Source organism: Meles meles, chromosome 4, assembly GCF_922984935.1.
Source record: "Meles meles chromosome 4, mMelMel3.1 paternal haplotype, whole genome shotgun sequence".
NCBI classification, from domain to species: domain Eukaryota; kingdom Metazoa; phylum Chordata; class Mammalia; order Carnivora; family Mustelidae; genus Meles; species Meles meles.
This window is the reverse complement of record NC_060069.1, coordinates 121,552,230-121,696,408: the sequence shown is the minus strand read 5'-3', so window position 1 is coordinate 121,696,408 and position 144,179 is coordinate 121,552,230.

The window sequence follows — 144,179 nt, the reverse complement described above, 5'->3', positions numbered from 1 at the left end:
GTATCTTTTTTCTTCCTTTGTAGGGCCCATATAATTAAAAAGGCCAACAGAGTTGTCAGACTAAAATATACCATTATGCTGTCCTTTTAATTGCAGTCATTTCTAACATTACTTTATCATTTTTTAACCTCAAAGTATCTTAACCATTTTTGAGTGGTAATAATTACTCTTTTTTGTACTGCTATATTTAAAATTCAGGAGTGTACTGCTTTGATAGGATCCATGGGATGTTTGTTTCCTTTACCTCAATTCATAAAGAGAGAAAAGGCTGTATTCCTTAGGTATTGAAGTTGTAAGGGAATATCCCTTATCATGTAAGAATTCAGCAATAAGCTGGTCTTATGTCTTAAAATTTATGGCAGAAAAGTCAAATGCAGGTAGAATTATTGCCAGTGTATAGAATGGTGAACACTCTGGCTTGGCAAGAGGAGAGACCGTTTTATTTTTCGTCTGATCCCAGAGACAGACAAACAAACAACTCTCCCTGGTGATTGCAAATCCACTGATCCATGTAGTGGGTAGAGAAACTTCAAAGGGTGCCCCTACCCTGGTCCAAAGAGAGTCACAGAAGTAAAGATACCCCTTGTTTTTTTGAAAGTTTACTTTGTGCAACTTGCTTTTACAAAGACATTAGTACCTGTCTTTGAAAACCAAAGAAATCTGAAGAGGATTTTTGCTTTTATGGGGGAAAAAAAGGTGAAAAGCTAAAGGAGCATTCAGTGTTTGTTTTTCAGTAGCCTTACAGAGGCAGATCGCACCCACACCAGGAAGAGGGGCACCTCCGAGCTCCTTCCCGGAGAACCATACTCAGCATCTCAGCATCAAGCTGCCGTAGCTTTGAATTGTGTCTGTGATTGTTTGTGCTTTGTCTCGACTTACTTTGTACATTTATTAGCAAGATGTGTTCCAAGGTTTTGGAAAACCCCAAGGTTTTGGAAAACTGGGCTCTAGGTCTGGAAATCCTAAAACAATTTTCCATAAATTCCATATAATTTAGCAGTAAGTGTTTCTTTATGCCATTTCAGTTTATAAAGGTTTTCATGGGAAAACTCTGCTTTTGGATAGTGGGGTAAACCTGTAATATATATATTGCAGAAAGTGTCTGAAAACTGGGAAAGAGGGAAAGAATAACATGGCTTCTTCTTGTCGTCCTGCTCTTTATTTCTACCCCCAGCACTTTCCTTGGGCCAATCCTATATGTTGATTTACGTATTAATGTAAAGGGAGGAGGAGTTGAAAAATACTCAGGAAACCTGATCAATGCTGAAAACCAAACTAAATAATTTAGACGCAAGAATCTTCCTTTTTTTCATGAGCAGGCTTTTATTCCTAATGTATTTGGGCAATTTCCTTTACACTCAATTGAAGATACTGGCATATTCTTTAAGTTTGCCAATAAATGAGAATGAATTAGCTTGTATTACATGGATCATGGTCATGAGAGGCTTTGAGATATCCTGACATATTAACATCATGTCAGCTCAACTCATCATACATTGATTTCCAAGTTAAAATAGTTTAAATACATTATTTGTATCATGATGGCTACATATACCTCTTCTGAACATTTTCCTAAAGTGATCAAAATGCTTACTCTACATGTTTTTCCTCATTTTAATCTACAAGCTCAGGAAGAGTAGAATTGTATATTATTACCCTTATTTTTTACCTTTAAAAAAACTAAAATGAAGAGAATTTAAATCACAGTGATTTAGTCACTTACTGATATAATCCATATGGATTTTTTTTCCTTATTCAAAGGGATTTTTAAATAAACTTTATGCATTATTATTTATGACTACTTATTAGTTTTGTATGTATGCATAAGTATATGCATTTCTTGAGTATTGCTCATAATTGCTTATATATGGAATTTCATTCCATTAATAAGAATTCTGAGTGAATAAAGCATGAGTCAGCAATGTAAATGATCTTCAGTCTTATTATTGGCTTAAAGCACAAACCTCTGACTAAAAAAGAAAATATATTTCCCTTAGATACTATAAAATACTGCTGCTCATGAGAGTCTGTCCTTTCACTATGGAGACATTAAGTAACAAACCATTATGAAATAATACTCATTTAAACCTACCACACTGGAAAAATCATATGTTTAAAATAATTTCTTAAGCATTTCTTTTAAAAAGGAGAATGTGAGACAATAAGAATATTCATTTATACATTTTTTAGTAAACACTTGCTGAATAACAATATATGTCAGTCACTAACCTGGAAATTCCACATAAAAAACATTAGATTAATGATGGTTCCTGCCTTTAAAGAGGTGAAAATCTGGTGATAAAATCTGGCAAAACTGCCCCATAAAGACAACAAGAAAATATTGTTTGCACACGCACACACACTCACAGGAGAAAGTGTGATGAAATAAAGAAGTCTACCTAGAGAAGAGCGTGCAGGAGGCAGTTGGGAAGAACTTTATAGAAGAGGATGTACTTTGGCTGAGTTTTGAAAGTTGAAAGCCAGCCACCTGGAAAACATCTAGAAGAAATACAGTTCAGGCCAGAAGAATAAGATGTTGGGGCACGAAAGCAGGAAACGGAAGAAAGTGGTCGAGATGGCTGAAGAACTATGGAGTGGGCAGTATGAATGAGGACATGAGCAGAGGTCTCCGCAGAGGGCATCTTATGGGCAATTTCCTGAAAAGAGATATTGATTATTATACTATAGCTTTACATTTGGGGTAGCTCTTATGCATAAGCCTGGAAAAGTTGTCTACTTTCTAAGATATTGAGTTTATGTAAAAAGGCCTGGTGAGTAATCAGTTCTCAGATCATAGTCTATACCCAAAGAATTTTAATTCATGCATTTAGGACTTAAGAATTTAGACAGTAGGGGCGCCTGGGTGGCTCAGTGGGTTAAAGAATTTAGACAGTAGCTGAGAGATTTCTTCTTCGGTCCAAGACTATCCAGGACCCCTGCATGTGGGGTCTATTCAGAATACCTGCTAAAATAATTCTCTTGGATCTTTGAGATTTTCCTAAATTTAGATGAAATATTCCATGGCAGCTGATGGATTTTGCACAGACCAAATGTCTAAGGCATTACTAAGCATTTCAAGCCTATTCAGAAAGCTGTGTGGTATGTGTGAAGCCTGAATGCAACTGCTGGATGAGGAAGGCACTGTATACTACCCGTGACAGTTAGGGGTTCAAATGAATTCTATTTCATTTTGTGTGATTGTATTTGAGTCATTACTGTGTGTTAATACAGAAAAGGGTTATGTAGAAGACAGTGTGGGAAAAGACATGTGTACTACCCTCAAGGCCCATGACCCCAAGTCAGTTTGGATGGTGGGCTCATACGCTTGACCACCATGGCCAGTAATATTACAGCCAGAAAGTAGTGGAACAAGGGACCTTTTTCACTCTTTCTTTTCTCTCTCATATTTATGAAAATAATAATATTTATGAAGCAAAGTTTTCCCCCAGTTATGGTGAATCAGAGCAATGACAGATGAATATAGTTCCTACCATTAGCTGTATTCTTTTCCAACTGTAAGCCTTCAGACAGTTTTAAAGTTTTCCAGCCACAGCCTGCGGACTTGTAAAAATGAGAAAAAGAAGAGACTTCTGTAAATGACAAAAACAGGCACATCAATTAATCATTGCTATATAATAAACCATCCAACACTTAGTAATTTAAAACAGTAGCCCCTCCCCCTTCTTTTTCTTGGCTTACAGTTCTATGGGTCAGGTGGGTAGTTAGCTGATCTCCACTGGGCACACTTATGCTTCTTCAGGTTAATTTAGGGTAGACTTCCTTGGCCATATGGCATTTGGTATGTTTTTGGCCAAGGTGACAGAAAGGACTGTAAGTCTCTCATCCCCCAACAGGCTACCCTAGTCATAAAGTTTAAAGATGGTGAGGAAAAGCCCAGGTCAGAACAACATTACTTACTTTGCATTCTATTGGTCAAAGCCCCATGGTCAGTTTAGATTTAAAAAATGGTTACTATGAAGTCCCATTGTCAAGGCCCTAGATACAGGAATAATAGAGAATTTGTCCATTTTTTTGCAAGCTACTGCATCAGAAAATAGAGAACATTTTTTTTTTAAGATTTTATTTATTTATTTGGCAGAGAGATTGAGAGGTCACAAGTAGGCAGAGTGGCAGGCAGAGAGATTGGGAGAAGCAGGCTCTCCACTGAGCAGGGAGCCCAACACGGGACTTGATCCCAAGACTCTTGGGATCATGACCTGAGCCGAAGGCAGCCGCCTAACTGACTGAGCCATCCAGACACCCCAAGAACGTTTTTTAAATAGCACTACGGATTTCCATACTTTTCTTTTTTATCATATATGTTTTATGGTATCTGAAATAGCTTGAAGTGTAGGGGCATTGGCTGCCCAAGTGTAGATGAGCTAGGAGCATACCTGAAACACAGTTACAGAGTGACCAAAGTGATCAAGGAAAACCCAAAATACTAATTTCAGAAGACAGTGCATATGATTGGAGAGTTTTCACCAAAATCCAAAAATAATCCTTTGAAACCTAACTATTCCTTAGTCTCCTCTTTGTTCTTCAGACTTTAGATCTTGTATTATAATATCAAACATCCTATGGCTAATCTATAAGTTTATAAAGAAAACTTTCCCTTTCTAATATCCCCACTGAAATTCCGACAATATGGCCAACTACCTTCTTAAGGATTCCTTGCCATATCTTTCCTACATACTTCTGTCCATTTTGACCATCAAGAGACACCATGGTGTGACTCTGAGGGGGTAGCACTAACGTTACCTGTGTCCTCAGGATACTGACTAGAGCCTAAAAATGAGAGCCTGCATTTATCACCAGATTCTTCCTCGCATGGATGAGACTGCACAGGCTGGTAACACTGGGCCTTCTGCTAAGAGTCACTCATTTCAACCCTTCAGTCCTGCCAGTTGGCAGGAAGGCTGTAATGGAACCCTCAGTCTGCAAGAAGTCCTGCTGGTGGCCACAGTTCCCGGGAAGGGAGCGTAGTAAGTCAGGGATGACAGTTCAGAGCATATGCTAGCGTCCGTTGTGTTGGGAATAAGGCAAAGCTCCGCTGCCCTGTGGGTCCTCCTGAGGTGGGAAGAACAAGATTTATTGCAAGCTCCACAGCCTTCAAGACAAGCCAGCGAGCTCCATGTGTTCTCTTCCTGATTGAGAGCCTTGTATATATAACTTGCCCTAAGTAAACTAACTCAGCTGATCCATGTTTACATTGAACCACTGGTGTCCTAAATACAAGCAGGATGGGCGGGGTGGCCAGTCTTGGCACACAGAGCAATGTTTGTGTTTTTCTTTCCTTGGTGCCCCAGATGTCTGCTTTCTTCTCATTGGCATTAGTGTTTGCAGCTGTTCCTGCTTGTCTGGCAGTTAGGACTCCCCCTCCTGTGCCTCTCGGGGATGGCGGTGCTTTATTTCACCTATTCATTCATTCACTCACTAGACAGGACTGGAAATCTACTACACACTGAGATTTTCTTTTAACTTTCAACATATCAATATTTTCTTAATTTTCTATGGCAAATAGACATAAAAACTAAATAAATGTGTTTTTCTCTCAGTTCTCTCACACTTTTCATATAAGACAGCAGAATTCCTTGAAAGAAGTCCTAGATGAGACTGTGTGATGATTCCTAGAACAGCTCGCGGAATGTACTGACCCAGGAACTGTGAACAAAAACGCAGCTTCTGTCCCACGTCCCTCTGACTGTAACCTTCTCTACCCCTGATGAAAACTCAGACAGCTCACATGGCTTTTGTTCCCACTCACTCCTAGATAACACAACATTTTACAATCTCTGTAAGGAAAAAAAAAAGTCTCACGTCAGTATGTAGAAGGTCCATTGAAAAAGTCTGAACTTGGCTTATCACCAAGTCTTCTCCTCTTCCTCTTCCAGATTTGTTCCAGGCTGGAAGCCCAGTGTAGTTGCTCTGCCCTCCACTTGTCCTGGTCAAGATCTTCTCTCACTCACTAGTTGAAGTGAAGGAAGAGACTGATCAGGAATGGACTGATGCCATCACATTGACTGTCCTCTCTGGCTTTGAGAGATGATAAAAGTCAATTCTTGGTCTCTGCGGAGTGTGTCTCTGGACTCTGATTTCCTGAGGACTCCTTCACCTGAGGAATGAACCTCTATCCTGGTGATGGATTGCTGCTGCAACCTCAGCTGCTGGGCATTCCACAGTGATCTTTCCCTTTCTGCTGAGGTTTCCTTGCCCCTTGAGGTGGCACCGTGAGACCGACCCAAAATTCTCATAATCTCAAGTGGGCTCTACTAACTTTTTTTTTTTTTTTTTTTTTTTTCAGAGAGAGAGAGAGAGAGACAATGAAAACGGGGGAGGGGGAAAGGGCAGAAGGAGACAGAGAGAGAATCTCAAGCAGAATCTGTGCTGAGTGCAGAACCCCACACAGGGCTCAATCTCCTGACCCAAAATCAAAAGTCCGAGGCTTAACTGACTAAGCCCACCCAGGAGCCCTGGCTGTTTGGCTTTTCATTGTCCACCCTGGTTCATAAGAAATGGTGGCAAGCTCTATGCACACTCTGGGAGTTCAAGCAATCCCAAGGCGATGCTCTTCTGACTCTACCACCAAAGACAGAGGCACATATCAAGTTGTTCTCTCAAAGACCTCCTCACTAGTCTTGGGCTGAGAAATTAGCAGGTCCTAAAATTTCCTCCAAAGTGAGGGCTCAAAGCAAAACATGAGCTATCTCCAAAGAAATTTTTCCTTACCAAGCTTTTCCTTTTCCTGCCTCTGATATCTTTTTATGTCCTTGTTCTTGCAGAGGGTTGAGAGAGTCCTTTTTTCTGTACCACTTCCTTTAAAAATCAGCATATGGGTACAGAGATGACTGCCCACACTCCCCGCTATCTGACACCTTTCTTTATGGCACCTCAGTTGAAACCTGAGGCAGGCACCGTCCCATACTAACTTCCTATTACACTCACTATATAACTTTGTAACAACAATTTAATTTTTCTGGATCTGTATTTCCTCTTTCATAAAATGAGAGGGTTGAAGCTCAATCTCTAGGGTCCTTTTCAGCTCTCAAACTTGGTGGTTTTGTAGTTAAGTTTCTGTAGACTGTGCTACACAATGGAAAACACATGGAGATAGTTGTCAAGAAATATAATCCCAGCTGTAATCCTATTAACAAGTTGAACAACCTTAAGCATGTCTCTTAATTTTTCTGGGACTCCCTTTTCTAATATGTAAAAGTGGAGTTTAAACTGGATGACATCTAGGTGTCTCTCTCAGAGCTTATTTTAATTATAACTTATTGTTTCTGAAGATTTCCTGAATTACACATTTTAATTTTGCCGCACACACAAAATAAGGTTTTAAATGGGAAAAATATGGCAATTAAGCACAAAACTTATCTGAGAAACCTCCTGGTTAACAAAAGCATAATAAAAAATGCAGGATTTAAGGTCATTATTATTTTAGAAGGCTGCAGGTGCTCTTTGTTTCCTCCCCAGGTATATGAGCAAAAATGTATCATCGAATATCTTCAAACTTCATTAATAATAAGAAAATGAATGTTTACTTAATAGGGTTGATTAGAGGATCATATGACATAAATTTGAAAGTGATTTATAAAGGAAAATATGAAAAAAATGCTGGTTGTTATGTTTAAATACACTCAATAATGTAAAAATAAGATATTTATTTTTCTTTTTGTTCAGAATGGTGATGAGAGACAAACTTAGTGATCATCACCAGCATCTGCAAGCCCATAATATAACCGGAAGCAGGAGAGGTATGAAAACTGTGCATCAGAAGGTGAAGTAAATCCTGGATGTAGTGAAGGATACATTCCAAGAATTTTACGAATCTGCTAATTAGAAATATTTGTCCAGGCTCTTGGTTTTCTCTCAAAACACATTTCAGTCAAGCCACATGTTTCCTGGGAATATCCTCATGTGTATGGTTTGAGAATTTACTAGAACATTCCAGTCATATTTTATCTGTTTCCACGACAGTGGGGAATGCTTGTTCATATCATCGAACCAAGTCTTCACTAAAACAGACATTTCACTCTCTAATATATGTAAAATTCCTGCTATCTAGATGAGAATCTAACCCTTTTAGACTCCTTGATATTTGCTTCACTTTCAACCTCAATGCTAATGCTTGCTTTTTAGGCATAGTATGAGAGGAAAAAAGTTCTCTTTTCTTGCTAGTTTTTCTTTAAGAATCTCTCAAAAGAATTATGGAAGCTTATTTACTACCTAGGTGGGACACTCATTTTTTGACATGTGACTCAAATTCCTGCCTTTGCAAAATGACAAATATCCTCTAATATATCTTAAAATCTTTGAAACCCTGACTGTTGAGTTCTCAAGTGCCAAGGTCTATTATCATACCCAACAGCCTTACCATGAATGCTTTTTTCTATTTATTCAATTCCCTTTTTCCTGATCAATTCAATTTCCCTTTTCCTGATCAGACTATTTCACACTTCTCTCAAAACTCCAGCCACCCTGCTTTCTCCCTTTAGTGATAATCTCACTTTTTAATTAGCTGAGAAAATGGAAATGAATAGACAAGAATTCCTCCATGCTCTCAACACCAATTACTCACCTACCTGGTGACTTTTTTCTTGAAATCGCCCCCTCCTGCCTGCATCATCATCTCCTGTGCTCTATTGGGTCATGCCCAGTAGCAGACAAACAAGCTGAATTAACTCTCATCTGAGCAATCTCTCCTTTGGCCATATACTTCATTTTCCTTTACCACCTCTTTTGTCTGCTCTTCTTTTTTTCTAAACCTGTTGGCTATGTTTAGTATATTTTCTCTTCTCCCACACCCTCTTGAACCCACCCCCAGACAGGCTGAAATCCCTACCGTGCCAACAGTCTGCCTTGGTTAATAATGAGCGCCATATTGCAAGATCAGATAAATGCTTTTTACATCCTCACATTTCTCAGATGATTCATTCTTAGTCAAATAGTATTCTCACTGTTGGTTGTTAAGTTGTTTCTTCAAAATATCATGTCTCTTGGCTTCTGGGAAACCACCCTGTCTGGCTTATTTCCTGGCACATTGACTATTCTTTCTCAGTCTTGTTTGCGGACTCTTTTTCCCCAACCCAAACATCATAGTGGTCAAGAGCTTGGTCTTATGTTCTTTCTCTTCTCCATTTACACATACCTCACCCACTACCTCGATTTTAAATAAAATGCAAATGTAGATGTAAATTCATCTTAGGTCCCTTTCTCTGCACTGAGGTCCAGACTTAAAAATCTAGCTGCTGCTTATGATTATGATTAAAACAAAATAGACACACAAATTTAACACAACAAAACCAAGGTCATTTTTTTTCCAAACCAAAAGCCACTTCTTTCTTGTCTTCCATCTCAGTAAATGGCACCTCTACCTATGCAGTTACTTAGAACAAAATCCAAGGAGTCATCTATGACTCTGCTCTTTCCATCACGTCCCACATCCTGCTCACCAGCAAGTCAAACCGACATCATTTTGAAAATATAATTTGTTCATTTCTCTTCATCTGGACTATGCCACTTTAGTTCAGGCTCCTCCTTCTCTTACTTAGATTTCAGCAATAACCTCCTAACCGATATGCTAGTTTCCACCCTTATCCACATTCAACTCATTTTCCATTTAGCATGTGTCGGATGGCATAACTTTCCTAATAGCTTGACATTGCTTTTAAAATAAAATCTGTGTAAAATAACAAAATCAAACTTTCCCATATGAAAAAAAATGTATTTTTGTTAAAGACCAGAGATTATAAATAAATATACCTGTATGTTTATATGGGCAAGCATACATATACATACACATAGCAAGTGAATGAATAATTGAAATAAGTGATTCAATGAAACAAGTAAAAAAGTAGTTTTTATTTTTTATAGTAAGTTTTACATTTTAATTTAAAGCCAGCTGAGAAGAATGAAAAAATTCTATAAAATGTTAGGATAACATGATATCTCTAAGAGATTATGCACTTAGAACTAATTTCTTCAGATTATATGCCCAGATTCCTAGAAAGGGCCTTTCCTTAACCCACCTACCCCCCACCGGAGGAACTTGGATAGGAAAACATGTATGTATATTAGAAGTAATGATCTGTACTCAATGAATTTTCTTATATCAATAATCAGTCCCTTTTTGCTCTGCCCCAAATCAACACTCTTCATGTCCAACAACAAATGAAAGGGACCCAAGGAGTGATACTTTATATTATAAAGCTTTCAAAGGAAACTAAAATCCTTGTTTACTTACTTATCCCGTGCATGGCCCCTATAAATTGATGTCAAATTTATCAAAGCAATCAAGCTTTCAAGAAATCATAAAGAGTGTGAAAATCATTACTCACAGTCTGCCTTTTTTTTCTTCATAGACGTTTCTTCATTGACAGCTCCTGGTGAGTTTGAGCCCCTTGTAATCTTCCTGAGTGTATAAATAATGTCACATTATTCAGGGTTAGAAAATCCTACTTTCTCAGGCATTTCAATTTGAAAACAAGATAGTGTTCCAGTGTTTGTTTAGTGACCATCAAATGCCCCCAGTGCTGGAAAGTATTTCTGCACTACATCTTGTACTGGGCTTTGGGCCAAAACCCTCCTGCATTAGATGTTACCACTGGCCTCTATAAGGGGGAAATTATTTTACCCTACACTTTAATTAGCAAGGGAATGATCATAAAACTGCTTAATCTTTCCCTCTTATGCTGGATAAAGCAAAAAAAAAAAAAAAAACCCCACCACATCTCTACATGGAAAAAACTCTCCACCTAAAATTTTGCTATTGACTACTGAAGTAATAAGAAAAATTTCCCTCCTGGCGAGGCTTCCCCATCTCAGATTCCTTACCCTCACAGGGAATGGGGCCAACCCACCATGAAGCAAACCCACTCTCACTCTCCTGCTACAACAATTGCTGGTACAGAGCCATGGAGGGAGCACTGTGGGAAAGCAATCAAGACAGCAGAGTGAGTTAATTTTCTGCTGTCAGAATAAAGCTTCATAACTCACAGATGTGAGGAATTGACAAGAAAGCCTACAGTCAAATCAGTTTCTACTCATCCAAGAGTCACCTTATCCCTGGAAATGATAAAAACTTCAAACCCAATCACAATCTGGTTCATTTCCTGTTGCCCAAAGAAATGTCTGTTTGCAACATATTCATTTTAATGGTTTTAACATAAATATTCTCCTCACCATCATAAATTCACCCATTCCAATTCGAAAGATAAACTCTGTAACAATGGTGAAATAATTTGAAAGGATATTTTTATAATGTAGGAGGAACTCTGTGTGCATATGTCGTATGGTCCTATGGGAGTGGTGTGTGTGTGAGTGTGAAAGAGAGAGAGAGAGAGAAAATGAGGTGGGGAGAGGATGGAAGGAAAAAGGAAAAAGACGACAAGTGAAAAGTCCTACAAAACGAAGAGCTCGGTAGGCTAGAAAGATTTCCCAGATTTCCAAGTGAAATCAGACATAGCTAAATTTCAAATGAACAGCTCAGTACGGAACTGTGAGCCCTCTAAGGCTGCTCCATACCATCCTTCTCATACCAGTCTAGTACTCATATAATAGCCAAGGTTTTCAGAATAGATTGGAAACCAACATTGGGCTAAGAAATCCTTTCCCAGGGAGTACATTCGCTGGCTGACATAACCCATTTCCTAGGAAGACCATGCATTTTGGCTTCTTTTACCTGACGACCAGCCAGTGACTATTTTTAGTTTACCATCTCCTCCTTGCAACTGAGAAAAAAGTATTACCAAAATGAACGGCAGAATGGCTACATAATATATGTGGTCCTGAGATGCAATAAAAGTCACGTATTGAAATGCCCACGATTATGACTAGAGTCCAAAAAGTACTGGTGAATATAACTTTCAAAGCAGGAGCCCTACTACTTTAATGACAAATGACAGTATAGACAGCTAATGGTCTGGAAACACTGATTATCACCATTTTATACTTTTTATGGAGCCTAGTAAGTTTCCCATTTGGCGTTAAACGTAAAGAGAATAGATTATAGTTCTTGCTTCTATTTCTGATCAAATAATTATATAGATAGATGTAAATATATTTTAGTGTAGCTTCTTTGTAGCTCAAGTAACTCCATCTGCACGGCGGTTTATAAGCTCCACTTTGTCTAAATTCCTTATTCGGAGATGGTCAAAATAATAAGCAGTGCGCATCTATATTTGATGCTTTCTGGTCTAAAATGCAAATATAATCACTGACAAGATATTTTTACAGAGATACAGAATTGCAAGTACTCAGTGAGCAGGTGGCAAAGCTGGTGGCTGAGCTATCGTGGCTGCTTGCACATATTCCACGAATCTTCCAGATGAACAAAAGCAACCTGGGCCATCCACTGAGATACCCGTTGGGGCCACACTTTGAACTGGCAGGTTTCATATACTACAGGTTTCAGAAGTTGTGAAAAATACCCTGGCAAATATTAGTTTGATAAGTGCAAATCATCCCTTCATTTAGATTGCCTTTCTGTAGAGCATTCAGCTGCAGTATAAGCCCACTCTAAATTTGGATTAATTGTACCCTGCAGAAAAAATATTTTAATAAATTAAGTTTATTTGGGGTTAAGTCTATCCCAGTCCTTCCTTTCAACCAAAATGCACTCACTCCAGACAAATCCTTTAAGGTTAGAGCAGCTTTGGTAAAATACAATCTGGGAAGAAGAAAAGAAAACAAAAAACTTTTTCCCAGAATCATCCTGACATGACATCAGTTTTATAGAAACACAGGCACATTGGTATGTAAGCTCCAGCTTGGCTAAGTGGAGTGAACCCAAAGATGGATGAATCCTGTCCCCAACCACACCTTAAAAGTTGTCACTAAACAAAGAACAGATGTGTTGATTTTAGCTCTATTCAAAACATTTATAAATGCTTTATGAAGTTTTGTTTCAGGATCCTAAAGAAAACAATAGTGTTTTAGTTAAATCCTAGATATTTATATGATTTACTTAGCGTCAACAAGGCCACAGATAAGAAGTACAGATGAATTATAAGAACAGAAATGTGAGTATATGTGAGAATAAATGTAGAAGGAAGTTACAGGTCTTAAAATCAGGTCAATCTTCATGTTTTTCAAGCCATAAAATTTTTCCAGCTACAGGCCTTTCCCGCATCTTTTGCTCACCACTGTTAAAAAGTGTGGGAAAACAGCTGCCTTGTGTGGTTTTAAAGGCAAGAGAATTACTGGTATCTCACAAACTCGGAAGAGACATGTAGTAATGTGTAGACAGGATCTGGGTTGATTAATTCTGTTTGATGGTTTCAGTCTTCTTTAAAAGCAAGCTTGAAAAGAAAATTGAGACCATATAGTATGTTTCATCAGGCTGTTGTATACACATTAACACATCCCACGTACGAAGGATAAGCATTGCATTAAGGAACACAACGTTCACTGCTCCGCATTTAGAAGCAACACAGCCTGTCCCTTCAAGAGACATTCACAGTTACCCAAAACAATGAGACTGTAAAGTAAACCATATTCATGAATGGCCTTACAAATTGTTCTTTCACTTAAATTTTAGAAACAGTGTGATAAAAAAAAAAAAAGTCAACCCTTGAGAGCACTTTAAAAAGAGCACCAAACATCATACCACTATAGATTTCTCAAAATCCACGTATTTGGTAACACCATGGAATGGCATTTATACACATTCAGTTTTTCATCCTGTGTGTCTGTACTCTGAGGGGCAGATGTAGGTGGAGGATGTGGGAAAATACTCTTTTGTTTGTTGCCCTTTTCCCCAGGTTATGAGGCTACAGATTCAATGCAAAGAATCCCACCCTGGTGATTTAATGACAGCGAAGGAATTTTTCAAGGATAATTTTAAGTGTATGTGATTTTTGTATTATGTCCTTACTTTAGAATCTAACTTTCTTATTAGATGTGAGTTTGCTCTATTATTCACTTAAAGTATTCTGATAAAATTCTTGCTGCTTTCATTTACCATCTCAACTGAAAGAAATTATTTTTGACAAATTGCTTAATGTCAAGATTTGGGAAATAACAACTCTTTAAACAAAGTCTTACGTTAAGCCCCTCACATTTTAGGTCGTAACAGAATATTTTAACTATTGTAATGCCTTTGTCAGATTCTTGGACATCAGTGTTCCCTCTGGTTTTCAGGAATCACATCGTATTTTTTTTAAAGGTTACATATATATATATATATATATATATATATATATACACACACATATATATATGTGTGTATACAGAAAGGTAATCATAGCAAAAAATCATATTTTTTTTTTTAAAGACAGAGAAAGCACATGAGCAGGGAGAGAGGCAAAGGGAGAGGAAAAGGGACAAGCAGACTCCCACTGAGCAAGAAGCCTGACATGGGGCTCCATCTCATGATCCTGAGATCACAACCTCATCGGAAACCAAGAGTCGGATCTTTAACTGACTAAGCCACCCAAGTGTCCCATCAGATCACATTTAGGTTCTCCGTTTCAGGACATACAGGGAGCACAGTTTCTCCCCCACTACATAGGACAGGTGAGACGAGAGCAATTCCTCATCATCTTCAGTTCTTCCTCTGCTAAATTCTCTATTTGTCCTCCTGAGGGCCTATTTATTCCTCAGTCAAGGGGATGCTGGTGTGACATTCCATTCCCTTCACTTCCTGATGTCCAACAATCCAAAGCCATGGGAATAGGAATCTTATACAAGGTTCAGGACAAAACAGAATTATGTCACTAGTGAAGGACAGAAACTACCTTGAAATTTAATATTAGGCACCCTTCATTTAAACTCCCAATTACTCTCTCCTCCAAAGAATACTTATCCTTATTGCTTCTACTTGTCTTCTAGAACTTCATCCTCCTTTCCCCTGCTCCCCATCTGCTCCTCCAACTTGAAAATCTGTGATTTCTTATAAAAGACATTTTTGTTGTCTCTGTGTGTATCATTCTTGGCTACCCAGCCATTTTCCAGAACCTAATAAGCCAGGGGAATGAGGGGAGAGAGAACCCACTTACATAATCAAAATAGTCTCTTTCAAGATGATCAGCTAAACAGAGAAGTCTCTCCTAAATAATTCGAATGCTATAGGGGCTACAGAGGAGGCAAACGGGGACACCATGAGTGAGCCACAGGGAACTAGAGCTTCTACACCCCACCCAGAGGAGTCAGTGGACTGGATTATCAGCCCCAGCTACTCTTGCCCTCGGAATTTGAACCCCCTTTGCTAGTGTTTACCGGTTTTCAGGAAAAGGTCAAAATTTCAGATTATTCTGTGAAATTCCCCAGTTCTTAAATATTGGAAACTAATCTTTTAAAATGTTTTAAAACACCGTACAGAGCAAATGTAGTATGTTTACAGTTTCTATCCAGCCTGTGGGATACTGTTTCAGGAGGCAAAGCTGTTTGCTATTACCGTAAACTATGCACACATGTTAGCTGAAACTACCTAATGAACATAGACACTCTCCTTTAATTATCATTTTAATTTCACAGACAGTATAGATAGCTAACAAGTTTCAAGACCTCTCTTATAAATACAAAATTTTACCCTCCTAGTTATACTATTTATAAACCTCTATTTCTCATCTTCTGAAAGGAAGAAGATCAATTTAAGGTAGAATTATGAAAGAGAAGTACATTTTATCTGTTTTCCCCTATATCTGCTATTCTTCTGGTTTCATTTTCATAAATATCTAAGTTAAATAAATCAAGTCTGTGTCCCACATACTAAGGGACATTTCAGAATTCCAAGATTTTTCATGATTCCCCTGGGGAATTACAGTCATTGTCCTCATCACCTCTTACTATGAATTACAACAGTTGATACTGGCTATCCTCTTTTTGGTCACTATGCCCCACAGAAGGCCTTCTCCTTCATTCTCCATGGAAACAATAAGACAAGGCCACTGCATGTATACTTAGGATTAAATGAGAGAGAACTCCATATATTCAAAATAGGAAAGCAATCTAAAAAATGTTGAACATTATTCTCTTTGTGTCATTCTTAGACTCTGGCTTTTATCGTGAGTTGAAAAGAAATTACTTGGGCTTGTTTTGTTTCTCTCTAGTTCACCACTTCTGACATTAGCATTTAAAACATTCATATTTTTTTTCTAGAATATGTTTTATTTTTTATTTTTTTTCCATTTTATTTATTTTTTCAGCGTAACAGTATTCATTCTTTTTGCACAACACCCAGTGCTCCATGCAAAACGTGCCCTCCCCATTACCCACCACCTGTTCCCCCAACCTCCCACCCCTGACCCTTCAAAACCCTCAGGTTGTTTTTCAGAGTCCATAGTCTCTTATGGTTCGCCTCCCCTTCCAAATTTTTTTACATGTGATAATCTTGTCTGTGACAAAACCCGTAGTAAATAGAATCCACAATAATTTAAGGAAGATGTTTTGCCATGAGAAAACTTTAATAATTTTGTTTCACATGGCAAACATAGTTCCCATAAAAACTCACATCAAGACCAAACTAATACAATGTTTTAAATAACTGATTTTGGAGGGGGGGGGTTACAAGTCCAATGAATCAGTCTTTCAAATCTCAGCAATATGTACCTGTAGATTAAGGGAAAATGTTGATGTCATTTTTTATTACTTCTAAATAATTAAATGTTGAGGTATTGTGGTTTTGTGTGAACATAGAAAGTTGTTTCTTTGGATTATTTACAGAATCATGTTGCTGTATTTAGGAATATTTTGTAAACAAGAGAAATGAAAGGTCTCTTGCATAGAAACAGAGATGAGAATGATATAGATACAAATATTACACTATCCCAGTAGATGGATATTAATAAATTTGGTATTGAAAATCACTGTGGCATCTCAAATTCATCTTAGATGTCAACAGATCATGAATACTGCATCACCAATGACTTTCCTGGAATGTTTTCAAGATTGATCATACACATTTTTGTCCTTAGCACATCACAGATGGAAAGATTTTATGAAATGCAATTCCCTTTTCCAGATTTAACAGGCAACTTGTCCTTGGGGTTTCTGAAGCTTCCACATGGAGGAGAGTTACCTTACACCTCAATGCTGTGATGTCTCCAAAAGGGGTTTTGTTTTTGGCTTCTATGGAGGTAAAAGAGGCCTATTTTGAAAAAGGGTACTCAAGAAAAAGAGAAAGAAAAAAATTTTTTCAGCTGCTAAATTCCCAAATACTTCAAAAATCCCCATTAAAACAATGTTTTTCCAAATTGCAGTCCATAAGTATAGGTTTATACAGGATAAGAAATAAATGATCCCAACAATTTACTTTCTTATATACCTCAGAAAGGCAAACCTTTTTTTTCCCCATGTAAAATTTAATCATTTGAAATTGGAATTAAACTCAAAAAACCAGAACTGTACAGTATGATATAAGAAGATAGGGCTGGCCCACCCACCCAAAATATCCTCCCTTTACCTGAATTGTCACTTTCATGAGTGTACTTCCTAAAATTCCATAGTATTTGCATAATGAGCACTTATTTCCCATTGATGAGTCTAATACTTACTGTTCAGGATACATACATATACCAAGTTTGAGACTTACTTAACATTGCTTTCAACATTTATATAGATAAGAATTAGTAGAAAAATAACCAGAATGGTTTAATCAATCAAGAGTATTGCTAAAGTAATACTTTTCAAAATAATTTAGTAGTCTCTTTTAATCAAAGTATCATTATCAGGAAAAATTCTTTTTGTGTACTTTGTTGAGCAGACCATACTGGAAAATTGGATTCAATTTTGAGGAACATGAATATATGTCTTGCAGATTTAATGATCTTAAAAAAATTATGTTCAATTTTATGTTCATCATAAACAAGTTTCTTGCTAAATACATCTTTCTATAAATCTTATCAACCATTGTTTATCATCTATTCTAGACATTTCCAACCTGGAGTTCCCAAAGGTCTAGATATTCTGGAAGGTATTAAGGTCTATCACATGAACTTGCCATTTTTGTAGTTCAAAAATGGCCAAACATCAGCAATTTCATATTGTTCAACCCAGAGTAATAAATGACAGTGGTTAGAAAATTTAACAAAATGAATTGTTATTTTTACTATTTTTGAGTTTTAAAGATTGACACATTATAGACTTACAAAAATTCCAGTTACTTTATGGTTGATCAGAAACTATAAGTGTTAACTATATACACTTTCACTTATTAAAACAAAAATAATCATTTAATAAATAGTTTGAAAATACAAAAACTTTATTTAGCAGCCTTAAAATTTGTCATAACAGTGGTTTAAACAACTCAGATATTCAAAAGTAGAGCTTCATTTTCCTTTTACTAAATCCATCATAATTCTCAAGTGCTCATGTCTTTCAACAGGAGGCAACAATCTAGATAAGAAATATGTCCACTTCCTGTAGGTATAAAAGTCTTTTTATGGACAGCCAGTCAAATCCAGAGTTTTCTCCCTTTCCATTTTCCTTTTCTGGGGAGTAATCTAAGCCTCAGAATCTTACTAGCGTGACTTTGAGGAAGGAGAGTTCACTTTGTAGAGTCTTTTGTAGGGAACAAAAAAAGTTTTCCTCAACCCTCTTAGAGTCCCTGGCTAGGGCTGAAAATTAAACTAAGACAGATTAATTGACTTTGGAAAATGAGATTGACAGGGAAGGGAGCTCCATATTAATGGTTAAATTCTGCTTTCCTTTCTCAAGCTTCTCTAAACCTCTCCCCAGAGCCCAGAAATCATTGTTATCCTTCTTTTAATAAGGAAGTATAACTAAGTATATGTATGATACAAATATTTTTCATTCATTTCTCTTCATTATTTTGTTTATGATATAAATATATGATCTGAGGTTTCCAAATTTTGGGTTTTTTTTTAAGATTTTATTTATTTATTTGAGAGAGAGAGAGAGAGAGCACAAGCAGCCAGAGACACAGAGGGAAATGGAGAAGCTGACACCCTGCTGACCAGGGAGACCAGTGTGGGGCTCAATACCAGGACCTTGAGATCATGACCTGAGCCAAAGGCAGAAGCTTAACAAACTGAGCCACCCAGGCACCTTTCAAATTTTGTTTTCTTAAAAATTAGAAAAGTGGGGGCACCTGGTCGAAGCCTGCTTCCTCCTCTTTCTCTGCCTACTTGTGATCTCTGTCTGTCAAATAAATAAATAAAATATTTTTAAAAAATTAAAAAAGTCAATATGGAAGCTTTTCTCTCTCCAATTTCAGGCTATTTAAATCAAAAAATCATATATAGGACACCCTGGGTGTCTCAGGGTCCTAGGAATAAGCCCACATCGGGCTCCCTGTTGAGAGGAAAGTCTGCTTCTCCCTCTCCCTCTGTCCCTCTGAGGGCTTGTGTGCTCTTCCTCTCTTTCTCAAATACATAAATAAATAAAATCTTTTAAAAAGCCATATAGAATTTGTATAACTGCAGGTTTGAGACAGATACCCTCCTGTCTTGTAGTGAATACCACTAAGTGAATACCAGAATAGTTGTAAGGTAATGTGATTAAAATCAAAATTATCTTCATAATACTCTCATTTATAAGCTTTCTTTCTAATGCTCTTATATAACCCTATGAATTATATGCAGTAGAATTAACATGTTGACTATAACTAAACACTACAATTTATGATTGATATCATGGATGCTGACAACACTATGCATACACAGAATTGCCCCATTTCACACATAAGAAAGCTAAGGTGCCACGATAACTTCAGTGATTATTCAATTTTATCTGACACTAAATGCTAGAGCTAAAATCTAATCTAGAGCTTCTTTGCCTTTCCTATATCACCTTTTTTCATGTAAAACATGAAATATATATATAGTCATTTAAATAACTTAAAATGTTGGGGAAAGAGAAAGTAATACTCTGAAATGATACAACTACAGGTTTCTAAATTTCAAACCATTAGACTAACACAGATATATGTTGAAAAGAAAGATTGAAATCTCCTCTAATAACTTTTTCATCACAGGACACAATTTATGGCTTCTGCCATTTGATAATGAAAGTTAAGTTTTCTTTGCTATTACTGGAATTGAGCACAATAACTCATTTTCCAAAGCCAATTTATATAGAAAACATATTCAATACTGAGATGATTGAGTTCCTGTATTTCTCTTTTGTCGTTTGGCAGCAATTTGTGTGAGACTCAAAAAGATAGAGTGAGAACCGATGGTAGTTATTTCTTCAAGATATGTGGAAAAGACCAATGGTACTGAAAACATGTGTCAGTTAAAATCATTCATTTTAGATTAAACTCATGGTCTGCAGTGACAGAAATCCTAAAGAAGATATCTATCTTTAAGGATTAATAGAGTTTTATCTGAGGATTATTCTTGGTCAAAAAAACATGGCTGTTGTGTTGTTATTTTTTTCTTTAGTAGCTCATTTGACAGGTATTGTAGCCATAGGTGGCAGTAGACATTTGAATCTATTTTTTCTGAGGCATGTGAATGTTGGACTGAGTCTTTGGTAACTTTACAATTTATTTTGAAGGCACAAAGGACTTTGTAATCTCTGTTCTCCAACACTCAAATAAATCTTTCAGTTACCTCTATCATTGAAAATAAAAGTTTTGTGAATGCAATAATTATATGGAGGTTGGCAACTCTATTTGTGAAACTGACAATTTCTAGTTCTGAGCCTTAGTATCTTTTGTAACCTTGCAGTTGAGGTCCTAACATCATTATTTTCTATATATTTCAAACTTTTTAGAGTATTTCTTCAGTAATGGACATTGGGGTGATCTCAACAATCTCTAAACATTCTTCATCATGTAGCAACTGTGAAGGTGGGGGGGGATTGGGTGGGACCTTGAGAGGCCACATCCTTTGGGTTAATGTCACATTCCTTACTACAACATTGTCACTGCAACCCATACAGCAAATGGTCTGGCAATCTAAGACAAATTCAGTTAGTGTGTAACATTTTCTTGGCCACTGAAATTAGTTGAAGATTAATCCAATCATCACTAAAGTTGGTAATAATGAAGAAAACTCTGGAACCAGTTGCCCATCTTCTCCTAATGATGTGATTTGTGAATGTGCCATCAGTCTGAGACCCTGAAAGACACCAATTTGAAGATACAATTAAAACATATATAGGCCAGAGACTTAATCAGATCATATTTAGACATGTTATTTCTGAAATTTTTAAATGATGTAAATAAATCCCTTTATAATTTACATCATTTCAAGATAGATTTTTACATAACAAGTTAAATAGACATAACTATATCTCTCCTTAAATTGTAAGTCTAACAAACATTTCTGTAACTAGAAGTATTGCACCTCATGATTTTTACAGGTAGTTACATTATCTTAAATTATTTGGTGAAAAATTAAAGAGAAAATGTTTTTCTATTAATTTTCTTAAAAGGTTAAAAGTGAAAGGATACTGTATATTGAGTCATATATTTAGCTAATTAGCTTCTTTTGTCCTCTTTCTGTAACCAAAGAATGTTAAAATGAGAATAAGATCACAATAATCATTTAGTTTAACAATATCTCTGAGGCTTGCATTCTATTCCAATTGGTCATTAACCAACTCTTCATCACTTCCAGTGACAGGAAACTCATACCTCCTGAGATTAACAAATTTTATTCAAAATTTGTTAAGGAGTTTCATTTTCACTCATATTAGAATACAGACCAGTAGTTCACTAAAATATAAATTCTAATAGTGTTTATTTTCCTCTCTTTTTAAATAATAATTTGTCACTTCTATATCTTTTCAGGCAAAGCATTCATTGCTAGTTGCCTTTGAAATTCCTACTGTCTTTATTCAAAGATTTCACCTCCAATTTCTTTTTTAATCAATTGGCTTTGGGCTACTATATATTTTTAAATTTAGTCAATTATGACTTTAGAGTTTAGAAAAGGAACTGCGACTCTCATAATGTCTTTTCTAAAATCCTGTTATCCTGTTTAGAGGTCACTAAGCTTTCTGGTAGTGTAGTTAAAAGAGTTCTTCAATTTTGGGAAATTCTTGGTCTTCATAGCTTCAAATATTCTTTCTTCCCCATTCTCCCTCTGCTCTCTTCCTGAGAGTTCATTTGTAAACAAATCTCTTTCATTTTAATCTTTTTTTTTCTTTTTGTTTCATTGTGGATGTATACTATCAACTTCTTTTTAAGTTTTTTTATCCTTTTCTCTGCTGTTCCCATGCTCCTGCTAAGTCTATTTGACAAATTTTTCATTTCCATTTTTTTAAGATTTTATTTATTCATTTGACAGAGAGTATGAGCAGGAGTTGGAGAAAGGGGCAGAGGGAGAAGGAGAAATGGACTCCCCCCATGAGCAGGAAGTCAGATGCAAGGTTTGATCCCAGGACTCTGAGATCAAGACTGGAGCTAGAGCAGATGCTTAACCAACTGAGTCATCCAGGTGACGCCCAGAATTTTTCATTTCTGATGTTGTCTTCATTCCAGTATTTCCATTTTTTCCTGCAGCAGATGCCTCTTCCTCTTGTCATTCTACCAGAGGTAAAAGTAACTGTAGTTTTCTCTTGTTAAGCATACCACATTTTTGGAGTCTAGTTCCTTTTGTGTTTCTTTGAATACTCAGATCTCTGGTGGGTTTATAAAACTAGATTCTGTAAGTTATCTGGATTGTTTTAGTTGTTAGGGTAAATCTTTTGTCCTTTTCTAAATCTAAACTAAAACCAAAAGTGTTATATGGTTTTGTTTAATTTCAAAAATCAAGAATTATCATATCCACTGATATGATTTTATTTTTAATTCAGCCAATAATTATATCACTGGTCTTGCAGATGGAACAGTCTATCAAGAATCTAGAAGTCTGTGCTCTGAAACTTGTATTGTCACTCACTACCTTTGTGGTTTGAGGGAATACATTTAAACTTGGAGTTTCTCCATGTGTAAATATATTAGAGTGGGTTACCACTAGGAAGAGAAGGAAAGTATAGCATTCACAGAAGAAATATTAGAAAAGCACCTGAGTGGCTCAGTTGGTTAAGTGTCTGCCTTTGGTTCAGGTCATGTCCCAAGGTTCTGGGATCAAACCTCACATCTGACTCTCTTGCTTCCCTGGCTTGTGCTTGGTCACACACTCTCTCTCTCTATCAAATAAATAAATAAAATCTTCTAAAATATAAAGAATTAGAGACTTCATGTTTATTTAAAGCTCAATTTCTTTGAAAAAATAGAAAGAAGGAATATGAAAACTATGACATAATTTTAGCAATTCTTATTTCTAGAAATCAATAATACCATTTTAGCATTTGTAATTTTCCACTTTTTTGTAAATTTTTCAAAATTAAAAAATGTAACAGTAATACATCACTCCAACCAGTGTAGCAACAAATGACATAAAGGGGCAAATGTACTGATTACCTATCAGCCAGAATAAGGGGTGTAATAAAGCAAAACTCACAAAAATCATGAAGAAAATATTAATAACCTGTTGTTCCACTTGCTCTCAGGTATTTGACTTGTCTGATACGAAAGTTGGCAGATCCAATCACAAAAGTTCTAGAGAAATAAGAGAAAAAGATTTCTTTTTTTATTTACTAAGGCCTTGTAGAATCCCAAAGATCTCCCTCCAAAAAGACACATAATGTGTATAGGTATACAAACAAGCATAATATCTTATGTTATTTGCCATCCTCCAGAGTACTTATAAGCATTTTTTTTTAAGATGCCACTTGTAAGTTATATTATTTGGTATTTGTCTTTCTCTCTCCGTTTACTTCACTTAGCATAATGTCCTATAGTTTCACCCAATATTGTTGTAACAAATAGCAGGATTTCTCTCTTTCACATAGTGAAATAATGTCCAGTTAGATATATAAACATACCACATATTCATTTTCTGTTCTCTCAATGACAAACATTTAGGTTGTTTCTATATCTTGGCTATTTTAAATAATGCTGTGATAAACACAGAGTTACAGATATCTCTTTAAGACACTGATTTTGTTTCCTTCAGATATATAGAAGGAAGAGGGAATGAAGGATTGTATGGTAGTTCTATTTATATTTTTTCAGGACCCTCCATACTGTTTTTCATGGTGGTTGCACTAACTTACATTTCTTCCAATAGTACATAAGGAGTCCCGGTTCTCCACATCATCACCAACACTTGTTATCTCTTTTCTTTTTGATAATGCCATTCTCACAGGCATCAGGTGATATCTCATTGTGGTTCACAGTAGAATTGTGGTCACTACGATTTGGTGGGGCAAGTACGGATATGCTTTTCAACTGGTGCAGGCCTTCAGTTACAAGATGAGTAAGTTATGGGGATCTATTGTACAGCATGATGACTATAGTTAATAGCATGAATTGTATACTTGAAATTTACTGAAAGAGTAGACCTTAAACATTTTTACCACACACACACAAAGTAGATAACTATGCAAGGTGATGAATGTACTAATTAACCTGGTTGTGGCAATTATGTCACAAAGTATATGCATATCAAATAGTTACCTTGACCAGGTGATGGCATTAAGGAGGGCGTGTGTTGTGAAGAGCACTGGGTGTTATACACAACTAATGAATCATTGAACACTACATCAAAAACTAATGATGTACTATATGTTGACTACTTTAAAAACTATTACATAGTACTGTTTAAGTATATACAAATTTATCTGTCAATTATACCACAAAAAGGAAAACAAAACTGTAAGAAATGTAGAAATCCAGCGAAGATACAGAGTCCAGGAAAATAGCAGACCGAGCTGTGATATTTAGCAATCACACAGAGGCACAGAATAGTAGGACTTGAAAGGATTTAGAGTTCTGGCTCATCACATTCATTTTAAACAAGAAACTAAGATTTAGGAAGCTAACATACACAAGAGGTTACTAAAATTAGAAGCTCTATAAATCTATTTCTTCTGTCTATTAATCTCTACACCATTCCACTGACTTCTAGACAAGTTCCACTAGAAATTTCATGGAGAGCTTTAATATTTCTCTCCCTTCACTCTTGACCTACTTCCAGTCAACAACCATGTTTTTATTAGTTCTTCATTGCAAAACCCATGTTTTCCAATTTCAAGATATATTTATATTATGTAACTGTAAAAAACATGAGAAACTAGAAAAAGTACATAAAACCAACTATGCAAATTATAAAACCAAATTCACCATTTTGTTTTTTTCTGCTATAATAATCATAGGTTATTAAGCAACGTAAAAAATAAAAACTCAACATTACAACATCAATAAATCTGGGTTCATGCCCACTAAGCATTTTAAACATTTCATTTCTGTACTTCAACATAACATTGACTTTTGTCCTTTCTTGTCCCCTTATCACTAGCCCTCCAATGTGTGCACTTTCTATTCCATTTTCATGCTGCTTCCAGACGTATCGAACTAAGACATAGATTAGATGCTACTACTTCAATTTTTAAAGGTATTCAAAGGTATTCACCTTCCAGATAGCTACACACAGACACACACACCCTAAGGTGCTCCAACATGGCATATTAGAGTTTCCATGGGATAAAACTTAGCATCAGTTCTTTTGTTTGATCAGTGATGGAGTAGGGACTTGAAAAGGAAAACAAAACAAAATGAAAAAGTGCTTAGCATAAGACGAGAATTCTGATAGGGGTGTACTTGGACCAGAAAAAGGATATTGTGAGGGGCATTAAGGTCCCAAAAGCAGTGACTAGAATAGAAGGTTAAGCCTAATACTACAGCTTCAGGCTAACATATCAAGGTACACATTCTCCTTAGGTACACGTTCCATGGTGTGTCTAATATCCTCATTCTATTTGTGCTTGAAACACACAGTCATCAGTCATTTTCACTGTTTCAGTAGAATAAAGTATCTTCTTGTTATTTAAGACAATGTCTATTAACCATCTCAAAAGGACATAACACAGCAAGCCCCACCTCACTAGAAATAGCAAATGATCATTGTAACCTACTGAAGTAGGAGAAAGGCTTATATCACATATATTTCAGAGAAAATGAAATTGACATGCCAAATGTTGCCAGAGAAAATATGCTATCCTGATTGACCACTTACCATTCTTTATTAATGTATCCAATTCAGGGAAGGTAGAAGAAGAAATTCACTGAAGCGGAAAAGGACTCCCCCAAAATAAAGAGGTATTTTTATACAATAAGAAGAGAAAAAAAAAAAAGAAAAGAAATAGTTCTGGATACCATATCAACTAATTTAAATGAGAATATGATAAAAGATCTGCATTATCTACAAATTTGCTATCGCAGCCAAATGGCTAATTTTTAAATATGCAGAATTAAGTGTAAACATTGTATGAAGAATAATTATGCAATGATCTGATTCTGCAGCTTCGTGTAAATAATTTTGGTTTTGTACTCTTGTCTATCTTTTATTTTCCTAGTAGCAACTGGTTAAAATTCCCATTTAATAGTTAATGTTGATACTCTCCAAACTATTCCAGGTACCAGGTAACTAACTTCTCTTTACTGAGCAATCTTAAAACATATGTTTGTAGGTTTCCTCCTCCCTTCACCGATGATAGCAATGATAATAACATTTATTGAATACTTACTATGTATTCGGCGCTGTTTAAGTACCATGTGTGGTTTTTCTAACTGAAGTGTAACTAACATAGTGTTATATTAATTTCAAGAGCACAATATAATAATTCTACACATTACTCAGTGTTATTCATGACAAGAGTATTCTTTTTTTTTTTAAGATTTTATTTACTTACTTGGCAGACAGAGATCACAAGTAGGTAGAGAGGCAGGCAGAGAGAGAAGAGGAAGCAGGCTCCCCGCAGAGCAGAGAGCTCCATGTGGGGCTCAATCCCAGGACTCTGGGATCATTGACCTGAACCAAAGGCAGAGGCTTTAACCCACTGAGCCACCTGACAGGCGCCCCTGACAAGTGTATTCTTAATTCCCATTATCTATCTCACCCATCCCCTCTCCTACTTCACCTCTGTCAATCATCAGTGTATTCTCCGTAGTTAAGAGTCTATTTTCAGAGGGGTTCTTTTGTCTTTTTCCCCCTTTGTTTGCTCATTTGTTTTGTTCCTTAAATTCCACGTCTGGGTGAAACATATGGTATTTGTTTTTCTCTGACATTTCACTTAGCATTATATCCTCTAGTTCTATCTGTATTGTTGCAAATAGTGGGTTTTCATTGCTTTTGATGGCTGAATAATATCCCATTGTATATATGTACCACTTCTTTACTCATTCATCTATGAATGAGATAGATGATACTAGCGTCACTTCCATATCTTGACTATTGTAAACAATACTGCAGTAAACAAGGAGCACATTTATCTTTTCAAATTAATGTTTCCATTGGGGGGGTAAATTTCCAGTAGTAGAACTATGTAATCATATGATAATTCTATTTTCAATTTTTTTTTTTTTTGGAACCACTCTACTCTTTTCCACAGTGGTGCACCAATTTGCATTTCCACCAACAATGCAAGGGTATTCCATTTTCTCCACATCCTTGCCAACACTTGATATTTATTTTTTTTCTATTTTATTTTAGCTATTCCAAAAGATATAAGGTGGTAAATCATTGTGATTTTATTTTGCATTTTCCTGATGATTAATTATGTTGAGTGTGTTTTCATTCATCTATTGGCCATTTGTTTGTCTTCTTTGGAAAAATGGCTATTCAGGTCCTCTGCCCATTTTATAATCTAATTATTTGTGGGGTCTGGTGTTGAGTTGTGTAAGTTCTTTTTATATTTTGGATATCAACCCTTTATCAGATAAAACATTTGCAAATATCTTCTCCCATTCAGTAGGTTATCTTTTTGTTTTGATGGTTCCCTTCACTGTGCAAAAGCTTCTTATTTTAGTGAAGTCCCAATAGTTTAATTTTGTATGTTTTAACCATTTAGATCACATATCTTAATGCAAAGGAAAATTTGGCATAAGTTTAGAGTAATTATTTGGTTAATTAGGCATTAAAATGCAAAATTGACTCTCACATCTCAACACCACTTAAACTAACAGATTTTTTTCAGGAGTCCTTTTTTTTTTTTTTTTTTTTTTTAACAAACTCTCATTTGCATGTGCGAAATCTTGCTGTGAGGCTGCATAAGGCAGAATTAAAAATTGATTTAGGGTACATTACATCTCTATCACATAAGAAAGACCTAAATGAGCTCCCCAGGTCTGTCACACCCTTTGGTTATTTAAAGAACAGAACTAAATTTGTGTGTTCATCTGTGATATCTCTTGTCAGATCATCCTACAGTGTTCAAGAATAGGTCATCTGATTATTGTGGCATATGCATGGAGTTTATCCACTTTAAAATGGTGACAAATCAAGTTAGAGTCCTGTAACAGAAAGGCAGAACCTTAATGTATCAATTTAATCTATAAATAATCTATTATTGAAACAAAGTGAAAAGACTTTCATTACATTAACAAGCTATAAATGCAAACCATGCAAATAAATGATGGATCTATTTCATGGTTATGGAAAACATAGACCTTCCTGTCATTATTTTCTATAGTAACTTAATTGAGCAACCAAAGTAATTTACTAATAGCATTGCTTCCATTTGGATAAAGACTATAAGTATTTCTATTCTGAAAGAGCTGGCAATTATATCATTTGAAAAGTAGAAATTTATATTCTAATAAGTATTCATGGAAAATTATTAGTTGAAGCCCTGCAATGAAAAGGCTCTTTACGGAAGCTACTTTTGAATTCACAATATGCTTATCTCTAAAATTTGGAGAGAAATCAATACAAAAACACAATAAGAAAATATGTTGACCATGTTTTCTAAAATAGTAATTCAGAGATTTAAAATAACTATTTTATTTGTGGTTTGTGTTTGTGATTATTCTAAATGAGAAGTCATAAAAGTAAAACATCAACTTAAATTTTGTTTGGAGAAATAGAATTATATTAAATTAAAGCTATATCATATAAACTTATATCTAGGATCTATTAGAGCCTTACTTAGGAGATTTCTGCTTTGGGGCATCTTAGTATAACAGGGACTGGATTCACCAAATGGTGCTAGAACATTTGAATATCCAAATCAAGTAAAGAACCTCAAACCTTACCTTACCACACGCCATAAAAAATTTAACTAGAAATTGATGAATAATAAACTTAAATGAAGACTTAAAACTATAAAATTTCTAAGCGAAAGCAACAAAATTTATATGACCTTGGGTTAGGAAAGATGCATTAAGTAGGACACAAAAAGCAGTACCATAAAACAAAATATTGATAAAATATCCAAAAGTAAAGGTTTTTTTTTCCCCTTTCAAAGATATTGTTAAGAAAAAATGAAAAGACAAGCCACAGCCATATACCAGAAATACAATGACCTCTTACAACAATAAGACAAATTACTCAAATAAGATATGGATAAAATATCTGAATAGAAAATTAACTAAATAAGGATATATAAATAACAAATTAGCTCATGAAAAGATCTTCAATATCATTAGTCAATATGGAAATTCATGATAAAACATCATACTAGGATGTTTAAAAAATTTTTTAAAGATTTATTTATTTACTGTAGAGACAGAGAGAACATGAGGGGGGGGGAAGAGGAGCAAGGCAGAAGGAGAGAATCCTCAGGTAGACTTCCCATCAAGCATGGAGCTCCAGGTGGGGCTCAACATAGGGCTCAGATTCCAGGACCCCGAGACCATGACTTGAGCCAAAAATCAAGAGTCAGACATTTAACCAACTGTACCACCAAGGTGCCCCTAGATGGTTAAAGTTTTTAAAAACTGAAAAGTGCTAGTGAGGATATAGACTAACCGGAACTCATATATTGCTGGAGGAAATTCAAAATGGTATACAACATGAAATGTAGGATGATATTTTCTATTCAAATTAAATCTATGCTCATACAACCCACTGATTCCACTTCTCATCATCACCCTAGAAAATGAGTTTAGGTTTCCAGGAAGACTTGTACACCAATAGTTATAGGACCTTTATTCACATATATAAAACTGGAAACAACTCCTATGTCCATCAGCTGGAGAATGCATAAACTTGGGGGAAAAAAGAAGAAACTAATGATATGCACTAGAACATGGATGGATTTTAAATCATGAAGCTAAATAAAAGGAGCCAGGCACTAAAGATAATCTACACACTCCATGATTCTATTTATTTTATTTTTTTTAATTTATTTGACAGAGAGAAATCACAACTAGGCAGAGAGGCAGGCAGAGAGAGAGAGGAAGAAGCAGGCTCCCCGCGGAGCAGAGAGCCCGATGTGGGGCTTGATCCCAGGACCCTGAGATCATGACCTGAGCCGAAGGCAGAGGCTTTAACCCACTGAGCCACCCAGGCGCCCCTCCATGATTCTATTTAAATGGTATTCTAAAAAAGAAAACTATAGTGACAGAAAGCATAGTAGTTGCCAAAGGCTGGCTAGGAGTGGGAAACAGGGATTCACTGCAAAGGGACACAGGAAGTTTTGGGGGTGATGAAAATGTTCGAATATCATGATGGTGCTGATGGTTCAAACCATGTTAATTTCTCCATTTAACTTAGGGTACGTAGATTGTAACTTACTGTTATGGACAGAATGTATGCATCCCCCTAAAATCCACATGTGGAAGCACTAACCTCCAATGTGATGGTTTAGGAGGTGGGGTCTCAATTAAGTTTAAATGAGGTCATGAGGGTCATGAGGGTGGAGCCCCCATGTTGATATTAGTGCCTCATAAGAACAGAAAGAGACACCAGAACTTGCTCTTTCGCTGTCATGTGAGGATAGACCAAGAAGTTGTCCATCTGCAAGCCAGAACGAAGGTGTTCACCAGGAGCAGAATTGACTAGCACCTTGATATAAGGACCTCTCAGACTCTAGAACTGTAAGACCCCATGTCTATAGTTGAAGCCACCCAATCCATGGTATTTTGTTCTGACAAACTAGAAGACTAAGACACTCACTGAAGCTTATATTAATACACAAATAGTAACACAGTTAAGTATTGACCTAAAATTATTAGAGATGTGGAATAACATATACTTGATGTAAACTTCAAGCCCCTTAAGTCTACTGAAATCTGCCTCTCCTCATGGTGAAGTGGGCCATCAGAGGGAGGGCTACTGAATACGAAGCATAGAACGGTCTACACAGGAAGCTCTGGACCATGAATGTAAGAGGAATGACTTAAAATACGAAGCCCTGGTGCTCGAGTGACCTAGGAAGAGCAGAGCTGGTGAATGTAACGTTTCTATAGGAGATAGCAGCCAAGGCTGAGGCCCGTTTCCCCGTTCGTAGTTCCCTTCATGTCCATCTGCCAAGAAAAACTAAACAGCAGCAGCACCAGCTGTTCTTGTTGCTCCACAGATTGCAAGCCGTGTTTCCCAAATTAACATCTCGCCAACGCATATCCATGGAGTTTATAGAAGTCAGGAACCGAGTCAAGATAGGATCTGGGAAGAGTGAGAAAGTAACAGAGAAGTCTGATCATGGAGCAGAAGGCAAGAAGCTGTCCATCTGAAGGACCAGCAGCACAGTCTGCTGAGAAATTAGTGCCAGGTCAACCTGGGGATGCAGGGAAGGGGGCAGGTGTTTGAGAAGGGAAAGTAGGGCACTAGGACTAAGATGCAGACCTTAGCTTCCCCCATTTCAGAAATGCAAGCAGGAAAATGAAGAGTCAAATAGCAGAGCATTAGTAGTCCTGCCCATATGCCAGGTAATGAACTCAATGTACTGCAAACCCTCAGACAGATGCCCGAGAGTTACGGACAAAATGAATTACGTCAACAGTACGCATTTTCTCAAATATTAAGATGGCAATTCTTTTTGTCTCGCTAAGAAAACACCTTGTGATCATATCATAAAAAGAATCTCATTTATTCGGTTTGCAGAACCATATCCCTGAACACACATTGCTCTGGTTCCTGCAACTGAAATGCTTTCCTATAGCTAGTAGCTGCTCTAATAGGGCCGGCGTATTCCAAAGAAGGGCAAATTTTCTTGGGAAAATGGGGAAAAAAAAGGAAAGCCACTTTTTCCTCTCTTTTTCTTTTTACCTTCCTTTTCCCTTACTTCTTCCTTATTCCTGTAATTTTCATCTCCTCCTCACCAACCATGTTGGGCTTGCATTAGAAACACAGAGCAAGTTGGAATAATGTTCATGCTGTCTTAGATGCTGTCTTAAAATGAGGGGTATGATCTCATTTGAAAAAATATGTCCATTTCAGTATCCTCTAAAGTAATCCATTCTGAACACAAAACATGACGAGATCAAGTGTATATTATTCTATGTCATATCATTTGGTGGGGTGGCAAAGGTGAGGTTTAACCGATTTCACTATTTTAATCTTGAATATAAAAAGTTTTAAACATCTATTGAAGTTCCCATTATTGAAAACTTTAGGGGAAAAAGTTTAGGATTTAATTTATTTCATTTACATCCACTATAAGCAAATCAGAAACATTTATGACTTTATTCTGCCCACTGTGCAAAGGTGAACATTCCATTCGCCTGTGTAAAGAAAAATTACAATAACTTATAGACATGGAAGAATAATCTAAGTGATGACTAAGTGTATTTTAAACAATATACGTATATATTTTCTTCTTTCTCTAAAACATTTTATGCATTTCTTATTTGCAAGATAAACAAATAGAAAGAACTAACTTCAGTTTATAGGAGGCAATAGATACTTCTTCAGTGAACAAATAATATGTGTAATTATCATGTCACTATCCTGCTCTTAGTTTTACTGCTCACAAGTTATTTGGGCTAAGGGGTCACTGTGACCTTTAATTTTCTTATCTGAATTCTGAAAGGACTACAAAAAGAACATACTTGTAGCAATGTCTTAAAAAGTCATTACTTTTCTTTGAAAATAAAAAATAATGAATTTATAAAGACAGTTTCTGTAACTAATGTCTACAAATAAAACTAAGAGATATGTGTAGTGTTGCAGTTCGGATCTACTGTTTCCTATTACCCCAAAAATATTGATTTCATTGGTTTTATGGTATCTTCAGTGTTACAGAGGGTTTTAAAGTGTTTATGTATTCTGCTGTTGGAGCAAATAGTAAATGCCATTTGTAAGTATTCATACCCTAAATAAATTTTGCTTGAAACATGATTATGAGAATCTTTTAAAAATTAACCTTAGGGGCACCTGGGTGGCTCAGCGGGTTAAAGCCTCTGTCTTTGGCTTAGGTCATGATCCCGGGTCCTGGGATGGAGCCCCACATCGGGTTCCCTGCTCGGCGGGGAGCCTGCTTCCTCCTCTTTCTCTCTGCCTGCCTCTCTGCCTACTTGTGATCTCTGTCTGTGAAATAAATAAATAAAATCTTTTATAAAAAAAAATTAACCTTAGGAAAACAAATTTCTATCCTCCCCAAGAGTCTTAATAAAATATAGGTTTCAGGTAGATAGTACTATTGTGGTTAACAGAGTGAAATAGTGCTAAGAGTTTGATCTGTAAGATTGAGGTTATCAGAGTTTATATCCTACTTCACTGCTTTTGAGTGATATAATCCTGATTTCAAAATCTGCTTTGGTTTTCCCCTCAGTAAATGAAGGGAAGCAGAACACTGCTTTTATTGTCTTCTTGCAAATAATAGATGATACATGTAAAAAAACAGTTAAAAGAGTGTACAGCAGAGCAGAAACATGAATAAATGTCAGCTATTTATTTTTGAACAAGTATTTATGGAGTGATGACTGTGCTCTGGACATTGTTGCAGTTGCCCAAGACAGAGTAATGAACACAAAAGATTAGAATAGCTTCCTTCTTGAAGATTACATTCTAATGGGAAGATTGACAATAACCAATATTTAAATATATATTCTGCTGGTGAAAAAGTACTGTATAGGCGAGAGACAAGATATCTCAGCGTGAGGGAAGCAATCGAGACAAGATGGCTAGAGAAGTAGCACTGAAACGGTGGTATAGGTGAAAAAAAAAGGCTTGAAGGAAATGAGAAAGAAAACCAAGAAGTCTTTTCTAGGTGAAACGTTTTCTAGGTGTGCCACAAGTGCAGAGACCCTGTGAGAGAAGTGCATTTGGTCTGTTAAGGAACAAGAAAGAGATCGGTGTGTCTGGAAGGGAATGAGCAAAGTGGTGTGTGATACAAGACGTCAGTCAGGTGAGCTGCAGGTCGGGAACAGTAGGAGGCATAGGAGTAGATCATTTGGGCATTGCAGGGAAGAACCTTCAATAACTGACATTCTGAGTGATGTGGAAAGCTATCGGAGGGTTTTGAGCAGAGGAGTGGCACGATCTAACCTACAGTTGACCAGGATTTCCGTAGCTAATAATAGACAAAAGTGCCCTCCAGTTATCACACCCAAATACACTGTCTACTCCAGTTACAACATTGCTTCTCTTAGTCCTCTTCTAAAACAATCAAGTACAAGTGATAAAGAGATCTATATTCCAGTAACCAGCCACATTTTAGAGGAGAATTCCCCCATCCCGTCACACACGCCCAGTAATTTGGACTCCTTATTTTTATTCGTGCTACATCTCTTTATTCATGCTACACCATCTACTTGGAAGTCCAGTTTATAAAATATTAGATTATGAAAAGCATACAGACTTTGTATTAGTCAAACCTGAGAATGTGAAAGAACTCCAAGTAAATACACTGTTATCCTTATGTGGAACACAAGCAGCTTTGGGGATTTTTTCTTTTATTGGTTACATGCACAGATCAGTGATAACTCAATGTCCCTGTTCCTCCGGGTGATGAGCAATGAATATTCAAAAGAACAAGTTGGGCATCAGTCAGGACGGGATTCCTAATGGCAGTCTACACCACAACAAGTTAGTGCCCCCTCCTGCTTTTCACATGAGCTAATTCTTCAGGGAACCAGAAAAGTCAGTCAGCCAAGGGCTTGTGTTGCTTTCATTATAACCTATGGGGCATTCAAACTTTCCAAGGAGAGATGGTCCCTGGTTTCAGCGTCTACTCTCCTAAGCCAGCTGTCCACCAGCCATTCTCCTTGCTCCATAAGGCACCCGGCTTAGAGAATTCCACTTCCCCCAGAAGACCAGTCAGAACTGCTAGGAAAGACAAGCACTTCAAAGTAACACAGAAGTCTGGTGAATGTTCGCCTCACTTTAGAAAACACTTCCCTGCTCAGAGATAAGGGGGACGTTGCATGATTCTGAGAGCTTGCAGAATCACAACATTCCCCGCACCTGCTTTTCTGTTTCGCCTAGAAACTTACGTCAATGGAGAGGCATGCTTCTTGCACAGTTGAGCACAAGTAACAACTAGCTGGGAAAATAAAACAAGAGTAATCTCCACTATTGTGATTTGGGGGCTTGAGCATACATGTGAAACAGATGTAATACTAAAGACTCTGACTCTGGGTCTTGAAAATCTTAACAGTGCTTTTGACTGCCAATTATGTAACTGTCTGGCACGACTGAACTCCAAAGTATTTTCTCAGTGTAAGAGAGCACATTTCTCTTTACCCCTTTACCTTTTCTGTGAATAAAGATTCCTTCTGCCCAGAATGAGCCTACTTTGAATTGCTACTCGATGCTTGGAGTTACCTCTGAGAATATTCCATCAATGGAAAGAGAGATTAACTGGACCTGGTAGAGATTGTCTCTGGTTAAGGGCTAGCATCACAAGAATCCAGCTGGCTCCTATTGTTCCATAGAATAAACGTAGCTTATTTCATTTAATCTCAGATCATATAACGTAAGCAATTATATACATAGTTTCCTTTTCCAAAGTCATTCACAAAGAAAGATATTCTAATGCTATTTGTGGGCTGCCATTTTCTTGGAACATGCCTACCGAAACCAATCCACTAAGAATACACAACTGCTTTTAAGTTAGTGTGTAATAAAGTTATATCATCATTCCCATAAAAATGCTATATCCCCAAATGAAGAAACAGCTGGATTAAACAATATCTACTCTTATTAGTTTAATCAATGTCATAAGCAAAACCATTTTCTTTTAAAAATTATGTTCTCTATCTTTAGAATCTTTCTGCCAAATCCCCTTCCCACACTTATCACCCCAAATAAATCTTACACAGCCCACATTCGCCCACATGTAAATTATTTGGGTTTGCCTGACAGGCATATGAAATGTTAATCAAAATAAATAGTCATCTCTCCTTCCTGAATAGAATGACAACTGGTGTTTTTCTTTCCTCACCACCTCCTCAAAGACCTCTCCTTCACCAATCAAACCTACTTCGTTTTTTTTTTTTTTAATCCTTCCCATCAGTGATCAGTGGCTTGCATCATTTCTGTTAATTTGGATTATTCAAAGACAAAAATGTATGTCATTTTAGTATCATTATTTTATTTTGGGGACAATTTGATGTGACCTAATACAATAATGCATGTCAGGGTCAAGAACAATATGATGTAGCTTTCTGAAAATGTACAGCCAATTAACAAGCAAAGAAGTGCTATGCCCCCTTCTTTGAAGTGTCACCTCATCCCAGCCTCTCTCTATATCCTCATTTTGCCCCCTCAAAGTCTCCTAATTACCACATCCCAAAGTTCTACTCTACCCATCAACAGTTCTGACACTCAGCCCATCCACAGCCCCTATTTTACCCATGACCTTATCCCTCATCCTCTCTTATCTGGTCAAAATGGCGACTTCCACTGGGCTAAATTCTCCATGTCTGTGTTCAGTGTGCACATCACAGGCAAAATAATCATTAATATGCTGTTTTTAAATGGGGTTGCCTTATTTCATCTTAAGAAAACTTAAATTCATAATTACATTGTATATAAAAAACTTCAAAACCAAAAAAGATTTTGTCAATCACTTAATCCAGACCCCTAATTTTATTTGTCTGTACTTGCCTTTTTGCTGGACCTCTAAGCATGGCTCAATTAGTCAAACTGCTCAGCTCATGACAAAGTCTAGTTGTCCATGAAAGATATTCACATATATTATTTTATTCTTCCCTTCATTCCTGATATCATTCCTGTCCCCCTCTTTTCTCAATGGCTGCCCGCTATAGTACCTGTCACTGAATATCTTTGAAAACACACTAGAATTCTGTGGCATTTAAATGTACATAAAACTACGGGTTTATGTTGTTTCTTTTTTCATTCAGTACTATTTGTAAGGTATAGGATGTTGCTATAAATATATCTCAGCCATTCCTTTTAGACCATTCCATGGTCTACATCACCATTTTTACATAGTTATTCCCCTGATGACAGACAAGTAGGTGTTCTCCATCTGTCTGCCTTAATAAACATGTGTATGATTATCACTCATATAAGACAATTTGAGAGTGAATATTTACAAACGGACTTTTTCTTAAGGTGTGACTAGGATTTAGGGGAAACCACAAAGGTTATTTTAATAGTCCAGGGTTAAAAGCAGAGAGATCTACAATCCCTAGGTTTAAAAGCTCAAGTGCAGAGAGTGGTTGCTAAGACCTGAAAAAAGAGACCATGTTGAAGTCCACCTCCCAAGAGAAGCAGTGACCTTGGGTAGAGGAACACAGTAGCTCAAGCCACTGTCTCACATCTCTGAGGCTCTATTTTTCTTCATTCTTTTTTCTCTCTGTTCCTCAGACTGGATAATCTCCACCGACCTATCTTGAAGGTTCTGCTTCTTCCTTCTGCCAACTCAAATCTGCTGTTGAGGTCTCTAGTGAAATTTTCATTTCAGTTATTATAGAACCTTCCACTTACTTTTAAACATTTTTTTAACAATTTCTATCTCTTGAGTGATATTTTCTATTTGGTAAGACATCATTCTCATGTATTCCCTTAGTTCTTTAGGCATGGTTTTCTTTAGTTTTTGATTGTATCAGGAATAGTTGATAGAAAGTTTTTTCTGGTAATACCAATCTCTGGACTTCCTCAAGGACAAGTCTATGCTACTGCCTGCATTTTCTTTCCTCTAGCATATGGACTGCACTTTCTTGTTTCTTGCAACTTCTGTGATATGTTTTTATTGAAATCTAGATACTTTTTTTTAAAGATTTTATTTATTTATTTGACAGAGATCACAAGTAGGTGGAGAGGCAGACAGAGAGAGAGAGAGGAGGAAGCAGGCTCCCGCTGAGCAGAGAACCAGATGCAGGGCTAGATCCCAAGATCCTGGGATCATGACCTGAGCTGAAGGCAGAGGCTTTAACTCCCTGAGCCACCCAGGTGCTCCTGAAATCTAGATGCTTTAAATAATATAATGAGGAATTCAGATTCCACTCTCCCTCAGTGTACTACAGTTGTCATTTGTTGTTGTTGATGCTGCTGTTTGTCTAGTTAGTGACGGACTTGAACAAATTTTGTAAGCTATGTACTTTTTGTCACAAGTAGCCACTGAAGTCTCCACTATCTTATTTTAGTGGTCAGCCAGTGATTAAACAGAGATTTCCTTAAATCTCTTGAAGCATTTCACCATGGGACTGTGTTTGTGTGATGTGGCACATCTTCGATGATCCCCCTGGCAGTCGAAGTTCTGCTTCAGCTTTTACTCTCTCCTTGCACAGAGTTTCAAGATCCACTGAAGATGGGAGATCAAAGGCCTCTCACGTCTTTTCCTGGACACACAAGTAGCCTTGTCTTTGAATGTGTGTATAGCTTTATAGACTCCCAAGTTTACCTTGAAGCTCTCTGAAGCCCTCTCCTGTCGTCCCAGTAGCCAGATTTCCTTTTATGTGTTTTGGTCAGCTTCTTGCTGATCTCAACTATTATCACCACTTAAAGCAGCTTCATAGTTAAAACTCTTTCTCTAGAATCTGTCCTGATTTTGTAAATAGTTCCTCTCCCCAATGTCCATTGGATTAAATTTTAGATGTGGTTAAATGAGCTTGATTTTTGCCTGAGGATTTATGATTTAGAGATCTTGATTAAAAACTCCTCTCCCAACCCAAATGCAAAGAGTTAATTTCCAAATATTTCTATTGTTAGTTGCATTCCATTTATTGATTTATGTATATGTTTTAATCCTCTTAACATTCATCATTGTATACAGTTAGAGGTAGAGGCCTATATTAGTTTTTATTGCTGTTATAACAAACTATCACCAACTTAAAGAGGTAAAATAATACAGACTTATGCTATTACAGGTTTGAAGAACAGAACTCTGAAATGGGTTTCACTGGGCAAAAATCAAGATGCCAGCAAAGCTGTGTTCATACTGGAGGCTTTAGAGGAGGATTCATTTCCTTGCCTTTTCAGTTTCTAGAGTTGCATTTCTTACTTTCTTAAGTTCATGGTCCCTTTCTCCACCAATAAAGCCAGTAACATAACATCTTAAGTTTCTCTGCTTCCATTTTCCCATCATCTTTTCTAAGGACACTTTCTATTACATCAGACCCATTGGATAATCCAAATTAGTCTCCTCATCTCAAAATCCTGAAGGTATGCAAAGCATCTTTTGACTCAAAGGTAATATTCATAGGTTCTGTGGATTACGACTCAGACATCTTTTGGTGAACCGTTATTCAGCACACCAAAGTATCCTGCCTTATTTTACTCTATATGTGAGCCAGTTTTCTTAATGCCATTTATCACTCTCCCCCCGACCCCAGTTGGTTTATATGGCCAATTTCATTGAAAACAGGGTCTCTCATAATACAGAGCTTTATTTTTGAGGAATCTAGTCTAGTAGTTCTCAATTAGAGGCAATTTCACTTCCCAGAGAACATTTGGAAATATATGAAAAATATTTTGCTTGTCAAGACCAGGGTAGCCTAGGTGGGGCGCGAGGGGGTCCTAGTGGAATCTGTTAAGTAGAAGCCTAAACATCTTACAATGCATACAACAGCACTACCTCATCCCACCAACAATTTGGCTCAAAATATAAATGATAATGAGGTTGACAAACCCTGCTTTAGTCTGTCCCAATGGTCTGCATGCTTATGGCTGCCTCAGTGCCACATTATCTTTATTGCTATGCATTTGTATGTTATAACTTCATATCATTTAAGATGTAGGTTCCCTCTCTTTAAGAAAAAAAGTAGGTTGTGGGGCGCTTGGGTGGCTCAGTTGGTTGAGCGACTGCCTTCAGCTCAGGTCATGATCCCGGACTTCCAGGATCGAGTCCCGCATGGGGCTCCCAGCTCCTTGGGGAGTCTGCTTCTCCCTCTGACCTTCTCCTCTCTCATGCTCTCTCTCACTCATTCTCTCTCAAATAAATAAATAAAATCTTAAAAACAAAAAAAAAGAAAAAAGAAGTTGTAATAGATAAAATTATAATAAGTTGTCTAGTCTCTCAAAATAAACTGCTGGAATTTTATTTGGAATTGCATATTAGTTTTTGTAGATTAAAATTGGAAGAATAAACATTTTTACGAGGTTAATGATGAGAGACAATTCTGGCTGGCCTTAAAGACTCCTTTTGTGCCCTCTATCACTAGCTTATCAGAGAACTGGCAGAGCCTTCGGCTGATGTCAGTATTCTTGGCATGCAAGGCTCTTCCCACGACCCTTGTCTCCGACCTTGGCCTTCCATGTGCATAGTCCTCAGGGTTGCTCCTGGACTAGAAAAGCCTTTGAATATAGTTCTTATTACTTAGAAAAGCTAGGTATTCCCTATCCTTGTTAGGATAGACTGTAGATATGTAATAAGGTTTAGGGACAGAGCTCGTTCTTGCCCTTGGAGTGCACTCAATTGCACATCCAACTTATTGGCCACGGCAGGCAACTCTCTATGGGATCATTGACCACAGTGTACACAGACTATCTATATACCCCACCTAGGCTGTAGAATCATGAGGGTTTTACACAAGCTCTGCACTATGCTGCTGTACGTTTTCCTCCAATAACCTTTATATCGTACTTGTACCACATGGCTCTAATAGTTTATGTCTATGACCTTCTTAAATAAACTCTTAAGTCACTCTCTCTGTGAACAAGTTACATTTCTTTTTTTATTTCAAATATTCCTGCATGTCTTTTAAAAGAGCAGATTTTTTTATATAAATTCTTGTCCTTTTTCGTAGGTCTTTTACATATTTTTATTGCTCATACAACTTTATTATATTTTTTAGTTAGTTTTGGCTAGTGTAGAGGAATGCTTAGCTAATATAGGTTATATTGTAATCAATTTTGTTGCATTTCATATTTATAAAAAAGAATATGTTAGTAATTTTTTTGTTTTATAAGTAAGTGATCATATCATCTATAATAACAGTTTGCTTATTTGTCTACTAGAGATAGGCATTGTACTTCTTCACATGCTTTGTATCTTACTGCATTAACCACAGACTTCAGACTCCACTACTACTTTGATAGTCCTGGTGATAATAGGTATCTTTCTCTTTTTTGCCCCATCCCCTCCCCATCTTAATGATAATACGTTGAATGTTTCTTGATTATAATTTGTTTAGATTTATCACACAAAGGAAACACTATTATAACTTTTGATACCCTAAGGGAAAAAGCAACAAACTGATTATTATATACCAAAGAAGAATAAAGGCCCAGAGAGAACAAGTATTTAAAATAAGCCTATTATCAGGGCACCTGGATGGCTCAGTTGCTGAGCGTCTGCCTCTGGCTCGGGTCGTGGTCCCGGGGTCCTGGGATCGAGCCCCACATCGGGCTCTCTGCTTGGCGGGAGGCCTGCTTCTCCCTCTCCCACTACCCCTGCTTGTGTTCTATGTCTCTCTCTCTGTCAAATAAATAAAATCTTAAAATTGAAAAAAAAAATTTTAAATAAGCCTATTATCATCAGACAAATAATGGAGCATCTTGAAAATAAAATCAAGAACAAAATGTCTTAAAGAAGAACCTACTAGGGGCACCTGGGTGGCTCAGTGGGTTAAAGCCTCTGCCTTTGGCTCAGGTTGTGAACCCAAGGTCCTGAGATTGAGCCCCACAATGGGGTCTTTGCTCAGCAGAGAGGCTGCTTCCTCCTCTCTCTCTGCCTGCTTCTCTTCCTACTTGCGATCTCTGTCTGTCAAATAAATAAATAAAATATTTTTTAAAAACCTACTAGATGTATTTAGAATAAAATATATGTAAAATGAATAATTTGAAAGGCAGGTTGAGTATGACAATGGATATACCTGAAGAATAAATCAATATGCAACACTTCACTAGGAACAGCAGCATAAGGTATCAATATAAGATTAAAAAAATGGAAGAATATAAATGGAAAACTAAGAGAACAAAAAGATAAGAGTACAGATGCCAACATTCTTTTTGATAGAGTCCAAAAAGAAAAAGAACCAAAAAGAGTAAACAAATAAATAAATTGATTAGGAAGAAATAACTCAAGTAAAATATCTAACAAAATTCCTGAAGCTGAGAAAGATACTAAAAGGGATTATAAAGACCCAAATTACATAGATACTGTTTTAGAAAGAAGAAAAAGAACACTGGATAAATTATAATGCAATTTCAGGACATTTGAACTTGTCAAGGGAATTAATCAGGGAAGCAAAACCACTGTAACTATTTTTAAGAAAGTAATTTCTTATAAAATTAGACAATAAACAATTGTGGAAGGATCCTGGAAAATAAGATCCAAAGAAAGAAGTTGAAGAATCAGGGACGCCTGGGTGGCTCAGTGGGTTAAGCCGCTGCCTTTGGCTCGGGTCATGATCCCAGGGTCCTGGGATCGAGTCCCGCATGGTCTCCTTGCTCGGCAGGGAGCCTGCTTCTCTCTCCACCTCTGCCTGCCTGTGTGCTCTCTCTCTCTCTCTCCTTCTCTCTGACAAATAAATAAAATAAAAAAAAATTAAAAAAAAAAAAAGAAGTTGAAGAATCAGAGAAGAGTCACTAACAACCACCTTCATAAATGAATGACTCAAAGCTAGAGGAAAAATCTAGAATTTATGCATGTCCAGCTGCTAAACAGTGACTGCAAAATGGGCTGGTCTATAAGTCTATGAAAGGCTGTTGATTCTTTATGCTTATCCTTCTGTGAATTCACTGCAAAGCATCTAGCAATGGACCTGTGATCACTGCATGGCAGTTGGGCAGCATTTGGAAAAGATACTTGAATCTAGAACATAACTAACACGGGGTTATTATTTTTAAACAAACAAAAAAAACTATACCCAGTTACACTTTATTACAATTATACTCTATTATAATTACAATTATACACTTTACAGTAACTGTATATATCGCTCATTTAAATGAAGCAATGACTAAGGAAAGCATGCAGATAATGAATGTCAGTTGAGTCAATCAGATTTCTCCAAGTGACCACCTAACAGATGGCAAAGGTCTGAATTACCAGTGCCTTTGAAAGTGTATATATATTTTCAAGTTAATAATATTTTCCCTTCTTTTTTCTTCCAATAGCACATCGTAGACTGAGACCCCTGGAAATGGATTCAGAGGCACAGTTTATGCCTTTAAGAGATCTGGGAGATCTGCCTTTAAGGAAGTAAGGAAGGTGCATTAGGAAGAGGGAGAAGCTGACCCACAATGTGGTTGCAACCAGTATATCAGCTGATCTCATAATGAGCTAGAGCGAGAGTTGTCTCTAATCAAAGCAACATGGCCAGGGCTTTGTATGCCTGCTTTGGCCAGTTTTTAGCTGAGAATCTCTTCCTGGGTAGGAGTGCAACGTCGGGCGGAGCTGTTCTCAGCAACTCAGCAACCAAGTGAAATTCTTATGAAAGATACATCTCTGACCCATCAGCAATCAACATTTCTAGCGACAGAGGGGTCGAGTGGCTTTGACTGGGAAGAGTATTGACTATAGCCCATTCCTTGGGTCACTGACAGCCACCTGCTTCTGTTAGTAATTTTGCTCCATTGGGCGTAGCTTCTTTAAGCTCTGTTGTTGTAGTTGATCTTGAAGCCATATGGTACTCAGTCATTTCCATTCTCTATCTGTGCCTAAGTCCTCTTCCTTCAGCTAACACCTCCCTTGGTCTGAGCAGAATTTTTGGTGGGGTGACCCTCATCTTTGAGCAGTCTGAGCCCCTGGTTACGATGCCCATCTCAGATGATGGCCACTCTAGCAATGAGATCCTTAACACTGGTAACCTGCAGAATGTGGATAGCCCCTGACATCCTGTGATTGTACAAGGGTTATAAATTTCACTGGCTATAAATTTGGATGCATACTGGTAGAGGGGCCCTGCTTGTTTCTATATCATATCTAATACTTGAAAGAAACTAGGAAAATTATAAAAATAAGGGCCTGAAATTATGTTGACACCCCTGAACTGTGTTAATTTATTGAAGAGAGATAATGAAGGCTGTCTTGATTATCAGTTCAAAAAAAAAGTGAGAAAGTAATTTAAAAAAAAATGTTCCCACCATCCCTACCCAATTCTATCAACTTACTCCAGGCATAGAAACATCCTTTGAGGGGCGCCTGGGTGGCTCAGTGGGTTAAAGCCTCTGCCTTCAGCTCAGGTCATGATCCCAGGGTCCTGGGATGGAGCCCCACATCGGGCTCTCTGCTCCGCAGGGAGTCTGCTTCCTCCTCTCTCTCTGCCTCCCTCTCTGCCTAGTTGTGATTTCTCTCTGTCAAATAAACAAAATAACATAAAAAAAGAAACATCCTTTGACCCTTAATGTTTTTAGAAGACACTATCCCTTTGGAACTTAGTTTTCTTCAGATTTCAATACATCCACAGCTCTCCAATGCCTTTATTTATTTTTTCTTTTTTTTCTTGTATTTAAATTCAATTAATTAGCATATAGTGTATTAATAGTTTCAGAGGTAGAGTTCAGTGATTCATCAATTGCATATAATACTAAGTGCTCATTACATCAAGTGCCCTCCTTAATGCCTATCTCCCAGTTACCCCATCCTTCCATCCCTCTCCCCTCCAGCAACCCTCAGTTTGCTTCTTATAGTTGAGAGGTTCTTATGGTTTAAAGAAAAGCAGGATTTTTTTTTGTCTATCCAGGATTTCTTTTTTTTTTTTAATTAATTTATTTATTTTTATTTGCTTATTTACAGCATAACAGTGTTCATTGTTTTGGCATCACACCCAGTGCTCCATGCAGTACGTGCCCTCCCTATTACCCACCACCTGGTTCCTCAACCTCCCACCCCACCCCACCCCCTCCCGCCGCCCCTTCATAACCCTCTGGTTGTTTTTCAGAGTCCATAGTCTCTCATGGTTCATCTCCCCTTCCAGTTTCCCTCAACTCCCTCTCCTCTCCATCTCCCCATGTCCTCCATGTTATTTGTTATGCTCCACAAATAAGTGAGACCATATGATTCTTGACTCTCTCTGCTTGACTTATTTCGCTCAGCATAATTTCTTCCAGTCCTGTCCATGTTGCTACAAAAGTTGGGTATTCGTCCTTTCTGATGGAGGCATAATACTCCATTGTGTATATGGACCACATCTTCCTTATCCATTCATCCGTTGAAGGGCATCTTGGTTCTTTCCACAGTTTGGCGACCGTAGCCATTGCTGCAATAAACATTGGGGTACAAATGGCCCTTCTTTTCACTACATCTATCCAGGATTTCTTGTTATTACATAAATTTGGAAGTTTTAAAATATTTCTACAATAGACGAAACTTCATTCCCCTCCACTTGAGTGTTGGCTGGTTTCAGAAACAAACTTTTGAATAAAATGTGGCAAAAATGTTAACATGATCCCAAAGACTGAAGCTTCTAGCTTGGGGAAGATAATCTTTCTGGCTCATTCTCTTGATCAGATCCGTTGCTTTGTGGGAGGTGGTTTCCATGGTTTGAGAATGTTCAGGGAGTGTGTGTAGAGGCCCACACATTCAGGGACTGCAGATTGCAGTCAATAGCTTGCTAATGTACTTTCTTGAAAATGGACCCTCTACCACGAAAGCCTTAGATGGGTGCAGGCCCAAGGGACTTGTCTGCAAGATCTTGAGATACCCTGGGTCAGAACTACTGAGCTAAACCACTTTTGGATTCCTAAGCCGCACAAAGTATGTGGGATAATAATGTTTCAAGCTGTTAAGATTGAGAGTAACTTGTCATACAGCTAAAGATAACTAATGCAACAGGATCAAAGACCATTCAAAGCCTTCTACATCCTAGAACAATATAGTACATCCTAACTTATTCTAGGCCACTCATTAGAATTTCACACACCCACATGACTCATTCTCAAATGTATGTCACTAGTCCAGAAATCTCAGACAAGCTTTCATACACTGTGATGTTTTCCATTTGTCCTATCTGCCAACTTCACTGTCTGTCTCTCTGTAACCCTATTTGTATTAGAGAGGTTGCTGGTAGCCTAATGTCCTGAGTGTATCTCTATCACTGCATTTAGCACTTTGTATAATTTCTAATATTTCTTTACAAACTACTAAACAGTGAGATGCCTAAAGGGAGGAAGAGTATTCATTTTTGCATTTCCTTGGGCCTACCACCTATGGGTCCCTAACACATTGCTGTTACTTAATGAATGGATAATTAATTAATAGTCATGATAGAGTCAGTCGCAAACTGTCTAAGACAACTGTGAATTGCAAAATGTGGTTTACTATAAATTAGAGTCACCAAGCATGGAAAAAATATGATAAACTTTAATTGCATTTTTCATTTAGTCTGGTGTTGATTGAGCTTCAGCTTATTGTTCCAGAATCCTTCATCAGTGTTTATGAACCATCTCCCACAGGGAAAGGATCTTCAATGAAATAACTAAATCTAATATATGCCATCTAATAAAGAAAAGATGAAGGGAGGATTAAGATCATGTCTGAAAGACCAGATGAGTATCTGTATCTGATTTACTGATTAACTTAGGCCAGAACTAATTTTTATCATCATGGTACTTGCTGAGCCTCTAGACACATGAGGTCTGTGGATTTCCCATAACTAGTACACTAATGCTTCTCAAATTCATGAACCATGTCCCTTCAACCTTGACACTAGTCTGAATAGAGTAAGGCCACAATATATTTTCAGTTTCTAATCCCTTGTTATCAATTGTTCGAGTACTTTTGGCATTAAAAGGAGGGGGAATGCCACTCCTTTATCCCCTGCTGGTTATACCTCTCCTAAAGTCATAATCCTTATGACAAAAATCGATTGAAGAGGGCATTGCTTTGATGAGGCTCTTTAACCTCAATCCTTTTACATACTGTTTGAAACCTGCACAGCCATACAATTATTCAGCTTCCCTTTCTTTTTATGGCATCTCTTTTCACACTTGCAAAGCTCCCCAAATTTATAATTCAGCTTCACTGGCATAAAAACAAAAAACCCTCCCAACTGTGGTTTATTATCATGCCACTATTGGACTTAATCTCCATCTAAAGCCCTCAAATATAAATTAGGCCTGTATTCATTGTGTCCCAAAGAGCTTTCTTTTCTGAAACTAACTTTCACTGCTGCGGGGTCTCCCCAACAGTTCACAATGGCCATCTGGTTGGTTTATGTTCCCAGATGGGCTCAGTCAGCACAGATTCCAGGGTCTAGGAAAAAGGATAGGAAAGAGACATTTGGTAGCTGACTAAATTTAAAATTTACAATATTGAGACAGTCTGCATTTCCTTTTCTCTCAGCTTCACCATCACCTGCAAAAGTTATCTGGGCCTAATAGAAGCTGCCATCTTGGTTAAAAACTTTATAGCAGTTTATGATTTCCTAATAAAAGAACACTTTGAGATGTCAAGAAATTGTATTAAATGTGACAATTTCCTTGACTTAAAAAAAAATCTGTTACAAAAACATAAACAGATGCTTAAATTATTGCAAAATGGTAAGTTTGAACAATGTGCTCTCTCCTGCAATAGGAAAGTGGAAGAATGAAAAGATACATCATGCATTCTCTTAAATAATAGAAGAAAATGCTTATTTAAGGCTTAAAACATGCCAGGCAAATGTCTTGAGTAATTTACCTATGTGAGCTCATTTAATCTTCATAATAACCATGTGAAATAATCACTATTGTTTGAAAACAGAGAAGCATAAAGAAGATAAATAATTTGTGCAAAGTGACACAGATATTGAAAGAATTAGGATTTGAACTGATGGCCTAGATGCAAAGTCCATGGTCCACTTTAGACTATCATACAGTCTCCTCCACATTGTATCCTATATTCTGGATCAGACTACCCAGGTAGGTCCACATTCCAACAGCTGATCTCTGTAAAGTCATTTCCTCTCCAGTTAACTGTCACAACTGGCAAGCAGTGAAGGACTTCTGATGTACAAGCAGGGGCAAGTCCAATACATGGTGATCTCCGCTATCCATCATGTTAGAGAAGTCCAGAACTTTGGTTGCTGATATTAACTTCTCTCAGGCTGAGGGATCAGGATGGTTGGTCAGTTCAGCCTATGCAGCCCTGAGGTTAAGCAAATAATTGCTCACAGCTCCACAGTAACATAACCCAAGTTCTGCTGCATTGGGTTCCTGGCTGCACCAAAAGCTTTCTCAAACTTTCAACACCACAGACCACAAATATGTGTCTATGTCTAAGAACATATGTGTTTTAGATCTATTCAGAGTCAGTAATTTCATGTCCATACCATTTAGGACATCATTTGGAGAATTGATAATATATGTGAGTAACTATTTTCCATCAAAATACAAAAATACAGTTTAATGTCTGATATAATCCTCTGTCCCCATTAAGCCGGATCAGGAAAACGATGCATGATATGTTCAGGACTATAGGATTTATTGCCTTCTACACACCAGACAACCAAGAATTTAACCAAGAAACCCTATTTTTACCTCTATCTGATAAGGTGCAAAACGGTGTGCTTTCTATAGAGGTATAACCCATGAGAAAAAAGTCAAGGGGCGCCTGGGTGGCTCAGTGGGTTGGAGCCTCTGCCTTCGGCTCGGGTCATGGTCCCGGGGTCCTGGGATCAGGCCCCGCATCGGGCTCTCTGCTCTGTGGGGAGCCTGCTTCCTCCTCTCTCTCTGCCTGCCTCTCTGCCTAGTTGTAGTTTCTCTCTGTCAAATAAATAAAATATAAAAAAAAAAAAAGAGAGAGAGAAAAAAGTCAAAATATATGACTGGGCTATACTTGCAGGGGTGACCAGCAACAGGGAGAATCATGCTTCAAAGGAGGCTTTGCCATGACCATGACCATGAAAATTGAATTAAAAGGTGGAACTTTATAAGAAGTGAAGTCTGGGAATTTGGGGATGGTTTGGAGCTACTAAATATAGGTATGTAAATTTTAAGTCTAATTTGCCTGGATTCTAGAGAAAGGAAGCAACAAGAAACATCCCGTTTACAATGGGAAACAAGTTAGGCTCTGGTTCTTCCCTCAATGCTAAAATCTTCCCAGGAAAATCGCAGGCCTTTTAGCCTCCCTAAAGTTTCCATGATTCTCTTGCAAACAAGCATTATAAACAAAGGATAGAAATTTCCATAGTATTTTTGGGCTCCCTAAACATCAACAAGAGAAGTTACAATGTATAAAATTCTTGCTCTTTTAAGGAATACCCATAAATCTTTTAATGTAAATCAGTATTTGATATCCAGGCAGGACTATTACACTAATATTCTCAAAAAATATGCATCTTAACATTTAGATTATTGCTTATCTTACATATCATTATGAATATAAATATTAATTTTCAACCACTAAAACTACTATATAAACCCTAAACAAGTAACCATAAAAGGTTTTAAATGAGAATTTGGGAATAAATTTGATTTAAAAAGAAAGAAAGAAAGAAATTTAAAGGTTGTACTGCCTGTAGAATATCTCTTTTTATGTTGGCAACCTTTATGTTGACACTTCAATCACAGCCTTGTAAGTGGACTCTCTCCCTCTTTGCATTCATTTTGAGCCCACAAATGTGAATTATGATGCATCACTCTTCCAAGCCATCAGTAGACTCTCATTGACTAAAATATTAAATAGAAGCACAACATTTTAATATGGATCACATGATAAAAAATGGTCATAATTGGAATTTTGCCAAGCCAGCGTTTCCATGCTGGCTGTTTTAACTTGCATAAGTGTTATTTCTTTTCTTTTCCATTAAGATAAACAATAAATAATAGAAACTTGGCAGTGAAATGAGATTAATGAGAATTTTTCCGAAAGAGAGTAAACGTATAGGTAATAAGAACTAATACTCACTGCTATAAAACTTGGCCAGGACTATTTTACAAAATTTGCTTGGCTGTATAAAGGGATCCCAAGTTGGAAAGTAATAAGAATTCTTGATTTTGAAATATTGACCAGGAATTAAGGTTACAATTTTTTGCATTGAGTATATGCAGTTTTGTCTAACACTTTTTTCAGTGTAAAATGTTTCATACATAGGAAATAAAAGAAAAATTACAATATAGAACTAAAAATAGGAGTGAGTTAGAAGAAGGAAGAAGGAGAGAGAAAATGGGTTAAAAAAAAAAACACAGAAACTCATGGCATCAAGATGAAAAAAATGGGTAAAATGGCATGTCCGAAGATGATGGCTATTTTAAAAATCTCAGCAAAAGTACATTTTTAATTGAAATTTTGAGAGAATTATAATTGATTTGTTATTGTAAAAAAATAATGTGTACCCTTTACCCAGTTTCCTCCAAAGGTAAAAGTTTGAATCACATTATTGATATTGATTATAATCTATCAATCTTACTCAGACTTTCCCAATTTTACTTACTCATTCATACGTGTGTATATTTAGTTCTATATATTATTTCACATGTGTAGATTAATGTATCTACCACCAACAGACAAGAAACTGAACAATTCCATCATCAAAGCCTTCTTCCTAATTTACTATTAGAATTGTACCTGCATACTCCCCAATATTCTTATTCCCTGACAACCACTGAGCCCTCCATCCCTGAATTTTGTCATTTCAAAAATATTATATAAATGGAATTACAAAGTTTGTAACCTTACAGGGTCAGGTCAAATTCTTTTATTCATCATAATTCTCTGGACAGTCATCCAAGTTGAGATATATATATATATTATATATATATTCTATTCTTTTTTATTGCTGAGTATTCAGTTTCTTCTAAGTTGTGTAATTTTTTATCATACAGTTGTTAATAGTATCCCCTTGTTAATTTATTAAAGGCTACAGGATCTGTAGTGATATCTCATATTTCATCCCTTATATTGATAATTTTTTGCTTTCTCACTTTTTATTTTTATTAATGTTATTGGTTCTTTAGAAAGAACAATCTTTTTGTTTCATTAATTTATTATTCCACTATTTTCAATTCAATGATTTATGCTTTTTATTATTTTCTTCCCTGTGCTTGCTCTGGACTTATTTTACTTTTCTTTTTCTAGTTTCTTGAGGTAAGAACTTAGGTTACTGATTTGAAACTTTCCTTATTTCTAATACAAGTACTTATTACTACAAAAGTTTTTCTTTTAGCACTGCTTTAGCTACATTTTATGTATTTTGATGAGTTATGTTTTTATTTTCAATAAGATCTATGTGTTTCTTACATTTTCTTTTTTAAAAACATTTTAAGGATTTTATTTTTTATTTGAGAGAGAGAGAGAAAGAGAGCATGAGATAGGGGAGAGGCAGAGGAAGAGAGAGAAGCAGACTCCCCACTGAGTGGGAGTCCCAGGGTCAGCTCAATTCAGGACTGGATCCCAGGGCCCCAGCTGAAATCAAGAGTCAGCTGCTTATCTAACTGAGCCAGCCAGGTGATGCTTTTTTACATTTTCTTATACTTATGGATTATTTAGAAGTGCTGTTTAGTTTTTATGTGTTTAGAGAATTTCCTGTTTTTTTTCCTGTTACTGATTTCTAATTTGATTACATTCTGGTCAGAAAGAATTTCTACATTATTTCATTTTTTAAAAATTTGTTGAGGCTTTTTTTGTGGCCCATATTATTTTAGTGAACGTTCCATGAGTGATTGGGGAAAATATATATACATATATATACATATATGTATATATATACATATATTTTCCCCATTTCATATATACATATGAAATATGTATGAAAATATGAAAATCCCCATTTCATATATACATATGAAATATGTATGAAAATATGAAAATATATGTATATATATATGTATACATATATATAGTATATATATATAGAATATAGAATATATAGAGAATATATATAATATGAATATATATTTATATATGATATAAAATGTGTAATATATATAATATTATATATATGTATGTATTAGATCCTGTTGGTTGACTGTTCCCATCTTTATCTTTTTTTTATTTTTTTTTTCTAGTATTCATATCAGTAGCTGAGAAGGGGACTTTGACACTCCCTATAATAACTGTAAATTTGATTATTTCTCCTTTCAGTTCTATTAGTTTTTGTTTTATGTATTTTGAGGCCCTGTTATTTTGTGCATACACATTTGGGACTATTATGTCTTCCTAATGAGCTCATTTTTTTACCATTATATATTGCCCCTCTTTTTCTATAATAACTTTCTTGCTCTGAAATCTACTTTAATATTAGTGTAACCAATCTTTTTTAAAAATTTTACTTACATTTGCATAGTGTATCTTTTTCTACCATTCTATTCTCAACTGACTTTTGTCACTGAATTTGAAGTAAGTTTTATATAAACAGCATACAGTTGGGTCATTCTTTCTTTTAATCCACTCATGTCAGTCTCTGGTTTTTGATTGGTGTTTTTAGACCATTTACATTTAGGTAATGATATGTGACTTAATTTGACACAAATATGATTTAAAACAGTTTGTTGATAGTATCATTTTACTACTTTGAGTGAAATGTGGAAACCTCATTTCCATTTAGGTAGATCTTCACTTTCCCCATCATTAAACATCATTGTTTAGAGTAACAGATGATGTTATAATTTTGTTTTACTCAACAAACATGATTTATAAAACTCGTGAAATAAAGGATGCCCATTGTATGTATCCATGATTTTACACTTTCTTTTGTGTTTTCTTCTTTACTAATGCTCCAAGATTCTTCTATCATTTTTTCTGTTTAAAATTTTAAGAGTAGGTCTGATAGTGACAAATTCCCATAGTTTCCCTTCATCTTTGAATATCTTTGTTTCTTCTCATTCCTGAAGAAATGTTTCACTGGATATAAAATTCATGACTTAAAAATGATCTAACTCCTATTGGCCTCCATGTTTTCAGATGAAAAATTCATTGTTGTATAAATTGGATTTTTCCTAAAAGTAAGTGTTCTTTTTCTTTGACTGCTTTCAGGAATTTTTCTTTTGTTTTCAGTTTTCAAAAATAAATAGTAGTGTGTCTGATGTGGAATTTTTGGAGAAGAAGTCTGTCTTAATTAGGGTTTGCTCAGTTTTTTGAATCTGTAGATTTGTGTCTACCACCAAAATGTGGGATTTTTTTAGACATTATTTCTCCAAATATTCTTTCAGCCTCACCGGTGCCCTTTCTTCTCTTCTGGGAATCCAATGCTACAAATATTGGATCTTTTGTTACAATCTCACAGATCCACATCTCTGTTCAAATTTTTTCAGTCCTATTTTATCTCTGTTTTTCAGATTGGGTATATTATATATATTTTTCTTCAAAGCCACTGATTTTTATCCTCTGTCTCTTCAATCTACTTTGAACTTATCAAGCAAGTGTCTTTAAAATTATTATGATTATTATGTATTTTAATCTTGTATTTTCCATTTGGTTCTCTTTTATAATTTCTATTTCTTTGTTGAAATTTTTATTTTTTCATTTGTTTCAAAAGAATGTGTAATTGGTCAATAAAGCATTTGTATAAATACTGCTTTAGAATCTTTGCCATATAATTCAAGCATCTGTTTTATCTCAGTTTTGGCATCAGTCGACATTTCCCTAATTCAAGTTGTGATTTTCTTGTTACTTAGTGTGATAAGTGATTCTCAGTTATTTCATGGAAACATAATCTCTCATGTTAGGAGCTTCTAGGTCTTACTTAAGTATTTTATTTTAGGAGACTATCACCTTGTTTAGGTTTACCACACAAGTCTTGGCCTACTCTTGCATGCTTTAGTTCCAATGTCAGTTTAATTTTCAGAGCTTTTGTGGTGTTACTTTGGTCTGATTGATTTTTCAGATGCTACTGGGGCTCCCACTTATCTCTTTCTGTTGCTCTTGGTGGGGGTGGAAAGAGTTTTCTTGGCACCCAAGATGACTAATGGATGAAAAATATAGTGGATTTCCCTCTTGCTTATGTCCCTAATGGATTTGGTATCTCTGGAAAGGGAAAGGAGTCTATACCCATGGAGTCAAATAGGCTTTGGGGTCAGGCTCCTTGCTGTGTGTTAGTCCTTCTTGCCCTTCTGCCCATCTGCCCCCTATCTGTGCATGGAGGAGAAGAGTCTCATGCTCTTGAAGACAAAGAGGATCTATCACCCAGCTACTTATTTTGACTAGGTCCTTCCTGTCCATTCTGCCCACATGCTTTAGTATCTCTGGGTAAAAGATGTCTAGGAGAATAAAGTAGCTTCCCAGGCTAGACCATTTGCTGTCTCTTGTTCTTATCCAAAACTAATAGCTTGGAATTAGTGGGGAGAAAGAGGTCCAATGCCATCTTGTCTGGACTGTAAGCCCAACAGTACATTTAAAAAACAAATTTCCATATTGTCTATAATATTTTGCCTTTTTTCAATTCTCAATTTGCCCACACACACACAAAAATATAATTTGCCATCTTTATGACTGTTGATATCTTTTTCATTAATTTTAACATAACTTTGATTCTTGTGTAGATATGAAAAATATAGAAATTCCATGTAGAAATACAAAATTTTGGACTATATAAAATAAATGAAATTATTCATATACACATAGAAATCATTTATCTATGGAAACACTATTTTAAAAAGATTAATATAACAAATTACAATCTTAAAATATGTGTTAACCATACCTCTAAATGCATTATATATCAATGAAATAACTTTGTATGATTCTAAAATTTTAGAGGACACAGATACTATATTCATTATCGAATGGCAAAAAAACATGAAAATCTTACATCTTTAAAGGGAAGTCTATCGTTACACATAATTTAAGAAAAGAATTAATTGTTAACCTTTAAATTAGAGGGAAAAGATTTTTATATTATTTATTTTTAATTCATTTGAACACTCTTACATTGAGTTACTTTATGCAAGACTGAGTCCTAAGCGAAATTGGTTATATGATTTTCTGAGGCAGTTGTATTCAAATAATTCTAACCTTAAAATAGGGTTTATCAAATAATACTACTTAAAGTTATTAACATGTTATTTTGCGTCTGTGGTGTATAGAAAATACATTTTTCACTGGTTTTTTATAAAAAACCTGTAATTTTCTGAGGACTCACAGTCAACAGTCCATGGCTTATACAATCCATGTATCCAGTAAATCAGACATGTTATGTTACCTGATATGTTTTCAAATTGAAACCTTCTTTGATAATTTAATATTTTAATTAGGAATTTTGTTTCTTTAGATAAGAAAGCCGTCACTGTGAAGTTCTGCTTCGCAGCTCATTTAAAGGTAGCATTGTATCCAAGCTTTGGGAACAATGACTAAGGACAACAACATTGAAAAATACGTTGAGATAGGACAAAGTGTCATTTAGAAAATTTTAAGTAAAATGAAAGCAAAAGAGTGGATTTAAAACACATCCACAAATTCTTTGATATACCTCTCTTCAAGAGGTAGAGTCTAATTCCTTTCCTTTTGAGCGTAGGCTGGATTTCTGGCTTGCTTTTATCAAATAGACTATGAAAAAGTAACAGTGTGTGACTTTCAAGATTAGGTAATTAAAGACTTTGCAATTTATCTTTACTCTCTTTTGAGTTAGTGGCTGTGGTGAAAGCTAGATGCCATGTCATGAGGACACTCAAGCAATTTTTTGTGAAGGTCCATGTGACCAGGAACTAAAATGTCCTGCCAAAAAAACCCATCAAGGAATAGAGACCTTCTGCCAAAAGTCATGTAACTGAGCCATTTTGGAAGCGAATCCTACAGCCCTGGTTAAATTTTCAGATGATAGTAGCCCCAGCTAAAACTTGACTTGACTCTGACCAAGAACCATGAATCTAAGCCATCTTCAAGTCTTTGACCCCTAGAAACTATGAGAGAACAAATGCTTATTGTTTTCAGTTCCTAAGTTTCAAGGTAATTTGTAATATAGCAAAAAATAACTATTAGAAATAGCTTCCATTGGGGCACCTGGGTGGCTCAGTCAGTTAAGCACCTGCCTTTGGCTTAGGTCGTGATCTCAGTGTCCTGGGATCAAGTCCCACGTTGGGTTCCCTGCTTAGCAAGAGTCTGCTTCTCCCTCTCCCTCTGCCCTTCCCCTTGCTCTTGCTCTCTCTCTCTCTCACTTGCTCTCTACGTAAATAAGTACAATATTAAAAAAAGAAAGAAAGAAAAGAAATAACTTCCTTTACAGACCTTGACAAAGGGATCATATCCTTCAGTGTCCAGGAATAAACATGGCCTGATATGCACTAATTTTTGAAAATGTTCTGAGGAAACAGATAACAGTTTCCTTCTAACAGACCCAACTCTTCCTATTCATTTTGCCTTACCAATATTCTTTTTTTTTTTATTTTATTTTTTAAAATTGTATTTATTATTATTTTTTAAAAGATTTTATTTATTTATTTGACAGATGGAGATCACAAGTAGGCAGAGAAGCAGGCAGAGAAAGAGGAAGGGAAGCAGGCTCCCTCCCGAGCAGAGAGCCCAATGAGGGGCTCGATCCCAGGACCCTGGGATCACGACCTGAGCTGAAGGCAGAGGCTTTAACCCACTGAGCCACCCAGGTGCCCCTTATGCCTTACCAATATTCGTACTCTAATCCACTACACTATTGGATTTCTCTCCCATTGAAACTGGCATATTAAAATAGTAGATCTATTTAGGCAGACTTGAGTCAGTCAACTTCTCTTATTCCATTTTATGGTTTGCAATGAGGAGATTCTGTAGCAGCATTGTCTGTTGCTCAGATATCAGACCATTAGATTTTTATTCACAAATAAGTATTTTTTTATTCCCATGCCTCTGAATATTCTTGCTGCGATCTTAACATGAAATTGCATGTACTTGCGGTCTTCTTACATAAATTATTTAAATGTCACATTAAAATGGGGAATGATCTGTGCTTTAAAATTCTATGTTTGAATGTATCAGCATATTCACTTTTTAAAACAAATTCTTCAGTGAAAATTAATGTAAAATTATCTATAGCAAGGAACTCTAATGAGTTCACTGGTAAGCAAAACTGAGGCAAATAATGACTTCCTAAATTGGACAGTCTTAGGAGTGACATAATTCTGTCAATGGACAAATTGTCTTCTCCAAAATCCCACTGTTATGTACAAGGAACTCCCAAACAGAATGCCCTAAGAGTAATATTAACAATCCTGGTCAAATTCAGTTTCTATATTTTTTCCATCTAACCCTTCATATGTCTTTAGCTCTTTACGAAGTGGTAAAATTGTTATACTGTCTTAGACAAATAGTTCTCCTTCAAAGGGAAATAAACTCTATGTCTCTATTCTAAACAGGACTCATATTTCTCCCACTAATTACTTCATTGCTGTTTTTTGGCTTGGCCAACTACTATGTATTTCATGATGGCTTTTTCTAGAACAAATTGTTTTAGTTCTAAACTTGGAAGATATTTTTCTTATAAAAGAAATTGAAAACTGCACTTCACTAAAACGGCATGGGAAGGGATAAGTTGTTCCAAACATTATCAGTAGAATACTTTAAAAGTTGCACATAATGGTTATGTTTAACTAACTTTCCAAATTTTGTAATATTCTAAGTGTGATACAAGTGAAATAAATGTATGTGCAAATCGCATTTCATATCTTTAAGAATGATACAGCAACCCATAGACCACATTAAGATAAGAATTAATAATTCAGAGTATTTCATCAGTAAGAGTTGTCTGCAAGTTGATTTGAATATTACTTTAATGTTAAATTGGAGTAAGGTACAACCAGACTCTCATGTATAAAGACTCAGTGACAGTTATTAATTGCTAAAATGAAGTATTGTGGCATTTTAAAATTAAGATTAACAATTTGCCATCACACCAATCACTCTTGACACTTAAGGCTGAACTGCTTCTCTTGTATTACCAAATTATGACAATACCAGCTCCTGTGTTATACTGAAAGGGACATTTCAAAAGGTTGACAACTGATCCTCAGGAATCTGAAAGGAAATATCAAGTAGGTGTTACTTATCCACATGTGAGGTTTCCAGGAAGATGGGGGAAATTTGTAAGGCTGAATATTGCTGGAAATTCACTTAATGCATTCTGTCCTTCTCCCTAGTGTCTACAGAGGAATGATTTAGGGATACCGGCTGCCATGTCTTGATTTAGAACTAAGATCTTAATCACAATAAAACCCCTGCCTTGGCAGACCTTTCCTGTTATCTTCATAAAGACCTCGGCAATAACAGCCACTCGACTCCTTACAACTCTCACGGAACCACCTTATCGCTTTTCTGGGCATCCATTCTCTTTTTGGAATTTGCATTTAGACCAATTGGAGATAAGATCTGGTGCTTTGGGGAGCAGGTGCTAAGAGACCCAACAAAAAGTGGAGCTGTGGAGAGCTGGAGAGCAGTGTAGGTTGAAGCAATCAATTTTATTGCAGGACACTTTTCCTCCTGCTACTAACAGCTGCTCCGAGGATAGTGGGGAAGCTACCCTGCTGAGAGATTTAAGTCAGAGGATGGAAAATCCACCTCATTTCCAGGCTGAAAGGTCCCACATTAAAAGACCATAAAGCTAAAGTCATTTAAATAGTAGCTCCAGGGGCATATTAACTTTGCCTTCTTATAAAATGTCTGCTAATATAGATCTCAAAGACAAGTTCCTGGTCACTTTCACATTCAACACAACATAGCAGGTTTTTAAATTTGGTTTCCTGCCTCAGACATTTGTGTTTGCACGCACATGTTCCCGCACACGCACTCACACGCCTTTGATTAAATGAGGGAAGTGGGCATACTATCACTTTTTATGCATGTGGAAGCCACCATCTCCAAAAAGCTAAGACTGGCCATTTGAAACCTTAGCAAAGCAGTTAAACTAGTGAGAGGCACACGTCATCATTTATGTGAGAAAAAAAATAATTTATTGCCGCACATAGTGCTACAAGCTTCATGAGGTTTTGAAATTTCTGGATTGTGGATTTAGAATATTTCTGGCCTGGAGGAATGCCTTAGAGGAACGGATTTGAAATATAAATTGGTCTTTGAAAAGTCCAGCGAGTTAGACGGCTGGATGCATGTCAACTTGTTAAGTGCGCCACAGTCTTCGTGGAGAGACCTGAACGGCGGGACGGCCTGTTCCCGCTGCTGTCAGCCGGATGTTCCCTTGAGAGATGCAGCTTATGGGTGCCACACTAGAACTGTAAACTACTTGGGAAAAGTGGAGAGAGTGGGATTTAGAAATGTCTGGCAGCTCAAGGATCTGGTTTGAATGCCAAGTAGCAGCTGAGACAACTGTGTAATAGCTTTACGTTCCCAAAGGAGAAGGGATTAAAAAAAGAAAGACAGCTAGGTTCTTGTAGACTGTTTTGAGAATAGATAATGCCAATGCTTCTCAACAAGATCATTATTTTTGCATTTCAAAAATAATATATAAGTCTGTTTCACACTCAGGGAAATTAAAACACTGAATTTATAATCAGGGTGCCTGTCTAAATGGAATTATATAAGTCTAGCTGTGTAATGTGCTAGCTATTAATTTTATATCCTAAAGAGAGCGTGATGAATAAAATATTTGGATTACTGTAGTCAATTATTGTAATAATTTGTGCAGTGTAGACACTAGTGCAGACAAATTTTATGCAAGATTTTTGAAGTATTCCCACAATATAAAAATACCAGCATCATTTTATTTTAAGTAATCATTGTTTTCATTAAATTATTTAGGTCAGCAACATTAGATATTTAAGTAGGAAACTAGAAGATCAATAATATAATTCACAGGGTAGTTGAAATATAGCATTAAAGGATCATTATAAGCAATAAGTTATGTAACATAACATTCATTAACATCTCAAAACTAAGAAAAGTGAAAGGTGGCAATTTTATAAAATCACCTACTGATAGAAATGTATGCGATGCCTGGAGATGAATTCTTTCTAAATGTTTTTCTTTTTAATTTTTTAAGTTTTGTTGTGACATAACTAATTTGTCTAGGTAGGATTTGAACAGTTTGCCTGGATAAAATCTTAGTAATCTCATTTTGAAGGAAATCAAGATATTTATTTTAATACGTACTCTACTTTCCAGCTTTGAAACTATAATCAGAACTTCCAGCAGATGTTCCTTCAGTTATAAGAACATGAATAAGCTTTCGGCTAAAATCAGAGCATCCTATTTAGGGAAACCTCTTGGAAAAGAAAAAAATCTGATGTGATGTGTTGGGTGCAAATGAGAGTCAAAAGAACTTGTCAGTGCCTGGCCTAGGGCTTTGCACCCTAAAGGTTAGGCAGCGTTCATTCTTCTACTCTGGACATATGCTCTTGTCCTGATTTCCTTTTGTACCTGCCTATCTCTGATTCCTGTAGCTCATCAGGAAGGCAGCAGCTGTGGGGCTGTCTTCTGAAGATGCTTAAGCCTTAAGCCTGAAACTTCACAGAAAAGGAAATACTAATTTGTAAATATCATCACCCTTCCATCACTTGGTGACTGAATCATGGGGAATACCCAAAGTGATTTGTAAATACACCAACATTCAGAAGTGTTCCCTATTTCATACCTTTTGTTCTATTTTAAGGGAGAACAGGGTCCAGATGCTTATATAATTCCCACCTTAACCCCACACATTTTGAAAATTACTGAAGGTGAAGGTAAAAAGGAAAAATACTTGGGTAGGTATGATGCTTACCATATGTACCAGATCTCGAATATCTCTCATCAAGCATTAAAATATTCCAGATATTTCAACATTTTTTGCCTCAGAAGTGCCTGTTCCGTTCTGATGCTTACACCTGGAAAGCCATGTTTATGCTATTCCATGTCTCCATTAGTTTGCAAAATAGAGTCCTGAGAGGGTCGGGAGAAAGCCTGTGACTCTGAGGCATATTATGATGTCTCTTCTTATCAAATTAACACAATCAGTTAGCCACAAATGTATTATTTTGGACACAGTCTGCACTTAGTATTACTAATTTTATTTTATTTAGCTCAATGATTAAGGTCATATGGACAATTGTGCCTGGTCATTGTCATTCTACATCCCTCAAGAATACAGATTCAATGAAGTTTGAAGATCCATGTTTTTCACAAGAGAAAATTGTAAACCAACAGGCAAACGGGACATTTTCCTATAGATAATGAAGGTGATTTTAAATGATCTATGTACAATGACAAAGAAATATTCAGTACAAGACCATATTTGCAACATAACTTCAAGATTCCTAAATCTCATATAACCCCCCAAAGTACGTATACTGCTCTACAAATACCTGCCATTATTTTTGCTTCTATTATTAAATGTATGCATTTTCAGAGGGTCCTTGGGTAAGGGAAATACATTATCCAGAATGTGTAGCAGTTTATCGTCTTGGCCCTCACGATCTCATTTGGTACAACGAGAATTTTTTTTTTTTTTACCTTTCCACCAGAGGTTAGGAACTATAAATAGATAAGCAGTTTTTGAGATGAGTGGGTGCAGTTTGGTAAAGTCCTAAACGCAATACACATTGTAAAATGAGATATGTAATTGGGGTGGTTGAGGGATATCCCTTAGGCAGCCAGGAGGATGAGCTCATGGGGACACTGGATTTCTATTAGAGGTTATTCAGGAAAAGGAACAAGCTCTATATCAGTATTTTCAATCTCACTGTGTCCCCTCCAAAGTCATATGTTGAAACCCTAACACAGTACCTCAGAATGTGACTGTGTTTTATGATAGGGCCTCCAAAGATGTAATTAAGATAAAATGAGATCATATGGGTGGGCCCCAACTTAATATGACTGATGTCCTTATGAAAAAAGGAGGTTAGGATGCAAACAGACCAGAGGAATATACCATGTACAAGCTGAGGAAAAAGGCTTCAGAAGAAACAGCCCTGCAGACACTGATCTCAGGTTTCTAGCCTCTAGAATTTTAAGGAAAAAAAAAAGTTGTCTGTTGTGCAAGCCACCCAGTCTTGTGCAAGCCACCCAGTCTTGTGTTGGCAGCCCTGGCAAACTAATATGGTCTCCCCCCCACCCGCCCCCAGCATGTGGGCCAGAATGGAAAGCCACCCTTAGGCCTAATAAAATATTACATAGTTTAAAATTTCAAACATAAATTAATGCAAATTGACAAGGTCAAAGATGTAGCATTCAAAAGACACAATAGGCTTGAAGTCAAGAAAAAGAAGGAAATGAAAAAATAAGAAGAATAACTCCAAAAAAACAAGTCACAGAAATTGTGAATGGGATGGAAAGCCAGGAAAAATGAGATAAGGAGAAAAACATGCTAAGAAACATAAAGCATGTAGTATGTGGTCTCTAGTGGTGATATTGAGTTGGTGTTGCCGATGGCAAAGAGAGTATGAAATGAAATAAGACATGATGTTTTGATGCTCTGAGTAATGAACCCTAGGACAAGGTATACAAATTATGATTATGAATATTATATTTTACTTTAAAAATACTATTATTAAGTAAATTTTAAAAAAACTTGGAGTTTTTGGTAAAAAACATTGATTTCAATTGAATTCAACCAGTGAATGAATTGAATCATAACATGTTTTTAAAACATACAACTAGGGACTCCTGGGTAGCTCAGGAGGTTAAACCTCTGCCTTCGGCTCGGGTCATGATCTCAGGGTCCTAGGATCGAGCCCCACATTGGGTTCTCTTCTCAGTGGGAACCTGCTTCCCCCCTTTCTCTGCCTGCCTCTCTACCTACTTGTGATCTCTCTGTCAAATAAATAAATAAAATCTTTTAAAAATAAAAATAAAAAATAAAACATACAACTACATTATATATTTATCCCTAACAGTTTATCAAACTAGGCTGACAATAGAGCAAGTGAAAAAAGACTTTGGATGTAAAAGAAGCATAGTCTGTAGCATCTTTTAATTTACTATATGCTAAATTCCATACTAGTAAATGATTTAGTGAAAACAGGGGGATTTTTTTCCTATTTTTTCTGCTATTACTTCCATTATTTATGTTCATCATAACTAAAGAAAGAACAAGTTGTGATAGTTAAGCCTACCCGAGTAATTAATCATTCCATAAGACATGACAGTAGACATGAACACCAGTGTGGAAGGCATAATAAAATAAAAAGGATCAGGGTAAACAGTGTTTGGGGTTAATTTAAAATGAAACAGGGTTTAAAAGGTAACGAAATGTAGCTAAAATAGCTTTTCTAATAAATCCATTGCTTGGGCATTACTGAGCACAAAAGATACAAAAGTAGTCAGACAAGCCTTGGGGGCACCTGCGTGGCTCAGTCAATTCATCATCAGACTCTTGGTTTCGGCTCAGGTCATGATCTCAGGGTTGTGAGATCAACCCCACATTGGGCTCCACGCTGAGCATGGAGTCTGCTTAATATTCTCCCTCCCTTTCCCTCTCCCTCCACAATAGCCCTCCCCAACTCTGTTCATACATGCACGTGTTCTTTTTCTCTTGAAAAAAGAAAAGAAAGGGGGAAGAAAAGAAAAAAACAAATGGTAGAACTAGTGCTGAATGTTTTAAATAATGTTATTCCAGATCATCAACATGTCAGGAAGGTGCTCTAGTGGACCCAAGAACTTAATCAGAGAAAGTGATTATGATGCTAATGCTCTCCAGGAAAGTAACAGTGATGCAAATAATGAAGCTGTAATAGTATGATTATGATTTGAAATGAATGTCTTGAGATTGCTGATACATTCTCTTTACATTAGGGTATTATTGTTCAGAAGCTTATTATATGCCTGGCACCTATTAGATGTCTCCCAAAGATGGTTTTCAACCCTCAGACCAACACCATGATGTAGATACTATTATGTTCTTTGCTACCAACTGGAGGACAGAGAAAAGACTGCCAGTTTTGGAAACATTGTATATCTTTTCTTCTTCCGCAAACCATTGCTTGATTTACCAGCTCCACCTTACAGAGAGCGGCAGGTCTAACTCTCTTTGGAATATACTTCAAGAGTTTTAAAGGTTGTCTCATTTTCCATAAGTAAGAAAATATAATTTTAAATTTCTCTATTTTGTTCATTATGTAACTCTATAAAGCATAGGCCACTATTGCTTGTGCCTGCAAATTTCATTTGGAGCCTAATTTCTAAGTAACAATAAACACAGCTCAACAAAGTCCTAGCACAAAAGTCATTCTTGGCAGATAGGAATGATCCATCATAGAAATACTGAAGTTTCTCTTAAAATTATATCCTTTCTAGTAAGAATTGTGATTCTTACTCCCAAGCTTTATTTTTTTTTAAATGGGGCTTATTGAAGAAATAAATGTATTCATTTTTTAAAAAGTACTTTGTAGCTAATAAGAAGTTACCTAAATAAGAAATAAATCTTTTTATAAAAAGTTACCTAAACAGCACACTGGATTACATCCTTAGAAATATTCCTTGAGCATTTTAATAATATATTTTGAAATTTCTCTTCCAATTTACAATATTCCTACCAAGGGGGATTTCTTGGCTATATTTGTTTCTTTTATATTGATCTGATAATTTATTTGGGCTAAGACACTGTTAATCCCTTTATTAAAATTCCACAATAGACTGAAAACGAGAATTTCTCAAAGTGCCTCACCAAACTAGAGAATGTCTGAAAACTGAGAGAATCAATATACATAAAATCTAATGCATAATGAAGAAAATGATGCTCTATTAACTCAACATTGCCAAATTCACCTGCAGCACTCTACAATTTTTTTTTTTATCCGCAGAATGCTTCTCAGCGTCTTCTTAGGAAAATTTATGTTGTTGTTATTTTCACAGTTTAAATGTGTTTCCCTACACCTTCTTAATGCAATCTAGAATTAATCAAATACATGTGCTAAGAATGAGGGAAATAATAGTAAGATGACTTCATTTCGTCTTCATGATTTCAGCCTACGAGGGATGATGGAACAGAGAAGTGGTGACTTCCAAAGACAGGTCACATGAAAGTATTAAGATAACAAGAACATCATTTGCATGAAGCTGCCAAAAATAGGTAAGCTGGCCAAAATGTTAAATAATAACAGCATGATGAATGTGTCCTACTGTTGGCTAACCATGAGATGTTGTTAAATATTTAAATGGAGAACATGCATATAAGTAGATATATATGTCAAATTTAGAAATGCATACCAAAAATATTTTAATTAAGTGTTAAAAGATTTTCTTCATTAGGATGTGGTAATATAATTTCATAAAATTTTACTGCATTTTGGTCTACTCATCTCTTTGGAAACAAACCAGTTGAAATTCTGTGAAAAATCTCCACACAAATGATCAAATGAAAGAGACTTAACTAATCTCCACAATTTATTATCCCACAAGTTAATATATCATACAAAAGCTACAATAAGAAAAAAAAATCAACTTTTAGATTGAAAAAGAAAGACAGAAGTTAAATATTTCCTTTTCGATCAAAGTGCTATGAACTTGAAAGGATTTGCAAAGTGGAAACAGGTGTAGTCAACTGTTGGAGTATTTTTAAAATTGTTTGACACGTTATAATAGTGTGATCCAAAACTGAAACTTGACAGTACTATAAGCATTGGAAGATCATAAATCACTTTAGACAGCACACCACAGTCTTACTTTTTGCACACTGAAAGTATTTTGTGATATTTTGTATTTTTAATATAAGAAAACATTAATTTTTTAACATGAGGAAGATTATTAATTCTATTTATATGAAAAAAATTGGTATTATTTGGCCTCCTAATATATAATATTACAACTACTTAAACACAAAATAATTGTGATATTATTGTATATTAGGAAACATAAAATACCAAGTCTAAAGAATAGGATGAAAATTTCCTTTCTTCCCATATATTCCATACATTACATGTAATCGCATCATGTTTGTAAAGCAATTAATTTTTTTTTGTTTTGGCATATTTTATTAAAGGCTGAACATTTATGAATGATGATTTCAAGAGGACTTCATACATATATGTGCATTTTATAGTTGATTTAATTGATGCATAATTAAAATTACAAAAAAAGTAAACTTAAAAGTTTTCATATTAATTTTGGTTTTGTAAGAAGGACAATTTCATGTAAATGCTAATAATTTCATATTTTACAATAGCATTTTTCCAATATTCCTGATTTTTTTTCATAGAAACAATCTCAAAACAACTCTATTTATTGCCACAATCTCATAGTAACACTTTGAGTATAAAATAATCCAGTTCAGAAAAATGGCACAGAGGATGCTGGCTCCCTCTACTACTCCACGCATCACTCTTGGGTGTGTTCCCACTCCAACTACAAAGTGTCAAAAGTTAACAGTCATGCTGATTTCTTTAAGATTGCCTCATAGTTACTCAAAAGCAACTTGTTATTGCCTTTCAGTATGTTAAGAAGCAAGAACAAAGTAAACCTATTTTATATCAGAAGTGGATATTTTAATATAAGCCAAAAATGTTTGATGATTAAAGAAACACAATTAAGCAATTTACTTTAGGTTAGCCCAAAGGGTGTCTTTGAAAATTTTACTGTTGACATACACATACCCAATTCTCAAAGAAGTAATAAGCGATTTAACATTTTAAAAAAACATACTTTTGTCAATGCTCATCTGTTTGAGTTTTTACCCCCTCTAGTCCCAAGAGATTTCTGCTGTTTTCCATATAATTCCTTCATTTCTTTTTAATTCCTAGTTCTACTAGAAACTTTTAACATTGAACTATGCTTTTCTAATGTTTAATGATACTAACAATATATGCTAGGACTTGCTCTTTTTTTTTTTTTTTTTCCTATTCTCTAAGGAGTCTCTTTTTGTTGTGAAGTTTTCAAAATCTGAATACATTTCATGGGTTGAAAACATTCAAACAGTCTCTAGCAGGAAAATATATAGCCCACAGTCCTTTAAAAATGCATACAATAACAGCTGGGATTTATAATAACAAATGAAGGGAAAGATGAAGGAAATATACAAATCATAAGCTCCAAGAAATGCATAAATCTTTAGGACATTTTATCATAACTCAGACAGAACGTTATCCTTTCAAAACCTGCCAGATCACGCCAGACATTATACCCGGTTTAAAACTCAGGTGCTTTGAAGTTATCTTTGAAGTCCTCTTGGTTTTGGAGTTTTGGTTACTCCTCAGATCACAGCAATGCTGCATTAGTTCTATGCAATCCTATGGTTTCCCTTTGTCAATCACTGTATCTTCTTCCCAAACACATAGTTCTGTTATCTATACTAGATAATATGAAAATGTTGTTTTTTGCATGAAAACGTTAAATTTATAAAAGAGAAAAAACTGAATTTGGTAGATTGCAAAGAAAAACTTTTTTTTTCAAACTGCTGTCCCCTTCAAACTCACTTTGTCTACTTAATTTTTCTTGCCTGCAGATGAAATTTGGGCCAGAATGTGTATCTCTTCTCATATTATTTATTCATTCAAAAATTGTTTCAAATGTCTGCTAAATGTGTCACGCTGTTATAGATGCTTAGACACATCAGTGACCAACACCAAAGTTTCCTAAAGATCTTATATTCTAGTTGGGGGAAGGCATCAGAAGTAATTCTATGGAAAAAAAAATAAAATAATCAGGCATGGTAAAGGGAGTTGAAAGGTCCAGTTTGGAGAAGTGAAGAGCAGTAGGGGAGGTGTGGGAGGAGGTCAGAATTTAATATTAATTGTGGTGATCAGGTAGGCCTCATTGAAATGGTGACATTTAGAAAAGGTGGTAAGTTTAGCCAAATTTGTATCTGGTAGAAGAACATTCCAGAACAGCTAGAGCAAAAACCTCAAAATAAGAATATATCTGGTATGCTCACAAAACTTCAAGGAAACAAGTGCGCTGAAGCTGACTGTGCATGTGTGCCAATGATAGAAGAAGTCAGAGAGGAGAGATGGGGAAAGAACATGAGAGACTATATTGGCCGTCTTCTGGGCTTTGGCTTCTAACCTGAATGAGAAGGACCTATGACATAGTTTGACTTCAATTTTACAGGGATACCCAGTGTGCAGGCAAGAGGTGTGGATAATTCAGACCAGGCAGGTAACAGTGGAGGATACTTTCTGAAGCTAGAGCCACCACCATTTCTTAAGAGATTTGATACAGAATGTGAGAGAAAGAAAGGAGGTGACTATTGCTCCTGAGGTTTCAGCTTGTTCATGAGGAAGAATGAAAGTGAAGCAGATGTCTAGAGGACAGGTTGTCTGGAATTTAAAAGTTTTATGCATGCTACATTTGTGATGTCTGTTAGACTGTCTAGTAGAGCTATTGAATAGGCAATTAGACCTATGAGTCTGTAGTTTGGGACCACAATTTGGCCAAGAGGTATGAAAGATGGGGGAGACATCAGCATATGTTTCTAAAGTTACAAGACTAGATGAGATCACCATAAATCTTTAGCTAAAAAAGAGAAGTCTACAAACTAAGGTCTAGGCCATGAGAAGGGATCAGTTAAAAGAGAAGGAACTGACAAAGACCACTGAACAACCAGTATGTTGGGAAGAAAACCAATCAAGTGGGGTGACTTGGAAATAAAATTTTAAAAGGCAGCGTAGAGAAAGAGAGAGATCAACTTTATCAACACTGTCGATAGGTTCAATACTTCTAGTAAAAATGGCTATTACAGTGTTAGAATTCAGATATATAGCCAGAATTACATTTTTGTTCTGAAAACCGTGATCAAATTACCAACAAGACTCATTTTTAAATAAAAAGGCCTATTAAAAATTACAGAGTTGCTTTCAGCATCTCTCTGCTGTCTATTGAAACTCTTGATTTTAGTACAGATGTTATTATTCCATATATAAGATATATCTGAATTGGATTTCAGCATCAAAATTTCCATGATACTGGTGGATACTGAACATGAATCTATAATTTTTGGCATGCTTCAGTTGCTTTTTGCAGTTGAATAGAAGGATAGAATGAATTTTGAATAAAAGGAATTTTAGAGTAAAAAATCTTTAGCTCATTCTTCATTCTCTGAAACCTTATAGACTGTTTCAACATATGTTCAATACCATATTTATGGCTCTGCCTGACTCAGAAAACTGATTGTATTTAATCCTCTTATTATTACCTTTGGGAATAATACAGAAGTGCATACTTTGAAATTTTTTCCCTAATATTGAAGCTTAAAGGACCATAACAAAACTATAACACAATAAAGGATGTCTGCCAAATGCCAATCAATCATTTTCCAAAAGGGTCTTTGGGGGAAATTACAGATAAAACCCTTTGTAAGTGCTTTCTACATATTAATGCTGAAGTTTTTCAAGAAAAATCTAAAGGCATTCTTGGACTTTTTGGAGCATGAATTTATAGTTGGTATCACTTTTCACTGACTCTCTTGAACCTGAAACCTCCTAAACCCAGGGTTCTCAGACAATATCTTGCCTTATCAGCAAAGATTACATAATTAGATTTTACAATAGTGTCTCTAGGTTTTATTTTAAAAGACTTCTCAATTAATCCTAATCATTTAAAAATCCTTTTAAAAAAAGCAAAAAATTTTCAAATCATGGCTTTTATTATAAAATCATTTTAACTTTTAGCAAAATATGATTTCTTTATAAAAGGAATGGATTTAGAACAAAAAGTACCATTTTCACTTTTATAAGAAATATCAATATATGGGGAGCCTGGGTGGCTCAGTGGGTTAAAGCCTCTGCTTTCGGCACAGGTCATGATCCCAGGGTCCTAGGATCTAGCCCCGCAATGGACTCTCTGCTCAGCAGGGAGCCTGCTTCCCCTCCTCTCTCTCTGCCTGCCTCTCTGCCTACTTGTGATCTCTGTCTGTCAAATAAATAAGTAAAAATCTTAAAAAAAAAAGAAATATCAATATAAATTATTAAATATATGATACTATCCAGAATGCCCAGAACACACAACTCAATCAATTTTCAAATAATCTTCTGATTTTAGATATAATTATGTTCATTTTATGAATAAGTAAAAATGTTGCCCAAGTCAAATTTAATAGGTATAAAAGAATACTGTCCCTTGGAAAGCCCCTGTGATATTTGTTGTTCTAGAATATGAATGTCAATCCTGGACCTGATATTTATGATTTCTATCATCTTTAGAATTTCCTTTAGCCACTCAAGAGTTTTAATTCCTTCACCTGTTAAATAATAACATTACTGCATGTAAGTTGTCTTCATTTGTTTTAAAGATTTTATTTACTTGACAAATAGAGCACAAGCAGGGGGAGCATGAGATAGAGGGAGAGGGAGAAGAAGACTCCCCGCTGAGCAGAGAGCCCAACTGGGGGTATGATTCCAGGACCCATCTCATGACCTGAGCTGAAGGCAGATGCCCAACCTACTGAACGACCCAGTTACCCTAATTGTCTTTACTTTTAAGGGCATTATAGTTGGAAAAAATATATAAGGTAAAATGTAAAACTATAATGTTAAAAAAAAAAATCCACACACTTCTGAAGTCTACTCTGGCAGACATTACTAGTTATATTAGTCAGGATTCTCCAAAGTAACAGAACCAATAGGATGTATATAGATAGATAGATAGATAGAGGGATTTATTTTAAGGAATTGGCTCATGTAATTATAAAACTTGGCAGGTCCAAAATCTGCAGGGCAGTTTGGAAGGCTGCAGATCCAGGGAAGAGTTATTGTTGTCTAGAGTCCAAAGGCATTCCAGAAACAGAATTTCTTCTTCTTCTGCGGGCTTCAGTTTTCACTCTTCAGCTGACTAGAAGGGTCTCACCCATATTATAGGAGGTAATTGCCTTTAATCTAAGTCTACAAGTTTAAATGTTAATCACATCCAAAAGATATTTTTTCAGCAACATCTAGAATGGTGTTTGACCAAACAACCAGGCAGTATAACTTAGACAAGTTGACACATACAATTGACCCTTAAAGTCTACCATTTGTCATTTAGGCACCCATATGCATCTATTTAAATATACTTATTCTCAAAATAAAGACAATAACAAGGCCATATTTCCACCTTTCATTCTCCTGTGTACATCTGAAAATACACAAATACTTACCCCAGAAGAGTATGTAAAGTCCTCTTCTCCTTGGTGACCTACAATTTAATTATTATGATGTAAACTTAGTACATCTTATGTTATATGAAAAGAGGATAACAAAGGGAAGAAAATAGAGATATTGCCACATACACATATTCATAATAAAATAAGGGGGTAATACTCATAACAATTATTGTCCTTGTTTCTGTAACTGGTCATATGGCCATAGCTGGTATTTATAACTATGTTCTTCAATAATCTATTCCTTTCACAATCAGCAGGCACCTCAGTTGGTCATGGTTCTTTACCAGGTAGAATTATCCAGATTTTCTTCCTGAGGTTCTGGCCTACTATTAGTCCTGCTTGAACTGATTTGTAGTTTTCCATTGACTCTAATCACAAAGCATGGGAGTACTAAGAGATGCCCTAAGGAATCTCCTATATTCCAGATATACTCTTCCTTATCCCCATTGAGAGTAGTAGTCCATTTCCTCTTTGAGAATCAGAATCAACCATATAGCCTCAACCATATAGCCCATATAGTAAATATTTCCCTTACTTGTTGATTCAAAGGCATAAGAATCTCCAAGTGTTTAGGTGGCAGTTATAACTTGAGTTCAGTGGAAATATTTCTGTGTCTCCTAATGGAAGCATTTCTCCCTTTGGAATTAAGACTTCTTGACCAGTGGGGTAAAAAGATCATGTGGACCAAGAGTAAAAGTTTTACTCTCAGATCATTAGAGGTAATAAGGAGTGGTGCTACTCCCATTTCTACCTCTTATTTCTGGATCCATGAATCCTGGCTGTGAAGAAATGGCACCACATGTTGAACACTGATTTAGACTATGTATGAACTCCCAAGAACCTTGCCTTAGCCCTGTGAGGTGTTGCCACTTAGCCAGAACTGCAACTGAATCTTCAAAAGCCTATTCCACCACTCTATAAGTCAGCTGCTTCACACAGGCAGATTTTAGTACGACCAGTAAATTTCAGGAATATGGGTCCATTTGCTGTGAAGTGAGTTCCTTGATCAGAATCGATGCCATGTGGACAAACATGAGTGTAAATAAGGCATTGTGGGTCCAGAAACATTAGTTTTAGGAGAAGCATTGCATTTGGAGAAGGCAAATCTGTATCCAGAGTAATTGTCTATTCCAGTAAGAACAAAATGCTGATCCTCCCATGATGGAAGTGCCCCAGTGTAATCAGCCAGGTAGCTGGCTGATTATTCCAGAGAATGTCTCCATATCAGAAATTCATGGTTGGTCTCTGCTGCTGGCACATTGGATACTCAACAGTGGCAGTAGCCAGGTTGGCCCTCATGAGTAAAAGCCAAGGTTACTGAGCTGTACATAACCTGCCACCATGGCAGCTTTGTTCATGAGCTCATTGGGCATTGACACTGGTGGCTGGGAAAAGAGGCTAACTGGTATCCACAGACTGGGTCATCCTATCCACTTGATTATTAAAATCCCCCTCGGCTGAAGTCATTCTTTGGTAAGCATTCACATGGGACATAAATACTTTTGCATTTTTCACCCATTCTGAGAGGCCTATCCATATACCTCTTCCCTAATCTCTTTCTTATTAATTTTCCAATCATTTTCCTTCCAGGACCCCAACTATCCCGTCAAACCATTGACCATAGCCATGAATTGATATACAACTGAACATTTAGCTAGTTCTCCTTCCACAAAAAATGAACAACCGGATAGACTGTTGAAGTTCTGCCCACTGGGATGATTTCTCTTTACCACTGTCCTTCAGAGATGTCCCAGAGAAGGGCTATAGTGCCATAGCTATCCACTTCCAGAAGGTGTCTGCCCATCACACAGACCTATCCCTAAACCGGGCTCAAATTTTCTCTTTCTCTATCAGTTCATCATAAAGAACTTCCTATGAGGCCATAGCTGCAGGTTGTGGGAAATAAAGCAATGTAACAGAAGTGGGGACTGTGGGTATTTGAGCCATTTCTTAATGGAACGTACTTGATCCTCCAGAGCTCGTTTGAACCCAATTCCATATGCACTAGTTCCATTTGATGATGATGTGCTACTGTGCACAGCCAACTTCATGGCTTGGTAGGTCACACAACATCCAGTTCACAATGACATTTCAGGTTGTCTGGTAACTTAGTGGCTCATGCTTAGCTTTCGTTCTCTACTAAGTCCCAATAACAAACCAAAGGCTGTTTCTCGAAAGGAGAGTAATTGTCCACAGAAGATGACAAAGTGGTCCTTCAAAATCTGAAGGTTTTAAGCTGTTATTCATCTATAGGGGCTTGCAAAGGCTCCAGATGAAATCCTTAGTTGCCACTGATATATGAAGCATTGGATCTACTGGACCACATGGGCCCAAATGGCACAACAGCTAGAATGGCAGACTAGACCTGTCACAGAGTCTTCTCTTGCTCTGGACCCTAATCAAAATAGCAGGGGTTTTTTTTGGTCACATGGTAAATGTGCTGGAATAAGATACCCAAATGAGAAAAATATGTCACATCCAAAATCCAAAGTGATCCATTACATTTTATGTATCTTGCTGGAGGGGCCAGATGCACCAACTTACCTTTCACTTTAAAATGGATATCTTGACATGACTCACACCACCTAATCTCTAGATATTTCACTGTTGTAGAAGCCCCCTAATTCTTATCAGATTTATTTCTCACCCTCTGACATGCAATATCTTACCAATAAGTCTAGAGCAGTTGCTTCTTTTTGCTCAGTAGCATTCCATGGCACAATGTCATCAACAAAACGACCAGTGGGATAACTCGTGGAAGGGAAAGGTGATCAAGCTTCCTGCAAACTCAATTTTGACACACAGTTAGAGAGTTGATCTATCCCTAAGGTAAGATAGTGAATGTGTATTGTTGGCTCTGCCAGCTGAAATCAAACCACTCTACTGGTCTTTACTAACATGGATGAAGAAACATTTTTGCCAAATCAATATATACAGGTACCAGGGAACATGTTAATTTGCTCAAACAATGAAACTACTCCTGGTACAGCAGCTGCAACTAGAGTTACCACCTGGTCATGCTTACAATGATCCACTGTCATCCTCTAAAATTCATGTTTCCTGCACAGCCAAATAGGCAAGCTGAATGGGAATGTAGCAGAATCACCACCCCTGCATCTTTCAAGTCATCGATGGCAGCTGTAATCTCTGCAATCCCTCCAGAAATGAGGTATTGCTTTTGATTTCCTATTTTCCTAGAAAGGCAGCTTTCCTGTGGAAAGGCTTCCACTTTGCCTTTCTTGACTTAATAGTCCTCATCGCATAGATCAAAAAACCAATATGGGGATTTTGCCCATTGTTAAGTATGTCTATTCCAATTATGGATTCCAGAACTGGAGAAATTGCCACAAGATGAGGTAAGGGAACTGCTGGACCCACTGAAATGTATCTGAGCTAAAACAAAACAAAACAGACAAACAACAACATCAACAACAAAAACTGACCTTCCAAAGTTTCTATTCCACCTGGTAGGTCACAGTGGCATTTTGGGTCTCCTGGAATAGTGTCAGTTCAGAGCCAGTGTTTAGTAATCTCTGAAAAATCTGTTTATTTATTTTTCTGCAATGTCCAGTCAACCCTGTAAAAGGGTGTAGATCCTTTTGGGGAAGACTAGGAGAAAAAGTAATGGTATAAATTTTGGGTGATGTAGCTGAGTCCTTACTCAAGGGGACTCAGCCTCCTTTTCAGTCATGGGGTTTGAGATCTATAAACTGGGACAAGTCTTACAATTGATTGAGGGACCATGACTCTTGTTTTTATCATTCAAGTTTTTATGATTCAAGACTTTTATTTACTTGGCCTATAACTCATTTGTGTATAGAAACCAAGGAAGAATTTAGTAGATTTCCCATCTATTTCACTTCTAGGAACACCATGATTCAACTAGCCAATGCCATAAAATCTTTACAAGTCAGACTATTCTGATTACTGGTCTGACTTCACTGTCCATTATGTTAACCACATCCACCTTGCCTTTGGTGATCAAGTGTTGCCTCTTGGCTCTTGCTGCCCCAAGATCTAACAAGCCCCATTGCATTTTGGTTTTGCAATTCATATAATTTATGACCTACAGAGAACAGTGACCACAGAGCTCTTCAAAGATGCTGGACATCACCTCACAAATTTATTTCTCACTGTTATGATGATAGGTATGTTCTCTAGATGCACCTAGGGTGGTTAAGCAGGCCTTACATGATAACTCCATTCTTACATTCTCATCTCTCTAAGCCTTTTGATTACTTTCTCTACTATATACCAAGACACTTCTGGTATTTCAAATTATTTAATATCAGTCACCTTTTGGTCCATATTTCAGCCAACCAAAGTGTTAGAGCTCTATCTAACCCTCTGAGCTGCAATGTTAAACTCAGAATCTCTGCTTATTGAGATATATCAATAAATTAAGCCTGATCCAACTTTATGTTCCTTCTACCATTATTCAAACCCCTTAATATCCATTCTCACACATATTCCCTGGATTTTTGTCTGTATAAATTGGAAACATCATATAGTTTTTTTGAAAGCATCTCCTCGTGGTCCCACTTTGTACCTCACCTTTCAGTGCTGCTGAGAAGTGAGTTTAGTCTAGAAGCAAAAAGAAGCTGTGACGGGTGGATCCTGATGAGAAATTTGCAGGGAAATTGCTTCACAGGAGGTCATTGAGTTCCTCAGGCATATCGCATTAATCTCCTAAAGTGGAGGTGGGATAGCTGTATCTATGGGCAAAAAAGACTAGAAGTATTAGAGGGTCATCAGGATCTTCCTATATGGCCCCATCCCAGCCTTCAGAATTCCATTCCTTCTCAATCAATGCCCTTATTTACCAGTAGGTATTCTGTGAGGTTTGGAATTCAATTTGTGTTGTAATTCAGCCAGTAGCAGGCTTTCAGCAATCTCAGTGGCTACAGGATATAAAAGTTTCTGTCAGGGCAGACATAGACTCTTTCATGCCACTTACGTGGTTCTTAGATTGGGAATTCAAATCCTTGAACTCTTCCTTTTCTTTCCCCACTTTTTCCAGAATAATTAGGAGCAACCAACCAATTTCATTATACTTGTTAGTTTGACAGAAATGTAAGCTATCAAGTACATGGTCACCCAAAAACTTGCCTTCTATAATTCTTTGATCAAGAATATCCAAGATGATATTTTGCCTATCTTTATTGCCACATCACACCATGAACTATCATTTACTACTGGAAAAAATAGTCATCGGTGCTTTTATAACTAAACAGAGTAGGAACTCAATTCCAGAAAAGTCAGAATCAACTCAGAAAACTATCCTTAAGATCTGGTTCTTCTAGAACAACTCTCAGTACCAAAATTAGTCAGTTTTTCAGAGAAACAGAATCCATAACCTATTAGAGATAGGTTAAAAAAGAGAGATTTATTTTAAGAAGTTGGCTCACATTATTGTGGGGACCAAGAAGTCTAAAATCTGCAGGGCAGGCCAGCAAGCTAAAAACCCAGGAAAGAGTTGATGTTGCTAGCATTCTTGAGTTTGGAGGCAAAATATTTTCTTCTCAGGAGACCTCAGTCTTTTCTCTTAAGATCTTCAAGTGATTGGATGAGGCCCATCCACATTGTAGAAGATAATATGCTTTAATCAAAGCTTACTGACTTAATGTTACCCACATCTAAATTATACCTTCACAGCAACATCAACACTTGTGTTGGCCAAATGACTGGGCACCATAGCCTAGTCAAATTGACACATACAATTAACCATCATACTCCCCAATGTCTAATTTTCTTTCTTTTGTTTAACCAACAGAAACTAGATTTTGTCTAGAACAGCTATAGGCAATTACATCTCCCAGCCTGTCTTTCACTTCTGACCAATGAAATGTCCACAGAAATCTCGAAGTATGGATTCCAGAAAAACTCTTTAAAAATGTCAGACTAAGGGGCTCCTGGTGGCTCAAATGGTTAAGCCTCTGCCTTTGGCTCAGGTCATGATTGCAGGGTCCTGGGAGCCCCACAGGGAGTCTGCGTCTCCCTCTCCCTCTGCCTGCAGCTCCACCTGCTTGTGTTCTTTCATAAATAAATAATAATTTGGCACATCCTTTTGTCATTTTCCCTTGTCCTTCTTCTTGTCAAGATTGCAGAAACAATATGTGGCGGCTGAGAGGGAGTGGGAGAGAAGTCATCTTCTGAAATATAAGATAACAATGTTGACAAGAATGCCTCACACAAAACATGGCAGAGCAGAAAAATGGGAGTTTGGATCCCTGAGGGCAGAGTGGAACCACTATACCTAGACTGTCGACTTCTGGGCTTCTTTTTTTTTTTTTTTTTTATTTGACAGACAGAGATCACAGGTAGGCAGAGAGGCAAGCAGAGAGAGAGGAGGAAGCAGGCTCCCCGCTGAGCAGAGACCCCGATGCGGGGCTCGATCCCAGGACCGCGGGATCATGACCTGAGTCGAATGCAGAGACTTTAACCCACTGAGCCACCCAGGCACCCCCGACTTCTGGGCTTCTTTCATCTGAAAAAAATTAAATCCCTATTTGATGAGTCTCTGAAATAAGATTTCCTAAAGTATCACCAACCTAATGTATTGCCAACCTATGCTAGACACTTCACTATTTCATTTACAGCTTTAATAGTTTAATTTTTAATATTGGGCAGAAAAGTTTTTTTTCTTTGAAAAAAATGCATAATTACCTAAGTCAGAGTTTTCTTTAATATCTAGAAATATACTGTAGCTTAGATGCAGATGATGCTAATATTTTCCTCAAATGTTTGTTATGAGGATAAGTTATAATAATATAAAGTTGCTTTTGTAAAAGAAATATCTTTTAAAAAGTTAGCGATTTTAAATATCTATAAGGAAAACAGATTAATTGATATTTTTTCATGTTCCACATTATATGATTGAACCTGGACTAGATCTCAGATACTCTGATACTCAACTAATTTCTTGAGAGTTCTAGTCTATTGGGGTCTTGTATTTCTTAGGTAGGTGATAATCAGATCACAAAAACAAGAGAGAAGATGAGAGAAGGAGGGAGAGAGATAAAGATATTGAAGAAATTAATATATGCTTTACTCAAACAAAAATTTAAAAAAGCGATAGAAAACATTCTCCCTAAGCTAAAAATTTTCTTTAAAAATTATTTTCAAATTAAGAAATAAAATAATCTTTTTGTTTGTTTGTTTTAGCAAAAGCAGTATGACTTCCATAACTTTGAATATAAATCTGAAGCTCTAGCTCTAGGAGACATTTGTTGCCAATGGTGTCCAAGAAGTATGATTTTGTGTAAGGTATTAAACTAAGTGTCATGAAAAAGATTGATTCTTAAAGTATTAAAAGAATGAGGATTCTAGACTATTAGAATTCATTTCATCTGGTTGCTTTATTCCGGGGAATCTGAGATTCTACAGTATTAGAAAAATGTCATGGGTTCTACATCCCCTGGCTCTTTTCTCATAATATACAAGAGATTTTAACTCCCATGTAAACCCACTAGCTCTCTTAAACATGAAAATTAGGTAACAAAGTCATATCTAACATACAGCAGTCATCTTTGAGCAAAAGGGAATAGATATAATTCCCTGGAAGAAAGATAAAATGTCAGAACAAACTTTTTTGCATCCACGACAAGGTCTTACTAAATCCAAGTTAAATTAACAGTAACATTTCTCTTCATAAGTTGAGCAAATGGGGCTAATAAGGTACCAATCCTTCTTCTGCACTCTAAGGACGGGCCAGGGCAGCAAGAATTCGAATGAAGAGATATAAAGACATAGCAGCTAGAGCGAGAGTTTTAAAATAAAAGATCATGCCAGATGTCTGCTCAAACCTCTGTCATGATTTCTTATTCCACTCAGAGTAAAATTAAAAACGTATACAATTCTAACAAGGTATTTACTCCCAGCCTCTATTATCATACTGACAACACTTCTGGGATCAGCTAGTTACTGCTGTGAAACCAACCGCCTTAAAATTGCCTTTAGATGTCACTTGATTATTTCTCATGAACCTGCCAGTCAGCTGTGCCATGTCCATTGTCAGCTGCTGGGTGCCCCAGGGCTGTCTGGTCCAGGATGACCCCAGGCAGATGCCCGATGCCTCTGTTCTACTCCTTGGGGCCTTTCATCATTCCTAGAATGTCCCAGGCTTCTTCCATGGTGGTGGCAGGGTTCCAAGAGAAAGCGAAGTCTTTTATTAGCTCCCTTGAATCAAATCTGCTGCCATCCAATTGCTCAAAGCAAGTCACATGGCCAAACTCAGAGTCAGTCTTGAGAAGGAGTCAGTCTGGAGAATCACTATCAAAGTGTATGGGAAAAGGAAGGCATAAAATATCGGGGCCATCAGTGAAAACCATTCACACTTCTTTTACACTTTTGCTGCCTTTCCTTTTCCTCACACAGTCCCAACCAAACTGACTTCCATGCTGTTCTGGGAACACAAGACCCCTTCCTGCATGAGGATCTTAACTTAGCTGTTTCTTCTTCCAGAACTGCTCTTCACTGGATATTGGCTTGGCAAACTCCTTCACTTCTTTCAAGTTTCTGTTCTAACTGCTCCTCAATGAGCCTTACCTGCCTACCCTATTTAATAAAGCAATCCACCACAAACCCCCCCTTACTTGTTCTTTTTCCTTTTCCATAACATGGAAGAATTTCTAATATGATATTATGTATGTGTATTTTTTGTTTTTTATATATCATGAGGGTTTTTTTGGTTTCTTGTCATTCTTTTCAGTGAAGTAGAAGCTGTGATCTTCACCTATTTCGTTTAATGATGCATCTTAAGACACTTGTTAAGTGAATTTAATTTAAAACACGGGTTAAATGAATTCGATAATCAGATGTCTGCTTCTATCACTTAAATATAAGAAATATGAGCTTTGTGTAAATCACAAAGTGCACATGAGGAATTAATGCAATATAATAAATAATAAATACATAATAAATATAAAAGTTCTCTTCAGAAACTTCAAAATCTCTTAAAACATGTAGCCTCAGTATTGGAACAATTCACAGCAGGTGCAAGCCCAGAAGGTGAAAGCCAAAAAAGATAATTTTATCCAATTTCCTTATACTACTAATGAAGACAATTAGGCCTGAGGATGTTAAGTGTATTGAAGAATGTTGAAAAGTCAGCTAGTGGCAAAACTAGGATTGGAACCAAATTTTCTAATTACAAACACTATATCCGTTCTACTTTAATATTAACAAAGTCACTGCTCAAATGAAATTTATAACAGTCAAATAAAAGTGCAAAAAAAGAAATTTCCAATGTTATTGGGCATTTAAAAATGTAAGGGCTTTGAAAACTAAGCTTGCAGTTCCTAATTTCACCAAATGGAAATCCAATAGTCTGATATACTTGTTTTTCAAAAAAAAGCATAGATTAGATAATTGCGGTTTAGCTTGTCTGAATGTAAAACTGTAATAGAAAAGAGAGATGTCTTCCTGAATTTAAATTTACAATCTCATTGAACTAAATTATTGGCTTCTGCTGGTCCATGGGAATTTCATTTGCAGAGCTGAAATGAGCATAGTAACAGCTACTATCAAGAAAGGGAAAGATTGTTTCAGCTAGTAATGTAAAGGAAGTTGAAGTTGTCACTATAAGGGAATATCTTTTGAGTCTGTTTGCTATTGAATAGTTTCAAGGAAATTTTTTTCTATTTAAACCACCAGGGAGTTAATTTACCTAGGAGAAATGCATCTAATAATTGTGGTTATGTTTCTATACATTGAATTTTACCGTTAGAGGATTATTCTCCCACAGAGTTTTATAGAATGAGAATCTGGGTCAGTGTTTTATATCACTGGCTTCTAAGGACAAAGTAACATGATACTCCCTCCTTGCTGCAACTGAAAACCAGGAAGTTAATAATTTTGAGGCAAAGTTTATCATTTTCTTTCCTAGACATTTGGCTCTTCTAGTCTTGTGATTCTTCTCCCACCTCAATGTTATAGCTAATTAAAATGCATTTCTATCTGATGAAGACTGAATGAATCTTCCCTGGTGAAAATATTATACATTTATAGCTATTAATGCCCCTGTATTTAATTCCCACTTCACCGACAATAAATCAGTTATTAGGTTTCCTATATAATTTGGCAAGAAAAAGTTCATAAAACTGATCATTTAAAGGTCAGCATTTATATAGTTAAAGAAAAATAGAATCAAGACAACCGGTTTAATTCTCTGTTTTGCACCAATTAAGAAAATGTTCTTCTACTCAGCAACCATTGTAACTCTATTCTGCAAAATAAAATTAGAATTTCAGCACCATCTGCAAATTCTCTCACATTGCAAGTTAATTACATTATTGTTAAACTGATTTGTTAAAGCTCGAAATGTTGTGTTATAGTAAGAAGACATGAAGAATCTTTCAGGATCTGGTATCAGACTGTTCTCATTTTCAAACAAAACATTGCCTCGTGTATTCAATGTAATTTGGTTAACTAACTGAAATGGTAGGATTCTTTATCCCCATTATTGTATAAGAATGTAAAATTGTCTCCTTGGGAATAAAGAAATAGTTTATGACAATTGTTTTCTAAATTTTAAAAACTAGCAGATTTCTCTTTTTTCCCCAGTAGTATGCATTTTTTATTTGGAAAAACTCTATTTCCATTCCAGATACTTCAAACCTTATTTAAATGCAAATAATATCCTGAAATACCTTCTTTTAACATACAATTCTCAATTTCAGACATAAGCAATTTAATGAAAACAATCGATAAGCAATTCATTAACTGGAGATTTTCATTAGGTTCATGACCGTCCTGGAAGTATTTTAATTTAAATATATTTCACACAATATAAATAAAATAATGTATTATGTAGAAAAAAGGGGAGGTGCAATGACTCACCAAATCACCAAAAATCTGAACCTGGTTTTATTCTCAGCCTTATAGCAAGTTTCTACTTGACAAGAAGCATCTCACTGGATAATCAGTAACATTCTAGAAAGAGGATAGGTGCAAAACAATTGCAGAAAATTGCAGTGACTTCTCAAGAAAGAAAAATATCTCTAATACCTTGGGATCATTCCCAAATTATGCATATAACAATGTTAGAATTTTGTTAAAACTTTGAAAACTTGAAGCCCCCCCCACCCAACATCCCCAACCATATTTTCTCCTGGGATCAGCAATGAAAAGATTTATGTTTAATATAAAAATCCTCCTAAATTTGCATGCCAGTTTTCTAAATTATTTAACTTATTAGTTAATTCTTAAAGAAAGAGGGAAATTCCTTTTTCCATTTAATAAAATATTCTAAAAAGTAAATACAATGATACCATATGACAGCATAACCAAACCAACTTTCAGTGTATCCTCTAAAATTTAAAAGAGGCTTTCACAGCATGAGAAAATATTGTAGGTTCTGATTGTGTGTTCTTTGTATCTTCCTATTTCTATGGTTTGGATTTGAGAATGGTGAGATGGTCCATTGCAGACTAGAAACACAGAACATATTTCCATTCCAAAAGGACAGTCACCAAAAGTATATCTTTAAAAAACAGAAGTCTACCTAGGTCATCTGGTCAAATCTGCCTTGTAGCATTTCACACAAAATGCAATTTATTCTCTAAATTGAGTAACAGCCTTACAAAAGAAAAAACTATAAAAAAACAATGCCCGTGCCCTGTAAGACCTTGGTATATCTTGCTGCCAAATAAGAGAGATACAAAGAAAGAACAGAAATCCATAACCAAAGTGAGAAATAAACTTTGAAGTATGAATTTCTCCACAAATGAATAGCAAGAACCAGAGGGAGAAAGAAATCAACTCAACTATTTCAATGAGGAGCTACTTAACTATCTGAGAAGCAGTAATTTTCAGGACAATAAGTCCACCATTGTTGTGAGGAAAGAGACCTGAAACCCAGGATCTTTAGGACATTAAGGAGATGAGCAAATATTTAAGGATGTCCACATTGATTTTTTTTATCTCACTTTTTTTAAAAAGGATGTTTTATGGCCTGCAACACAGAAAATAACAATCACCAAGTTATATTTTCCATTTGGGGGGGTTCGATGGTGCTCTCAATAATGGTAAACTAGGGATGTCTACTTAGAATTCATGATCAGAAAGTCTCATCTCTCAGTATCATTTTTAACTTTGGATAACAATTGCAATAGCTAACATTTATTAAATGTTTAAAATGGACTAAGCGGGTACTGTTCTAAGTACTTCGAATTTTAGCTTGTGTAAGTCCTTACAATATAAATTACCTTACCTATTTTATAGATGGGATAATAAAGGCACAGAGAATTTACATGATTTACCCAGAATCACATAACTAGTAATATTAGAATTAATATCTGAACCCACTTAGTCTGACTCCCACATTGCCTACTTACACACAATTCATTATGTCTTAGAAAGCCTAATGAAGTCAAAGGAACTTGGACCACAGCAGTAGAAACCTAAAACGGATTTTAACTTTATAGTCAGTTCCATTTTTTTGGTGGAAGATCTTGCATATTACTTTTTCTTCTATTAAATTGTAAGCTCAGAAAACAATCCTATCTTACAAAGATATTACAAATATTCATTTTAACCAACACCATAAATGACACTACAAATAAGCCAACATCTTCCTTTGTGCTGATCATTTTCCCTGTCTGTACTTTGAGGGGTTCAAGTCCACAATTACCCCAAAGATGACGGCAATCATTTGGCCATGGGCTTGGGCCCCTGGCTTATTCTTGCCAGGTTAAGAGCTCTACCCACCTTCACATTCCCCATCAACTTGTACATTGATGGACACATCAGTTAGATAAGATGTCTTAGAAGTACGAGTCACTTGGCTGACTAGATTGCCTGTTGCCCTGTCATGCCACCCTCATTCCATGACCTCTCAACATAGAAGTAGGACAAGAAAATTGCACTCTGTTAAGCACTGACCCTAGCCTATCTGGATGCCCAATGCCTGCCTAAATTTCGAAGATGGGGAGGCTCTGAAGGCCAGTTTATATCTCTCTTCCTATCACCATGTGTTGCTAACAAATCACTCTTTCCCAACAACAGGCAAAGAAGCTGAACATAGTGAAGGATCAACAACTTTTCTAGGATCCATAAAGGAGCTGAGGACACAGAGAAAACCCCTGCTCCCCAGACTGGAGAGACAAACAAGGGCATACGGGGAGTCATGGCTTACTGGAACTGAGGGAAACTGCCTTGGGAACCTGCACTGGAGGAGGAAAACTTAAACTGTAATTGACAAATTGCTGGAGGCTCAGTGCAGACAAGTCTGAGAGTTAAACTCCACTGGGACCGAGTTCTACAGGGTCCCCAAGATTTTCTGAGTCTTACCTCCAGGAGCGCAAGGGGTTCTCACAGTAAATATCAGAGAAAAATCCCCTCTTGCTTCCAGCAATGGTTGGGGAAAAGGAACTGGTTTTTTGGGGGGAGAGGGGGTGGGTGGGTTAGGAACTGTTTTGAAATACACCAGAGTACTTGTTTCTTAACAAGACCTACCCTCAGGGGAAACTAGTTAACAAAGTCCACAGGCTGGGATTTTATCAGAGCCTAACTGACCTATGATGGGAGAAATACCCAACTCTATCCCACCCAGCCATCTTTCTTGCCCCACCAAGGAGCAAGAAAAAAACTTGTATACTTCACAGTCCAGAGACATAACCTCACTAAACGTCATGATCTTTTCCTCATTTTGTGATACTTTTTTCAACCCTGATAAATAGGAAAATCTATTACAAAGCTCCAGTGGAAAGAGGAAAAGATCTTTTTTATTAGTGTGTGAGTATGTGTCTTGTGTTGTGTCTCTGGGTGGGGAAGTTGTGAAGTGAGCGAAAGGCATTAGAATAAAGCTATTTAGAACATGTATTTAGCTAAGAAGGAAATGAAAAGTGCTACTAAATCTAACACTCAAGTAGATAAAGCTTCAACCATCTTCACAGGAAATAAATGAATAGTGCTAATAGCTGGATCCAATTTATAAGGCACTAAACGGATATTATAGGAGGAAGGGAGATAATTAATCTTCAGCTAGAACAATGAAAGATCAGCTGCAGTATCATCACAGTGCCACATTCCAAGACACTGGAGGTGCTTTGCCTTCCAATGTATTAATCAAAGACTATCCAGAATTAGGATGTTTAATTATTGGCAAGGATTCTTTGTATTTTTTATTTCTGCATAAAGACGCTGATTACCGTACATAAAAAGTTTTCCGGTCGACAATGATACTAATAGCCCCTGAGTATAGAAATAAGGATATTTGAATTCAAAATTTAACAAAGCTATAGTTTTTGTGATGATTTGATAGATTAGAAATTTGATTTCAGATTTAATAAAGCCTGAATTTCTGGTAATTCTTTGAGTATTTGGTCTATATTTTTTAAAATCTTAGAACTTATAACAAATAGTGATATTCTATGTTCAGTTGATTCTAATAAAAAAAATTGAAGTCATAAAAAATTAAAGTCATTATTGTTAAACACAGGAAAAACTGTCCAAATATTAATTCTGTTTTTGCAGGAGACTCCTTCAAATATGTGTAACATTGGTAATGAGGAAAGTTGCGTGCAATCCATGCCACATTATGAATGCGTAAAATAAAATGGGAGAATACAAAGTCACAGCCCCCATTCAAGCATATTCTTTACCTTACACTATTTAACAAGTTTATTCTTGAAAGTTTTGTGAATAAACCTTTATCATTATCTAAGCGATATAATCATCAAAATGACATTGTCTGGCTACTTTCCCAATAAAGGGGTTTTAAAACCGGGGTGGCATTTTTTTTCCTGCTCTTCTTACACATATCTATTCCCCTCTAGTTTGAAAAGACTGTCTTCCACTGTTTTCTGTTACCTTGACTATGCCCCCTAATACATTTTGCAAATATCACATTCTCCTTTCAACTGTCTCTAGCTCCTGTTCTTTCTTATATTTATTTTACAATAGTCAAAGGTTCTCAGCGTATGCAGACTGATGGTATCATAACTCTATGTATAAACCTTCAAGGTTTTCTTACCCTAGAGAGGAAACCCAACCTTCTCAGTATAGAAGTTACAGCTTGCCTTTAGCTGGACCTACATTCTTCATAGAATTACTTTCCCCACCCAACTGTCTTACCCATGGAAAACTCATATATCCTTTCAAGCCCCAAGTAAAGACACACGTTCTCTACATGATTCCTGCTACTCTTCTCATGGTCAATCCCTTAACTGAAGTACCACCATTTGTGTTATAGTTACTTTATGTACCTTCTCTCAGACTTTTGAATGTTCATAAGTAATACGTGGCATATAGGACATTGTAGGTGCTCAATAAACACGTGCTGCATTAATTAATGGACTCTACCCTATTAGTTGATCAGCATGCCCCAACTTGCAAGCTGAGTTACTAGTGACCCTTCACTTTTGTACTAACATGCCCACCTCTAGCATGCTTGGTTTTGCCATTTTTCTCCCCATGACAGATTCTATTCTAATCCATATGTTTATTGAGGGAAAGTAAGTAGAGTAATATTTTGGTAGGGATATAAAAAGAAAAAATCATTACTTTTAAGAACTGGTTGATAGAAAACAATCTCTGTAAATCTAGCATTTCTGCATATCTTATAAAACAAAGGCTTTTACTGCTGTTTGGTTCCGAACAACCTTTACAAGTATGTTTACATGGAAAACAACCTTGGAAAATAGTGTCTCCCTCCAAAGAAGAATGCAGGTTTGTTAATTGTCCAGTATAAAAAAGATAATATCTTTTTCTAGGGCAATGATTCTTCAGAATTGCTTATAGCTCATTATAAAAGATTCAGGTTCCCTAAGCTCGGTGTTTCTTAGCTGTAACAAATCACCTTGTGGGACTCGGTGCGGTTGGAGGCAAAGTGCACCATTGCAAAGAGGAGTCTCATATTTCTTGCAGTGCTGGGAGTGATAAGAGTCCTTTGTTTATTACTTGGAGTCTCATATCTTCCTCCAGCTCCCATGAATATATGCCAGGCTAACTTATTAGTTTGTGAGTTGCTTTTGTCAATGAAGATCAGATGTTAACAGAGCCATGGCTTTCTGGAAGGAAAAGACTAAGGGCCTCATAGGAAAAAGATATGAAAAGACTCCCTAGGATTTCAGAAGGAACATTCTTGCTTAGAGTAAGCAGAGGCAGGAGAGGGGGATGGCAGAAAGGAAGGACGTATCCCCTACTGTCCTACCTGTTAATGAATAGTTACAGATTGAGTGACTGATGAAAAGTAGGATTGAATTAAGTTGCCCCAATAGTGATGCAATTATTGGTCACTGTCTTCCAGGCTAGAGGTGGTAGGGATATAATATGGCAATGGGGCAGCAAGCCTCACGACCCTAGCTGAAAGGCAATGTTGCTACAGCTCTGAGTCCAGGAGTCCTTCAGGCTGAAATAATGGTAATGATGAACTTGATTAGGTAGACAGGTCAAAAACATTAAAGGTGTTTTCAATGGCATCATGTGTAGTTCCTGCACCACCTGAAAACAAACTGCTTACTAATGCAGTGCTTACTAATGCAAACTGCTCTTTCCCTCTGTGTCCTCCATCCCTCACTCTCCCCACTACTCTGATCTCAGTTGGTTTATGGAGAAAGAAAATTAGCAATTGGCTGAGGTTTCCCTGTCAAGAGGTACTGAAATCCATAAACATATATTCATCTATACTGGGAAACTTCAAGAACAAGGGAAACTCTAACTTTGAAGACTCTGTTAAACATAGGCACCCAACTCACCATCCTACCCAGTCCTACAGGACAAGATGGCCAAATTCAATTGGTGCTGTTTGGACAATATTCACGGGGCAGGGCGGGGGGATCTAACGTGACATTGTAGGTGGATTTTTGGGGGTCAATTCAATGTGTTGTTGTTGCTTTTGGATCTGAATGTACAGTAGGATTGATGTGTATTGTGTTTATAGGTCACTATCCCATAAGTATTGGGGCAACTTAATACTTCACTATACTTCACTATATTATAGAGGCTGTTCTCAGTCAGGGAAGAGCCACAGTGGAGGAATTGTTAGTGGAACAAACTCCCCTGAAACTTTCTACCGATGGGCAGGTCAGAAATTAGCATGCATGCCTTTACCCTCTAATGTCAAAAGCTGTCACTAGATAGATAACATCCTATTGGTTGGCAAGTCATCAGTTCCATTCTTTTTTTTTTTTTTAAGATTTTATTTATTTATTTGACAGAGAGAGATCACAAGTAGATGGAGAGGCAGGCAGAGAGAGAGAGAGGGAAGCAGGCTCCCCGCTGAGTAGAGAGCCCGATGCAGGACTCGATCCCAGGACCCTGAGATCATGACCTGAGCCAAAGGCAGCGGCTTAACCCACTGAGCCACCCAGGCGCCCCCATCAGTTCCATTCTTAATCATCACACCTCTTCAGCAAGAGTGGCTAATAAATCCTGATGAAAATATACAGGGGTTTTCACACCAATTAATTTATTGGGACTATTTAGGTGGACTAACAATGCTTAGTGCTTCCAGAAATCAAAGAAGTAACTACTATTTTTTTGGATGTCCCATGACAAAAAAGGAGAATCATCATGTTATGACACTTCAGACACTGGAGATAGTACTATCTCACTTGGGCATTTAACTTGATTCTCTGCATCAGCAAATGCACAAATCAACACCCTCTGAGCAGAGCTCAAATCCAACAGGTTGCGCTGGAACTGGTCCAGCCAGCTTTGGAATACTCTTTGCAACCCCATAGTTTTAATAATTGCTTTGATCTACAAATATCTGATTCTGTGAGTGAGACACTGTGCAATAGAAAACAGCCTCCACCAAGAAGATCCCCTTGTGATTTTTGCACTTGTTGCCTCCCTGATACAGCTACTCGGTATACTCCTTTGGGAAGGAGCTATCATCTCACTGATGAGGTCCTGCCAAAAACAAATACCTAACCCAGGGAGGCCTTATTACTCTTTAGCTTGATATTCCCATTTTGGGGTAGGTCAGCTTGCACTCAGTAGATATGAAGGTAGGAAAGGGCCAGAAAGCTCTATCTGACATATTCAGAAACACACAAGGTCTGGTTCCAGTGCTATCTCATCACAACTTTACATGAAAAGTGGCAACTCTCCTACTGGGAGAAACTTTATCCCCACTACACTTACTAAGTCAAAGCGACTGGCTCATTACCCCCTTAACTCACAGATCCCTGTAAACGGCCTGGTCCTGGTTCAACTAAACTGAATCCAGTGATGTCCATGGGGCTGCTAAAGCTCTCCAACCTCAGTACAAGCTCTATGAAACAAAAATGGAAAATACTGTATGCTCTCACTTATATGTGGAATCTTAAAAAAGAAAGAAAGAAAGAAAGAGCAAACTCATAAATACAGAGAACAGACTTGTGGTTGCCAAAGGTGAGGAGAGTGGGATTGGGTGAAAAGGGTGAGGGGAATCAAAAGATACAGACTTCTAGTTATAAGACAAATAAGTCCCAGGGATATAATGTGCAACATGGTGACTACAGCTAACAATACCATATTGTCTATTTGAAAGTTGCTAAGAGAGTAGATCTTCAAACCTCTCATCACAAGAAAAATATTTTTGTAACTATGTGTGATGATAGATGTTAAGTAGACTTCTTATGGTGATCATTTTTGCAATATATACAAATATCGTATCATTATGTTATATCCTTAAAACTAATGCAATATTGTATTTGTCAATTATATTTCAATTTTTACAAATGGCAATGTTTACTCTGCGGGTGAAACTCAAGGTAGATCTACATTCTACATTTGACTTCGTCTTGGGGCTCTCAGTGGTGCCTCACCACTGTTGGGATATTTTTGGATTACAGACTTGCTGCTTTACTCCACTCTGGCAACAACATTCTGGCCTTTGAATTAATATGATCCATTGTGATGTCCACAGACTCCCTTCATGTCTGCCACCAACTTTAAAGTTAAGAAACACAGTTCATAAGGCCATCCTCACTTCTGACAGCAATTATATGTCCAACAGCCTTCAAGACTACTCTTAAGTTTACCAGTTCACTAGAAGAACTCTGAGAATGCACTGAAAGCTATTATACTCACAGTTATGGATTATTCTAGGCAAAGGATACATATTAAAATCAACCAAGGGAATAAATGCATAGGACAGAGCCCAGGAAATTTCCAAAACATGGAGCCTCCAGTTGTCCTTTCCCAAAGAGTCTTAGTGTTACTTTCTCATACTTGCCTTGTGATAATATGCATGGTATATTGTAAACCAGGGAAGCTTACTTGATTCTTGTTGTTCAGAGTCTTTATTGAAGCTTGATCACATAAACCTGATTGGCCACCCACATGGCTGACTACTGTCTCCAGCCCCTCAGGTGATTAACTGAGACCTCATGGCCCCAAAGCTCCACCTTAAATCATTCTATGTCTCAAAACCTGCAGTAAACAAAGATATTTTTAGCAGGTAGAACATTCCAAGGGCTTGGAGATCACTGCTCACAGACCAAAGATAAAGGTACTACTTCTCTTTTTAGACAATCTTCAGTCAGACAATGGTACGCTTTTTATTTCAAAAACCATTGAAAAATTTGTTGAGAGTCAAAATATTCAATGGTCCATGTGTATGGACTTTCCATACTCCCTGACATCCCCAAGAATGTGGTATCACTTTGTTTGGGAATTATTTTCTCAAAAATAATAAGGAACATTTCCTATCTTTAGCTTTCATACTCTTTTCTTGTCCACATCTTAGTAAGATAGTTCATTCACTGAGTATGGTCATCTCAGAAAGAAATAGTCTTCCCTCAGCCACTTCCTGGGTGACAATGACAAGCAAGTTGTGGAGGTAGCATACAGACATCTTGTGAAAATGTGAGATTCTGCTGTAACTATTCTTGGACATAATGCTGTTTTCTTTTTCCTATGGGCAATTCTTGGCTAGCTTGGTTGTCACAACTTCTTGACTGTCAAGACAAAATGGGTAATAGGAAATTCAATCCAAATTCAGGTCCAGCAACCAGGATCTCTTCTTGCTTGTTATAGTCTTACATCATAAGGATAATGACCATTTGGTTGTCCACTGTTTACTGAGTCCTCCTACAGTAGCCCATACAAGTCAAAGTACAAGACATAGTAGGTATCCCTGAGTTTTATAGAAATGCCTTTGCTGCTCTTGCAATGATCCTTTGTTGGAAAGGGTTTGGTATGAGTAGGGGATGACAGGAAAGGGGGTGAGGTTCTAGCTATTGAAATGGAAACACTGATTTTATGAACACAAAGAACAACATCAATCTTGGAACCTGAAGAGAGAACATCTTAGATACCAAGAAGAATAAGGAAAGGAGGAAAATTAATCACAATTTTCTTTCATAACCTTCTGTGGAAATTTTCACATGAAGAAAGTGTCTTAGTATGCCTCTTCAAAACTTTATTTTATTTACTTAACTTTATTTACTTAAAGTCAACTAGATCCTAGGTCACCCATCCATCCCCTTCCAGATGAGTCTGACCATGTCTCTTAAGTTTCTCAAGATGTCTGCCTGAAAGAGCACTGGATGACCCTTGCTCCCAAAATACATCTAGATGTCTTTGCCACCCCAATTCTTAATCATTTAGTTGAGCAGAGGAATGCCAACCAGCTGGTGGTATGGAAAAACTGGTAGTCCTTCTTAAAAAAAAAAAAAAGGAATAGACTCAATTATTTAAACTAAACTTTGAACTCTAGAGGCAATAATCCAGCCAGGTGGACTACACTGGAAGCACTTACAACTTGTGCCCCCTTGTTGATGCAGGTTTTATTTGGTCACCATCAATTATAAGCAACACTTTTTTCCAAGGGCATCTTCAGAATCACATTTTCTGGTGGAAGCTTTTTCTTCCAAAAACATGGTGGCTTGCACCTTGGTAGGAGTGATAAAGGACCTTCCATGTTTAAGGAAATACCCCTCTGCCCTAGAAGGCATTCAACTCAGTCAGAACTCACTGAACACGGTTTATATGAATGAGATAATTGCCCTATATTTCTTACTTGCAAGACAGTGTAGAGGCTGGGCATTCTTGAATATATTTTTGTGCATCTGACTTCATTCCTTAAGTCAGGTGGAAAGGTCAATATGGAAACTAAAAGGAGAAACCATCTGGCTTTCTACAAGACACATTAATGGTTCATAGAGGTATGGCAGGATTAAGGTAAATAATGCACATCAGCCTCATCCTTCTACTTGGAATCTTGCTGGGAATAAACTTAATTAAATGCTATTTGAGACAAGCTAAATAGATTTGGTCCCAGCCCCTACCAGTTAGATTAACTAGAATGTTGCTATCTTAGAAATGAATGTCATAGCAAAGATGATGCAGAAACAAAAAGAAACAATCATTTGGAGATAATTCCCCATGGATATCTCATATTTCTGCACATTTTGTGAGCAAGGGCACTACCACTAACTACACTTTTTTCTGAACTATTTTTAAGGATGTCTGTATAGCAAACACCCTTGGCAGATAGAAATAGTGTGTTTCCCTCCAATGTAGAGTAAACAAACCTGCTAGTATTGTAATATCTCCTACAAGGCAAAGGTCAAACAGGTCTGCTTGTGGCTCATTCTAAAATATTGGGGTTTCTTAAATTTGGGGTTCCTCGGCTATGATGGAAATCTACTACATACACAAAATTCACTTGAGTCCTTCTGCATCTCTTATCATTGGTCCTGAGGGGTGAGGAGAACTGATACACACATGAAGTTCATAGTGCTTGCTGCGATGGAAGTAGCAAGCCCTTTGTCTCTGACCTAGGAGTCTCATGTTCTCTACCAGAATTCAAAAAAAAATGGCAGCACACTAACTCATTAGCTTTATAGTAGGGTACATTTTCTAACACTTTACAATTCTTGATAGTGGTCAGAACTTTCAAAACAAACTCGCATAACTAGCATAGGAGATGAGGGTGGGAGAGAGTCCAGAATGAGAAAAAAAGGGCATATAATTTCCATAATTGCTCATTGTTAATTTATGCTTCTTTTTTCCTCATGGACAAATTTCCCCCTCTCAGTTAAGCAGAGACATACACAAAAACATAGTTCTCACTACCTAGCCTCAAACTGGAATATACATACATTTCTTTACTTAATTTGCAAATTAATATAAATAGACTTGCCTTCATTTCATAGGTACAACATGGGAAATCAATATTTTTGAGTCAAAATATTAAGATACTAAATAAGAGAGTAGCAATTGTTAAGGAAAATACTTTTCGGAAGTTATTAAAGTGGGATTGTAACTCTTATTCTATTGCTTTGCCAGCTGAGCTATACAAAATATGTGCTATAATGAACAATTCATACAATTCCAGAAATACTAGGAAAGGAAATACTGCAAGCAGCATCCAATCCCATGGCACTTATACTAAACCTCTTGAGTGCTGTAGATTTTTGCATTATGTACAAACATGTGATCATTTCAATTGGTCCATCTTTGTATATGCCTGCTTTGAGGTATGACTATGCTAGTATATAATAAGAGTAATTAAAAGCTGTTATGTTTTAAGATCATCTATGAAATTATTTATAAAATTTTTGTGATCTGGATCTTTTCTACAATTACTGCCCATTGAAAATGTATTTCATCCTTTCCGGAATGGATAGCAGGAATATATACTCTGGGACATTTGAGTATAAAGGCCCAAAGGGACATAGGGTTTGGGAACAGCTGGTTTTTTGGGCCTGACTTCTTGTAAATATTAAATATAATTTTTCCCAATTACATTCAGCACATATGGATGTAATACTAGTAGGGGCATCTCATTCAAGAATATCAATATAGTTAATATATCTGGGTTCATTTAAAGTTTGTAGTCAGAACAACTTAGGGACAAGGATTCAAACTTCCAGTGTCTGCTAGTTGGCAAAGATCCAGGTGAGATAATTTAGTTGGTTGCTATTTTGTCTCAAATGAGTTTTTAACTGATTCTTATTGTTACATACTAGAGTCAGAAGAACTCCACAAATAATATTTAAAGAGTATTTTCAAGCACAGAAATAAGCTATCCTTGTATACATGCATGTTATTTTAATTAAATATAACTATTTAATTTATATAATTAAATATAAATTATAAAATTATCTAACTACTTATACTGCTAAGATATATATATATACATATATATACACACAAATATTATAATATTTAAAATCAGAATTTTTAAGTCTAATATCAGTCATAAATTTCTAAGGGATTATTTTGCCATAACATTATGATTGAGGGTTCTTATTAAATATCAACTTTTTTAATATGACTTATGAATTTTAAAGTATAATTTTTATGTCACTAGTGTTACTTTTTGCAATAGATTCTGTGAGGTAAAAATTCCACTTCACTTGATTAATGGGTATCTGTTTATGAAGTCAATAGTTTAATAGCTCCATCATTTTTAACCAGATGATAGGTAAGTCTATTGGGTTGTTGAAAAAAAAGAGAAGAAAAAGAGGATGGAAGGATAACAGCAAGGGAAGCAGGGAGAGAAAAAGGGAGAGAGAGAAGAGAGAAAGAAAGGTTAAGGAAATACAATAATGCTTAAGCAGTCATACACCACATATGGCATTTTAAAAAATATTTTACTAATATTTTAATATTGAACCTAAATATTAAATATTTCACTAAATGATAACTTTGATTAACTGCTAACATAACCTGCCTTCAATCAGAAAGCAATTTACTTCAACAGAAATGTTTAACTTTATGTTTAATTACTCACATCTGCATTTCTGAATAGCATAAAAGTTCACGTGTGTAGATAATAAAGGGAAAAGGATTGCCCAAACAAGGACATGGAGAAAGCTTGAATATGTTCCAGTGAACTGCTGTCCATGGGAAACAAGCGCTTGATTCAAATTCCTTGCTAATATTAAAAACTAATTTATAGTACCTATGATCCTGATTTGGACATTCAGACATTCAAGAAAGAAAATAATTCTGCTCCCTCCCTGAAAGAAAACATTTCTTCCTCTCTTTAGGTCAGAGTAATTCTGTACCCCTCTGGGGGCTCTTCTCATGCCTTGCCTTCATTATAGTTATTTACAGTATCTCCCCTCTATCTGTACACTCCTCAGGCTTCTGATTCACCTTTGTATCGTTATAGTGTCTAGTGTAGGCTTTGCACAGAAATGTTTGTGATGTGAAGCAACAGGGGGAAGAAGTGACTCCTTCATACAGTTGACCCTATGTGAGCAGAGGCAAGATTTTTGAGGCTGACAGTGTAGTTCAGGACTTATTCTTCCCTTACATCTGGGCATAATTCTGATTGTCATCATCAGTCACAACAGTTGACTAGGAGCTTCAGATTAATAGCTAAGAGAATGGGCACCAGAGCCAGACTATCCTGAACCTGAACCCTGCTTTGCCCCATTCCTACCTGAGTAATGTCTTCCAAGTCCCCATAGTTCTCCAGGCCTCAGCCAATCTTTGCTATGGGACTGTTGTGAGATTTAAATGAGTTAATCCACAGAAGGCACTTAAACATTGCCTGAAACATGGAACACATTGCCTTGTGTTAACCATCATCATCAGTATTATTTTAGAATTAAAACACTAAGCACAGACCTATTGTTCACACAATGTTGAGAAGTACCCACAGGTTTTCTCTCTATTCACCAAAGGAGATAAACTTTCCATAGAGTGTAGGAAAGACTCAATCCCTTTTCTTTAATTTGAACTTGATTGAGGTATAATTGACAAAAATTGTAAAATATTTAAAGTGTACATGGTGGCAATCTGATAGACATTATGAAAATTTTCTACTCTCTTCCCAAATTCTAGGTATACACTGTTGGCACCTAGAGTCTCCATGTTTCATTTTCCATCCTCAAGACTCAATTTCCTGTGCCCTAAAAGGATCCTCAAGTTTCATTTTACTTTTCTCAAGCAAACTTCATTACCTCAACTTCCTAAAACTGACCAGTCAGATATCAGCTCCAAAATATCCCTCTGATAACCTTTCTATGCACCATATTCCTTCTGTCTAGGCCTGGAGACAATTTCTTGATTAGTAACCACTATCTCTATTTAGTGAGAAAAGTAGATTTCTTACAACTTTCTGTAAAATATCTCACTCTGTGAAGTCAATCAGAGCTGGTTTCAGGTCTGTTGTGAGCACTCATCATTCTCCTCCCAGCATGAATTAAAGCATATACTTTTCTTCCAGAGGGAAGCTTGAAAAGACAGTGATTCAGTGCATTTGATTAAGTAAATCCTCTTGATAAATACCTTCCTGGCAATGGCAACATAATGTATATTTATCCTTTATCTTGTGTTTGATCTTTAATTATTAATAATAATAATAGTAATAATAATAAAATAATACTAAATCATCCATTTTCTGATGGCCAGGATAGGCATTTTACACTTGGCAACTTGATCAGATTTTCATTTTTGACACACACTGTCAGAGAAACCAGAAAAAAAGTTCAGTTTTAAGAAAGTGAGAGACCGAGCTATGATGTATTCAAGAAATAAAGAGCTCTACTACATCAATAGAACTCTAATATACCTCACCCAGGCTTACACGGAACTTGTATGACAGTATATTTAAAAAAAAATTAACTCAAGATATGTAAATTGATTGAGTGCTAAACTGTGCTGCAGTTATTAGAACTAATTTTCTCCATCTGAATCTTACATTGACATTTATATTGTTTTAATAAAAATCCATTATGAGGCTCCTTTTAGGGAAAGGGATTCTATTAAGCAAAAGGAACTACATATGCATCCAAGCAAATGCCAAGTAGAACAAGTAATAGATTTTAAATGGAAGTTAAAATTCATAGATGTAATGAGTGATAATAATATCTCACAATATGTATAATTCTTTTTTTAACAAAGCTTGTCTCATTCAGTCTTTATAAATTCTTTGGTAAAGAAAGATATTTATCTGGAGGTTAGCTCTGACACCCTATGAATTTCTATTGCTCTTTGACAATATTATCATATGGATTGGGATTTTATCAAAGCAATATTCAAGAATAAACCATTGGAATTGGATTAGTCATGTTTAAATGTTCCAGGAAAGTCAGTGGAGCTAAAGAACATTACATTACCTTATTTCTTATCCTTTCAAAAAAACATGACTAATTTGCATGAGAGACCAGGTGGTCAATTTGCATAGATAAGACCCTAGAAAATATGTGCTACATTATGAAGTTTGGGGACCGGGGGAGGGGAAGGCTGGAAGAATAATGCAGAGTGTGCTTTTTTTTTTTTTTTTTTTAAATCTGTTTTTTAGCTCAGGCAAAGTGTGACTGGATCAGCAGGGACCAAAAATCTCTTTGTTCATTTTCTAAAACCTTGGCCACTTTTCAAATTAAAAATATCACATTTATATTTTAGGTACACTTAATGAAATAAACAATAATAAATAAAATAATCAAAAAATAATAGAAGGTTGAATTTAGAAATGTGGCATGGCTAAAAATAGTTTCAACTAATCTAAATTTCATTCTCTTGATAGAGCATTACTTACTTTATCTTTCTATTTAAAACATATTATAATATTAATATGTATTAGTTGTAGAAACAATATTGATTATATGCATTTTATTCAACATTCTGGTTACAAATAATGAATATGAAAATACTTAAAGCTTCTTAAAATAGAAGTAATACAGTTGTTTCCACATTTTTAAAGCTGACATTAGGAAATGGAATGTGAACTCTTCTATTTCTTGGTAGCAGAGAGTGGTTTGTTCACTCTGCTTTTATCTAATTTGCTAGCTAAAGGGGAAAGAACAAGTGTCACCATCTGTAGGGTTTATTCTGATAAGGGACAGAATAGTACTTCCATCACCACAGTACACCTCCCTTTCCCACTTAAAATGACACTTGGTAAGAATAGGAAGCACTAGTGGAGATCAAAGCTATCTCAGTAATTAACCTTTGCATTATAAAAGAGAAACCCCTGGTTATCCATGGTAGGAGTGGAGAGGAAAGATGATATCTAAATCCCTCTAAATATAGAATAAAAGAAATTTTCATTTATCCCCTGATAACAAAAAAGATTGGTGCAGTTTCTCTGGAGGGAAAGAAAAATAGCCACATCAACATACAATGGAAGAAAGCTTCAGATGTGAACATTCCAGAAAGAAATTCCCAGTCACAGAGCATGGTCAATGAGTGGTTATTCAAGGAATGTCTAATGTTCAGCTTTCAAGTTGCTTCCTTTTTAGATTTGTAAGTAACCACCATTATTCCTAAATATCTACTTAATATCCTGCACATAGTGGGAAAAAAAACAACACTTGTGTTATATGTGCACTGAAGAATGGAAACAGACAGAAAGAATAGACAATTCAACATAATCAAGCAAAAGACAGGAGCAAGAAGAGTGTTTCTTCTTTCTTATAAGGGAAATTCTTGGAAATCCTATGATTGTTTTAGAATTCCCAGAATTTCCAGTTGAACTTCCCACAAGTACACGTTTTATATATATATATAAAATATATATATATATATTTTGTTTCCAATATATAGTAGAAAAAAGAGAATGTCAAATGGTTGGAAAATAATTCACTACATATGTAATTTTTATTCATGTAAACACTATTTATGCCAGGTTCATTTAAAGTACTGTGGTATTTAATAAACTTGTAAAATAAGATCTTCTTATTGCTAATTTATTTCCTTATTTTTGTGTCCTAGGAAGGGGGGAGGCCAGACCATTATCCTAGAAAGGGTAGAAAATGGCTGGCCCATCAGCAGACAGCAAAAAGCTTGGTTGTAACTCTGTCATGGAATCTCCTGGAGATCAGGGACTTTTGCCATCTGTGGTGCTATATCCCTAGTACCTTGTAAATATTTGGTGAATAAAAATTTGTACTTCTGTCTGGCTTATTACCTAAATTTTTTCACATTAAAAAACCCGTGCTAGTAGTGCCTTTAAAAATGAAAGTGTAACACCCCAAAAATAAGTAACCCAGTTAAGAAATGGGCAGAAGACATGAATAGACACTTTTCCAAAGAAGTCATACAGATGACTAACAGACACATGCAAAGAGGCTTAACATCATTCATCAACAAATCAAGTCAACAAATCAAAACCATGATGAGGTATCATCTCATACCTGTCAGGATGGCTAAAATTAACAACACAAGAAAAAAAACAGGTGTTGGCCAGGATGCAGAGGAAGGAGAATGCTCTTACACTGTCAGTGGGAATGCAAACTGGTGCAGACACTCTGGAGAACACTATGGAGTTTCTTCAAAATGTTAAAAGTAGAACTACCATTTGACCCAGCAATTGGTCTAGTAGGTATTTAACCAAAGGATACAAAAATACAGATTTGAAGGGGCACATGCACCCTGATGTTTATAGTAGCATTATCAATAATGGCCAAAGAGAGAGTCCAAATGTCCATCGACTGATGAATGGGTAAAGAAGGCACAGTGGAATATTATTCAGCCATCAAAAAGAATGAAATCTTGCCATTTGCAATGACATGGACAGAGCTAGAGTGTATTATGTTAAGTGAAATAAGTCAGTCAGAGAAAGACAAATACCATATGATCTCACTCATATGTGGAATTTAAGAAAGAAAACATCTGAACATATGGAAAGGAGGAAAAGAAAAAAAAGAAGAGAAGGAAACAAGCCATAATAGACTCTTTTTTTTTAGAGATTTTATTTATTTATTTGACAGACGGAGATCACAAGTATGCAGAGAGGCAGGCAGAGAGAGAGAGGGGGAAGCAGGCTTCCCGCTGAGCAGAGATCCCGATGTGGGGCTCGATCCCAGGACCCTGGCATCATGTCCTGAGCCGAAGGCAGAGAGGCTTTAACCCACTGAGCCACCCAGGTATCCCCGTAATAGACTCTTAACTATAGAGAAAAAACTGAGGGTTGATGGAGGGATGTGGGTGGGGGATGGGCTATATGGGTGATGGATTAAGGAGGGTGCTTGTGATGATCACTGGGCATCTTATGTAAGTGACAAATCACTAAATTCTACTCCAGAAACCAATATTGCACTGTATGTTAACTACCTAAAATTTAATTTTTAAAAAATGGAAGCATTCATAAAGACTGATTTACTCAAATGTTTAAAACTAATAAATACTAAAAACTTGCCTTAAAATGGGACTCTTTATATAAGAATTTAAGGTAGTTTCTGTTCTGATAGGCAGTTATAGAGAACAGCAATTCTAACTTTTCTTTTTAATTACTTATATCTGTAACTGTAAAGTCTTGTTGTTGTTTTTTCCCTATGAATCATTCTCCAGATAATGCCATTTTGAACATTAACTGCATTTGATGAAAGTAGAATTGGGATTGCTTGGTAGCTTAAAAATAATTTTGATGGAATGGTTATTTCACTGTGAATATAATATCATTATTTTTCCTATATACATACACGATTATTCATCTAGTGTCACAGATTTGGACACTTGATTGAAAGATAAAATCTTTTTAAAAAAATGTTAAGAATAAATTTCTTTCCTGTCCATGCAAATAAAGAGTCCCACCACATACATCAATCTGTGTAGTGATTTCTATTCACTCATGCCTACTTGCATCTCTGCATCTTAAGGGAAAGTATTTTAAGAAAATACATAGTCTTCTGTAGTAGCACAGCTTGTTGCTCATGCTATTTCTTCTGTTATAATCTGAAAAAAATAAAATCACATGGTTTATGGGTTCTAGCATAAGGGATATATATTTTTTCCCCTAGAGTCCGACTCATTAACAACTTTTACTTTTCTAAACACCTTTACCCGATTGAATGCTGCTCGATACTATTGCGTTCTATCCCATCAAAGAACATCTCTATTGTTACCCAGCTACAGTTTTACCATGCTCCCTAGTTTCACTTCTCTGTCTTATGCCGTTCTCTTTGACAGGTTAGCAATGCATTCTTTATTCATTATGTTTCTATAACTGGAACTCTGACAATAAGAGAATTTGGAGAAAATGGCACTGGCAGATGTATAGTTTTTAAATCTTTCCAAACTCCTAATAAAAGTAGAACAATGGTGTGAGAAGAAGCTGCTGAGAATGGAATAAAGGTGCAGGAGCAACAGAAACAAACAAAAAAAAGGAACACTGAAATTCAAGTTGGGGAGAGGAATAAAGTCAGGAAATCTCAGAAAGCAAATCAATATATTTTTAACACTATAAAAATCTTTTTGAAATAAAAAAAAAGGAAAGGGAGCTCTAGAAAGCTAGAACTATGTTAAATCACATCTTTTGTTTTAAGATAAAATAGTTGTTTTAATCTCATTTAATAAAAATAAAGACTAAAGAAGACATACCTTCATATGAGAAACTACAACATAGATACATTACTTTTACCAGTTGAGTACTATAGTAAAGATGTACTTCTGCTAATATGGTGATTCAGTAGTAAGTAACAGGATCAATTTAACATGAAGCATGGTGTGTCTCAATGCTTAAGCCAGTACTAACCTTGAATCATGTTATAACAAAAAAGAGCACAAAGATGGAATCCTGTGTAAGGTAATTTGACTTGGAATGACCCTGAAAGTTTAGAAATAGTGGATTGTGAGTAATTAAAAAGACTTCACTTAAACCACTTCGATTTAAAACGTAGGCTTAAATTCAAGAATATTTATTTTTAAGTGCATGCAAGTAAATCAGTGAAGTAAATCCTTCGGAAAGATAAAGAAAACTAATTTTAAAACAAAGAGCAACTCTAGGAGTGGGAGCAAGGGGTTGGGCAAAATGGATGAAAGCGAAGGGAGAAGTCTAGCTGTCAAATGACTATGTATTGGGAATAAAAGGCACAGCATAAGGGATATAGAGAATGATATATAATAGTGATGTATGTGGACAGAGAGTAGCTGTACTTGTGGGGAACATAGCCTAATATATAGACCTGTCCAATCACTATTTTGTGCTCCCAAAGCTAATGTAACAATGTGTCAACTATACTCAAATAAAAAAAAATACATATTTAAAGTATACCTAACCAAATTGGCTTAGAGATTTCAGGGTTGTTGTACACATCCAGGTGTTGAGAGTGTGACATGCCCAGAGATGGGGATGGAAGCTCTGTACTCTATCCCCATTGTTTACTCTATGCATCTCTTTCACCTAGTTGTTCCTACACTGTATAGTTTTATCTAAAAAGAAAATCTGGTAAGTTAAAAAAAGAAAAGACAACAGGAAAGGGTCATAGTGAAGTCTATACAAAGTTACTATAAGAAAAAAAAGGGAAAGAAAATAAGGAGCAGAGTAAAACCCCTACAATGAAATAATGTAAACCATAATACTGATAATAACAAACATAAACTTTAACTCACTATATTAAAAAACAGCTCAAAATATTAAAACAATTTTATAAGGCATAAAATAATATAAATCCAAATTATAAAAATAGGAAAAATGAAGTAGAACTTCGGAAAGAATAAAAAATAAAACAATCATTTGGAAATGTAAACTAAACTAGAAAAAAATGTAAGAGCAATGAATATATTATATAATGTCTTAGTATAACTAGAAGATCAAAGGAAATGAAGAGATAAGTAGGATTAAGAGAATGTGATGCTTATAGAAGACAGATAAGATCTAACAGATGCCAGAAAATCCTGAAGATAACAAAGCAAGAGTACAAGACAAATACAAAAATCTATATTCTAAGAAAACTTTCCAAAAATAAATAAAAATATATTTGTATCTACATATTGAAAGAGTACACTTCATCCCTAAGACTGCCTTAACACTAAGATATATTCAGATATATTCTACTATGATTACTATTATTGGGCTTTACAGAAAGAAAAAAATCTTCAAATATTAAGATCAAAAATCTTCAAATATTAAGATCAATCTTCAAAAAAAAGATCAAGTGATGAACGGCCAACAACAAAAGAAGGATAACTGGGTTATTATCAAACTGATACAATGCTTTATGGCAGAAGAAATGGGGTAACATCATTTGTGAGTCAAGGGAAGAAAATGTGAACTATGGAATGTATAGCCAACAAAGCTGAATTTCCAGAATAAATTTATCTGTTATCAATGTGCAAAAATTCAAGGAAAGATGTGTAGAATCTACTACAGAACAGTTTCAACCACCAGAGTGAGTAGAGAGAGTCTGCCATGAGGACTGAAGGTGAACATCAAGCGTACATTCGCAAGGACAACTAAGACTAGCTAGTTAGGAGATAAAGTGTGATATGGAGCAGCTGGGTGCTCTGACAATGGAGACATATTATGACTGCAAAAATGGGAAAATGAAGGAAGCATACAAAACCTATTTTTTAAATGTTTACAGTCACTTTTTTTCCCTGTAGTATTACTACTAGTGTTGCAGCTTTAAGTGAATTACATAAATGTTGGGTAAAACAACTGAGTAATTCAAATTGTATTATCCTCTGAGCCCTGAAGATTAATAATACTGAAAAAAATGAGAGAAAGGAAAAGAAGGAAGAAAAGGAAAGAAAAGAAAATTTTAAAGATTGTTCACCTTTGGAAGATCAGAAACAAAGGAACAATTTTTTAAGAAAATGAGTATAAACTGTTGTTGGCAAACCTCTTGGAGAAGTTTCACTTTCCTTCCTCACCCTAGGCTTACTCTATTTTCTAGAGGACATGGACAAAATAATGTCTTATTTAGTTCTCATAACAGTCATGTAAAACAATCACTATCATCTCCACGTTATAGAGAAAAAATAAAGCTCCAAGACAAAAAATTGTTTGCATAAAACATCATAGCAGATAAACAGAGCTGTAGTTCAAATTCAGTTCTTTTGAGTCAAACTCAAATGTCCGTTCTTGGTAATACGTGTGCATACAAGCACAAACAAAATACAAGAGAAAAGAGGGGCCTCTGGTGACTCAGTCTGGTGAGTGACCAGCTCTTGGTTTGTGCTCAGGTCATGATCTTAGGGTCCTGAGATCAGCCCCACATGGAGCTCCACGCTCAGCACAGAATCTGCTTGAGATTTTCACCCTGGTCCCCTCTCCTCCCATTCACTCTGCGCACAGGGAAGGCCCTCTCTAGCTCTCTAAAATAAAATAAATAAAATCTTTAAAAATAGCAACCAAGAGAAAAGACTGTTTTCCCAGAACTTTCAATAATATCCACTGACCAGCATTGTTTGTAATTTGTATTAAGGTGTAAAATACATGGGGAAAAGTTCATCTGTCTCCCTAGCTCAATGCATCTATGACATCCTGCATATGTCTACATCCATACAATATTGAGTATCTTCAACATCCCAGTAGGCTCACCTGGGATGACCCGCCTGACCGCTCACAGTCAATACCCGCCCCCAAATTAACTTAACTTGTATCCAAAAAGATATATTTTCACCATTCATAAGCTTTGTAAAAATGGGATTATATAGTAAGTTCCATTCTGTGTCTGGTTCATTTTGCTTAATACCATGCCTCTGAGATTTATCCATATACTAGCATCTGTGTGATTTTATCCATGCAGTTACTCTAATGTGTTCTTTTCTTTGGATGTATTTACTCTACCATGAGTAAATAGCCACAAAGCAGTTTTATCTATTTTTCTGTTGATCTATATCAGATTGTTTTAGTGTGAGGTTATCATAAATAAACCTGTAATAAACATTGCTTTTGCACATGTTTTGATGACCAGAAGCATTCATTTTTCTTGGGGATGACCTCATGTCATAGTATAGGGATATACTTAGCTGTAGGTGAGGTTAGTATCATTATAACCTAAACAAGTCTGGGTTTGCCCCAAATAACCACAACTTCTTAAAGATATTTGACTTGTTTCTCATTGCAGGAAAACTTCAAACTCCTTCCAGGCAAAAAAGAAAGGCCTTTGTTGCACTTTTTGCTGACATCTTTTCCAGCCAGATCTATTGCCAGTACTGATACTAAACTTGACTCCCTAGAGACATAGAACAGCTTGAAATTACCTGTTTTAAGATGTTACCACACTCACATCTTTGCTATTGCTGAACCTTCTGCCTAGGGAGTTCTTTCCCTCAATATTAATTTTGTTTCATCCTATTTATCCCTGAAAATGTATTTATATCTCTGACAACTCCATTAGACTGTGAGTTCTTTCAAAACATTCTTTCATTCATCTTTATGTTCTTAATCCCCAGCATTATATCTGAAATGCACTTAAATAAGTGAACACATGAATTCAGGAAACATCCACTATCAAAGAATTAGAAGAAAAGATGTCTTGCCTAAAATGACAAATTCTTTGTACCAGCTTCCCTCCCCTAGTTCTGTCCCTCACAGTACAAAATTGCATCACTGAAGACAGAAGAAAAAATTAAATATAGTAAATTTAAATATCTTAAATCTCTAAGACTTTAATGGATAGGGTCTAAATTTTCAAAGATTATGGTCACTAATTTTGAACACAAATGCAAAATTTTAAAAATTACTTTGTACAACTTATCCATGATCTTAATAATTTCATGATGTTCTAAAGGAACTTCCACAAAAAAGAATAAAAATATTACATTTTTCCTGTTTAAGCATTAGGATTTCTGTACATACGTATAAATTGATCTGGAACTAGACTGTACATCTGGCAACATTTTGTAAACTGGATTAGAACCTCATGAGAAATCAAAATGCATTACAGACTTGGTGCAAAATTGTAGCTTAATTGTACTCCTCATGCCCTATAATAAGCTTGCATTAAGATTGGATTGTCATCAAAGGCATATGGTTAACCAAATGTGCGAAGAAATACAAGGTTTCAGAGTAAAACATTAGCGATGTATATGCAAGTGAAAATGTTGTGTGTAACTATACCAAAGTAGACATATGCTTTAAATAGTTGCCACTTCTCCTCATCACAGAACCATTTCAGTTTTATGGAGAGGTACAACTGTGTTTAGTTTGGGAACTCAATAGGCAAAACCTTTTAAAAACCAAAAGAACAATTCTTGATGTATTAGATCTCTTGTATTTTGCATGGCAATTTTCACTCTGAAGTTCCAAAGGAAAACCTTGTCTCTCCTTCTCTGTAAGGTTTATAGATGATTTTTTTTTAATTGGTTTCTACTGTTGTTATTAAGGGGGGTAAAAAAAAGAATCTGATGTCTGGGCAACATGCTGCACTAGCTGGTGTTGAACAAACAATTCCATATGCTGATCCAAGTGTAGAAGGTGAAAACCTCTGCCATCATTAACTGTGATTGAATCCTTTCCAGGAATCAGATGTTGTAACATTATCTGTTTTTCATCATTTATTTAATATAGTTCATGTAAAGTGTGAAATATTAGAAGAAATTCATAGAGATTTTATTTGTGCAGTGACTTAAAAAGAAAATTTCCTTCCAGATGTCTAAATGATCATCTTAACAAATTTGGAGAAACACAGAATGATGACAGTTTACTAACTGATCCTAAAGCTTTAGGCATTTATTTTAATATTTTTTTACTTTTTAATCTCTAATCCTTTTAAACACCTTTCCTTAGATCTTTTTAGTATTCAACTAGTTCAGTAGGGAAATTTTTTAAATACAGAAAATCTAAAAGGACTGGGAAAAATTTCCTCTCTAATCCCATTCAGAGACAGTCATAGGTAACATAACTGGTTTTTCTCTAAGAAGGATGGAAATTGTCATTAAAACTATGATAAAACGTATAGGGGAAGAAAAAATAATTTTCCTTCTACCCTCCAGTTTTGTGACTAAGACAGTCCTGTAATAAGAAGACAAGCTAATAGGTGAAAACAAATAAATGTTTAATAACATATATACCTCCTGTACACATGGGAGATATCCAAGAAAACTGAGCAACTCCTCAAAATGGTTGAAGTCATCACCTTAAACACTATTTTCAGCTAAAAGAAACAAAGATATTGAGGATGGGGATTCAGTTGTGGGAGGTTACCAGGAAAAGCACACTAAATAAATGTAAGGATATTGTGCAGATTTAAGTTGTTGCATTAGGCAGTGATAAGAGCTTGTAGAAATGTGGTCAATCCCCTTTTCCTGGTACAACAAGGTAGATAAACTTATGAATGGAGATTTTCCTTAAACACGTAAATAAGTCTTACAAAATGGTAACTTCTACTCAGTTTTCAGATCTTCTCCTGTGTCTGCTGTTTCTTAAAAACAATAGCCTTGGGGCGCCTGGATGGCTCAGTCAGTTGAAAGCATCCCACTCTTGGTTTTGGCTCAGGGAACAATCTCCCAGTGGTAAGATCAAGCCCTGCCCTGGACTCCACACTTAGAGCATAGTAGGATTTAGATTCTCTCCTTCTCCCACTCCCTGCTCCTCTGCTTCTCCCTCATCTCGCTTTGCACACATGCTCTCTCACTCTCTCTAAAATAAATAAATAAAATTTTTTTAAAAATCACCTTAAGACAATCCTTAGGCCAAACAGGCACATTTTGGAATGGCAAATTCTCCTCCCTTTCAAATGCCAACAAGTTCTTGAGATTCTGGACCTTATAAAGAAAACAGACAAGACTGAACTTCTCCCAAGAATATTTTATCAATTCTTGGGTGTCTGTTAGAATAACTGTTTTTTAACCAATTGCAACTGAAAACTCTAGGGACTGAAAATTCTGGGATCATATAAGCTACAAAGAATATGGAAGTAATTAAACTGAGGAAATGGTAAGGAAAATGACAACAGCATAACTCTAGGACAGAAAAATCTCACAAGGATTTTAAAGAAAGAGTCCTGGAATATGTAAATATCCTAAACATCGTCAAAGTCAATGATAACCTCCTTCCTTGACAAATACATTCAATAGAAAGGAATTGAGCTGTTTCTTGGGGACAGTCAAACCTTGATCCAAGGTTCTGCACATATTAGAGAACTGTAGGAAAAGTCTTCATAGGTAGGCAGAAGTAGAAAGGAATAGCTTGCCACTGCTAACTCCAGTCCTTATTTTCTCTAACCTTACCACTTCCTTTATACAGTGTTTGAGGAAGAAAAGGGAAAAGAAAGAAAAGGGAAGGAAAGGAAGGGGAGGGAACAAAGATGAAGGGGAGGGGGGAAGGTGGGGGAAGAGAGAGGTAGGGAGAGAGAAAATGAAAGGACAGTGGACAGAAAACTATCAGAAGGTTCCTACTGATTTCTCCTGAAAAACTATAGCAAGTACAAGAAAGAATGCTTCAGAGGAGCAAACAAAAACTAGCAAGCACTACCAAAACCTGCAAGAAACTATGGAGGAGTTTACAGATTGTCCCAAAATGGTTGTTGCAGTCAGGAAAATGTTCATATTTTGCCCTTTCCTTTCTCCTGTGTTGACTTTGGAAAATCATCACTTGCTGCTTGGGCATACAAGTCACCAACATCCACAGAGTAATCTCACAGTGCTGCAAAAGTCCTCTTAAGGTGAGAAGTTGTTTCAAACAGATTTAAGGTGACCTACTGCCCTCCAACATTCATTCTCTTAATGCCTTCCTATGCCTGGAGCTAGTGGTTTACCAACTAAGGAAACAGTCTTCTCCTTTTCTTTCCAAGAATGTAAAAGTTAGTCCTGGACCAAAGGAGTAGTCTGATGATAAGCAAGTGGTCACATCATCAGTGGTCTTTATCTGAGAATAATAAGCTTGAGTGGACAACATTGAATCAATAGTGCCTGAAATTCTCTACTGTGAGTGAAAACGTAGTCCTCAGTGTTCTCCAATACCCATTACCAGGCTGAGTAGCTGATAATTTCATAGGATAATGTGATAAGATAAAAGAATAAGTACAACTGCTATAAAAGAAAAACTATGACTTGAATATACATGAATTAAAGATGAACAGAAAAATTAAATTATAATAAAGTATAAGCAAATATAATGTATAATAAATGCAGCTAAATATATGAAGATGTTAACAATATTAAATAGGAACAAGAAAATGAAGAACTATTCAAATATTAGGGCTAAGAACAGTAATAGTTGAAAGAAAGAAGGAAAGAGATATTGAATAACAACAAACACAGTTTAAGAAAAAATTAATGAGCAGGAAATCAGACTCAGACCATCTTCCAGAAGTAACAAGAAAAACTACAATCTAAAATGACATACAACATAGAATTCAAGAAGGGGGATATAGAGAGTTCTACTGCCAACATCCAGACAGTGGGAATCCCTGAAATAAATGAATTTTTTTTAAAAGGACGAAAAAATGAAGATAAAGTTCCTAGAGCTGAAACATGGAAGACCCCAGATTGAGAGTCTTCGGAGAAACAAAGAAAGAAAAAAATTTTAAAACTTCACTTCTAGACACATTATTGTGATAATCAATAATACCAAAGACAAGAGAAAATTTCCAAAGCTTTCCAAGAGGAAACTTAAATCATCTACACAGGGATAGGAATCAGTTGACCTCAGACTTATCTGCAGCAATACTTCATGTTTTAATGTATTCAAAGGAAATAATTGTAATGTGAGAATTTTATATCCAGCCATATTATCAATTAAGTATTAGGGAATGATTAAGAAAAAAAAACTTCTCAGGCATACCAAGCCTCAGATATTTTGCCACATTAATGTCTCCTTGAAAATAATCCTTAAGAAAGTTTTGAAATAAGAAGAAAAATAAAGGTAGTTATTTAAAAAATTATGCATTCAACATCATCAAACACCATGATAACATTTGTAATCTAGAAAGCTAGAAACAAAGGAAAGAAAAAGAAAATACATTGTAAACAACCAAAAAAAATTCTAATAAATATCATCACTGTGGTACATGATTATCCTGTAGGATAATCAATGGAATCAGTAACCCAAACTCCTAGAAGTAAGAAAGCAGCTGACCTAAGTTTATTGATACAAAATCAAACTGCAAACTTCAATAACATCTCTTTAAACAAAAATAACAATTAGAAAATTTAACAAAAATGTTATACTACCTACATATTAAATGTTTCTAGGAATTATTCCAAATTAAGAAACTTAAGACTTTATGGAGGAAATTTTAAAGCTCTAATGTAGATCATAGATGAGCTGAATAAATTGAGACAGACTGTGTTCTTGGGTAAGACAATTTAATGTATAAAGAGTCCAGTTCTCCCCTATAAATTCAGAGGAATATTAATCCACTGGGGGTTTTAAGCAATTTGATGTATTTATTCTAAAATTTATGGGGGGGGGTAGTCCACAAATAGCAAAATCTATATAAAAAATAGGAGAAAAAAGGAAAATTTAGCATATCGGGTATTAGATCATATTATACAACCTTACTAAAATATCTCTATGTAATAGATATAAATACATACATATACATACTGCGATGGCAGTATGTTATTGACACAAGCACAGACAATGACCCAAAGAAAGATAATAGAGAGTTCAAACACTTACCATCTAAATATTATAAAGAACTTTATATGTATTATGTGTATTGTATTATAAAGGTAGCAGCACATTCAATCGGCAAATGGCAGATGGTTTAATAGATGGAATTGGGAAAAAATGGCATTATAGTAGATAAAGGGAGGTAAACGATGTAGGCACTGTAATGTAATATTAGGCTACTATAGGTCTTCTGGCAATACATTAGGAGAATACATTAGGAGTATCATCTACTTCCAGACCGCCTTTAACTGAAACCAGGGAAACCAAAACCATGGATGCCTTTTCTTTTCGGGCTGCTATAACAGATCTTAGATAGGGCCATGATTGTAATCAACAAAAATTTATTTCTGACAGCTCTGGAGGCCAGGAAGTCTAAAATCAAGTGACTGGTGAGTTTCCTCATGCCCGTCCATAGATGGCCATGTTCTCATTGTGGCCTCACACAGAGCAAGGGGCAAAAGAGTTATCTGTTGTTTCTTTTATCTTTTTTCCAGGTTTTTATTTAAATTCAGATTAGTTAACATATAGTGTAGTAGTGGTTTCAGGAGTAGAATTTAGTGACTCATCACGTGTAACACCCAGTGGTCATCTCAACAAGGGTCCCCCTTAATGCCCATCACCATTTAGCCCATCCCCCACTCACCTTCCCTCTAGCAGTCCTCAGTTTGTTCTTTAAAGTTAAGAGTCTCTTGGGGCACCTAGGTGGCTCAGTCAGTTAAGTGTCCAACTCTTGATCTCAGCTTAGGTCTTGATCTCAGGGTTGTGAGTTCAAGCCCAGAGTTGGACTCCAGCCTACTTAAAAAAAAAAAAAAAAAAAGGAAAGTCCCTTATTATTTGCCTCTCTCTCTGTTTCCATCTTCTTTTATTTTTCCTTCCTTTCCCTATTTTCATCTGTTTTGTTTCTTAAATTTCACATGAGTGAAATCATATGGTATTAGTCTTTCTCTGACTGTCTTATTTCACTTAGCATAATACACTCTAGCTCCATCCACATCATTGCAAATGGAAAGATATCATTCTTTTCAATGGTTAAGTAATATTCCACTGTATGTATAAACCACCTCTTCTTTATCCATTCATCAGTTGATGGACACTTGGGCTTTTTCCATAGTTTGACTATTGTTGATAATGCTGCTATAAACATCAGAGTGCATGCAGCACTTTGAATCCGTATTTTTGTATCCTTTGTGTCAATACCCAGTAATGCAATTGCTAGTTTGTAAGATAGTTCTATTATCAACTTTTTGAGGAACCTCCATGTTGTTTTCCAGAGTGTCTACACCAGTTTGCATTCTTACCAACAGTGTAAGAGGCTTCCCCTTTCTCCACATCCTGACCAATATCTGTTGTTTCTTCTGTTGTTAATTTTAGCCATTCTGACAGGTGTGAGGTGATATCTTATCACGGTTTTGATTTGTATTACCGTGATGCTGAGTGATGTTGAGCATTTTTTCTTTTTTCATGTGTCTATTAGCCATCTGGATATCTACTTTGGAAAAATGTCTATTTATGTCTTCTGCCCATTTCTTAACTGGATTACTTGTTTTCAGGGTGTTGAGTTTGGTAAGCTTTTTATAGATTTTGGATACAACCCTTTATCAGATATGTCATTTACAAATATCTTCTCCCATTCCAAACGTTGCATTTTAGTTTTGATAATTATTTCCTTGGCTATGCAGAAGCTTTTTATCTTGATGAAGTCCCAAAGTTCATTTTTGCTTTTATTTCTTGACTCTGGTGACTTGTCTAATAAGTTGCTAAAGCCAAGATCGAAGAGGTTACTTCCTGCTTTCTTCTCTAGGATTTTGGTGGTTTCCTGTCTCACATTTAGGTCTTTCATTCTATTTTGATTTTATTTTGTGTATGGTATTAAAAAACGTGGCCCAGTTTCATTCTTCTGCATGTTGCTGCCCAGTTTTCCCAATACCATTTCTTGAAGAGACTGTCTTTTTTCCAATGAATATTCTTTCAAGCTTTGGTTGACCATATAGCTGTGGGTCCATTTCTGGGTTCTCTACTCTGTTCCATTGATCTATGTGTCTTTTGTTTTGTTTTGTTTTGTTTTGGTGCCAGTACCATACTATCTTGATGATTATAGCTTTATAATATAGCTTGAAGTCTGGAATTGTGATCCCTTCTGCTTTGTTTTTCTTTTTTAACATTACTTTGGCTATTTGGGGTCCCTTCTGGTTCTGTACAAATTTTAGAATTGTTTGTTCTAGCTCTGTGAAAAATGCTGGTGTTATTTTGATCAGGATTGAATCAAATGTGTAGATTCCTTTGGGTAGTATAGACATCTTAAGAATATTTGCTCTTTCAATCCATGAGCATGGAATGTTTTTCCATTTTTTTATGTCTTCTTTAATTTCTTTCATACATGTTCTATATTTTCAGTGTACAGATCTTTTACCTCTTTGGTTAGGTTTACTCCTTAAGTTTCTAATGCAGTTGTAAATGGGATAAATTCCTTGATTTCTCTTTCTACTGCTTCATTGGTGTAGAGAAATGCAACAGATTTCTGTACTTTGATTTTATATCCTGCAACTTTGCTAAATTCGTGAAACAGTTCTAGTAATTTCTTGGTGGAGTCTTCAGGGGTTTCTAAATAGAGTATTGACATCTGTGAAGAGTGAAAGCTTGACTTCTTCCTTGCCAATTTGGATGCCTTTTATTTCTCTTAGCTGCCTGACTGCTGAGGCTAGGATTTCCAATATTATGTTGAATAAGGTGGTAAAAGTGGACAGCTCTGTCATATTCCTGACCTTAGGGGAAAAGCTTTGTTTTTCCCCACCGAGGATGATATTAGCTGTGGGCCTTTCTTAAATGGTCCTTATGATATTGAAGTATGTTCTGCCCATACTTTCTTGAGGGTTTTTTTCAGGAAAGATGCTGTATTTTGTCAAATGCTTTTCCTGCATCTATTGAGAAAATCATATCATTCTTACCCTTTCTTCTATTAGTGTGGTGTATCATGTTGTTTGACTGGCAGATATTGAACCACCTCTGAAGCCCAGGCAAAAATCCCACTTGATCATGGTGAATAATCTTTTTAATGCACTGTTGGATTCAATTAGTTAGTATCTTGTTGAGAATTTTTGAATCCATGTTCATCAGAGATATTGGTCTGTAATCCTTATTTTTAGTGGGCTGTCTGATTTTGGTATCAAGGCAATCCTGGCTTCACAAAATGAGTTTGGAAGTTTTCCTTCCATTTCTATTTTTTAGAACAGTTTCAGAAGAACAGGCATTAATTCTTCTTTAAATGTCTGGTAGAATTCTCCTGGGAAGCCATTGGCCCTGGACTCTTATTTGTTGGGAGATTTTTGATTACTGACTCAATTTATTTGCTGGTATGACTCTGTTCAAATTTTCCATTTCTTTCTGTTTCAGTTTCTATAGTTTGTATGTTTCTAGGAACTTATCCTTTTCTTGCAGGTTGCCTAATTTGTTGACATATAATTGCTCATAATATTCTCTCATAATTATATTTCTGCATTGCTGGTTGTTATCTCTCCTCTTTCATTCATGATTTTATTTATTGGGGTCCTTTCTCTTTTCTTTTTGATAAGTCCAGATAGGGGTTTATTAATCTTGTTAATTCAAAGAAAGAGCCCCATGGTATGATCTTAATCTGTTTGTACCAGTTGAGGCCTGATTTGTGGACCACTGGAGGATGTTCCGTGTGCACTCAAAAAGAATGTGTATTCTGATGCATTAGGATGAAATGCTCTTAATATATCTATTACATCCATCTGGTCCAGGGTATCATTCAAATCCACTGTTTCCTTGTTGATCTCTTGCTTAGATGATCTGTCTATTGCTGTGAGTGGGGTGTTAAAATCCCTTACTATTGTTGTATTATTATCAATTTCTTTACATTTGTTATTAAATGACTTATATATTTGGCTGCTCCCAAATAGAGGTCATAAACACTTATAACTGTTAGACCTTCTTATTGGATGGACCCCTTTATTATGATATATTACCCTTCTTCATCTCTTATTACAGCCTTTGGTTTAAATCTAGTTTGTCTGATACAATTATGGCTACTCCAGCTTTCTTTTGATGTCCGTTAACATGAAAGCTGGTTCTCCACCTCCTCGCTTTCAATCTGGAGGGGACTTTGGGTCTAAAATGTGTCTCTTGTAAGCAACATTTTGATGGTTTGTTTGTTTGTTTGTTTTTCTTAATCCGTTCTGATTCCCTATGCCTTTGAGTGGAGCATTTAGTCCATTTATATTCAGAGTAATCATTGGTAGTTATGAATTTAGTGCCATTTGTTTATCTATAAAGGCGCTGTTCCTGTAGATTACCTGGAATCCTTTCTAGTCTTTATTGCTTTTGGTCTCTGTTTCTCTCACAAAGTGTCCCCTTTAATATTTCTTTCTGAGCTGTTTCAGTATCCATGAACTCCTTAGTTATTGCTTATCTTGAAAACTCTTTATCTTTCCATCTATTCTGAATGGCAGCCTTGCTGAATAAAGTATTCTTGGCTGCATGTTTTTCCCATTTAGTTGTTGAATATATCATGTGAATTTTCTGGCCTGCCAAGTTTCTGTGGACAGGTCTGCTGCTGACCTTATATGTCTACCTGGTAGGTTAAAAACCTTTTGCCCCTAGCCGCTTTCAGAATTTTCTCATCTTTGTACTTTGCACATTTCTCTATGATATGTTTGGTATTAACTTTTTTGTTGATTTTGAGGGGAGTTCTCTATGCCTCTTGGACTTGAATGCCTGTTTCCTTCCCCAGATTAGGAAAGTACTCACTACAATTTGTTCAAATAAAACTTCTGCCCATTTTCCCTGCTTTTCTTCTTCTGGGACTCCTATAATATGGATATTATTGCACTTTATGGAATCACTAAAATCTCTATGTCTATATTCACGTTCTGATAGTTTTCTTTCCCTCTTCTTTTCAGCTTCATTATTTTCCATAATCTTATCTCTTGTGTCACCTATTTGTTCCTCTGCTTCTTCCATCCTTATTGTGATTATATCCAGTTGGTTTTGCATCTCAGTTATAATATTTTTTTTTTTAATTTTGGTCTAACTAGTTTTCAGGTCTTTTATCTCTGCACCAGGGGTTTCTCTGGCAACTTCTTTGCTTTTTTTCAAGCCCAGCTAGTATTCTTATGCATGTTGTTCAAAATTCTTATTCAGATATATTGCTTATATATATATATGTTTTGAGTAAATCCTGGCTATGGTTTCTTCTTGATCTTTCTTTTGGGGAGAATTCCTCTATCTTGTAATTTTGCTTAAATTTCCGTCTTTTGTGTGTTATGAAAGCTTGTTATGTTTCCTGTTCCCGAGTGTAATACTGTATTAAGAAGGGGTTCTACACTGTCCAGTGCTTCAGGAAGTATTCTGGTATGTGTGCACTCTGCTGTTGTGTTTTGGCTGTTCTTTCCCATGGGCCAATCCTCTGCAGAGTTCTTCCCTGTTTGCAGTAGGGAGTATTTGGACCTTTAACTAGATGTGTTTTGATTTGTTTGTTAAAATAAGCCTGAAAGAAAAAATTCTGATCCAAAAAAGAGAAAAGGAAAAGGAATAAAACAAACAAAAAACTTTAAGTCTGATTCCAAAGAACGAGAAAGAGAAGAAGGAGAAGGAGGAGACTGATCCAAAAAAAAGAAAGGAAACAAACAAATAACAAATAAGAAAAAACTGTAAGACTGATTACCACCACCACAACCCAAAAAAAAAAAAAAAAAAAGCCTGGTCTATTTCCCCAAGACCTGAATCTGATGCTTTGGAGCTCTATGATCCATAGATTTGATGAATGTGGAGGACCTGGACTAGGCATCTCGGGGACTGGTTCACTGTGCTAATTCATAGACCTGCCCTATTAAAGATGCCCCTGCAGGGCACAGGATGGGTGGAGTTTGGTGTAAGTAGCTCCAGCCTCCACTGGGGGCGCTGTGGTGTTCACCGAAGTCCCACAAGTTAGTGGGCAAGGGGAAGATGTTGTCACCCCAACATCTCCTCCCCAGGGATGGGAGCTGAGCCTGCTGCTATTCAGGAAGCCCTCACAGAAAAGTGAACAATCTCCTCTCTTGTGTCCCAGGCTTGCATCAGATCCCTGTCCTCAACCTGCCTGTGCCCAGGCTGTTGGCATGCCTGACACCACAGTTCTCCAGTGTTTTATCTCCAGCTGGTGGCTGGTATTCAAAACTCCACATCTTAAAGGACCCAGCAAGGTGTGAACTTGCTCCCCTTCCCAAGAGGATGACAGTCCCCCAGCGCTGCACAAAGCACCATTCTGTCCCAGAAAAATCTATCACACACCCAGTGCCACAGTTCTGTTTTATCTCTGGCACAGAGCTGGGATTCAAACCTTTAAGTCTTAAAGAATCTGGCAAGGCAGGAACCCACGCCCCTCTTCCAGAGGAGAACCCCCCAATGCTGTCTCTGGAGCTGTTTTGTCCCAGAAATGCAGCTGCACAGCCACACAGGTGCTTGGAGTTTATGAAGTTTATGGTGAAGCAAAAAAAGGCCAGGCTATCTGCCCTTTGTATGTGCTCCTGTCCCTTGCTGATGAAAGACTGCTCAGTGGTGCCCAGCAGGTCTTTTGTCCTTGGAAAGGCATACACTTTCTTCCAAATGTGCTCTAGGAAGGGGAACATTCTCTTCCATTGTGACCCAGGGCATCCCTACACTATGCTGTCTTCTGTCCATTCTATGTTCCCAGGCCTCCCCCCTCCTTCTCCCCAGGAGCACTTTTGCCTAGCCTGCTTGACTTTGCAAGTGGTACAGACTTCTAAAACCTCAGAATTTGAGCTCCACTCTTTGTAAAAACGTGCAATAGTCAGTTCCTCTCTATTCCCCAGTCAATGGTTTGGGGGGAGTGTTTTCCTTGTGTGAATCCGACACACTGCCCTCTCTCCCCATCTCTCTTTCTTTTTCTGTTCTCTCTCACCAAAAAGGATTCCCTCCCTCCATAGCACTTCAGCTTTTCTCTCCCAATTCGTGCCTCTGCACCTCTGCCTGCCACATTCTCTCCCTCTAATTGTGCAGATTGTTCTCTTAATCCTCAGACAGATTTCCTAGGTGTTCAAAATGATTCGATGTTCTAGCTGTGTTTGAGGGACGAGGCAAGCCCAGGGTCCCCTACTACTTTGCCATGTTAACTCTGGCATCTCTTTTAAAAGTCACTAATCCCATTCATAAGGACTCCATCTTATAACTTAATCACCTCACAAAGACCATACCTCCTAATACCATCACACCTGGGGTTAGGATTTCAACATATGACTTTGGGAACATTCAGTCTATTTCAATCTCGATCCACATCAGGTATAAATGTAGACTCCAAATATATTAAGGACTTAGCTATATAATGTGAAAATCATAGTTAATAATAGGTAACATGGAAGAACAACTTAGGGACATGTTGGTCAGACATGACTTCTTAAACCCAAAACCACATACAAAAATTAGACCAACTAATTACATTGAATGTGAGGGTTTTGTTCAAAGAAGAACCTCATAAATGAAGATCAGAGAAAAATGGAGGGTTGGAAGAACATTTCATTGTCTAAAACTATCAAGGTTTTAATACACAGATTATGCTGAGAAAACCAAAAAAGGAAAAGAGAGGGGCGCCAGGGTGGCTTAGTTGGTTACGTGTCTGACTCTTGGTCTCAGCTCAGGTCTTGATCTCAGGGTCGTGAGTTTTATATGGGAAAATATATAAATCCCAAATGAAAATGGGGCAAAGTATATATTCCAGGAATTGACAGAGAAGGTAGTCTAAAAGGCCAGCTAACATATGAGGAGATGTTTGAACTCGTTAGTAATTTCTTAGAGTACCCCTTAAAATAACGGTATATTATTTTACACCCCAAAATTAGCATATGAGGTGACACCGAATGTTTTCAGGCTTGTGGGAGCATTAGGGTCCTCAGAAACTGCAGGTAGGATTGGGGACTGGTACAGAGAGCAATGTGGTAATAACGATTTAAATTAATGATATGTATCACCTGTAACCCAGCAACTCTATTTTTATGTATATGTCAAAGAAACCCTCACACAGGTTCACAGAGATATGTTGCTTTGTGTGGAGTACAGAGGCTACAGACGTTATGGGAGACACCACTGAGGAGATGGAGAGGTTATACAAAGGATAGATGCACACTAGAGTAACTATATTATATGCAGCCATGAAGTCTTAAACCATCCTTATGAGTGAAAATTATAAGAACAAGAAACAATTCTATTCCAAAACCAATTACATAAATTAAAAACAGATACCTGTGAGACAGTAATGCATATTTTATTAGAGTGTAAGAACAAAAAGATATACATTATGATTATCTTCTGTCAAGAAGGGGGTTGAACAATGAAAATAAAGGAAATGCATCAAAAACAACAATAAAAATAGAAGGACCTAAATCAGAGTCCTGTTGAGCATGTCCCAACAACAGGAGTATAGTTAATTTAACTCCTTGTGTAATTTTTTTAAATAGGAAGAAAAGAAAGGATAAGATGAAAAAGAAATAATACATAAGAACATGAAAGGATGTGACTCAAACAAAAGAAATTGAGAGTAGGAGTAATGTTATCTCATTTTTTTGTTAAGAAGGAATGCAGACTTCAGGCTTTTGATAGAGAAAGTATAAGGCCATATTTCTTTCTTTCCTCAAACACGGACAATAAGGAAATTGAGACTTGCTTTATCTGAGTAAGAACATTCCTATGTAATTAATTTCCCTGCTGGAAATTATAAATTATAATAAACAAAATGATAATGGTTCTTTCTTTCTTCTTTCCTTCCTTCCTTCTTTTTCTTTCTCTCTCTCTCTCTCTCTTTTTTTTTTTTTTTGTTTTGAGCACAAGAATGACTATAATAGTCAGAATTTTTAAGGATTCCAAATTGAGAAAATACATGTGCTTAAACAAACTTGTATTGAGGGCCTATTATGTATATACATATCTTCCAGAAATTTAAAAAGAGAACAATTCACAGCAATGAATCAAGAAGAACCCTTTCATATTTTAAAATACAGATCTTTAATAAAAAATATTTTTTAATTTTCAATTTGAAATGCTTTTCCTTGCTTCATTAGGCCAGGTACATACATACACTTTGCCCAGTTTATATCTTAATCATGTCTCAAGGCTACTTTGTAACTAGACTTAGTAATTAGACTTTACAATCCATCCTGTTGTTTCTTTAAATGTACATAATGCATATTAAGAATCTGCAGTGGGGAAATCCACTTGAAAAATAATCTCCTGACCATCTTTCTGTGCCTGGCATTATGGCCATTATTAATCACCTCCCATAAATCTGGTCTCTGACACCACAGACAAATACAACTTTATTAGCTGCAAATCTATTTGGCGGTTTCTAAATGGCTTTCTCAAATTGCACTACTCTCACAGTGCAATGGAGTCCTTTCATGTTGATTAAAATAGCTGAGGGATACAAACAACAACAACAGAGTCACAGGAAATCCAGTCATTCCTTTCATCTTCCCAGTGGGAGCCAGTCAGTGTAACTTGACTTTCTTCAAACAAATCTCCCCTTTTTGTGGCTGAAGAAAGGCTTTGGCAAACACTTCTCCTTTGATATGATATGCACTTGACAAAAATCACAGAACAAATCAAGCCACTTCTTTGAAGAAAATGCTTATTAGAAACCTGAGGCTCTTAAGTGCACCAGGACTTAATACTGTTGCCAGCAACAGGAGGCCAAATGGGGCTGTGGCGTCCATGTGAAGTCAAGTCCAAAGGTATTGACTTCAGGGCCGCAGCTGCCATCCCATTCCTTCGTTTAATTGCGAGTATACCTTGAAGAATTGTTTAGTTTTCAAGTCTATTCTGGAATGTAAGTTCTATATTTCATTCCACTGAAGCGTACATTTCATTATTTAGTTAGAAAGGAATGTGTGAAAATCCTTGTTCTATAGCCTTTGCCTAACGTCCCAGAGCCTCCGGTAACATGCCAATTTCTCTTTCAAAGAGAAACAGCTTTGGAGGAAAGAATGCTAAAGGATCCAGAGTCAACCTAGAATTCTAACACAAAGAGCCAGGGTTGAAAATCCTCATACACTTTCAGGATCCCACAAGAAACAGATGGCCCATTCAAATTAGGATAGTTTGAGTGGAGTTTAATTTAAAAAAAAAGTTACAAGTATATGGGGAGGAGTGGAAAACCCAGAAGGAAAAACAAAAACAAAAAAAGAAAGAGAGAAAGAAAGAAAGGAAAACTCAGAAAGGATGAAACAATACCCCTGGCCTGTTTTTTCCTTTTTTTTGTTTTTGCTTTTTTGTTTTTTTAATGTTCAGTTAGCCACCATATAGTACACTTTGATGTATTGTTCAACAATTCATTAGTTGGCTATAACACCCAGTGCTCATCAGAACATGTGTCCTCCTTAATACCTATCACCGGGCAACTCCACCCCCCCACCACCCTCCCTTCTGAAACCCTGTTTTTCCTCCCAGAGTCCATAGTTTCTTGTGGTTTTTCTTCCTCTCTTATTTCTTCCCCTTCAGTTTTCTCTTCCTCCATGCTATTCCTTATGTTCCACATATGAGTGAAATCATATGGTAATTGTCTTTCTCTGCTTGACTCATATCACTTAGCATAATCCCCTCCAGGTCCATCCATGTCCATGTAAATGGTTACCCCTGGCCTTCAAAGAGGTGGGCAATTAGCAACCTTAAGGCTGTAGGAGAGTTAATGGTGACCAAAACCCGGAGACAGGCAGCCACCCTCACCACCCAGCAAGAGAACAAGGGGAATAAATTCCCAAACTTCCTATCATTCATTTCCCCACTGTCCTTACCTAAGCAGAAGATAGAAGGGAAGGGATCCAGGAACATAGTCTCTACAGTTCAGATTTTCAGGACCAGAAAAAGATGTCTGAGGATTTGCAGGGCACACAGAAGACACCTGACAAATATACATCATCGCTTCCACCAAAGTCACCCCTAATGGTAGATGGCACTTGCTAGAAAGACCAGCAAAACATCAGACACCAGTTTTGACCTCAGGTGAAAACTCCCAGGATTTTTTGTGATAAAGTCCTTTCATTTTCCAACATGCAAATGTGAAAGTTAAGTCAAATTTGTAATTTAGTTAAAAAACATATCAAATAGATTCTTGTCATGATTTATAGCCCCTCAAATACACAACTATGTCAAAATACAGATGGTATACTTAATTGAAATAACTATAAGAAAGATACATAAAAATATATGCAGAGATTAACTTGTAAACATTCCCTGAAATAGCATATTGCTAGAATAGTTTTAGCAAAATGTTTTCTTATCTGATTCAAGAAGTCATCACTGAAGAGAAAGTGTAGATAGAAAACATTTTTCCTAGTAGCTCAGATCCTGCTAATCTCTAGACATTTCTGCTTTGGTCTCTCCCTGACACTTTAAGTCCAGCATGTCCAGACACAAACTCTCTCTTCCCACCCCAAGACTACTAACTCCCAGAATGATGGTGTGTGTGTCTGTGTGTGTCTGTGCTTGTGTATGCATATACAACACTGAGCTTTTTACTACATAGTAAATGTTTAATGGATATGCTTATTAATTATTGGATAATTATGCTTTTTTACATCTACTTTAAGAAAACAATGAAATTTTTCCTGAAAAAGCTAAATAAGAAGAAGAGTCAAGGAGGTACTAACTCCTTTGCTACCATGAAATGATCAGGATTTTGCCAGGCTGAGCAATGATTTACAAATGAGTTCACTCTCCTTAGTGAAGTAAATGTGGAATTTGATCTAAGGATCTTTATCAGTTAAATTAAAATAATAGTCTGTAAAGGAAATGAATGAATGCATTATTAACCTGTCACAATCACTAAATCTTCCAGAGGTAATCTGAAATAATTAGGAGAGAGTAAAACTTGTACACGCAGAAAGACTTCAGTGTAGAAGTGTAGCAGTGGAAAGAACAGGTATTCCATGCCGAATCTGGGACCCATTACCTGTATGACCACAGACAGTCCAAAGTGCACGGGATATAAATGAAACAAAGTGAGTCTTGAATCGACGGCTGCTGAGTCGGTGTAGGAGTTCGATGCCAACACTGTCCGATAAATACATAATGGGAGCCATATATGCCATATATGTAACTTCAAATTTCCTAATAGCCACATTTTAAAGGGTAAAAGGAAATAAGTGGAATTAATTTTAAAAATATATTTAACTCAGTCTAGTCAGAATATTATTATTCCATGGTGTGTCACGAGGCAGCTTTGAAATGCTCTATAGCCACATGTGGCTGGTTTTCTACAATTAAAAAATTAAAGGAAAAGAGTCAAAAAACCTGTCCTTATCTCTCTCTGGGACTCTCTCCCATCTTTGTGCTGAAGGAAATATACTGGTCATTACATCATTTCCAAGGTTTCTTCTAACTGCCTGTTTTTTACTTGCTTTTCCAAAATATTCTCATTCTGATTTTTCACAACTCCATAGGAAAATGTCTGTTTAAAAATACCTTTATGCTCACAGAGATATGACCTGAACATTACCATTGTCTATTTATCTAAGGATTACTTGTGGATAAATGGCCAGTTGTTCACAAAATAGTTTTTCTTCTGCCCCAAGAACTGAGCAGTAATATATGAGCTCTGGTCACATTTACTACTGTTTTGCTCATTTTATTTTTCCTTTCATATAATAAGATTTACCACTTGACCAGGTAAGGGATGGGTATTCGAAAGCGGCAGATTAATAACACAAATATAAATCATAATCTATATTCAAAAAGTGATTCTGAAGGAATAGAAATTTAAATATCTTGGACATTTCTCACATCACTTCTAAAAATTTAGTCCCAATAATTTCATGGATTTATCTCATTTGTCCATTTGGTTTTCTTCTTGTATTGTGTTTTATAGTTGTATTTATAAAGCCTCAGCCTTCTACCACTCAAAAATAAAGGTTAAAGTAAAAATTCCTGTAAATAATTGAACATGTGTACTTAAAGATACACATCTTTATGACTGCCTAAACTGATTAATTTTAATTGTTTTGATGGCCTGCAGCCCCACTCTGTTCTCTTAGCTCAATATTTATGTCAAACTCACCAGTAAATATGCTCCTGGTATCATAGAAGAAAGGTTATCATTGTGTCTTTCTTTTATTAATCTGAACTAGAAGGAAATTTCATATTTGACCAATTTTAGGAAATCTCAGTATATGAAAAAATATGCTAAATATAGTTTACATTCTATATATGCAAGGTTGCTTGCAATATTAAAAAGGTAAACTACCAAAAAAAGATCCCTATAATTTTTGTTTATAGGAAACTAGTTTTGGTTCACTTACATGATAATTAAATTTTGAAAATCAATTTTCATATAATTATTTAGGGACAGATTTCCCAAAACAAATTTGTTTCTATTAATCTATTTCCACAAATAGAGACATAACTGTCGCCTATAGAAAGATCTATTGAGTTAAATGGTATACATGTGTTGAGACTTTTCTCCCCAATGGTAGTGCAAGCCTGGGGTAGACATAGAATCACGTCCAGTCCTTAGAATGTGAAGTGAGATGTTTTTGTACCAGGTACTCTATTTACCTCTTCCAGTTGTTAGTTTAAAATGTGGTTGTTCCTTCTTTTGTAGCTTTAACAACGTGCTTTATAGGTAAGTGAAAATTCAGTGTATATGAGGTAATCCTATAAAACAATACAATTCATAGCTTGAAATCAGACACACACATGTTTTTGGTATGTTCCTTCACTATTACTACCATGGACAAACAAAAAAATCATTACCATAAATCAATTGTTTCCCTATGGTTGTCTTCATTTAATCAGTTTGTTTGGTCTTTATTACCTGTGAGTATCCAGCCATCTCATTCTACAACATTCATTAAAACAAAGATCCATTTTCCTTAATGGGACTAAAAATCTATTGGCATTAACAGGAACAGAAGTCTTTATGTAGTTATGGGAATAAAGGTTGGTTTTCAGTTATGGGAAGAAAGAATTGTTCCCCTGAATTGGCAGTTTTTAAACATAGCGTGAAGGAGAAAGGGTAAGAAAAGAGTGAACAGAATGGGAAGAGAATTGTATTACTAATAATACTCTAAGCACACATTTCTACTTACCTGATGATTAAAATACTTAAAGATACAAATTTAATTTAATTAATTCAAGAAGCAACTTTTCTTTCCTCTAATTTATCCCCAAGGGCCTCAGTGTTTTATCATATCAGCTCAGCATCTGTGGCCCTAATCTGGTAGAAAGTTCTGCTACAGAATATTTTTTAAAAATGGAAGCCAAGAGGAAGACTGAAAATCCACAATAGTGACATGGAGCTCTATGCGCTAACAAATCAGTTAGCTGCCCCAACACTGGGCCAACTTTAGGCTTCATGTGTCCCGACAGTAACCATCTGCAAAGTCAAGATTTTTCGGATAAAATGCCAACTTTTCTGCAAGAAAGTCCAGACTCTCTGGCAATATTGACTTATATCATGAATAATAATCAGCGTCAGGAAAAAGTGACCAGTTTTGATAACTTTAGATGTCATGCCTACAGAGAACATCCAGTTGTTCTAGCAAGAAGAGTAGGATACAAACTGAGGAGAGCCCTTCAAGACCCAGGGTTTTTTTTTTTAATTTTTTATTTTTTATTAACATATTATGTATTATTAGCCCCAGGGCTACAGGTCTGTGAATTGCAAGGTCTACACACTTCACAGCACTCACCATAGCACATACCTTCCCCAATGTCCATAACCCAACCACCCTCTCCCTACCCTCCTCCCCCCAGCAACCTTCAGTTTGTTTTGTGAGATTAAGACTCTCTTATGGTTTGTCTCCCTCCTGATCCCATCTTCTTTCATTTTTTCCCTTCCCTACCCCCCAAACCTCAAGACCCAGTTTTAAGTGGGATCCATTATGGCCCCAAAACTCATGATTAGAAATATATTCAAGGTACTTCACAAAATGGACTCACTACCACTTTTTTTTTTAATATTTTATTTATTTGACAGACAGAGATAGACAGAGAGGCAGGCGGGGCGGGGGGTGGTGGGGGTGGAAGCAGGCTCCCTGCCAAGCAGAGAACCTGATGCGGGGCTTAATCCCAGGACCCTGGGATCATGACCTGAGCCGAAGGCAGAGGCTTTAACCCACTAAGCCACACAGGCACCCCAACTCACTACCACTTTAATAGTTTTTCCCACTTTCCCCTACACATGTTCCCCTTTTCAGACATAAATTTTCCTCATTAATGCCAAGAGATATCTGGGCATCTCTCCCCAACACAACTTCTGCTTTCCATTTCAGGGAATGGAATGTCTCAATATTTCAAAACCAAAGGCAAAATCCAATTTTCTGAAGCCAATTTTTACAGATCTAATCTAAATGAAACTACTCACATATCTAAATTCCCATGGTCTCTTCCACTCATTGGGCACTTAAATGTTCCCCTTAAAGTTCAGTTTGTTTTATATGTTATTTCTAGTTTCCACCCATAACTGTATAGTCATCCTTTCAACACTGGCATCCGCTTAATTCATCTTTGTACTCCCTCAACACCTAGTACATCGTCAGGTCCCCACTTGGCATTTAATAAAAGTTGAATGGATTTTTATAAATGGAGAAAGAAAAGTGATAGGGATTGATATAATTCTCTATATTGAAATTGTTCATTGGTGAAAAATCTGAAACTAAAATGTGGTATTTTGTCTTGTGAAGTCAGTGCTCTTTTCATAACTAATGTTATTTTCCAACACCACACAACTTTCATGCACACTCTTCAATTCTAGTTCCCACTTACAAAAATGAGACAGTTGATGTTGCCGTTGATAACTGATGTGATTTATTTTTGATGTGATAGAAATAAGACTTCTAACCTGTTACAGCAGAATGAAGGAGGAAGAATAATTGACCATGAAAGAAAATTATTCATCTATAACCATTTCATTACTGCAATAGCATTAGAGGATAATGAACAAGGAGTAATGCAGAGTAGGTAGCAATAACTAGGCAGTAGTGCAGTCAAGAAAAAATAACAGCTATATCAAAAGAACAAGAAGAAATAATTGATATAACATCCAGTCACTCAACAAACATGTAATAAACATCTACTCTATACCAGTTAATGTGATAAACAATTACAAAATAAAAATATCTACTCTCTCTCCAGTTTCTCTAGTAGGAAAGATAAAATCTCATAAAGAAAGGGATAAATAATAATAAATGAAACTGATAAATCATAAAGGAGATTTAAAGACCTTTGCTTGGGGGGCACCTGGGTGGCTCATTGGGTTAAAGGGCCTTCGGCTCGGGTCATGATCTCAGAGTCCTGGGATCGAGCCCCGCATCGGGCTCTCTGCTCTGCAGGGAGCCTGCTTCCTCCTCTCTCTCTGCCTGCCTCTCTGCCTAGTTGTGATTTCTCTCTGTCAAATAAATAAAATATATATATAAAAAAAAAAAAAAATAAGACCTTAGCTTGGGAGCGGGAGTGGAGAGATATGGCTAGTCGCACATGCAACTTGTTCTCACTGTGTTGCCTAATTTAATACAACACCCAGTTCTCTGTGGGCACTTAATGACTACCAGTTGGCAAATGGATAAATGCCAGTAGTTGGGAAAAGGATGAGCGTGTTTTCTCCCTGATTGCCCAGCAAACTGGTGTGGCTTGCGCAGGAACCTCTTCCGCTGGGACAGCTACACAGTGACTCCTAGTGGTCACAAGTTGAACCTTATCTTTGATCATAGTATAAGAAGCATGTAATTTGTATAGTATAATACATATACCCACACATATTATATAAATTACTATAATAACTAAAGCCATCAGCCTTGCCAACAAATTCTGGCACTCATTTTGTTTAAAAGTGAAAAGTATTCTGCAAAGCACAATGATGCTTGCTAGATGAACAATGAGTTCTTTTCCAATTCTGAGAGCCGGGTTCAATTATTTTAAACTAACTTTCTAATATGGTCATTGCAGTGTTAAACTTAACATGAAGCAGAACAAATAAAAAATATGTTTATTATGAGAAATAAGCATTGCTGTCTCCATGCTAATGGAAAGACCCTCCTCAAGGAAAGACATGGAATGTTTCCTTGAGTTTTATCTAAATATTAGAGGCATTTTTCTTGACTCAAAACAATTATTAGCTTGATAAGAGTTCCAAATTGTCCCAGTTATTTATAAACTATGTATATTCTCCTTTTTCATAGGGAAAAAGAGCAATGGCTCCTTATATTTTTGCATATCACTACATAGGTATTTCTATTGATGTTTAGTATTTCTCTACCAATAAAGATCACTATGCAGTAGGTCATTCTGGTACATTAGAACTTACTGAGTTCTATTCAGATCAGCTCAAAAAACACAACCAGTGCCAACTCTATGTGAAGACTTGTGCTAAGTACTGGAAAAATAAAGATAGGTAAGACATAGCCCCTGCCTATGAAGATCTTATGGTATAGTGGGGAACAAAGACTTCACTATCGCCCAGAAGCCAAAAAAACATGAAAAACAATCGAAACTGGCAGTTAGATAAGGCATCATAGTTGTAACTGGTTATAACATCACTTTCTTATGGTTCCCTCATGTCAAAGCCCAAATCCAGTCATTCTGTGAGCAATTGTCATCTTCCATCCCATTCATAAAGGTTTTGAGAAGACCCTGATCTATGATTCTATTGTCAGCCATCCTCTAGCTCCTGCATGTTAAATTAGATGAAGGCTTTGAATTCACATCAGACAGAAGAGAAAGGAGACAGCTGGGGGAAAGAACAGTTAAGCTATCTATTGAAGTCCTTTGAGAAATGTGCTGTCAAGAGTGTAGCTAGAAAATTCAAGCCGAAAGACACTGTATATTACCCTGTGAGTGTCCAAGGAGATTCTTCCCAAGTGAAAAAGCACTGCATGAAATTAAATCATAACACTGTCCTAAAACTGAACAATTAAGTGACCTATATGGACATCTGTTCATGTAGACTGACTCCTAGCGGTAGAAACTGATTGTTGCAGGGAGAGCAGTTGAAAGTTAGACTCTCTTTAAAAAAACAAAAGCTAAAATAGAGCTATCCTGTGACCCTGCAATTGCACTACTGGGTATTTACCCCAAAGATACAGATGTAGTGAAAGAAGGGCCATCTGTACCTCAATGTTCATAGTAGCAATGCTACAGTCGCCAAACTGTGGAAAAACAAAGATGCCCTTCAACAGATGAATGGATAAAGAAGATATGGTCCATATATACAATGCAGTATTATGCCTCCATCAGAAAGAATGAATACCTAACTTCTGTACCAACATGGACGGGACTGGAGGAGATTATGCTGAGTGAAATAAGTCAAGCAGAGAGAGTCAAGTATCATATGGTTTCACTTACTTGTGGAGTATAAGGAATAACACGGAAGACATGGGGAGATGGAGAGGAGAAGTGCGATGGGGGAAATTGGAGGGGAAGACAAACCATGAGAGACTGTGGACTCTGAGAAACAAACTGAGAGTTTTGGAGGGGAGGGGAGTGGAGGATTGGGTGAGCCTGGTTGTGGGTATTAAGGAGGGCACGTATTGCATGGGGCACTGGGTGTGGGGCATAAACAATGAATTTTGGAACACACTAAAAAAGTAAAATTAAATTAAATTTTAAAAAAAGAAAATCTCACTCCTCTTCAAAATAAGAGAGGAGAGGGCTGGGGGATGGGGTGGCTGAGTGATTGATATTGAGAAGGGTATGTGTTGTGGTCAGCACTGTGTGTTGTGTAAGACTGATGAACCACAGTCCTGTACCCCTGAAACAAATAATACATTATGTGTTAATTTTAAGAAAATGGGTTGATGAAGATGAACCCCACAGGCTTGTCATTAGGATTAGAAATAAAAGATACTGCAAAAAGAAAACAAAACTGTAGTGATACAGAGTTTCATAAACGTGGACATTCTGGGAGAGATATGTGGCATTACTGTCCTCTATAAAAGCTAAATAAACATAATCTACAAAATGTATAATGAAGGAGAAAACATTTAACAGAGAACAGACCTATCTAGGATCATTGGAACTATTTCCTTTACGACGAGATATATGTTATTCTATGTCACCTCTAGTATTGTCACCACATGTGTGTCTCTAGGAGATAATGCTCTCAAAGTCTTCAAATTTGGTTGCAAATGACTTGTAATACATATTCTTTTCAATTTTCTAATCTTATTTCAATGAATTTTGACACACCACAAAAAAACCTAGCCTATAGTTATGAGCATATTGTTTAAAAAGTAATTTGAAGGACACCTGGGTGGCTCAGTGGGTTAAACCTTTGCCTTCAGCTCAGGTTATGACCTCAGGGTTCTGGGATCAAGTCCTGTGTCAGGCTCTCTGCATGGCAGGGAGCCTGCTTCCCCCCTCTCTCTCTGCCTGCCTCTCTGCCTACTTGTGATCTCTCTCTGTCAAATAAATAAAATAAAATCTTTAAGAAAAAAAGTAATTTATAATTTCTAAGTAATAAAAAACTAAAACATATATCATTAATATGTTAACTTAAAAATGTAAAATAATTTGACAGTATCAGTTAAAATGAAGAGCAACTTATTTCATATATTATATAATTACGTATTCTCTTTTATAATGAAACAAAAAATTACATATCAAAATCAAAATCCTATTTAGTTTTAAGAAAAGATGAGAAAAATAAGTAAATAGTTTTATGCATCTGAAACTGGAAGTGAATGACCTTTTCCCCACCATCAGTGTTGAACATAGATTAACTTAGATCATTTTTGTTATAATTAAGGAGTTTGGAAACAAAAGCCAGACACAGAGACCAACTAAGCAATCTCTTGTGTATTTTCTTTTTCTTCTAGTTGTTCTTTCTTCCATTTTTCCTATTGGCATCCCATAGGAAAACTCCAAGAACATTTATATGTTAGATATTCTTTTTCTTTTGTTTCTCAGAGAGAACTATTTCTATTTTTTACTTTTCTTACCAACCCTCCTAGATAAGTCTGAGTCATCTGTGAGGAGGCAGGATGGGTAGTTATCCAAAGCATGAATGCCTAAAAACATCCTTGTGTATTCCATCTTCTTTTAAAAATGGTTCTTGCTAGCCTCATATTAGAAAAAAAAAAATACCATTATGGTAAATGACAATTTATAGGTCATCTGGAAATTGTTCCACCATGAGAAACGTTGACTACCATATACTGCAGTCCATGTAAATAGTATAGAAACCATAAATTATTAACTATATGAACTGCATACCACTGAAAATTAAAATTTAAAAAAAGAGAGACAAATCGTAGGCAAACCATTTCTAGAATAGTGAAGTTAACTTGAAATGAATAAGTTTGGGAATTCTTAAGGTCAACCTATCAAGAAACTCCTAAATGATGTGGCTTCTTCTAAACTGTTGATGTCCCTGCCAAGCAATATATCTTTAAATTTTCCCTCCTTCTCCACAACCAAAAACACAGTAACTAAAGAAAACTAATAAACAAGCAGAAAGAGACGAAGTTTTTCTAAAGAAAATAAGGGATTTGGCCAACAATACGGAGACCAAGCCACAAAATGCTTGTTTATGGCACTCCATATCCTTTCCATTAGAATAACCCAGGACATTTTAGAAACTCAAGCTATAAGGTTTAGCACTTCTGAACCTCCATTTTATTATTTAAATGCAGTTAGAGATCCAATACTAGTAATTCTAGGTAGAATGACCCAAATTCTATCGGAAGTTGAGCAATTAGTTTCAGATGAATATATATTTTCAGAAAACAATTTATAACAGACTACAATTTTCAGGTCATTTTGCACTAACTTAAAATTCATATTCAGATTTTTTGTGTGCAATCTGTGTTCTTCTTAAATAACTTTTATCTTCGAACATGCTTTAAAATCCATTTACTGGGGCACCTGGGTTGCTCAGTCGGTTAAGTGTCTGCCTTCAGCTCATGATCCCAGGGTCCTGGAATTGAGCCCCAGGGCTCCCTACTCAGCAGCAAGCTTGCTTCTCCCTCTCCCTATGCCCCTCTTTCAGCTAGTGCTCTCTCTCTCTCTCTCTCTCAAATAAATAAATAAAATCTCATTAGAAAATCCATCTTATTAAAGTCCCATGCAAACATTTTCTACATTTTCTCAAACTATTATCAGCACTCCTCCCCTGAACAGTGGGAGCCAGCATGCACGGTGTGGAACTCAGCAACTAAAGCCTCTTCCTTCTATTTGAAACTGCTTAGTGACAGTCATGGCTGTTTATCAAAGAAAATTTTTCTCACACTTTCTGCTCTTTACCTCTTACATCAGTGTTTTGAGAAGTTCTCAGCACACAGATCTCTACAAATAAATCTGTAATCCAGTTGCAAACGCACTAAAGCTTGAGATCATCAATCAAAGGACACACAAAGGCAAGCAGGAATTCCCAAGTCAGCACAAATGTAAAATCTTCAGATGCAACCAAGGAGTGGAGAACTAAAAGAGGGACCCTCACGCCAATGTCCCAATTGCTGATCCCACTTCAGTCTTCTTTTCTTGCTGTTGCATTTTTTTAAAGAACACATCCTTCCCTTGTATTCAAGTCATGTCAACGATCTGTCACAACAAACAGGTCCAGATGGAAAAACCAAAATTGTTCTCCAGTTCACACTACAGAATGGACAAAAGGGCTTAGGTTTAATATCCACTACTACAAAAATAAGTCTCCTAGGTACCCTTGCATTCTTCATCTTAAAAAAATCTTTGCTTTCAACATGTGGAAGATTTGGCCACATTGGGCTGTTATTTGTAATAGGTCTTGCCCTTTCTCTCTCCTACAGTACTCCGTGGAGTGATGAGCAAATGCATTCCCCTTACAGTTAAAGGGTTTGGAAATTAAAACTATCTACCCAGAGGTAGATAAGTAAAATCTCACTTTATGAAACCTTTCCAGATGTCTTTACATCCGCCTCTTTCCCTTGAGGCAAAGAAGAACCAATGAGAGAAATCCTAATACTTTAAATAATTCTCTTTCTGTCTGGCAGTTTTTCCTACACAAGTCAAGGTCTGTGTATGATGCTGCTCAGAGCTGTCTTGGCAGCCTGGCGTTCACCATCGCATGCATACTGTGAGGACTCAAACATTTTGTTTCTTCTAAGCTCAACAACTACCACTGAATGTAAACTTAGTTGTTTCGACACGGGAAATCATAACAGGCGGAGAAATTTCAATTAAACAAACCATGCTCGTTTCCAAACACTCCCTAAGGCCAGATCCCCAGGATCAGTCAAACATAAATGTCATTTCAATCACTCTAAATACATCGCTAACACATGCAAAAAACCTAAAGTAGTCATCATTTTTTTTTTAACTTGAATAACCTATCAATAATAATACCTTATTGTTGCTTAAATCTTGTCTCCAAGGATTTCAATATGTTTAATCTACCCTAGGCCACTCAGGTCTTAGGTAGGATATAGGCAGAGTTCATACTGTGTAAATTTAAGCAACAGCACTTAGAAATCAAGTAGCAACCAAGAAGAGTGAAGCAGGAGTGAATCCAGTAACGCACACAGAATGACAGAGTGACTGTGATGTGTTAGGTAGAGAAGAAAAGAGCCAGCCCTCTTGAGCAAGCCGGAAAGGACCTATGGGAGCCAACTGAATGTGTCCTTTTCCACTGGTAAGCAGGAAAGCTCTATTCCCATTGCTCAGCTGGGTACTCTGATGACCTCAATAGTATTGGAAGCTTTGGGACATGCAGGTAAACAATAAATTTAAATCCAACTTTTATTTCCTCTTCACTAATACTCAGCATGATGTCTTTCTTAAAGCATAGAATAAATCTATGTTTTAACTTCACTTGGAATTCATTGGTGACTCTTGGATGCAAAAATAATAGTGGTAGACACAATGTATCCAATTTTAAAGCAAGACAGGATATTGGACCGTACTTTCCCCAATCCTCCCATTCATAAAAAGAAAACTGAAACCCAAATGGGAGATGTGACTTGTTCCAAACTATATAAAGAATAAGCGACAGAATTAAGACTGGAAGCTAGATCCACTAGTTTTATGTTCTTTCTACTTCTCCTCACAGTGACTCATAAACAAAGCTTGCCTTTACGAGTTTATTATTTCCTCCTTTGTGATATCAGGCAGTGAAGAATCAAGGATTAAATAAAAGTGAAACATTTAGAAAGAAGAAAATATCAATAAACATTCTGACTGTCTGGGTACATTGGAGAAATTCATTCCAATATTTAGGGAATGTTGCTAGTTAATACCCACTACCCTCTACTATACAACATCATTCCTCCTGATTCTTGAATTTAGACAAATAAAACATTCCGCAGACATGAGATTTGTTATTTGAAAACAAAACTCCCCTATGTCATGTAAGAAACTTGAGACTATATCCAAATGTTTCTACTTTCTAAAGTATGTTTCTTCCCTCTCTCTCTCTCTCTCTTTCTCTCTCCTTCTCTTTTAATTTAAGAGCTTTGTTAACAGGTGTTTCCATTTGGTTGACTTTTTTGAAAAAAAAAGTTGTAAATTTTTATTACAAATTAAAAATGAGGTTTAAAAAAAAAAAATGCAACTTGACCAGACATGAAACAACTTAGAGAGTCAGCTCCCCCCTTCTCAACATCTGGAGAGGAATTTTGGCTGGTGGATGCTGCTTTTGTCTCTCTGCCATCACGTGGTTTGGGGTTTCCTGGGCATCTGCTTTGGTAAGGGAAGAGGTGTTGGTACTGACGATAAACTGGCTGCTAAAGCCTTTGTACTATCTCATGTCCTTGTTCTGGTCGCCCTGATTTTCCTTGTCTTCTTTGTTGCCTTTGTCTATAGGCTCTACGGTGAGGAGTGTCCCTGCGGAGCCCTGGACTATGACCTCGGTAGTCGTCTGTGTCACCGGCCTGCCTTGCTCTGCTACGCCCTGCTGTCCTCGCCCTGCCTCACTTCTTCTGCATGGAGGCCTGGAGCACCGTGGTGGGGCCACGGGGCCTCTGTGCAGGGGAAGGGGACGCGGTGGCCCGTGGTAGGGGCAGGGTGGTGCTGCTGGACCTGGCCTGCAGCAGGTGGCTTCCAGTCCCTCGCTCTCATCATGCTGCTGGTAACTGGTGCAGGTAATTGTGTCTGCATGCCCTGCAAGGTGACCAGCATCTCCCCTGGTTGGGTATGCTATGAATTTACTGCCCTGCCCTGGCATTTGCTGCTCTGCCGCCACCTTTGCTCCAACAAGGTCAAGTCCTACACTGCCAAGGCACTTCCTGGGGTTCTTCTTTATGGCGGTCTGCTCGATAAATACATCTTCCTTGGGGTCATTTCTGTGGATGAAACCATATCCGCTTCTTACCTGGAACCATTTCATGGTTCCCAAAACCGTCCTCGAGGTCATGCTGTCGTTCCCACCTCGGTTCCCTGCACCACAACACGTAACGCTGGACTTGGTATCCCCGCATTAAGGCAGGGCGGCGGGGCTGCTGGGGCTCTGCCTCACTGACCCTGACCGTGGGTGCAGTGACCTGCCCCCGCAGCTGGGTGGCTCCGCTCCTCCCTCGGGGGTATGAGGGTAACGACCTGCCGAAGCAGGGGGCTGCTCAGAGCTCTTTGCTGTCTTCCCTCTGTTCCTGCTCGGGCCACCAACTGAACTCTGAAACAAGTTTCTTAAATGGCCGTCGCATTGAAACTATGGTCTAAAAATAATGCCTTTCATTCTTCAGAATTTGTACTAAGTTGGAGAGAAACCATGACTTCTTAAAGGAATAAAGGTGAGTTTTAATAAGGATTGTTAGCTGTGGAAACATATATTGTGTTGTAAATAAGGACCATCTCATATTAATTTGTTTATTGGATAGTGGAAAGCCTTTAGGGCAATTAGTTTTTTGTAACATTGAGACAGAACCCAATTCTGGTAAGACTTATTCTATAATTTCTATCTTCTGTTCAACCTGTATTAAAACCTTCAGGTAAAATAAGATTTCTAACGACAACTGTGTTTAGCCTTGCATATATATTGAATTTAAAATCACATTCAGTACTTGAGCCTTCTAGGTATGTTATGCAAATTTTATTTTTCAAGAAAACTTGGACTGGTTGTTCCAACATAATGAATCAAATGCAAATTTTTCTGTTGAGAATACATCTGTGAATTTTTGAGATATTATGGTTTCCCTGAGGCACATTTATTATAGTTTTTGAGACCTAGAAATTTGCAGTGTATTACATTACAAGGGAAGAGCAGACATAACTGGTTTTATTTCCTACTACTGTGTAAAATAGTTTACTGAGCCCTTTGTAAACACAGTATCTTTCTAACAGCATATTTTCCTCTTACTGATGATGTATTTCACAAGCAAAGCCTTTAAGGATAATAGGTTCTCCAGACTGAGAATGGAAAGCAGGCTTGACGTCTGACTTGAAAGTAACTATGATAAAAGGTCAGCAGACATCATCAATATCTGATGATTTCTCATCAGTGCCTCACAAGGCAATTTCAATCCAACAAATATATATTGACAGCTTACTCCATAGTGTGTCACACCCAGTTCTGGTTATTACCATTTCTGTTCATATGCTCTAATAAACAAATTCCAAAATGGCTCAGTGGTGGAGATCCCTAGTCTAGGCAGAGGAAGGGACAGTCTTGTTAACTATATCTGACTTCCCACACCAAAGGACGGAAATTATAGGCTCTCCCATTTTTAAAGGGTCCTACAGAGCGAATCTGGTTGACTGTCAAAATGCACGGATTATATTATACTAGCCGGAAAGTAAAAAATTTTGTTTGGGATTTTTGGTTTCATGTGTTCTTTTGGATGCTTGGAAATTACTCACGGTGACAGTTCTTGTGAAAAAAACTGAGGGGTCTCCTTTCTTCTTAAAGATTTTGCCATGTTCTTGGCATGCCTGGGTGGCTTAGTTGGTTAAACGTCTGCATTCAAATCAGGTCATGATCCCAGGGTCCTGGAAATGAGTCCCACATTGGGCTCCCTGCTCACCAGGGAATTTGCTTCTCCCTCTGCCTGCCACTCCCCCTGCTTGTGCATGCTCTCTTTCTCTGACAAATAAATAAATAAAATCTTGAAAAAAAATTTGTCATGTTCTATATTTTTAAGACAAGCTCTATTAAAACATCAGGAAAAATCTTGCTATTTCCCTTGAAAAAACATAAAGAGCAAATGAGCAGTTTCTCTTGTGTGCTCAAAGAGCTTAAAAGAAGAATGAGTTTCACAAATAGAAAGGAGAGTGAATGAGAAGAAAGGAACTAAGGTGAAACCCAATAAAGCTTACTCACCCATCTCATGTCAAGTTGTCCATAAGTGAACAACTCATAGAAATAAGAGCTTAATGGTGGCCAAATTCTCATTGCACATCAGTTTTTAAGTGGATAGAACATTGGATTAATAAAGAGCCTGCGGATTACTTTGGGCTTGAGAAAGTCTTTTGGTTGAAATACACTGATCAAATATTAACTAAGATCCTCTCTGTGCACACAATTTGGATAGATACTATAACGGGATAGCTCTTTGTTAAGGAAAATGCCTTAAAAACAGGAGTAAAAACAGTTGAATGTGGAACTCAAATTATAAGTACTATATAAATTTATCTCTATGCTTCTTACTAGGCTAGGTAAAAAAAAAAACCCACAGAAAACAAAAATGGAATAAGAAAGAAAAACTCATGTTTAAAAGTGAACATCAGGGGCGCCTGGGTGGCTCAGTGGGTCGAGGCCTCTGCCTTCAGCTCAGGTCATGATCCCAGGGTCCTGGGATCGAGCCCCACATGGGGCTCTCTGCTCAGCAGGGAGCCTGCTTTCCCCCCTCTCTCTCTCTGCCTGCCTCTGCCTACTTGTGATCTCTGTCTGTCAAATAAATAAATAAAATCTTAAAAAAAATAAAAATAAAATAAAATAAATAAAAGTGAACATCAGTTCACCTGTAGGTCCCAGAGATGAAGTACAAAATATACTATTTTAGTTTTATACTTATTTGAGGTATTTCTATATTGTCCAAAGGTAAGTCAGTTATTTAACATAGAGTGATTTTTCTAAAAATAATTGTCATCTTGGGGCACCTGGGTGGCTCAGTGGGTTAAAGCCTCTGCTTTCAGCTCAGGTCATGATCCCAGAGTCCTGGGATCGAGCCCTGCATTGGGCTCTCTGCTCAGCAGGGAGCCTGTTTCCTCCTCTCTCTCTGCCTGCCTTTCTGCCTACTTGTGATCTCTGTAAAATAAATAAGTAAAATCTTTAAAATAATAATAATAATAATTGGCATCCTACATATTATATTTTAAAGAGTTTATTATGAAAATGAATGTTTCTTACATGTGAGTCTATCCTCTGAATACTAAGGCATAGCTTGGGAAACACGTGAATGATCAATAAAATTTATGTATGATGTTCTAAACCTTTAAATGAATCCTAAAAGAAAGAAATATTTTTTTCCTTACTTTAACGTTAATCCAAGGCCTTTGGAAATTCCAAATACATGGCAAATAAACACAGTGACTATAAAAAAAATACATTACTTTTAATTGTTTCTAAAAAATTTTCTTGAATTTCACTACCTCACACTGTACTACACAGGGCCACATTGGATTGAGTGGAGTTATAATATTGGAAATAATCATTAAACCAAATCTTAGCCACAGATCAATAAACCAGATATAGAACTGTCTCAGTGTGAGATGTCAGAGAAGATATCCACATGTTCAAATTTTTAAAGTATCTGTTGAATACCAATCCTGTGCAAGTCTTTGACTTATATAAAAAGTATATAAAAACCAAAGTTCTTGGACACCTGGGTTGCTCAATCCATTAAGTGTCTGCCTTCAGCTGGGGTCATGAACTCAGAGTCCTGGGATCAAGCCCTACATGGGGCGTCCTGCTCAGTAGGGATCCTGCTTTGCCCTCTCCCTCTGCTGCTGCCCCTGCTTTTATTCTCTCTCTATCTCTCTATCTATCTCTATTCCTTGCTCTCTCAAGTAAATGAAATCTTAAAAAAAAAAAAAAAGTTCTATATTAAGTATATAAAAATCAAAGAGAAAAGTTTTGACCTTGAGGAGCTTACGGTTTAATGTGAGGGGTGTGCATAATTGTTAGAAGAACTAGACATTTTGAGATAAAGACAGTTATTACCAGTCTTAGAAGAGGACTTCAAGAGAAGACCTTGAGATGAAAGGTTACAGGAATTGGGATAAAATTAGCCCATGTCAGGGAAACAGAGGCAAAATCTGCATCGATTGAATGGAATCAACTTTCAGAGACTGTACATAAATACAGAGCGAACATAATAGATGGCAAGTGTGGGCAACAGTAGAACGGACAGACACAAGGACAGTATGTGTCATGAGCTGGGACATCAAAAAATCTGCTCCAAGATTGCATGCAGAACAGAAAGAGAACTTATCTTTTTTTTTTTTTTTAAGATTTTATTTATTTGACAGAGAGAAACCACAGAGAGGCAGGCAGAGAGAGAGGAAGGGAAGCAGGCTCTCCGCTGAGCAGAGAGCCCGATGTGGGACTCGATCCCAGGACCCTGAGATCATGACCTGAGCCGAAGGCAGCGGCTTAACCCACTGAGCCACCCAGGTGCCCCAAGAGAACTTATCTTATTCCAGTACCCTTCATAAGAAACAATTGCAGAAACAGGTAGGCAAGAAATACCCAGTAATGGGTGTCCTGAAGACCTCATGCCCTAAGGACAGAGGTGAGAATGGGAACTACAAAAAGTAGGAAGGAGCTGTTCCCACTTGTAGAATCTGAAAGAGCTTCAAGAGGAAGGTTTGTTTGTTGTTGTTGTTGTTGTTGTTTTTTAAACAGGGACTTGATTTAGAGTTTCAGACAGGTAATAAGCTTGAGAAGAACATGCAAGTACCCATAAAAATCAGGGGGGTCAGAAATATATTGTCAGAACAGAGAGTCCATTGCTGCAGGCCAGTGAAGGGACAGGAATGCTGCGCAGACCCACCAGCTGGGGAGCTGGAAGCCAAGGACACGGCGTGAGTTGCAGGTACACAGAGTGGTAGAGGCGGCCCCTGTGGCTGGGAGATTTATTGTTACAAAGTAGTAAATTGATTGAGCAAATAACTGTGTGTGTGTGTGCACAAGTACATGTGCCTATGGAGAAGGAGAAACAGAGACAGGAAAAAGTCACCAGGTTTCTCACTGTCAGAGAAGGATTTACAAACACAGAGTGAGAGGAAGATAAAAGAATCTTCAGAAAAGTTTAAATAAAAGATATTATGGGGCACCCGGGTGGCTCATTTAGTTAATCATCCAACTCTTGACTTTAGCGCAGGTCATGGTCTCGGGGTGGTGGGATCAAGCCCCATATTATGCTCCTCACTGGGCGTGGAGCCTGCTTAAAATTCTCTCTCTCCTTCTGTCTCTCCCCCTACTGCATGCACTCTCTCTCTTTCCCTCTCTCTCTCTCAAAAAAAGAGAGAGAGAGAGAGAGAGAGATTGGTATGAACTCTTTTTTTTCTTTTTTTTCTACACTCAGATACACAAGGAATATACAGAGATGAGCACCTACAGGTGTATGAATATACATAAACATGTATTTCCTAGTTTTGTTTTCTGAGAGGTACTTGAAAGAATGCCATCCCAAAAGCTGTGAACACATTAAGTACTCAGAACTTGATTTCTGAATACCATCCTACATTAAAAAGAATCAGAGCTTTTTGAGAAAATGACTGATTCTAAGGCTGGGGTGAGACAAAAGCAAGATAAGCCTGAGACATCTTATTATGCCAAATAGCAAGACAATGCAAAAAGACATGAGTTAGCTTGAAGGAGCCCAATCTAGGACAATTTACATAAAAATAAATAACAAGAGTAATAGATTTCTAACTCATTGAATTAAGTAGGAATTTGTAAGCCCCCATATAATAAACTCAAAAAAATAAATAAAAATAAAGTCCATATAGTATAAACAAATAAATAACAAATAAATGAATAAATAAATAAGGAAAAGCTCTCTCTTACAAGGGAATGGCCACTAACAAATGAAGACAATTAGAATGTCTCCCATTTGACAACCATTACACACTAGTGGCTAATTCCAGAGAAAGTCATCAATGGATGGTAAGGCTGGTCAGTGGTTTGATAAGTAACAAGAAAGTAATGGAATACCAGAATTTCTGCTAAGAGAAAACCAAAAAAATTAAGGAGGGGAAAATAGAGATGCCTGGTATCTACTGACTTGGCCAACTGATTAAATTAATATCCTCAGTGGTAAGATAACTCTATTTACATGCCTACATTAACATGAGTTGAGAAGAGCCCAGCATCATTTCTGTGTTATTTCTTCCCAGAATGCATGGTCTGAGTATGGTAGGAGAAAGCATCATTTGGACTCATGTTGAGATTACCAAAATCCTAAGAGACAAGGAAACATTGCAGAATTGTTCAATCTGAACAAAACTGAAAGGACATGACCACTAGATGAAACATAGTTTTCTGGAGCACAAAGGGAAAAGCAACATTGTGGGAAACATTGGTGGAATTTAAATGCTGTCTGTGAATTGGGGAACAGTCTTGTGTCATTGATTTCCTGATCTGGAGGTCAGTGTGGAGGTACTATAAGAGAGCATCCTTATTTTGGACAGGTAGACACTGGAATATTTAGGATAATGAGGTATCACAGTTGCAAGTTGCTCTCCAGTGCTTAGACAAATGACAATGGGTATATACATATAGCAAGGAAGGCCAATAGATCACATACTGTATCTGGGAGAATAGGATAAGGGAGTTCTTTGTACTATTCTTGCAATGTTTCTATAAGTTATGACTTCAAAATAAAGTTTAAAAAAGAAACATGACTTTATATTCTATGACTCAATTTCATTTCTACATAGAGCCATATTTTACTGAAATGACAGAAAATGAATCACAGTAAATTCTGTTTTCTCTTCTCCAGGGATGTGTGTAACTGGTGAGGAAAGATGAGAAGGCAGACGTGGTGCCAGGGCATGGAGGAGTCTGACTCCTAGTCTTTGAGTCATCTTACCAGGCTTGTCTGGACTGAGGAGTCCTTCGCCCCACCTGGCTTTCTTTCTTTTTTTTTTTTTAAAGATTTTATTTATTTATTTGACAGACAGAGATCACAAGTAGTCAGAGAGGCAGGCAGAGAGAGAGAGGAGGAAGCAGGCTCCCCGCTGAGCAGAAAGCCCGATGCGGGGCTGGATCCCAGGACCCTGGGATCATGACCTGAGCCGAAGGCAGAGGCTTTAACCCACTGAGCCACCCAGGTGCCCCACCACTTGGCTTTCTTAACTTCTTCCATGGTTACTGCCTCTGGAAGTCTCCCCTTGCCGTCTACACATGCCATCCATCTCCTGTGGTTGCCCTTCCCTCTCTTCACTAGGCTCACAAGATTCTCTTTTCTACTTCCAAGGAGTGGCAAGCGACCTCTGTGAGACTAGGCCCTACTTGACCCTTCCCTCTTAAGCATCTAATCTTGTCACCTCCCACATATCTCTGCTCATGTCATTTTCACTCACCCAGCCCTGGTTCCAGGGAAATAAGGGGAGACAGAAGATTCAGCCTAGACTTTTACCCTACATGTAATGACAGTTACTTCTCAGAAAGTAACTGTAGTAAAACTCTTTAACGGATTCATATTTGAGACATTTTCTCTTCTATTTTCAGCACTGAATTATTTTTCATTCATGATGGTAAGCACAAAGTGAAGTATCTACTTGTGTAAGGCAGGCGAATGAAGGATGTAAGTGGAGAACGTGAGGTTAGTTAACATGTTAGAATTGGCGTTAACCAAGTTATACTCATTCTGGGACCTCACTTTGAGAACCACTGGTCTAACCTAACATTGTCCAGAAATCAGTTTTCTGGGTTTATTGGTAAATTACAGAATGTCCTGGTTTTGGATATTGACCAGATCCAAGCCTTAACTCCTGGCATTGCTTCTTACTGTCTCTGTTAACCTAATAAAGTCACATTCCAATAATTGTTTACTTTTACCAAATTTACCAAAATATAGTTATATAATATAGCACCATTTTCCTGAAGGATTGAATGTAAACATTGTTATGGACAGAATGTTTGTGTTCCTCAAAATGTATTTGTTGAAATTCTGACCCACAGTGTGATGCTTTTAGGAGATGGAGCCTGTGAGAGGTAATTAAGGAGCAGCCCTCATAAATAAAATTAGTGACTTTATAAAAAGACACGAGAGATCTTGCTTCCCTCTCTCTGCTCTTTCCGTCCCATGAGGATACAATGAAAAGTCGGCATTATGAAACCTGGAAGAGGATTCTCACAGAAGCCAACCATGCTGGCACCGTAATCTCATTCTTCCAGACTTTAGAACTATGAGAAATATACTTCTCTTGTTGATATAGGCCACCCAGTCTATGGTACTTTGTTGAAACAGCCTGAATAAACTAGGTCAAATGCCATGTTGAATAAATGAACTCAAGGGTTTTATTTTTCATAGTTTCATCATAACAATGTAGCTTGTGATTTTTCATAATTAGAAAAATGATGAAAGAAATATCCAACTTTTATACAGATTGAAGCCATAAGTGAAATATTTATTGAGGAGAAGGTCCATTGCTTCAGTGGGTGATGAACTGTGTGAAGGCTGTGAGGAGGAGAGGGGTGGTCTGTCCAGGTGTCTGGGTAAAGCGTCCTGCACAGCCCTATCATTTTCAAATGCAGACACACTGAAAACCAGCCTCGAACCACACGGTCGAGCTGTGGGTACTAGACACACATCACAGCAGTCAGCCAGATCGTTGGACCGATTCCTGTAAAGGCATCTTTCCCTTCAAGGGAAGTGTCTTGTGAATCACAAGTCTAGCTAGAGCTTTGTTCCTAAAAAAGCAAGGGACCGTAGAAAAAAATCAAGCCAATGTAATAGGAAATTTTAATAAAACCTCTAGAATATTATGATGTATGTCTCAGTGCATCGGTCAGTTCAGGGTTCGCCAAAGAAATAGAACCAATTACAGGCACCTGGGTGGCTCAGTCAGTTAAGCTCTGCCTTTGGCTCAGGTCATGATCCCAGGGTTCTGGGATTGAGTCTGTCATTGGAATCCCTGCTCAGTGGGGAGCTGCTTCTCCCCCTCTCTCTCTGCTCCCTCCCACTTGTGCACACACACACTCTCTCTCTCTCAAATAAATAATAAAATCTTTAAAAAAAAAAAAGAAATAGAATCAATTATACATTTATTATATAGAGATAGAATCAAAGAGACAGAGAAGGAAATATAGGGAAAAGGAGACAGAGACAGACAGAGGGAGAGATTTAGTTGAAGGAATTTACTTATGTGATTGTGAGGACTGTTAAGTCCAAAATCTAAGGCAGACAAGTAGGCTGAGAACTCAGGCAAGAGTCCTGTGCCACAATCTTGAGGCAGAATTCATTCTTCTCCAGGAAACCTACATTTCTGCTCTTAAGAACTGATTGGAGAGGCCCACCCACATTCCCAATGGTGATCTCCTTTCCTAAAGGCAGCTGACTATAAATGTTAATCACCTCTGCAAAATACCTTTACAGCGACATCCAAACTAGTGTTTGACCAAAGAACTGGACATCATAGTGTAGTCAAGTTGACATATAAAGTGAATCATCACACTCGGTATCTTTCAAAGTTTTTTAAATTCTCAAAAAATTGTTTTTGAAAAGAGCATGTGAAAACATGAAGATGATACAGAAAATTACTATCTTATGTTTGCACTTCAGAAGTATACAAGCATACGTACATGCCAGACTCTAAAACATATCCAAAATTATGCTCAGAAGTTTATGACTTGCTGATAGAGCCTGTTCAAATACATATATATCACTGAGGTTGACTCAATTCTGACCTCTGATCCTAGAAGGCTAAAAAGGAAAGGCTTTTTTTTTTTTAAAGTAAGTTAGCTTGGAAAATAAAGAGAGGGTTTACAAAAAAGATAGCAAGAGAGATGAAAAAGAATGAAAAGATAAAACAGAGGCTTAAAATTAAAAGGAGAAGACTTTTCTTTAATTCTGTACAAGTAATGACTCCAGTTATATTTGGAGAAATTGGCCAGGATGGCATAGCTAATTAAAATGAATTCGAAGTTATGGACAATTAGAATGTGTCCAGACACACTGTTTAAAAAGAATACCAACTTCATAGGCAATAAAAGAAAGAGACCTCATTTGGGGTGCTTGGGTGGCACAGTAGGTTAGGCGACTTGACTTTCAGTTTGGG